General features: G+C 39.5%; 2 protein-coding genes across 2 annotated transcripts in view; both read right to left on the bottom strand.

The window, feature by feature from the left end:
• LOC149289364 (myozenin-2-like) overlaps positions 1-3,666 on the bottom strand; it is a 12,793-nt gene extending 9,127 nt beyond the window's left edge. Inside the window, exon 1 of the mRNA XM_089490784.1 lies at positions 3,591-3,666. Coding sequence (XP_089346910.1) covers positions 3,591-3,666 — 76 coding nt within the window. The remainder of the gene's footprint in view (positions 1-3,590) is intronic.
• Positions 3,667-23,024: 19,358 nt separating this feature from the next.
• LOC149289363 (synaptopodin-2-like) lies at positions 23,025-123,652 on the bottom strand. Its single transcript, XM_089490744.1, has 5 exons — positions 123,548-123,652; positions 51,195-51,346; positions 42,192-42,979; positions 35,881-38,036; positions 23,025-23,588 (listed from the first exon to the last, which is right to left on the bottom strand). Exons 1-5 carry the CDS (start codon positions 123,650-123,652, stop codon positions 23,025-23,027), a joined length of 3,765 nt encoding a protein of 1,254 aa, XP_089346870.1.
• Positions 123,653-144,179: the final 20,527 nt, after the last annotated feature.

Below are 144,179 nucleotides of genomic sequence, written 5' to 3'. Positions count from 1 at the left end.
ACACAGTTCCAAACTGCTTCTGAAAGCAACATCAGCACAAGCACTGTGTGTGGGAACAGGGCCAGCCCTACCATGGAGTAGAGTGGGGCAATTGCTTCAGGTGGCACTTTAAAAGGGGCTTTGCCGCCCCAAGCCCTTTTTTTTTTTTTTTTTTTTAAAGCGGAAGAGAGAGAGGGCGCCGAGTGGTTTTCGCTTACCAAGTTCTCAGTACCCGCTCGGCGCCCCTCTCTCTCCTCTGCGAGCCCTCTAGCTCGGTGCCAGAAGATGACGTAATTTCCGGCGCTTAGCATTACAAGGCGGCACCGAGACCGAGCAGGGAGACTCGCCGCAGGACTGCTGAAAGTTAAGTACAAAGGGGGGGATAGGTTAGATAATAGGGAGGGAGAGGAAGGGTAGATAATGGGGGGGCGGCATTTTAAACTTCGCCCCAGGCGGCATTATGTCTTGGGCCGGCCCTGTGTGGGAAGCTACATAAAAATGGGTTTCTATGGCCAAGCAGCTATACACGAGCTGAAGATTATAATGCACAATGCCAAGCATCGGCTGGAGTGTTGTAAAGCATACTGCAACTGGACTCTGAATGCATAGCGCCTACTGTAAAGTGTGGTGGTAGAGGAGGGATAATGGTCTGGACTGTTTTTAAAGGTTTGGACGAGGCCTCTTAGTTCCAGTGAAGGGTAATGTTAATGCTGCAACAAACAAAGACATTGTGTGCTTTCAACTTTGTTGCACCAGTTTGGAGAAGGCCCTATCTTGTTCCACAATTATGCCTCTTTGTACAAAGCAAGATCCATAAAGTCATGACTTGACTAGTTTTGTCTGAAGAAATCAAGTATCCTGTGTGGTACCCTGAGCATAACCCCATTTAACACCTTTGGGATAGATTGGAAGGCAGATTGTGAGCCAGGCCTTCTCATCCAACATCAATGCCTGACCTCACAAATGCCAATTTGGCTGAAGGGGCATGAACTTCCTCAGGCACGCTGCAAAATCTTGTCAAAAGCAGAGGAGAGAGGCAGTTATGGCTGCAAATAAAGGGCCAACTCCATATTAATGCCCGTGGTTTTGGTAAAGGATATTCAACAAGCTTATATACTGTTGGTGTGATGGTCATCTATCTATCTATATATCTATATCCCATATGATACAGTTTTAAAACAATAGCGATAAGTTTTTTTATATGCAATAGCCCTCATATAATAATTATGTTTAGGTGTTTATGTCTGTATGTTATTACTGTCGTTAGACTTTTTGTGCGTACCATTCACACAGAACACTACAGAACATCTGAGATGGATCTTTACGCATAACAATTGATTGAGATGCTGCCAGCAGGTTTAAAATAACCCCAATAAAAATAACGGCACAAAGTGTCACATGCTCTCCAATATCCTAGGCAGGACAACTGCAAGGTCTTGTGGAAGCATTTATTTCAGTCAAGGTTAACACAATGCAAGGTAAACCACAGGTCCCAATACAATCGTATTTTTCATTTTCATCTTAATGCGCAATAAATGTTTCAAAGATATTTGTGAGATCTAGCCTATATTTGGCTATTATGTGAGGAAAGTGGCTTACATAATGTTTGTTTTATTAATTTTTTTTGTATTTATAAAAGCTACTGAGATTTTTGCTAGAGAATTAGTGTTTAAATTCAGTGGCGTCACTTAGCTTCTCCTTGAAGGAGTTTGGTTGGCCTGGTATAGTTCTTAGTTAAGTCAGTGAGATCTCTGAAACGTCACTTCATGGACTGAGTTATGCATCATGCGAGGCCAGCTCAGCCATTCTTATAGCAGAAACTTTTTAGGGTGCGCCCTACTTAATGTATAGTGATTAGTGAACTCATAGAGCTAAAACCAGATCTCTCCTACAAATACCTGCTTTTGTAGTAAACAAACCCCTCAGTGTTTAAGACAATGTACAGACATGTGTATGAGGCTGTGCATATTTCTCTATGTGAGTATTATTGACCTGTGTGTATATATATATATATATATATATATATAATTAGCTGCACATTTCATTTACCCAAGTAATGTTATTGTGCTAAGTACATTAGTTGACTTGTGCAAGGTACCTACATTGTGCCAAAAGATTTCACGGAGGCATTATGCCAGTAGCTGTGGTTAATCTGTGTCAAAGCCCACCAACTAGGCTTTGTTGGTGGGCTTTGACACAGATTAAAAAAGAAACCATTTATTCCTTCTCTGTCAAAGCTGGCTCCTGCAAATAGGTTATATGCATGTTTATTTTAATAGCACACATGGGTACAAATATTTACTGTTTATTTTTCAAAATTAAAAGTCATACAAAGTTTTTGGCAAGTGTTCTGCAGCGTTTGAAAAAAATATAATGAATTAAATATCATACTGGCTTAAAAGGTCTAAGGACCGTGTTGCGGGAAATAGGACTAATGGCCTTCACTTTCCAGATGATGGAGGTACGGTCAAACCCAGGAACTATAGTTATCACATGGTAACCAGGGATATTCTATGCCCCATGAACTCAACATGTGAGAATGTTATTAACAGATTTAATGGTTCAAACCATAAACGTGTGTATTACAGTGTCATAAATTATTTTCCAGTTTGAGTTTTAAAGGTATTTAAAGAACCACAGCTATTACAGGACAATCCATGCTGTCCTTTTTTTATGGGTCCGTCCTGATTTTTGGGTTGTATCTCCCACTGACCTGTCTTATTGCCTAGCTTTTGTGGGCAATGGTCATCATGGGCGAGTTGGTGAATTAAAAGGGTTTCCCCTGACCAACCCAATGTGCTGTAGATAAAACAAATTAATGTCCTGTATCTGAACGTAGTTATTCATTTACGCTAAAGTTGATACAGTATATTAGAACTCACATGTCAGGACAGACTACTATGTCTTGTATTACCGGCTCTTTTTACTAAGGCTGTCTCCAGGTGGTTAAAGCTTAACAGGAAATAATAAGATGTCAAATCTGCTAAAGTTTATTTGTTTAACATACAGTTTGCACTTTCTCTGAATGGAACAGGACCTTGAATCATGCATTTGGCGCACTCAATACCCATAAAACTAAGATAACTTTTTACACCTTCTAAAATCCACATTTAGTTAGAGAATAACGATTCCCAAGATGGAATTCTTTGAACACACGCTATAAGCATCTCGCTCACAAATAGGTATGTATGCATTTGCATTTAAATGTCAGGGAAGGGAGTTGTGTTGCACGTATATCACATGACGCCTAGGGTTTAAAAGTCCGATCATGGAGGCCGTTTGTGCTGTTAACCCTAAACACAAAGTCTGAAAATCAATCCTAGTAGTCAATCAGCTAATCAGCTGCTAGCTTCATTCCAACAGCAGTTGTTCAGCTCAAAAATAGCTCCAGAATAGACAACTACAAAAGGCTTCAGCTACCAAAGGATGTCAGATATTCTGGCAGATTATTTATGGATGTGCATATGACAATTACACAACGGGTGAAGTAAGGTTAACGCTTTGTGTGCCCAGAAGAGATGCCACAAAATTTGCATAGCCACTTGATACTCAAAGCACTTAATCTACCTAATCTACAGTGAACAGGGACTGTAATGAATAAGTGTTTCTACCAGTTCCTTGGATTTCCTTGAATATGGCCGAGGCCTGTTCTTTCCTCTCTTTTTGAAGTGCACTGTGGGATAGCATTGTCCTTCTTTGGTTGGGCTGTTCTTTTCTGAAAATAAGACAATAACATATAATTATTCATTTTTTTTAGAAATTACTTAAATAAATTACGAGTTTTGTTTTCATTGCGGATGAACACAACAAAGTACCCATTGAGCCACATTCAGCTTAATAACAGGCTAACATTTCAAAAACTATTATCCACTGTAATTATTATTTTATTAAGTAATTATCACTGCCTGGCACGTAATATTCTGCGTATAAAGGTTTGTAATTCTCCCGTATTGGTTGGATTGAGGATTGAACCGAACCACGACTTGTAAGTGCCATTGGCTCCTGTGCCAGGTTTTGTTAAACAATCAGGTTATTCACATAGAGATGCTTGGGGTGTCCTTTTATAAAAATTATACAAAAATTATACAAGTTCCAGTAAATCATTTTTTTGTTTGACATTCAAGTTTTTTTTTAAATAAAAATCTATTCAAAATGCAATGCTTTCAAGATTTAAGAATTATGTAATGGTAGCGTCTTCTTGCAGAGTTTGGTGTTATAAACAATGCTTAATCCACAATCATTGTGAACTCTATTCAGTATAGCAACATTGCATGCATGTGACAGGTGCATGTATTTATACAGCGTGTAATACAGTATCTACCAACAATGTAATATATTTTATTTGAACTTGATAGGCTTCTTTCTAGGAGCAGCACATGATAGCTTCAGATGGCAAAGCCTCAAATAGCAGATGAAGACTAGGTGTGGCAGGACTTGTTTTATCGCACTGGAATATATTTTGGTTTTATGGCTGGATAGTAAATAAGAAACAGTTACCAGCATAGCATTCATAAGACAGTTACACAACTGCCTGGATGCACAAATATGATTGTTATCATGGGTGGAAAAAATTGGCCAGTGGAAATTTCTAGGCTGGTACGTGATCATTAGTAAGGGGTTTTCAAACGAACTTGCGCCATACTCTGTTTTTCTACTTCCCACTACTAACATCTGTTTTACTGTTGAGAGGTGCAGACAATAATCTTAATTGGAAATTACATCTGGACTGAAACTTCTTCCTGTGAAAAACCAAACATGTTTTAACAGTCCTACACAAACAGGATTATGGTTCGGGTGACACATTTTCTTGGGATGAGTGAAACATCTGTCCAGCGTAATCATGTGTACAAGGAAAGCAAAGGCTGGGAGGAGTAACTTTGGAGATGCTCCAAATCTTGCAGAGATGACCACTAGAGGTGCCCCCACCTCCCTACGTATCATTCTTGTTCCCATCATAACCTAAATGATGCAATTTGTTGAACTCCTACCCTCTGTCTTTATGTCTTTAGTCCAGTCCTTAACACATTAAAGGAACATGGATAACCATAAGATTCCATGTCTACTGGAGGGTATGGTTATGTTGAGATAGAAGATAAGGTGTTGTGATGCTACTGGGAGACAGCTAAAACATATTGATAATGGTTAGTAAGCAAGAAGCTCTGTTGGCTTTAGGAGGTTATTTAGAAAGCATTAACATAAATGTGCAGACTAGCTAAGCTCTTATCTGCCGCCAGATTCGCTATATGTCTATGAATAACAAAAACAATATATAGAAAGGGGAGCACACCCTAAAAGGCATACACATTCAGATTGCCAGGTTGCTGCTAAAATAATAATAACCAATATGTACACAAAACACAGCTAGAGTTTACCCAGCATATATAATTTAAAAAACACCTACCGTATTGGCTCGAATATAGGCCGCACTTTTTTCCCCCACTTTAAGTCTTTAAAGTGGGAGTGCGGCCTATATTCGGGGTCTAGCGCCGGGCAGGCAGCGGGGTTAGGATACAGATCCCCCGCAGCGGAGCAGGGGACCTGCATCCTACTCCCCGATACGCTCAGACAGCCTCCCCTGCCAGCACTTCCCACGGGGGGGGGTGCCGGCACGGGAGGTTGTCTAAGCGCATCGTGCGGACCGTCCGCACGATGCGTTTTACCTCTGCCCCCCCCGACTTACCAGAGCAGACTCCCGGGTGTCTTGCGGGGCCGGCGGGGGACATCTACGCAATACGCGTATACAACTTCCGGTAAGTCGGGGGGGGCAGAGGAGGACAGTGGCAGCATATCTCGGGGGGGGGGACAGTGGTAGCATATCTCGGGGGGGAGGAGGAAGGTGGTAGCATATCTCGGGGGGAGGAGGACAGTGGCAGCATATCTCGGGGGGGAGGACAGTGGTAGCATATCTCGGGGGGGACAGTGGTAGCATATCTCGGGGAGGGGGACAGAGTGCCAGCATGTTTTTTTGGTGCTTTTTTAAAGAAAAAAACTTTTTCTTTAAAAAAGCACCAAACTTTTAGGGTGCGGCCTATATACGGGGGCGGCCTATATCCGAGCCAATACGGTATCTATGGCATAAATATTGGGGCTTTAATCACATTATATAGCCATATATTGCCTCGCCCGCCACTGTCAATGTATCCCAATTTTGCTGAGTCTTGTCTAATTTTACATGGCTGTATTGCTTCTCAAGAAGCTGAATCAGTTGGACTTCAGTGCATTTTACCCATCAAGACTCTCAAGCAATTTAAAGTCTTCTATGTGCACCATGAATGAGACACCAGTGTGGCAGGTGAATGGTATTTACTAGGTATGCGCTGATTTGTTGCTCTGATATATGTCTATTTATGATGATATTAGGGTGCAGGTAAGATATATGGCAACTTTTGTAATTAGGTAAAATATTTGTCATGAGAACATAATAAAGTTTGATTTTACAGTAAAGGAGGGAGGGATTTTTTGTTTAAAGAATACACACAGTGCAAATAAGCAGGCACTATAGAGAAGTTGAAGTTATTTTGGTGACAGATTTTGTATTATAGGTTAACATGATGAATTAGCGATGTAAGACACTGTGGACACCTTTATTGACCGGTTTCCAGTTCCAACTAGTCTGCTTAATTACATCATGCTTCAGTAACATACAAGAAGTACATATTACAAACTTGAACTACTGGGGTAAGCAGGTGCAAATCCTCTTTAGCATACAACCAAATTGGGATCAGTGGACCTATCAATTTAGTTACCCCATGTGCTGCAAAGTATGTTGCACTGACCCTATCCACCAATTAATGTCTTATTCCATGCCCAATGTAAATCAAAGTGTATGCAGAGCATGCAGTGAGCAATGGTAAGCAAAGCACCCATACACCTACACCAGTGACCTGGGCCCGGATGGCACTTTTTGTGAAGCCAAATGGCCCTCTTGCCACAGACCACCAAATACTTACACAGTTTCTCTTAAACACTCATATACATATATCAACTTACCTTCCATGGAGCTTGTCTTCAGCCCTGCTCACACAAGATGAGAGCTGCCACTCTACACCAGGGTCACAATACATGACCCTACTAAGTGCCCACCTCCCTAAATGGGCTGAACTAGTTTGAAGAAATTGGACCACCCTAGGGGGAACTTGTCCTCCCTACTCCTGGGCCAACCATGGTGCACATGGGTAATTTGGTCAAAGGTATTTCTCAATACTTTGAGAAGCCTGCCTGAGCGTTGCTCAAACTTCATCATTTTCTAAAACAGGTTTAGAATTTTAAGTTTCTTGAATCAGTGCGCCATAAAAAGTTGAATAATTCAGGGCTGGCAGTTAAATAAGTACTCTATTGTGTAAAAGTGTCAAAGAAGAACTTTTCAGAACAAAACATAGTATTTGATGGCATATAAAAAAACATTTGACCCTACAACTGTCCATTTATTCCTGTTGTAATAACCTCAAACCTTTAATATCTATATTCAGGATAGCCTCATGTCCACCACATGTATGTTTAAATTCACTAACTGCATTCACTTTTACCACCTCTGCTGGAAAACTGTTCCACTTATTGACTACTCTATTGAGTAAAACTTATTTAGATTCCATCTAAGCCTCTGCTCTAGTTTTTGGACCATGACCTCCTGTCCGAACATGTCTCTTCTTTTGGAACACACTGCCCTCTTGTATTTTGTTAAATCCCTTTATATAATTATAAGTTGAAAATGTGTCCGTTTAGAATGTAAACTTAAAGCTTTATTAAAAGAAAAACATAAATAAAACAGATCTGTTCAAATAATACAAACCTGCCGAATTGCAATTGAAATGAGTCTTAGTCGCTTTGGTGCTAATGTACATTGCTATTTACATTCCTTTTGCTTGTTATTATTCCTTAAATTGGTATTACTGTTCTTTTTTGGAACCAATAACAACAATGGTTGCTTAGCAACATAATCTGCAGTGCTGGTAGGGGTCGATGCAACCCTTTCGACAATTACTTTTTAAAAATAAAACCATTAATATGAAAGCGCATCCTACATTTCTGAATTCCATTTACTAACAGGTGTCCATTATACCTTCTACTTATTGTATCGGAGCGACTGTCAAGAATCCTTACACTAAGAACAGTATAAGGAGTTTAGGTTATTAAAATATGTCTTCTGCGCTCCTCATTATAACTCTTACACAAACACACGGCATGCATTGGTATAAATTATTCATTTTCCAAGGTTTTAACAGAACAAAACAATGGATTTACCTTTGTAAAAGACGGAAAGCAATCGGACTCTGTTGATGAGTTGCTTCAAGCTTCTATGAATGCGAATGACCTTCCTTATCCTCACCAGCCTCTCTCTAAACAGTAACTGGTATGGAGAGAAAGTGGGGGGCTCTAGCAGAGAGCCTGGCATCCCAGTGACATCAGTTGGCTAAATATAGGTTTAACATTCCTGACACTTGTATCTCACTGGCTTAGGACGAATGAACATTACTCTAATGAAGATATTTGCATATTCCACTATTTCGTTGCGGCGCCCGTGCAAGTGGTTGGCATTGTGGTAGTTGGATGTGAGTGATAACGAAGATCTCTGCATGACTTTAATATCAGATTAGTTTCCTAGCTCTTTCTAGTTCATAGAACAATGTACTTGCTTGGTCACATGGCCTATTTCTCACTTTGGAGGTCAAAGCATCTGTCAAGTTTTTTTTTTGTTTGTAATGTGAACTGCTCTGGTTAGATGGCATGAGCGCTGTGTACTGTTTGGCAGCACAGAAACAATCACCATGTATAGCTCAAGTTTAAAAAGGAAAACGCAACCATCTGTGCCGAGTTTAAAGCAAGCTAAAAAAAAAAAATCATATTATGTTTTTAGAAGTATAATAGTCATAGTATATTTATGTTTCATACCCTTTGTGACCAATTGTATGTGGATACCCCTTCTAATTATTGAGTTTAGATATTAAAGTCACACGCATTGCTAACAGATGTATAAAATCAAAGCACACAGACGTGTTATCCCCACAGACAAACATTGGCAGTAGAAGGCACAGATGAGCTCAGTGACCTTTGCCTCAAGTCAGTTTGTGAACCTTCTGCCCTGCTAGGTCTGTCTCGGTTCATGTGGAATTGTCTACAATAGGTATAACAACAACTCAGCCATAAATTGTAGACCACACACATTTAGAGTGCGAGCCTACTGAGTGCTTAAAAACATAGATTGTGGAAAGAAGAGAGGAGGCCAACTCCATTTTGATAATCAAGGATTTGGAATGGGATGTCCATCAAGCTCATATAGGTGTGATGGTTAGGTGTCCACACACATTTGGTCATAGTGTGTGTTATGTATTTTAGAAGGGTTTTAAAAGGTGGAAGATCTGAAGGCCAGACAGGAAGTAGTAGGATGCATGCTGGGAAATATCTTTCGTTGCAAATCACTCATTCCATATATTTTTTCTATATACATTAAAGTAAATAATAAATTAATAATAAATAAAGTAAATGTATATAACGGTTCACCACCACAATCCACATTATTCCAGCACTCCTTTAGAGCGTTTTTAATGTACCCCTGTATATTTGATGAGGTTGAGGTTTGAGGACTGCGGTGGGAAAGCTGTGCAACTTCTGATACACCTTACACAGCTTTGAAGTGTGGTTAGGACCATTGTCTTGCTGAAAAAGTAGTTCTCTTCCATACAACTTTAAGCCCGAAGAGATGGTATGCATCTTCAGTTAAAGTGCAGTAGATCTTGTGCAAGTTACCAACTCTAAAATAGGCAAAGCAAACCCACAAGTAAATATTTTCTGCATCATATTTAATTACTGGTATATGTTTTACGCACCATTGTGTTAGGTTGTCATGCGGCCGTTTTTTTTGTCATTAACAGGACACTTTTACAGTCTTCTACTTTCTAATGTCCATATTGTTAGCCCATACCAAAAGTAGTTTAGAGACTGCTACGCTACCTATGAAGGCTGCACTTTGCCAGTCATCTTTTGACCTTGTTCTTCCTTACTGGGGTAGGACATTACTGGTTCTACTGCACTTTGGGTGAAAATAGTTTGGCTTCAGGAAACCTCTTCAGTGTGCTTTGTTCTACCCCCTTAGCAATAATCAACTTAGCTGCAATTTGAGACTGGGAATGTTTTTTTAAGCATCTGGGAGAACAACTTGGCAATGAATTGCTTCACTTCACTAAGTACTTGGACTGTTATATGAAAATATGTCTGGGGTTCTCCTCCTTGTTGTGCTCAAGTATTAATATCCATTCAGCCCTCAAGGGTTTGCCTTGACAGCCTGAATATATATTGTCAGGGGAGTGCTTAGGTGCCGCAGGTGCACAGTACCCAGGTGTTAGCATGAGTGCGTGTCAATATTTGATGTGAGCATTAGGGTTTCAGAGGCGAGCCTAGGGTAAGTGGTGCGAGAGGAAGGAGATAGTATGTGTAAGTGTATGGTGTTAGAGTGAGTTTTGTGTTAGTATCAGTGGCGTCTCCAGCTTTCATATTTAGGGGGGGCACATGGGGGGCCAGGAACCAAAGTATGGGGGCCAATTATAAAACGGTACATATACACTATATATATATATATGTATATATATATATATATATATACACACATATATATATATACACACATATACACACACACGTTAGGCAGTTATTTCTCATTCTTTAATATTAGCCCCTGCTGATGACAATATATAGAAATATTACACCCTGCTTCTGATATATATTAATATTAACCCCTGCTGCGGATATATATTGATATTAGCCCCTGCTGCCGATATACATAAAAATTATACCCTGCTGCCGATATATATTAATATTTGACCCTGCTACCAGTATATATTAATATTAGCCCCTACTGCCAATATATATTATTAGTCCCTGCAGCCAATATATATATAAACTTAGCCCCTGCAGCCAATATATATTAATATTAGCCCCTGCTGCCGATATATATATAAATACTAGACCCTGCTGCCAATATGAATATAAATACTAGACCCTGCTGCCAATTAATATTAATATTAGCCCCTGCTGCCAATATATGTTAATATCTCCCTCTCCCTCCCAAACTATCCTAACTACCCCCTCTCCCTCCCAATCTATCCTAACTACCCCCTCTCCCTCCCAATCTATCCTAACTACCCCCTCTCCCTCCCAATCTATCCTAACTACCCCCTCTCCCTCCCAATCTATCCTAACTACCCCCTCTCCCTCCCAATCTATCCTATCTACCCCCTCTCTCCCTCCCAATGTATCCCTATCTACCTCTTCTCACTTCCTATCTACCTCTTTTCACTCTCTAACCCCCTCCTAACTTTCTACCCTCCTCCCCCCCCTTTGAAGTTCACTTACCTTGGGCTTGTAGAAGTCCAGCGGCGGGATCGCGAGGTCTCTGTCTTCCTGGTTCTGCCGCAGTGTGCGCGGCTTCATTGCTGAGCGCCGGATATGACATCATATACCGGCGCTCGGCTTGAAATGCCGGCACTGCGACCAAGGCAGAGGCCTCGCGGTCGCGGAAAAGAGTGAGAGGCGCCGAACGGTCGCTGAGAACTTATTCCTCAGCGACCGCTCGGCGCCTCTCTCTCTCTCCTCCGGATCTATTAAAAAAAAAAAAAAAAAAGACGGCGTTTCAATTGGGGGGGCACACCGGGGGGCACAGCATGATTTAGGGGGGGCCATGGCCCCCTCTGGCCCCCCCCTGCCGACGCCACTGGTTAGTATGTGCATGTGTTTTAATAGGAGAGGGTGGAGTGCGGAAAAAATACTGCACTCTGGTGCCATTAACCCTAGGCTCACCTCTGTATATTTTTTTATTTAATCTTTAGGATCAGTAGCTATATGTTAATAAGCATGTATCTACAACAATGTAATACCTCACGATTGTGATCCTTTTTTTTTTGCTGGAAGAGTGATGAAGACACATTACACCCTACTGCCTATTATACACAGGGGAGGGCTGGCAGCCTAAGGCCTGGGGGGCAAGTCAAGTGAAGTGGCTCCGCCCCCTCGCACTCACCTTTCACCCCTCACGCTGCTCCCATCACTATGCGGCCGTCAGACTGCTGGAAAACTTATCTAAACGGCCGCTGGGTGCTGATGCCACCGGCCGGAGCTACTTTAATCCTTTTTTTTTATTTATTTAATATGCTGGATTGGCTTGCCATATTAAAAATAAATAAATAAAGTATTAAAGTAGCGCCGGCCGGCAGCATCAGCACCCAGCGGCCGTTTAGATTCGATTTCCAACAATCTGATGGCCGCATAGTGATGGGAGCAGCGTGAGGGATGAAAGGTGAGTGCGAGGGGGTGGAGCTTTCACCCCTCACGCTGCTCCAATCACTTGGCGGCCATCACACACGGCCGCTGGGTGCTGATGCCGCCTGCCGGCGCTGCTTTAATACTATTTCTTTTTTCATTTAATAGCCGATCCGGCTTGCCATATTAAATAAAAAAAAAAAAGTATTAAAGTTGCGCCGGCCGGCGGCATCAGCACCCAGCGGCCATTTAGATTAGATTTCGGGCGGCCTGGGGGGCAATTGCCCCCCTGCCCCCCGGCCCAGCCCGCCCCTGATTATACACCAGTATGTGAGTCTGGAGTAAGATAAATGCAGGCCTAGACCATCCAGACACCAGTTTACACTGATGATTTTGAATGAGTACCAAGTAAATACTTGTGCTCTGCCTCCACTTACACTTAAATTCCAACTTTCAGAATTGTTGAGGAATCTTTTTCCCTGAAGAAGTGTCTCTTTAACTAGAGTTTGTTAACCCCTTAAGGACAATGGGCGGTCCCTAAACCCATTGAAGACAATGTACATGTACGGGCTTTGTCATAAAGGGGTTAAGAACTTTTTTTTTTTTACCATAAACTTGATTGTCATATGTACATATAATATGTCCTTCTTCTTTCACAATATTTTCTGTGCAAGGAAGTCTTACAAATTCTCACCTTATGGTCCATTTCCTACACTTCCTGGAAAGTTAGGACAGCTTCCTGAAACAATGTATGTGTTGGATTTATGTGGGTCTAACAGGTTTATAAGAGCGATCGCTGAACATGATAATTCCATAAATTGTTCCATGGGAACCTCATTAGCTGACATCTGAGAGCATATTTTAACAATCAAAACAAAATAAAATTGGTATTAACAAGTTGATTAGGGACCCAGACTAACAAACTTCATTAGAAACTGCTTCAACTTATTTGTTAATTTATTATCTAAATATCCACTTGATGTTCTGAATGAGAGGTTCAATTACTCCCCATATGTGAAAGAATAGCATACTTTTTATTTACTGTATGGATTTACATTACCAGCAAATTCTAGTTACCATATTTACCCCCTGTTTTACTAGTCAACAACTATGGACATATTAACCATGCATACTACTTTTTTATGATCATTTATTTAGAGTGCCATCATGACACTTCCTAAAACTTAATATGTCATTCCAGTATTTGCGCTGCCGTGTAAAAAGCGTGCAGCTCTTCCGGTCTCTGTTACGACCATTTATGTTTTCTTCTCCTGGTGTGGATGTTTGTCCCAGACCCCCTTAATTCAGGCTTCTTCTGCCTTAACTCATTACATTAGTTATATATGATGTCATACAGGAAGCCTCTGATGAAACCTTCTATTCAGCAACATACACTTCAAACAAAGGTATTTTGATTCACTTAGGATTTATACCAGTATATAATTTTTTTTGTTGTTCAAAATGTGTTAATACTCTTCTCCACGTTTGTCTTATGTCTGGAGCTTACCTTGTGAAGCATCACACAAAAAATCTTCATTTTTTATGGTGCTAAAAAAGGAGCATCTGAAAGTATTACTTGTGTGAATTTTACGTTTTAATCTTGTGTTATTTTGAGATCTTTATCCCTATCCATTTTCTTGTTGGTATATCTGATTTCAAGGATTATACACCCTGGGCAGGGTGCCAGCTTGGCATTGTAACTGCTACCAAACGAAGAATGTGTTTGTATCTATTAAGTGTACTTATTTGTGCACTGAATGAATACTCTTCCCTCGAGATTAGAGCTATAGCTACTATTAGAGATATACTACTTTAGTAGGAATTTATCTCTACATCTCGAAACTATGGTGAGACATTAGAAGTATTTTAACAAGCTTCACTGAGCCACTCAATTAGCTATTGATCTGGCTTTTTTTATGAATTAACTTTTAACCAATTCTATGGTGGATATTGGTTATATATATATATATATATTCCCTATATTTTGTCTATTTAGGAATAATTTATAATGCTCACATTAGCATACAAGGCTATTAAAATTGTGGAAATGTTCTTTTGCTCCCTTATACACAGGTTCTCTGTTATCTCTTTGAGGTTCTCCCATTTCTAAATGTTTTATCTGCTCTAATCAAAAACTGGGATTGTGGTTAAGGTTTAGATATGAAAAAAATTCCAATACCAGTAAACAGAAGTTATACGTTTTCCAATAAACAACCCAAGTGGGCCTTTTTACGAAACTGATAATGTGAAGAACAGATGAGTAGGTGCATGTTGGCTGCTTTCACATCAGTAGCTCCCAGAAACCTCTATAGGCTCACAATGTTCATCCACTGTGCCAGAAAACTGCCATATTTATTATTATTATTATTATTATTATTCGTAATGCCTGAAGAATCTGTATTGGAAATATTTATATGACCAAAGTCACTCATTTTGGTATTACCTATTGTTCCAGTAAAAGCAGTTTGTTGTTTCCAATTTCTAGCTTTCCCTTGATGTCAATCAGATTTGTACATGCTTTTTGGAGTTAACCATAGTCTGTAAATTCTTAAGGATTATGCACTATTATAATAACATTTAAACTCAATTATTAGCCATACTCCAGACAGAATTCAAATTAAAATAATGTGATTAGGCTTAGAGGGGCACCAATGACGATTTGATAAATTTGGTTTACAAAGGTTAGTTAGGTTAATCATGCTAGTGACTAGTCATCATGATGTTATTAAAGTACTTAACTTTACATGTTTTCACAAATTAAATTCCTGTTGGGAATTCTAAATGAAAAGCAAAGAGTCTATCACTCACATTACTATGATGTCTGAATCTTCACACTTAAAAAGGGACAGAATATATTTAATCTATAACATATTAGTAGTCCAACATGAGGCGTTTCATCAGCTGACTTGTGAAGAGCTTACACCTCCTGGCCGAGGATGGCTTCTAGCTGGATATGAAGAATAGCCATCGTTAAAGTTTTATAAAGGCCTATGCAATCAATGACAAGGGAGTCAATACCTATGTGACACTAGATGTGGAGGAGCAGCATTAATGCGTGGGGCCATAATCAGAGGTTTCACAAGCAAGAACAAAATTCACTGTATAATTTACCAATATGTTACATCACTATAATGTATATATATATATATATATATATATAATAACATAGTTCATTCGCTTTTAATTCTGTGCATTTATTGTGTTAAAGATGAGCTCCTTATATTGTTCTGCTTACAACCACATAAAACCTACCACCACCATGTCCCCTGAGCTGAACTGAATGTTTAAACTTCCTAGTTATTATTAAAAAAGGATGTAAAAATACACACTACATCTGAAAATGTTATTAGAAATATATTTAGAAGTGACATTTTTCTAGCATATATTTTGCTCATAATCAGCTAAAAAGTGAAGCCAAGCGCATTTACTGATTTCTGGCAAGCTATGAACAAGTATTGTTTATGTCCTCAGATAACTGGTTTTCGTGATTTTCTTTTTCCAATAAATGCGAAGGTGACGCAGTTGACGCAGCCTACATCGCCGTTGCGCTCACTGTTCTCTGCAAGCAATGTAAATACTCTGAATATAGACATTTCTATTTGTCTTACATTCCATAGGCATGACAAACCTCATTTCAACAAGAACTGCACATTGTGATGTTGTCATTTTAAGGGTGTTAACGGACATCAGATTTTTCCCTGTTGTTTTGCTCGAGAGCATGTTCCTCAACATTTATTTTTTTACATTTTTAATGTTAAAGCACATATGATCACAGGCATTCAACATAGAATATGTGCTTATATATGTGTGCAAGTAGCAAAATGTTCTTCCATATAACAGGAGCTTACATTGTAGCTGCCGACGGATACAAGAATTAGGTAGGCGGCCATGTATATTTAACTATTTAGTCTTTTTAAAATGCCTGTCAAGCTATTAACTGCCCACCGTTAGTGAGTCACATCCTACAATCCAGCACTGATTTTGCTCACTTTGGTAAATATTAGGTAATGCGATGTAATGTCAGCATGAATGTTATAAATTTGGTACCATGGAGATAAGCCGCACAGAGGGAAAAACACTGACTTTAACTCCAAATCTACATCTACATGCTTGACATCTGCAGCATATGGATTTCTTTCTTTTTCAGTAGACTTTTTTTTTTATGACGTATCCTGATATTTGACCTTCTCTTCTGATAATCTCCTGATCTCAGGGGATCTAAAACAAAATTTGTATGGAGGAGAGATTAAGTGATTATCCAAAAGCCCACATATCAAAACATCAATTCATTTACTGTTTCTGTGGCAAAGTAATATTTATTAAATCACGGTACTTTCAAACACAAGTTTTTGCAAGTGTTTTTTAAAGTGGACAATCAATCAATATGTCAATAAACACCTCAAAAGAAAAACATAAAAAGGGAAAGAACAAAGCCAGAAGTACAGAACCTTATAATGTGATTTACATTTACAGTGATTTACAGTGGCCCCCAACTATTTTCCACGGCATAGATCTGCGTTGGTAACTACATCAAGATGTCATAATCTAAAACTAAAGGGTCAAATGCTTAGGAATCATGTAAGGAAGGTTTACTTTACTGACAGGGTGGTAGATAAGTGGAATCGCCACCCACCAGAAATGATAGAGGATAACACAGTGAGGGAATTAAAAAAATCCATAGGATAGGCATAAGGCTATCCTGAATCAATGACGAGACCAAGGACTAAACATCAGGAAAAGCAGGCAGACTAGATGGGATGAATGGCTTCTATCTGCCATTACATTCTATGTTTCTATCAGCCTGTTCACTCATTAGTTACTGGATTACAGAGCATTTAATGAGTAAACCCAGTGATATAATACTAAGGGAAGACTACAAAATCATGATATATTTAAGGAAACACGGTGTATACATAGTATTATAGTCTGTTTAGTAAGTAACCATAGCTACTATGCAAATACAGCAGATAGCAGGAGATATTTACAATGCACATTAGTAAGATAATGCAGGAATTTAGGTGTTAATGTAGGAATTTAGGCGTTTTTGAAATATCATGTGAGCTTTCACTGTGTCTTTAAGGTTTAACTTTAGTTAGAAAAGTTTGCAATTCAATTAAGAAGTTTCTCTGAATTGAGATGCCTTTGTAGAGAAAGTTGAGGGCCACTGACCATTAGTTACTTTGTGCAATTTAATACACTTGTGGTTACAAATAAAAAATATAGAAGCATGCATTTAACAAAATATATTGCAAATATGCCTACAATTAGAAAAACAGAAATGCACAATTTGTAATTAACTATTTATGTGCTGAAGCACAGCAGGCTGTTGACCAGCTGTTCAGTGTCTTGATAACGGAAAATTCTATATCTAAATCTCTTTTTAGTGAATTGCTTTATTTTTGTCTTGTTGTGTACACGTTACCCATAATCCCAATGAATGATTCTAACATAGTTAACAGACTCATCTACAGACAATCAAGTGACATTTTATGATGGGTTAAATTCATTGCAGACACAAATCTAATGATTGAGAATCTTCAAAATAATTCGGCCCTGAAAAGCTATGCTGAATCTATTCCTCTTCATATAATGTGATATATATTAAAAAAACCATACACAAACGTCGCAAGTGAAAATAATGCAAACTGCACAACAAAGAGATTGTCACTATATGTCAATGCGTTAATGCATAATGTAATTTGACAAACAAAATATTACATTGGTCATGTATGTGACAAAGAACTACTGAACTTAAATACACAATCACTTTTAGTGCCTAAAACTCTTAATATAAACCAAATGTGGTGTTAAAAGTGGCCTTATCATGTAGCAACCAGTATAAAATTATAGGAGGTTGGACCATTCATCACCAGTCGATTTGGTGATAATGCCACTTCTAAAACTTATCGTGGTTCCACATAAGGCTGCCGAGGAGCTTGCCTACAGAATAACATTTTCAGATATGCCTGCCAAATCTCATACACATATTTATGACACAAACACACATTTTGTGCTAATTTAATTCCAATAAAGCCCACTCTAAAAAGATGTCAACTGTAGGTGTCGTATTTAAAGAAAATTGCAGGCTATTGAGAAATGTGAATTTTGGAATGAAACCCAGCCCTTAAAAAAAAAAGCCAGTTTGCATTTGCAACATAACTGCTAAATAAAAAAAATATACAATCACCATGAGACTAAGCATTTATTACATTTCTGGTAATAGTGTCTGAGCACACACAATCAGTACTTTCCACACTGCTCACATAAACAACATAATCCACAATCCAATATAGTCCTTTTTGCTTTAAACCAATCTGCCAATTGCTACCAGCAGCATTATCCTTAAACTCTGTTTATTGTAAGTTCTCCAAAGTGTCTTACTGTGTTGTACTCAAGAGCTTCATTGGCGTAATCATGAATTGTGGTGACTGTATGACTTTGACTACTTCTGCCAGGAAAAGTACGCAAACTGCAATTAGCTACAGATGTAAAAACCCATAACCCAGCTGGATTAAAAATATACACACCACTTAAAACAAATCATAGTTCACTTTCTGCTTACGTCATGTACCTTACAAAGCCCCCTCCAGCTGTCTTAAAAATGTTCAGCAGAGAGTGAACATATAAGACATGAGCAGCCCAACGGTGTCTGTTGAGTGAATGTACAGCATGTACAAGAACTACCTATTTTCTCTATAATCCAAAAGAAACTCCAAGAATGATAGAAATTGGTTGAACTACAAAAATATAAAAAATATTTTTTTTCTGTCTTTTATATATTCTCCCATGTGAGAGTGGGAGAAGCACTCCAGAGGGCCTGGTTACTGGAGTGATAGAGAGGGGAGAAGCGGACCAAGAAAAAGACAGAAAAAAGAATACAGAGGACAGAAGAACAAGAAGAGGCGTTGTGGGAAAAAAAGAAAGGGGCATGGAAACCGTTGGCGAAAAAGGTAGGGAGACATTGAGAGCAGAGCCGGCCTTAAGTGTTCTGGCGCCCTGTGCGGACTACTCCTCTGGCGCCCCCCCCATCCCAAGAAAAAGAAAGGAAAAAAATCTCCTCCCTCTGCCCCTTATCACTATCTACCCCCTGCCCTTTATCACTATCTACCCCCCCTGCCCCTTATCACTATCTCTACCTCCTATCCTTACTTACCTTGTAGCCAGAGTCCTGCAGTGGGAGCGGGAGGCGTCCGTCTTCCCGCTCTGCCGCGGTGCGCGCTTCATAGCTGAGTGCCAGAATAATTGCGGCGCTCAGCACAAAACGCCGGCACCGCGACGGAGTCACGGAGAGTGAGGGGTGCCGAGCGGTTGCTGAAAACTTCACGAGCAACCGCTCGGCGCCCCTGCCCGGGACTTAAAAGAAAACACTGTTTGTTTTTTTTTGTTTAACTTTATTTAACATCCGCCATGTTAAATAAAGTTACAAAAAAAACAAACAATGTTTTTATTTAAGTCCCGGACGGCGCCCCTGTTGCCATGGCGCCCTGTGTGGCCGCACAGGTCGCACACCATTAAGGCCAGCCCTGATTGAGAGAGTGAGTGAGAGGGACAAAAACAACAAAATGCCAAAAAAAGTTCGGCGCTAACTGCTTCGTTTTTGTTTGTTTCTGACATTTGTACCAATCCAAATGCACAAGTCTAATGATTATATTAACAGAGATCGAAAATCCAGTTATGCCCATGATGCCTCTTGTTCCCAGCTTGTTATATGGCACACTACTAGATCTTGAGATCTATTTCCTTCTACAGTATCCAAGCCCCTCTGCCCCTATCCACTTTTCTAGATAATTACTGTGTATCATATATGTTAAACTCCAGCCACTGTGCCTATACAATGATTGGTATAACTAAAATACAATGTTCTGGACAAAAGTTAAAGGTTTAAGGTATATATACTCACTTCTATAAATATTGCCAATATCACAATTCTGTTACCCTTGTAATATTCCACTTGCAAATTCCACTTATTGTAACCATACATTTCCTATGTCTAATATTTTGTGTTTAAACCTATTTTTATTAATACACATTTACCATTTATACTTGTCATATACAACCCCTCCATCCATTCTTTTATTTTTCTGTAGATGCTGAATCACCTGATGTTTATTAATTTTCTTTTATGGATGAATATTACACAAAGGAGCTATTGTGTGATTATAATAACTTCTTTCAAGACATAATCATGCTTTTTCTCTAATACCAAAAATAATATTAAAATTAAAAACACAGTGGCATTTTAAAAAGCAGTATTTTAGATGTATTTACACTTTGTCCTGAAATCACATAGATTCTAAATAAAAAAAAAGGTTTGAATAACTTTTTGGTGTTGCTCAGGCAACAGGGTTATTAAAGGCCATGAGCAAATCACTGTAATATTTTTTTAGCGATTGTAATGTTTAACCTGTTCACTTTTTGCTACTCTTTTTTTTACACCCCCATTTTTTTCTTTTCCCTCTCTCACTTAACCCTTTTCTTTTAGTCTTTATCATATTTGAAGCAGATCTGTTACTTTTCTCCAAAACCAACAGTGAGCGACAGATCTGCTTTCAATATGATAACCTTCTATGCACTAAATAAATCCATGTAACTGTGTTTTACGGATTAAAACAAGCAATCTATATGTTTAAAGAACCCACTTTAAATGCATACCACGGGCAAAGGTGGATCTGCAGGATTATTTCTGCTCATTATCTTATCTCTGTCCTATTGTTAATAGTTGGAAAAGTCTATGTCTAGAGTAGCTTTTCTGTGCTCAATTTTTCTATACTGTACATTTCAATGAATATGATTTGGAAGCAACTGTGAATGCATTGCCTTAGCCACTTTATCATTCGGCCACTTGGCTCCCACTGTGAATATAGTCCGTCCAGCCCTGGTCTTCCCAAAACAATTCCCCATCCAAGCCCAATATCACAAGTGCTTTACCTTTCTACCTCTTAAGCCCCGAAAACACTTTTCTTGCCAAATCCAGTTTTCTTTATGAATGTGGCACATGTCTATTCTGTGAAATAGAATGTAAGTCTGAAATGGTGAGGCATTAAAATGAACAGTCATGCCAAATGAGCATTTTTGCCATGGTTGTACCTTTAAGTGCATTAACTGCTTTAATGCTTAACAAAGCTGGCAGTCTTTCATAACAGAACGTAAACTAAACACTTCACACCCTCTGACAAAACAGAGACTAACAATTTCGAAGAAATGTGAAACCTCTTTTATTAGGCAATAACTGGGACCTAGATGTTCTCTGGTAGGAAAGATGTGATGAAGAAGGCAGAGTATGTCTAAATGTATTTTATCACAGTTGACCATTTGCCTGCTGCTGGAGTTGCCAGAGGGACAGTAGTAGGGCTAGACTGGGGATGGCTAGATGTCCTGGCACTTTAAGGCCCGCGGCCACCAAATGACATATATGAGGCCCCCAGCTGGAGATGCACAGGCGTATGTTACGTTTTTAGACTGGAGTGGCACTATTGGTAAGAATGCATGCCATACCGGCCCACCGCACATTTGATCAGTGTGCGAGGTGGCCAGCATTAGAGTTTCGTTTTGCAAAGTGCTACCCGGTAGTATGTACCATTCACATTTTTACTTTGTAGCCTCTTTACCTACTGCGGGGCTGCTTTCATTAACAACTTTTTTTGCAACATATAGTTGTAAATAACAGTATGACATAGTATATCAACTGCCATGATGTGATCAAGTTAATGCCACAGGAACTTACCCTATAAGAAGTTTAGTAATTATTAGATTTGTGCATTTGAATTAGAATTTGGCAAATTTAGCAATTTGTATGAAGCCACACAAATGAGGCCAGACCCCCCCATGAACCAGAAAGAAACAAAGCAAAAAACATTTTTCTACCAAAATTTGTGGCCTCTTTTACTCACACTCACTCTCTTACACTTTCATTCTTGTTCACAATTTCTCTTACGCTCTCTAAAAGTTTTCCTACCTTCTCTACCAACCACGCTTCTGCCAAAAGTTGCTCACATGATGCTACCCTTATTACATTGTAAGCATTAAGACCTGCACATTTCAAAACTTCTACCAGAAAGAACCATGCCATAAAGATGCCTCACCATTTCAGACTTACAATAACCATTTCAGATTTATTAATTCATTTTTAAGACCGGGGCTCTAGAGGCTATGGTGACTATTTTGCATCATAATGGATGTTTATATGTCCCCAATATTATCATATTACCAGGATTATCATAATTTAACAAAGAATTTAACAAAGAATATATATTTATGAATGTCTAGGCCCAAAGAAAATAGCAAGAATAAAAAATGAAGAGGGTTACGGATAAAAGGTTATCACCGTAACCACCAATGGAATGTAACTGCTGATTGGACCATTTCATTGGTCGCTGCGGTGATAATGCCATTTTTAAACCTTTGCATCAGAAACACTTTTTATACATAATTCCCCAAGCTTGGCAAGTAATGGTAAAATCATGGATGTCTATTGTGTTTGCTAAAGGTGTGAAACTTTACTTTGAAGGTGTTGTGGTCTTCTTAATGATAGAAATGCGAGGTTGTTTCATTGTTTCCTTGGTGCCACTCATTTACATGCACACATGGGACTGTCGACAAAGGAATGTGAACAATATGTGTATGATGCTTTATATGTGAAAAGCTTTGGACCAGAGAAAAGCTTTAGTGAATACACAGTGTATGCCTGTCCTCTAGATAACACCCCAAATAATTAACATGCAGGCAATGCTGCAACTTGCAATTAACCTTGAACGCTTGCACAATAAGTGGAAGAATTAAATTGTCTTCCTAGACAACTAACGTCTCCATGCTCTAGGATAAGCATTAAAATTTGTGTTGCGTGTAGTAGATGTGCAATACTCTGACCTGGTATCGAGCGGTACATTGTTAAGATTTGTTATGGAATGCTGACTGGAATATGGATGCCTCAGTTGAAAGCCACACTGGAAAGATGGGGCGGAAACTACATTTTTTGGTACTGGTGTAAAACCACTCTGCATTCTCACATGCATACTCTTATAGCTTTGTGAGATAGGATCTGGTTGCATTTTGGAGGTGGACTTCCAAGCAGCAGAAGGCGCTGGAAGGGTTTTTCTACGTGCCATAGACACGATATTTGCAGATATGGACTCATGCAGAGTTTGAGGCATAAAGGCATCATCCACCAAACCCAAGGGAGACTTTGACGCTGCTTCCCATGGGGTCAGTCTCTTGCTAGGTGTGTCTGGTGTTGCAGGGTTGTCCACGTAGCTAGGTGATGGCTCAAAAACCATGGGAGAAGATGGGGATGCCAAAGGTTGCATACAGGCAGATGAGAAGCTTCTTCCGGGTAGTGACAGTGAACGTCCGTTATCCCTTCCCTAAAAAATATAAATATTACTGATATTAATTTATTTTTTTTAAAAAGAACAACACTTTTAATAGTGGTTGAAAATGCACTGAAGACTTTATGAGGATTATTTGGTCAAGTGATATGTATATCTGAATAAAAATAATGTAGAAAACTGGGGAGGGTTTCATTGCAACAATAACTTATTTGCTCACAACTTACGCTTAACGAGGCAAAATGCCATGTCACGGATCCAAACTATGTTCTGTATGCTTACACATATCAGTCTACAAGCATTCTAAAAGGCCAACTACTATTGTATTCATAAGGGCCTTATGTCTGATCCAGCATCGCAACCCTGGCTACCTTCTAGACCTGCCTCCAAGAGGTACCCTTTTGTTTGCGCCACATGATATGCCATTTTTTTTGTCTCTGAATCGCTGAGAATATGCTGCTGTAACCAACCAAGCTCTTCTTCTAGGATGAGCTCAGTGGGATTGACCTGTCACAATGTATAGCTGAATCTGCAACTCTCCTGCAAACTTCTCCTTTAGTGAATACAAATTTTTATTGCTGATGATTTTGTAATCACATAAGCTAATTGTCTGATTAATAGCAAGTTAACCCTTTAATGCCCCAATTGATATACAGAGACATCTTCCTGCAGCTGCACGAGAAATCAGGCTGTGTAATGTATTTCCATGATCTTAAAAGAAGGCCCTACTTGATCTGAACAAAATGATGTATACTGGTAATTTGTGCGGGTACATCATTTATGGAAACGAGGAGTCATGGTTTTACAAACATACGGTAGGATGTATGTAAAAACCTCCGGTCCTGAAAGGTTAAGGTAGAGAGCAAGCAGATGCCTGTAGAAGAAGAAAGCCAATAGAAAAAAAAAGGGAAATTGTTTTAAGGCAGGGCCACTTAAAGAGTGTGACAAAGAACCATTTGGCCCACCTAGTAGCAGGGATAGGCATCCATACAAGGACATCAGTGTCTGTGGCAAGGTTTGTGGAGGTCCATAAAACATCATTAAATTTGCTACCACAGACCCTATTAAATGTCCACCATGAGCAATATTGGTGCATACTACTCTAGTTTTAAATTATGACTTTTTGTTCTAACATTTCTCCTCCTCTGACACAAACTTCTGTCCTATACTTTGTTAAATCCCTTTATATATTACATTGTTTCTATCCCATATCCTCCCTCTTTTCTTTGCTCCAAGCCATACATTTTCCAGCAAACGTTAATGCGAGCTTTATGTAGATTTGTATCTTTATTTCTGGTAGAAATCAAACATTGTACTAGAACTAATATACCGTATGTTGTCCAGTCTGTTACGAGGAAACATGGTCGCACCTCTACAGAAATGTCATTTCTACTTATTCTTTGCACCCATATGTTGATTTAATAAACAGAGGAAGAGTTGCTCCCAACCTATGACCCACAAATACCTGCAAAGTATGAACATTTCCCCTCAACCACATAATTGACAATAAGCTAGATGTAGAATTATACGAAACAGAATATTTACTCCACCGCCATCAGTCACATCTCAACCTAATTGCATCCCAGGTGCTTATACTGTTCCGGAACAGGATAGCACAGGTCATAGAGCGCTTGTTAATTTTATGGCACATCTGGTCACACTACAACATATTGTCACCATGGGCCCTTCTATCAGGGTTGTTCAGTTAAATTATAGTAATATATATATCATCAAACACTACAGTGATGTTTATGTTTCGGAGACAGAAAAATATGTTTGTTTTCATTACATTATGTGACGGAAGCGTATGGTCTCACCTCTAATTAGTGAAAAGAAGAATATCTGATTACTAAAGGCAGATTCTAAGTATGTCTACATACAATGTTCATCATCTGCTCAGTATGACAATAGCACAGAGAGGCTGCTACAGCAACACCTGCCACCAGCGACAGCATCTACTGAATAACATACAGCATTGTAACTTCTTCCAGAACAGCTGCTCCAAATTATATGATGGGGAAATCTGTACATCTCAGCTAAATTTCACTCACACCCAAATTCTTAACACATCACTCCTGTCAAACGTGTAAACTGAGCTCCCAACCACTTGATGCTCATCAATAGTTCATTATTGTCTCGGAACAGCAGATAATGTCTAATTAAGTAGCCAAATTAATTTAAGGGCATATCTGGGGACTTTCTGAATGAGATCACCTTGTGACACCTGCAAATATTAACCCTTTAATAGCCCACTAGGGGCCAAATAGTTCTTGGGAGGTAAGGTTCTTCAGATGCTTAGATATAATTAATAGGTGTTAATAATGAATGAATCAGTTCCAGTTCAGTCTCATACTGGTGGTTGGAAGAACACCCGAAGATTCCCTTTCTTACATATTTAATAAAACAACTATAGAAAACGAAAAAAATACTGGCTAAATGTTCATAAAATGCTGTTTTGGTACATAAGCGTTTCAGCCACCTTTTTGAGCTTAACTTTGAATCCATATATTCTCTATTAAATAGCATAGCGAAAACTACCAATATAACAGTGTTTCTGTACAATTGTATTTTATAAATATCTGTGAATATTAGAAGCTAAAAGAAACATTTGCAGATATTTTCTATGGGACATGTCATTGTTTGATCTAATGTAACACACTGGTTGACTTACTCCTGTAATTGGAGAATACATTCTGGGATCAAAATATTATTCACAAAAAAAGAAACTTTTCAGGAATTGTCTCAGTATTTGGTTTATGATTTTGTTTTATTGGCTTCAAAACCGATGTGTATTACTGTATTAGAATGCTAGGAAATTTTATATTTAACAAGGCTTTCCAGGCATAGACAATGGTTCCAAAATCAGCCTGGCACTTTAAGGGCAACGGCTAACGAATTGACTGACTCGTGGCCTCCTGCTGGATGCACAATGTTGCGCGCCAATATGCTTCACGGCAATAAAAGTAACTGGGAGTTATTATTAATTAATAAGATCAATTATCAAAATTTCAGCCAAATATATTAACTGTAAGCAAAACCCTGTGATGTGGTAGAATTTTCTGTTTCATCCTGATGAATATTTGCATAAAATTCAAATGTTTGTGACTTATTCTTGGAATGAGGCTCACTGTATAGGTTAGTTTGCTATAGGCACATTTTTTACTAAAAATAACCTCTAAGTCTTTGAAGCAGGAAGGTTTCATATGTTTGACTTCTTCAGCAAAATCAACATGTGAAAAGGAGCTGCTCGTAACTGAGTAGATATACCAGGCCAGATATACCATACAGACGTTTATTTATTTTATACCAAAAAAACCTCTGCATTTACCAAACAATTTTTTTCTTCATTTTTAAGAGTGATGCACAAAGATACTGTTGCTTGCATGACATGAGCAATACTGAATATAGCGCTTGAGATATAATGTGTATAAATGGAATTAGTGACCTTAGGACAATCTGCTTTTTGTCTAAAAACCCTGCTAAATGCCATGACTTTTGCATTTTTCTGTGTTTTATCTCCCTTTTCATACCTTGATAAACTATGTATCTCACACCATTGCCTTTTCCCCACAATACCTCATTTTTTTTCAACCACAGTTAATATTCTCCCTGTAACTAGAGTATAGACTTTTTTTAAGAGCTTTGTTGAAAATCTATGATTTAATCTCACATTTAAACCATTAATTTAAAGAGGCTTCTGATGACTTGAAGGGGACCTGCGTTCACAGAACAAAATGCAGGCTTACATAAGCCTTCAAGATCTCAAAGGTCCCTTCTTCAGCTATAACCCAGGGGAGCTCTGAGATGTTGAAAGCAGGCCCAGAATGGCCACCAGACAAATGCCAGTTAGACTGGTGGCCAATAGGGCCACATACTTCCTGATACTATTGGCTCCAGTGGCATATTGGGTTTTGAAGCGTGCAGCACCAGCTGGCTGCACGTGGCTGCCATATATTTCCAGCCAGTAGCCGCATTAAATTGTCGGGGCCGCTTAGTCATCCCCAGTCCAGCCCTGCTTATGCAGGGGTATGTTGGTGGTCTAAAGGTCACCCTGAACTCATGTACACATCCTTACTGTAAAATCAATTTAAGTAACTAGTAATAACAATTATGCCGATTTTAAGAGCTAGGGTAATAACAATTATGCAAATATCCTGTAAGCATGCAGAATGTTTTAAAAACAAATGATACATTGCTGAATGGGTTGATCTTTGATCTAATTTGCTGTAAGAGGAAGTCATTCCTTAACAGCTTGAACATAATAAATAAAGGTGGAAAATTAAGTAGTTTGGCTTCATGCCAACTGAAACTGCTATCGCTATGCTGCTTGCTGCTCTCTCTCTCTCTTTTCCCTCCCTCCCTATCTATCTCAGGAAGGAAGTAGTTTACTTTTTTTGCGATTTTTGCTTTCTGTAAAAAAAAAAAAGAAGACTGTATCTTTATGATTGCACACGAGCTTGGAAACAATTTAACAATTATTTATAACAGAGTAACGCATTCTGCTAGCAATGAAAATACTTATTTCAATATCTCTCGCTCACCACTAAACATGTTGACTGTGCTTGTTTTGACTCTAGTTTAGATTCTATTTCAGAAAATAGAATTAGCTATGCCAGTTTTTTATCCTCTTCCTAAATGCCTTTAACAGAAATTAAACAGATATTGTTTACCAAAGTTTCAAAACTGAAGGTCTTTGCAGAAACACCAGCGAAATAAACTATTAATTGTTTGATTACATTGTTGATGTTCATTAAAGAAAAACAGTCTGACTCTGACACGTTTTATATGCAAACCCTGTGAATTTTTTTCTAAATAGATTTATCAGAAGTTGTATTCTGCTGCCTCCTGGTGGTATTATTACGTTACTACAGTATACACACATTTGGGATGCTTGTACATTCACAGATTTTAAACAGCTTCAGTTAAACTACCTTCCCACAGGCGAGGATCTTTATTATATAGGAATTTTATCTTTAGCCACAAAAGACCATCTGCTAAGTACTAAAATAGTTGCTTAATAAGTGTGGGTTACCACCAAAGCCGATTTGTGCATGGGCTAAATGTGAAAAAGGCCATGTTACTTCATAATATTAAATTCTGTAAAATTGACAACCATCAGCAAGTACTTAAGGCTGAATCAGATTGCCAGAATGATGAATTCTATATAAGTTTAGGGTTTGTTTATAACACAAAATAGTGTCATGCACCTCATTGAATAAATACCCTGAAAAGAGCCCCAGCTTCCTTTCATTGGCATTGATTTAATCAATTTCCATGATATTTCCTAAGTATTCCTTTTCACATATGCCTGTGCAGTGATCTTCAGTCTTTGCCGTACAATGTTGGATCACCTGAGTTAACCACTGGGATCACTGCCAAATAGCAGGGTTTTTGTAATGTTCTCAAGTGATGTAACTCAAAATGTTGAGGTTTCACCCAACATGATATTGGATCAAAATGGCTATATCATCATGCAAGTGTGAAATCAGTAACGTGTGGTTATATCACGGGTCTAATAAATTAAAGATGATAGCGTGGCACCAAGGAAAAACACACAAATGTTAAGAAACAGCTTGCTCGCGTCTGGTCATTAGAAGCAGATGTTTATTCCAGCATCAAAGGGCTTGTATCAAGAATCCTTATACCTGCAGACCCCTCAGCATCACAGGGTCTACAGGAAAATACATTACTTCAGGATATAATGTCATATCCCAGAATACTTGGGACATGCAGAGCCAAGCCTTGGACAGCTGGGTTGGTTGTGACCAGCCCATTGAGCAGTGGCACACAATGCTATCAGTTTTGTGGCATAAAGGCTGTCCCCAAATTCTGGATCTCACGCCCTAGGCCTAAGCAAAGATAAAAGCAGATAGGTTCCATGATGGGTACCTTACCTAACTTGGGAAGGGTTAGGTTGTGTGCAAGCTTCATTCATGACAAGGACAAAAATGCTGACCACATTGTGACTTCAGACTAGAGCCCTGCAGGACTGTTTTTTTAATGCCGCCGAATTTCTGACCATTACCACCCACTCCCGCAATGTGTGTGTTCCACTCCCGCCCGATCCCGCAACATGTGTCCAATCCTGCCCGCAACATATGTGGTCAATCCCGCCCACCCCTTACCTGATCTGCAGATTTCCCACGGACTCCAGTAAGGCTGCCTACGCGTTGCTCCCACACAGCGTTTCTTCTCTTGTTCCGCCCAGGAACCGAGCGGAGTCACATTAATTTATGTCACTTCACGTGACTCCGCTGGGTTCCTGGGCGAAACAAGAGAAGAGACGCTGTGTGGGAGCAACGTGAAGGCATCCTTGCAGGATTACTGGGACCCACAGGTACAGTGTCTGACCACCCGCCTACAATACCCAAAAAACCGCCGCGCTTGTTTTTTGACAGGACCCGTGGGACCCGCATCCCAATGCAGTCCTCTACTTCAGACCTTATGACATTCTGATATATCAGAACTTATGACTACAATAGTTATCCTTTTTATATATTGCCAATCCAAGGCATTTTACAAATATTGTTGGGTCTTGCATTTTCAAACCTTTACAGTGTTAATAAGTTTAGCTCAAGTGTTGTTTTAAAACATTTAACAGCCACATAGCTATAATTTTACTGGTTGTCAGATACCACCATGACACATCATGTGTAATCCAATGAGCAGCTAAATGGAATGCATCATCTAAAACATATAATTTGATATGTTGGTGGAGAATAATATATATAGAGAGAGTTTGATGCATGATTAACAGTAAAGAGATGACTTAGAGAGCAGATTATGTGTAAGGACTGACAATCAAGATGAGACACAGTGATATTCAGGGATCTACAGGCTCCAAACTAATGACATCAGTAACAGAGAGATATCAATGATTTTGTTTAAAATCATGTCCCGCAAAGAGTTAAACTATTTCTCAATTTTTTTACTTTATAAGCATACAGATTACTTATACCTATACCTCTTTTTAACAAATATGGTTGTACACCCGAATGACTAAATTTCAGCTCAGCATAGGGTGACCACATGGACAATGCTTTCCAGGACACATATCATTTTCATATATTGCTGACCAACAAGCAAAGTGCTGCCCGCATCTTACCTGTCCAGGCCAGTACTGTGTGAAAATGATATGAGTACTGGAAAATATGGCCACTGTTTATCTTCACCATGTATCTGCTATACATTTTGCACATAGCTTGCAGAGCACCCAATCCATTTGTAACTGATTCCATTGCAGTAACTGTGGATATTACTGCATATACGACATCAAATACCCTAGTACGGCAATACCATATCAATACCCATGGGCAACACTGATTTAGAGGACCATTCGTTCTACAAATTGGAAAGCTTTTCATCATTAACATGTTGGCACTGAAATGGTTAAGCCACTGTACGCGTACATCATAATAACCATCTTAGCCCTTAACCGTGTCAGCCATATCAACCCTGGTATGATACTTTGCTGAAATCTTATGCAATTCCTTAACACGGTCCCCCGTAATACATGCCAAAAGTTCTGCGGTTTACAGAACTATCATACATTGCCTACATCCTCTAGTAACACTTGCAAGTGACAGTATTGTATGGTGTGTTCTATGAAGTTTAATGCATTCTGGATCAACTACGTACAAGTACTAAGACTTAAGAACACAGGTGAAAAAAAGCGCAAATGGGAAGTCATATGTTATATATACTACTTCATGCACATATTTACTCCATCACTCACAACTATTATGCCACACTTAGCAGCTACTAGCCAATTTCACTCCAAAACACTCATGCAGCCTCTCAGTCCTTCAAGAACACTCTACCAGCTTAACATAACATAGAAGCATAGAATTTGACAGCAGATAAGAACCATTCGGCCCATCCAGTCTGCCTATTTTTCCTCATTTAAGGCTCAGCTCTTAATCAGTCCTTGATGTTGTCTTAGATTCAGGATAGCTTTATGCTTATTCCATGGATGTTTAAATGCCCTTGCTTTATTAGCCTCTACCACTTCTGATGGGAGGCTGTTCCATAAAGCTAGCATCCTTACGTTGGATTTAATCCTCGGACCCTCTAGTTTTAGACTATGATCCCTTGTTCTAACATTTCTCCTCCCTTCTGTACTTTATTAAATCTCTAAGTATTTAAATGTTCATATCCACTTTCTCCCTTTCCTCCAAGTTATACATATCGAGTTCTCTTAGAATTTCCTGCTAATTTTTATCCTGCAAACCAGTCACCATTTTGGCAGCCCTCCTCTAAACTCTCTCCAAAGTGTTAATATCATTCTTGAGGTGGGTTCTCCAGAACTGTACACAACACTCTAGGTGAGACGTGTGACCAGAGATCTGTAAAGTGGCAGATCCACCTCCCTCTTCCTGCTGCTAATAAGTTTCTATGATCTCAATTTAATTGGTAATATAATCCGACTTAACTTCCCTAACATGTATTATTACTCAATGCTTAATCAAAAGGGATATGCATATATTAATATGCAGTGATGTTTCAGATTGTACAACTGGTAACTTATAGAGCAAAAATCTTGCTGGCCTGGGATATCACCATGAGGATGATGTTAAAGAAATTTCTTCCATATCATTCAAGGGTCTAAATTCACTGGAGGACCTTGCAAGTTTGGATCTTGGCTGGTCAACAGCAAAAATAATTGACTACTTCATCCTAAGCAGGTAGAGATGGACCATGTTGCCCTGTTGTTGTGTGGCCTGTATTTCTTTATTAAGTTATTGTTAGGTCTATATGTAAGTTCCAAAGGCAGTGTCACTTGATAGGGTTCCAAGGCTGTCTCATTCATAGGGGAACCATGGACCGTGTAGGGATGCTCTTCCAGCTGTTGTCACACCGGGCCCTGCTCAGGAGAGATCTATACCGATGTGTGCAGTGGGGGAATTCTAAATGTATCGTTTTTACTTGTTTCAGTTTAAATGGTCTGAGGATCACAGTTGTTGGAAGTCTTTCGCAGCACCCCATGAGGACACCACTGGTCCCAAATATGTAACACTAAAAAGACTTAAAGAAGAAGCTGTCAGTTTCCCAGGCCTTAACAAAAATACTTTAACCTATCCAAGGCTATATCTTGCACATATTTTTTTAATGAGTATATTTCTTTTTTTGTTTTGTTTATTTCATTTAAAAATAAGGTTAATGGGGAATAAAATTATGCAGAATAGAAAGATGGGTTTCTAGTGAATAGACTGCAGCATCTGAATATACTGTTGAGATACTACAGCTAAACTGGTTGTTTTTAGTTAAAATGGCGCAACTGAAAACGGAAGTAGTGATCATGCGTGGAATAACAGAAAGAGACGGAAAAAAAAGATGACAGGAGAAGTGTGTGTGGTTTTTTTAATGAAGGAGTGAGAAGTACAGCAAATTAACAGTGGAAAATGAATGTGCAGACAGAGATGTCAAATACATGATAAGGCAAAACTAGCTGGAGAAGACAAGCAGTACCATGGAGAAAGTAAAATATTCGGTAGAAACGAAACATTAGCCTAGTTTTGTTACCTTGAGTTACTTTGTTACTATGGCCCTAGTATTTAAGGAGAGAGTTTTACTTTTTTAATTCCAATAAATATAAGTATATATTAAGTGAACAAGTAGTGATAAACAAGTAAATAAAAAATACTGAAATATACTAGTTGTATGCATCTAGTATGACAACAGAATTTTCTTTAAGTATATTGTATGCAAAATACCCAAATGAAAGTACAGTTTTACATCTGGGTTTATTGATATTAATTGAATTTCTTTTTTAGAAATTATTTGGCCTCTTTTTCATTACTATTAACTAATGTGACTAATTAGCTAGGCTCTATGGTATAGGAATTACTAAAGTAAATTTGAGTTCATTTTCCTCCCCATAGGTACATCCAGATTTTTATTTTCTGGAATATTTGCTCCTACTTAGTTGCAGTTGTACTTTAGCATATTTCATTTAAGGCCCTAAAAGTAAGTGTTGTAGTATAATGGTTTAGCTTTTGTGTCTTTTGGTTCAAAGCAATATACATTTAAATATTGTCACTGAAATGTTTTTGGAAACACTTACTGTAAATTGTATGATTAGTCCATATACTACATTTTTCATATTTGTTGTCAATAAATATAACAAATAAATAAATTCCAGTAAGGTTTTGCTAATTAGGCTGTTGGCTGGTAATAAAGAATGTCACATGAAACGCACCAAATCCTTAGCTTTGGTTCTGCAATAGGCTAACCAGGTTTTCAGATTAAAATAAGAACCATACCTATTCAGTGACATTAGAATTTGGTGATTATCTTGTATATGAGTGAATGGTGATGCTGTGGTATATGAACTCTAGGTTTCTAACTAACTCTGTGTGATAAATAAGAGTAAGCCCATTCATTAACTACTGCCAAGGCCATGACTATCCTTCCGTTTCTAAAAGGGCATACTTGCTGACTCTGGCCTTCCCGTAAACCCGAGACTTCAATCTAAGATACTTTATCTCTCTGTGCTGGTAAATAGCGGTGCTTAGCATGCCAATGCTATGATGGCGCCGTGTAATGTTGATTAATTTGCCTCTTTCCTAAGTGGCTGAAAAGTGGACCCTAGAGGTTACAGCTGTTCTAACAGCCATGCAGCTTCACAGCTATTCATTTCCATAGTACCACTGATATATATACCCCTTAATATACATACCTCATGTTTTTCATGAATCCCGGGATCACACATGTCAAAGCTGACTCCTTCATATTTTTCTTACTGGCGTAGCTTCCAACAATCTCACACAGTCTTACCACCCAGATAATGGCTGTGCTGGCAAATGCCCAGATTAGTTGGACGGCCAGCAGCTTTTGCATGCACAGTTCACTAATTACACACTGTGCTTACAGAAAAGGGGTATCCGTGAGTGGAGTGCCCAGTGATACCATGATCCGTGGATTATATATGAGGGTAATTTAAATTATTTCATCTTTTTTTCTAAGAGTAAAATCCTTGTGATCAGAGAGGGGACAGTATCTGAATTAACTTGTAAATTATAAATACAAAAGCAGGAAAAATGATTAAGATATAGCTTGAATAGAGGATAGTTTGAAAGGAAAGTAGCAAAAAAAAAAAGCCAAAAAACATAACATGTCCATTAAATGAACAAATATGAGTTTTATAGGATCTCAAGGCCTAGAGACCTAGATATATCCCATGGCAGCCTGTTGTTTCTCTGACTAGCACGACTAGGCCAGTGAGCAAGAAACTGTCAGTCTCCATATGGTGTTTTAGTGCAAACGTCTAAATTCGCTAAATATGGACATCTGAAGCTCTACAAGCTACTTAGCTAAAAAAATATATATATTTGTTATTAGAAGACGGCTTCAGTCCAACAATTTTAAGTTCTAGTTAAAAAATAATAAATACAAAATATTTCCTTGACCTTCTGGCAGTATAGTTGAAATTCATCCAACTGGTAGTTACTTTTGCCCCACTGTTTTTTGTCTAAAATCAGATTAGTTATGTTTTGTATTGGAAACAATACAGAAGCACTGCCTCATTCAATGGCACCCAACCAGGACCTTAAGGAGGTACTGATGTAATTCTTACTTCTTAATGCTAAAATCAAGACATTTTACCAATATGTTGATTCTAGTTTTAATGCTAAAAAAAGAGAATAGGCAACTATATTTTGTTATGGCTGCCCACTAGTGGTTACCATGCATGTGCATGAAGACAATGAAGCCGTGAGTGTAGGGTCCTATGAATTACATATCCATTCTACGGTCTCCTGATATCCCAGGATCAGTCACAGTTGGCTCTCAGTGATAAAAAAAAAACTAAAAAGACAGACACATCAACCAAAACAATCAGCAACACTTTGCAAGCTAACTGATCAATTGTATATACTACTGCTTCTAACTTCTGTGTAACATAACCACAGAGTAATTCATACTGATCAATGAGAAGCGTCAGGAATTGATCCTAAGTGATGTAAATAAAAATATATCAATGTAAAACAATAAAAATGTGACTGCATAATAGCTTTTGGTGAAGTTCTCTATCTTGTTAGAGCATAAAGCGAACAGTCCTGAATACTTAATAGTATACAACTGTATGCATCCATTTGGGATACCAATTACAGAAAGAAGAGATACTATCCTAGATATATTTTTTGTTTTATATCAGTGGTATCATATTTGGACCCAGATTAAAGGATGATACAATGTTATGGTATTAAGTATACCCAGGACTTGACGCATTTGGTATGTCAGATCAACACCACAAACAATTTATTCCTTTAGAAGAGGAAACAAGGTTCCACATTCAAAACTACTCTTCACCAACTTCTGGTTTCCACACCTGGGCTGCAACACCAGCTTTCTTTGCAGAAAACTTCGGCCTTGGTGGAGGGACCAATGCTGCTAACGGCGATTCCTGTCTTGGATACATGGGATATCCCACAGGGGACGAAGCCTCATTGGTTGGGGTGAAGACACTTGGCTGGAACGAAGGTTCTGCATTGTAGAATGGCTGAGGAGATACAGGCTTTGGCTGGAAATTGGTACTTGAAACGGTTTTGGTTGGTTTTATCGACTGTGCTTGTCTTGCAGGTGGCAGCGTTTCTGACTTCGACGCTGCTGTCTCAGATGGAGGTTGAAAAGTGAACAAGGAAGAGTTGAGCTGGTATGGTTGATGCTTCATAACTTCAAGACTACTGAGAGCTTTTGTAGGCTTTTTCTTGTTGCTCTTTGATCCATATGCTCCAGTGTTGGTTGCAGATTTGTTAGCTGCAGGAGGGTAAAGTGGTGACTGAATTGGATTGTATGCTACAGGAGGAGGGGCACGGACATTTGATGAATATTTCCAAGAAGAAGGTAGAGATGGGGTTGGAGACATTGGTCGAGGTGTGTGAGCTTGTACAGTGGCTGAATCTACCACATACTTTTCCATACGAGACTGCCTCTTAGCAAACAACTCTGCACCTTTACCTCTTAAAGCTGGCATTTCATAGGCAGGACCTCCCCCTCCTGCAACTGAAGTATTGCCGTGTGGAGTAATAGGAGGTGTTTTGGATGGATGTTTTTGGTTTACACCAGCAACTTCTGTGGAAGGACCTCTGTAAGGACCATACAAATTAAGAGATGTTGGAGGATTATAAGAATGGAAAGTTGTCTGTGGTTGTGTTTGATCTGTACTCTGAGACAAGTTCTGGCTTGGCAGGACTTGTGGTGGTGCTGAAGCTACAGATGGTGGTGCCCACACAGGTGAAACAGGTGTTACAGTAGTAGGAGATTTGACAGAAGGTTTAGGGGCAACAGGTGGAGGAGTTTTTTGTTTACACAGTTGAACTTGCATAAAGTTGCAGGCCTCTGCTCCCAAACTAAGGTAGTCTTCTTCTGGTCCTGATTCATTACCAGTTCCAGTACCACGCTTGCTTTCTGTATTCTGAACTAAAGAGAGAAGTTCTGGATTGGGGCTAACCTTCGGCTCTTCTTTGAAGGTAAACATAGGCTTCCCTGTCCTTCTTTTGCAATCCTGTAGTATTCCTGTTTTGCTGGCAGGAACTGCAATTCTTTCATCTCTAGAAGCTATGTGTTCCGTTGGATATGAGGGCGACCACACAGCTGCCTGAGTTTTGCCTGATACAGGTGAAGACACATGATACATTGGCTCAGGAGGTGGAGTGACTGAAGAATAGGGAGGTGGTGCTGCAACATCTGAGATTGGACTTGTAACACTTCTACTAGATGAAAATGGTAGTGCTACTCGATTCTGACTCTCTCCAAAAGGTTTAGCTGTTCTGTTTAGTCCTGTGTTTTTTTGCACATCAGAAGACTGAAAGGGTGAACTTAGCTCATGCCCACCAATTATGCCATTTTGCACCCTTCCTTGGCTTACTTCTATATAACTTTTACTCACACAGGTTTGTGTTTTAACCGTTTCACTATGCTGTTCCTGGTGGGAAACCCCATTACTAAAATTCTCTGTCACAGACACCTTCTGTTCCATATTTTGCTTTCTGATTTCTTCTTGTTCTGATGTTATCTGCTCCATCCTCTGCTTCCTTCTTGCAAACATGAGGACACCTTTACCTTTGGTATCTGGAAGCTCCTCCATGGCCTCACCACTTTTAAGTTTCTTTTCAAACTCTACAAGACCAGTGTCCCAGTCAAAAGTCACAACCTTTGCTTCGTTGTCAGGATCTGAAAAGAAATCTTCATCTAGATCTGACTCGCTTGCTCCATACAAAGTGACTTCAAATGTGTTTTCTTTATTAGCTTTGTCTTCGTTCTCGTCCTCACCTTCGTCGTCCTCGTCGTACTCTTGCTGCTCAAGCTCCCCAGTCCCGTAGCTAATTAAGGTATACTTCCGGGCCCTTTGGCGACGTTTCTTAAACATCAACACCCCCTTAGACGATGGGTTTGGAGCAGCTGTTAGCAGCAGGGCAATGCTTTTACACTTAGACTTTGCTTCTTTCACTTGCTTCTCAGAGAGACTCTCACTTCGCCTTAGCCCTAAGAGAAGGATCAAACAGAAAACTGCAATTAATATGTCATAGCAGCCCATGCATTAGCAAAAACTATGATATGCATTACCAAGTCACCCCACAATGGCATTTATAGTTTCTAACAGTGGAGCATAATAATTCATGACTAGTGCTTTTTTTTAAATGGTCCAGTTTCACATTTTTGGATATGATATATTTGTCAAAGATAGGGACAGATTTCTAGATGTCACATAAGGTATATGTAAATCCATTTTTAAATACCCAGTGTATGCGATGAGATCTTGTAAATAATGTACTTCTGGTGAAGACTGTGACTATCTTTAGTCACAGAATCTATAAATTAAATATAATGCTTTAGAGTACAAATCTTGCTGAATAAAAAAGGAAAAGTAAATTGGCTCCCATAGCATTAGAAGTTAAATGAAAAAAGTGCCTGCCAAATTGTGCTGTGACAGTAGCGGAGCTGGTAGAATGCAATTCACGTAACTTTTTCATATAAGCAATAAGGGTGCTAGTAATTTTCTATGCGCTGTGATGAAATAGCCTCCAGAAGCAGAGATAACGGTAAAAGACATTTTGGAGAGGTGATGCCAGCATAAGCGCATTTTACTGGCATTGTAAACGTGTCAGCTTAACTAAAGGCTAACCTACAGTATATTTGAGGTTTGTATTTTAAATTCCCTGGACATACACTGTGATTACTACCGTCCTACCAAGATTGCTGAGATTGGTGGGGACCCAACTCCCACCAGTACCAGCATTCTCTAAAGGCTTAAGGTTTGCAGAATGGATGATATTGCAAAAGTAATGTTAAGGACTATGCAAAACAATACAAAAGTATTGGGACACGTGACCATTACACCAGCAGGGACTTTTATGACATTATATTCTAAATACATAGACCTTCCACAAGATTTTGAAGTGTTTCTGTGGGACTTTTTGCCCATTCATCCTGGCTCACAATCTCTGTACCAGTTAATCTCTCATGTGTTTAATGGGGTTGAGGGCTCTGTGCGGGCCAGTCAAGTTCTTCTATACCAAACTCATCCAACATGGCTTTATGGAAAAAATTGTAGTATTAGACACCATCAATGGTCTCCATGAATACACTACTGGATATGGGTCCCAAGCAGTGTTCCCTCTAAGCTGTGCGCTTGTGCGCACGCACATAGCTTTTTTAGAGAGCGCACATGTCCAAAAATTGTGCGCACAACAGTTTTTCCCAAAAAAAGAAAAAAATAATAATTTTTTTGAAACTTTATGCGGTGCGGATATTGTGCGCACAAAATTTTTGCTCTGTGAAACTTTTTGCACAAGACAAATTTTCTGCGCACGCCAACTAAGAAAAATTAGATAGAACATTGGTCCCAAGTCCACTAAAATTAATCCACGTTGGGTGGACACAACGTGTGAGGTGCAGGTTCAGGTATGCCTTACCACAGAACAAAGTGTATGTGCTACCGTGTCACTGCATTTTAAATGATAAATAAAAGTTCTTTTACTGACCTCTACATGAGGATTAGGATTGGCTGCATTCAATGCTGGCTATCCGGAACAATCAAATTGCTTTTTTTTCATGTCTTTATGGACCTTGCTTTGTGTACTGGGGCACAATCATGTTGGAATAGAAAAGGGTATTGCCTAAACTGTTCCCACAAAGTTGGAAGCATAGCATTGTCCAAAATGTCCTTGTATGCTGAATCCTTAAGATTTCCTTTCACTGGAAGTAAGGGGCCCAACCCCTGATTACAATAATTAAGAAGTGTATCCCAATACTTTTGTCCATATAGTAGTGGACAAAGCAAAGTCCATAAAGACATGGTTGGATGAGTTTAGTGTGGAATAACTTGACTGCCCGCACCAAGCCCTGACCTCAATCCCACTGAACACATTTGGGATGAACTGGAAAGGAGATTGCGAACCAGGCCTTCTTGTCCAACATCAGTGTCTGACCTCACAAATGCTCTACTGGATGAATAGGTAAAAAAAAAACCCAGAGAAACACTCCAAATCTTATGGAAAGCATTCCCAGAAGAGTGGAAGCTGTTATAGCTACAAAGGGGGGAGCAGCTTCATATTAATGTCTATGTATTTAGAAGGCAAATGTCATGAAAGTCCCAATGGTCGGGTGTCCCAATAATTTTGTCCATATAGTGTACGTTCAAATTACAAGTTGTTGGTTTTTTTAATTTGCAGATACTTTATTTAGCTGTTTGAAACAGGTACCTCACTATGCAGCACAATGGACCTAAAAGTAGGTCTGACCTTATATTAAAAAAATATTAAAGGTTTTATAGGTTTTATAGTATTATACACAATAAGATTGATACCACTGATCTCCTGAGCCTTAATTTTAGTCATTGAAATCTGGATCAAGAAAAGGTGGATAGTCAAAAATGTTCTAGATCACTAAAAGTGCAATCTCTGAGAGGTCTAAAGCAAGGTACTTGCATAACATGGTCCAAGAAGGGTTAAACATATCTATTTTATTTTTAAATTTAAGTGTCCAGCCACATTTAAGAAGAACATTATTTTGAAGGGATACAACACGAACACTGGAAGGAAGTTTTTTGATCCCAGCTGTTTTGGTTACACTGTAAGAATATATTTTAGGTGATTCATCCTCTTCTAATTATCAGGAACCAATGGAACTAATTTAACATATCAGTGATCCAAATATAGAAATAGGCAATAAGAGCCATTGAGCCCACCTAGTATAATAATAATTATTATTATTATTATATTACAACCTCCACAGTCATTTAATACAAAAAAGGGAGATTTTTGTTAATCATACATGAGTTTAATTTGCAATGCATGCATTCCCGGCAGTCATTCCTTTTTTTTACTCTGAGTTTATGTGACAGCTCTTAACAGCTGATTAGATAAACAGCCAGTTACACACAGATGCAGCGTTTGGAAGTGTCAGGAGTCCTGTTTCAATCTGTGCTCAATCTACACACACATTATATATATATATATACAGATAAATATATATATATATATATATATATATATATATATATATATATATATATATATATACAATGTAGGCTTTTAAGGGGAATACTTAGATAAACCAACATTTATAATCATTATTTAACACTGTGATTTGCAAAGATGTATCTTCTGCAATGGCTTCAATATAACTTTTATTGTCATCAGGCCAATAAGAGAAACATCTAGTGTATTTGGTAACATAAGCCCATGTAAGTATCTGCATTCCATGTAAATATCGCCTGCTAAAACCGAACAGATCAGAGTAGCGTGTTTGCCGCCCGTCAAACGATGATAGATGATAAGCTTCTGTCTTTCTCACTAACAAATATGTCTCCTGTCGTACAGATGTAATAGAGACGTCACATATATAATACTCTACTCCTCCTTCACGCTCTCAGCTTTTATGAATAACCATACTTTATGTGCGTGAGCGGCTATGTTTAAATACAAGGAGTGACGCAATTGAATCTCCCTCAATGCCATAGGATAAAGGATGAAAGTACATCATAGTACAAATCATTATTGCATCAGGACAACGCTAGCAGTGACAGTATGGGGATGAATCATATAGTTTAAATGAAATACTTTCAAGTTATACAAACTTCCTTTGTGTTTTCAATTATTTTCCATGTAACCGTACCAGTGCTACTAGCAAGCATAAGTGAATTGTGTGCGCTCAGCATATACTTTAAGGCTACGTCAACCTACTACTCAGAATAGATTTTGCGGCTGACCTCTAGATGTAGCAATGCAGAAGATATAGTAAGTTCACAGTCTAGAGGACTCACAAAATGGAACGGATCATGTAACTACCTAGAATTACACATGCTGGTGTCTGTCAAACTGCCTTCTGCAAAGATCATCAAGCTTTCTAAACTGTCTACCTTGTACTATAAATGTGAAGTTCCACAGCCCAGTGTCTTAAAATGTAAGTGTATAGAGCAACACATGCAATAGTATTGAAAACTGGCTTCAATTGAATAGTGGGTGTCAAATGGAATCAGTACGTATGATCAATATAACACATTCACAAACTTAAAGGAAAGTTATTTTAAAAAAAAAAATAAAGAAAAAAAATGAAGACAAAAATTAGTGAATATTCTCTACAAACGAAATTTTAAAAAATGATGTGAATAATTTTGGTGTACAGTAGTGTACTTACTTGCGTGCCTCGCCCTGTGTTTGTTGGGTCTGATATGATCTCTTTCAGCCTGCTGGTCCTCCTCTCCTTGCTCTGAGTCTTCTGCTTTGATTCCAAAGGAGACAGCAGAAGGAGGTGTCCCTGACTGCCCTCCTTCCTCTCCAGATTCAACACACCCCCTGACAGACAGAGACCTGGACTCATTCTCTCTGCCAGAGCAGTCTAGGATCAATTCAACTCTGGGGAAAGATGGATCTTCCACCTCTCTTGCTGCGATAATTTTTGTCTGTGGTCTGCCCACTATCTGGAATGTCGTAGATGACTGCTGGACAGGTTGCTCTCTCTGACTAAGACACACTTCGGTCATAGATATAGTGTTCCCTTGCTGTAGACTGTCTTCTGTTTCTGAAGATTGGCAGGTTTCTGCACCTACAACAGTCACAGTAGGGGTACCCGATCCTAAATGTATGTCCTGCGGAAGGGACAACTGCAGTTCAACCATTGGGCCTTGTCTTCCTTCTTCTGTTCTTCCTTTCACAGGGATCTCACCTGTCACACAAGCCTTTGGAGTTTCAATAACTTTAGGGGTAATCTTGTGGGGTTGCAATACCTCTTTCTCAAAACAAACAGTTTCCCCCTTTGTCTTTGCGAAGAAAGCCTGGTTTTTATTTTCAGGGTTTTCATCTGCCCTAGGAGCAGATTGCGATGAACGTCTGATCTCCAGTGTAGTGCTCTCTGTGTATTCCTGTCTGTTACAAAATTCACCTTCTCCATTTGGATTTTCCAGCACCAATGTCTTGTTTAATGTCCTAAAAAAAGAAGAGAACACTGTAACTAAGCTGACATCTCACATTGTGAAGTCTCCAGTGAGAAAAACCTCTTAATCTATCTAGCCTCAGTTTGAAACCATTACCTAGTGTAAACGGGCTTCACAAAATAGGTTAGGGTTTAATCACTTCTTGATGTCTTCTATATTGTTAAATTAAATCTAGCACTCAAGGGATAATCATTTAGTATTTGGAATTGTATTAAAGAAAACTGAGGTATTTGGTTATCACTGCAACTGTACGGGCTTTAATCATGCTGCCTAGATCAGGGGTCTCCAAACTGGGGCCCTCCAGCTGTTGCAGGACTACATCTCCCATAATGCTCTTTCCGCTCAGAGGCTTTCAGAGAAGTATGGGAAATGTAGTCCTGCCACAGCTGGAGGGGCGCATCTTGGAGCCCTTGGTCTAGATGGTGACGCTTTGCAGGGAGTTGGCTCTGTAGTTGTGAAGAGAGGAACACTGACCCAGGTGAAGGGTTGTTTGGGTAATAAAATGTTTATTAGTTGCTATGTACTAGTTAAATTCTTTAAATGGAAATTTGGCTATTATTTCATCTGGATATGAAACAACAGTTTATATCAACAAATACATTTATTATTATATTGTCTACAGTGACATTATACATAATCCCTGAGCATTAACAAATACAAGTTATACCGTATTTGCTCGATTATAAGACGACCCTGATTATAAGACGACCCCCCAAAATCTGAATATTAACTTAGGAAAAAAGAAAAAGCCTGAATATAAGACGACCCTAAAGGAAAAAAGTTTTACCAGTAAATGTTAATTCATGTAAACTATTTTTTTTAATAAAAGCTATGATTGAGAAAAATATTTTTTTTGTTTTTATTTCTTGTATTTTCCAGCCTGTCCCCCAGTTACGCACATCTGCCCCCAGGCTTGCCACACCAATATGGCACTGTGGCCCATGATATGCCTTTTAACCCTCTATATGCCACTGTGCCCCATGGTATGCCTTTTGACCCCCTATATGCCACTCTGCCTCCAGAAATGCCTTATACCCCTATATCCCATTCTGGCATTTAGGGGGTTAAAATGCATATTATGGGGCAGAGTGGCATATAGGGAGGTATAAGGCATTTCAGGAGGCAGAGTGGCATTAAGGGAGTTAAAAGGCATTGTATAGAGCACTCTGCCTCCAGAAATGCCTTATACCCCTATATGCCACTCTGGCATTTAGGGGGTTAAAAGGCATATTATGGGGCAGAGTGGCATATAGGGAGGTATAAGGCATTTCAGGAGGCAGAGTGCTCTATTAAATGCCCCCTTAACGCCACTCCAGAAATGCCCTATGCCCCCATTTAACTAACACACACACACACACTCTCTCCCCCCCCCTCCCCTCCCCTCTCCTCTCTCCTCTCTCCTCTCTCCCCTCTCTCCCCTCTCAGCCCTCTCTTACCGGTGCTTCCAGCCGGGGCAGCGGGTTGACGTCGCCTTCTGCTGCAGCCGGAAGGAGGTGGAGTTGGCAGCGGGGGTTTGTATGCGTCCGTCGCGTATACTTTCCCCGGCTGTCAGAGATCAGAGATCTCTGACGGTCGGGGAAGGTCTACGCGACGGACGCAGACAACCCCCGCTGCTAGCCACACCTCCTTCCGGCTGCAGCGGACGTTGTCTACGCGGATCGCGTAGACGTCAACCCGCTGCCCCGGCAATACAGCAGGAAGCACCGGTAAGTGTGTATGATGGGGGGGGGGGGGGGTGAGACAGGAGGATCCAGGTCCCCTGCAGCGGTGCGGGGGATCTGGATCTTAGTCTCCTAATCAGACTCTATTTGAGGTCTGATTAGAAGACGACCCCGATTAGAAGACGAGGGGTATTTTTCAGAGCATTTGCTCTGAAAAAAACCTCGTCTTATAATCGAGCAAATACGGTAATAAATGGATCTGTGCCTTCAGTTCAAACTAAGCAAAACACTGGGATTCTCTTTTTTTTAAATAAAAGGTGTGTTACATCACTAAGCATTGTGTTGGGACTAATGACCCTGCGCTATTTATAGATAATATGGGTAGGTATCTTCAAAGTTATCTCACGGAATTCTCAGCTCAATTGAAAACTCAACAGTAACCATCTTTTCGAATATAAAAATTGAAATGTTTGCATAAACTCGCATCTATTCTGATAAGAAATGGGGGGTCACCATAGACCTAGACAGTCGCAATGATTTCACTATGTTGGGTCCCAGAATGAAATGTAAGTATCTGATCACAGGCTGTGTTATGTCAACGAGAGGCAGCCATCAGAGCAGCTGTATTGGCAGCCATAGAAAAATATCCTCTAAGAACCCTTATAAACAGTACATAATACCGTATTTGCTCGATTATAAGACAAGGTTTTTTCAGAGCAAATGCTCTGAAAAATACCCCTCGTCTTATAATCGGGGTCGTCTTATAATCAGACCTCAAATAGGTCTGACTATGAGACTAAGATCCAGATTCCCCGCAACGCTGCAGGGGACCTGGATCCTCCTGTCTCCCCTGCCCAAACCCCCCCACCCCCAACTTACCGGAGATTCTGAGTCCCCGGTGTGTAGCCGGGGCAGCGTGTAGACGTCTACACGATTCACGTCCGCTGCAGCCGGAAGGAGGTGCACCAGGGAATTCTCTCTGACAGTCGGGGAAGGTCTTCGCGATGGACGCAGACAACCCCAGCTGTTAACCGCACCTCCTTCAGGCTGCAGCGGAAGTTGACTACGCAAATCGCATAGACGTCACACGCTGCCCGGACAGCACACCGGGAGTCAGAAGCACCGCTAAGTTTTTTTGGGGGGGTGTTAAATGGGGGGCATAAGGCATTTCTGTAGGCAGAGTGCTCTATGAAATGCCTTTTAACCCCCTTAATGCCACTCTGCCTCCAGAAATGCCTTTTAACCCTCTATACATGCCACACTGCCCCATAATATGCCTTTTAACCCCCTAAATGCCAGAGTGACGTATAGGGGTATAAGGCATTTCTAGAGACAGAGTCGCACATAGGGGGTCAAAAGGCATATCATGGGGCACAGTGGCATATAGAGGGTTAAAAGGCATATCATGGGGCACAGTGGCATATAGTGGGTTTAAGGCATTTATGGGGCAGAGTGACAAGTCTGGGGGCAGATGTGCATAACAAGCCTGGGGGCAGGTTGGAAAATAAAAGGAATTAAAAATATTTTTCTCAATCATAGCTTTTATTAAAAAAAAATAGTTTACATGAATTAACATTTACTGGTAAAACTTTTTTCCTATAGGCTCTTCTTATATTCAGGCTTTTTCTTTTTTCCTAAATTAATATTCAGATTTTGGGAGGATCGTCTTATAATCAGTGAGGTTTCGCCCAGAGCATACTAGATATTTATTACGCTTATATGATGATCATTAAATAAACTGCCACACTGTTTAAAGTCTTGTTTCTATAGACACATGTTATTTTCAAAATCTACGTATGGATAAATGGAATGTGCGCACCAATGTAATCTCGCTGCATTAACTATGCATTATGAAGGGCTAAATCCGATCTCCATGCACAAGAAACATGCCTGGCTTCCATAATTAATGCTGCAAGATAACAACATTAATTTAGTGGAAAACCCGAAGGTCTTGCAAATGAGTACAATCAAAAGCTATAATCTCCATGCAGAAGAAATGTACCACATACATGTTTATAATGAAGGCATGTTTTTTTACATAGACTAATTTTTTTAAGTAATTTCTCTGCTCACTGATGGTCACAAGGAGAATGTTTAACCCATCGAGTTCCAGATGGATGGTATTCACAGGGTTAACATTTGATCATGTAATTATTAGACTATTATTTCTAATGAGTTTACAGCATGTCCGCTGACATCCCTAATTATAGAGGAAATGAGATTGGAATTGAATTGTTGTTCTAGAGTAATTCTAATGTAAAAGGCTTTGCTGTTTTGTTTGTGGATATGTATAAATCTAAGCAAGAGGTATCCATTGTACAGCTCTACAGAATATGATGGCACTTTATAAAACAATAAATAATAATATTAAGGGTAAACTGTGACAGTCTAGAAATGTCTGAACAATAACTATCATGAGAGACTGTAATAATCAAGAATGTGCAGCGGGTCTGTACATTTTCCAAATCCTATGTTCTGTCCACTAAATAAACCTGTTTACAGATTTAATAAACATCATATGTGTATCAAAAATTCATCACGTGTATTACAAAAGAGAGACATTACCTGTTTTAGGTTATCTGAGAGTCATGAGAGTTGTAGCTCTACAACTGCTGTAGAACACCTTGTTGACCTGCTCTAGGACATAGTTTAATGCTATATATTGAGCGGAGAGGAGAACAGTCCTATTGTCTCACTTCCCCCTCAACCATCGACTAGATTGTAAGCTCCCAAGAGCAGGGCTCTCCTCTCCTTTGCACCAGTTTCTTATTGGATGTCTTTTAGTATGTGAAATTTATTCTAAAGACTGTAGCAGCGCTGCGGAATCTGCCAGCGCTTTATAAATAAATGTAATGTATATTGCTGAAGCGTTTTGCATAACTCACAGCATTTTAGATGAAATAAGTACATCATACTTCAGCAAATAGGAAATGAAAAGCAAGGTTTGCATTTTTCTGTATAATACAAAAATATCGTGTTTGCTCGATTATAAGGCAAGGTTTTTTCAGAGCAAATGCTAGTTAGTCTGTTTTGTTGGGTACCAATAAACATTGCCTTGTAAGACAGTAGTCTGAAGAGCAGAAGGGTGTGGAACTTACACTACACAGGCACCCTTTTGAGCTGTGCAAATTATCTGGATAAGAAGCTAGACACATAGTGGAAGGGGTTTTTTCCTCCTTAAATGGTCCTAAAGGTTTTCAGATACATGTTTGGTGGACGTGCAATACACCATAACCACAAGCAATAATGATTTCAGAGGAAACCATCAAATCCAGTGACAGGACTGACAGATACTTCAAAACATTTTTATGTTCAACCTGTATGGGGAAGAATAACATCTCTTACTCTCCATAGTCCGACTGAAGCAGCCAATTACTGGAAAGAAATATGTGTTTTGGGGAGTCTCGTAGAGCCCCTGGAAGTCTTGCACAAGACAACGCTGGAGCTGGATGTCAGTGCGTATTCTGTGCGTGCGCAATGGTATGCAAGAGATAGGTTCTGCCTGTTCTCCTGCAAGACTAGGAGTAGGAGGACAGGCGAAGATGGCATATGCCTAGGGGTATCTTGCTGAATCCCTCCATGCATTTGCAATAGAGAGAAGGTGGTACCCCAGCTACCCCAAATTCAATGTTTTACAATAAATTTAATGATCTATCTAAGATTCAGATTAATTAAAAAAAAAAACTCAAGCACTACAACCATGCTCACTCATAAGTGATTTGTTACCTAGCAATAACTGCTAAACCTTGCATGCACGTATAGAACATATAAGGTAAACTAGCCATAACAAATTATCAGGATTCACTTGGATGGAAAATAAATACAACATATCATATCTTTGGGGAAATAATCCTATGTTTTACATAGATACAATATTAATTGTCTGAGACTGCTCATTTCTGGTAATGGAGGGGGTTAATTGTCTGAGACTGCTCACGGCTGGTAATGGAGGGGTTAATTGTATGAGACTGCTCATGTCTGGTAATGACTGTGTGTATATTATAATATAAATATATTATTAAATCTGAAATCAGCATGGTTCCCAAAGCTTCCTAATTATTTCTATAATATACAATGTATTTTTATGTCTATGTGACAGTGTGTGCATATGTGAATCAGTGTGTATGTGAGTGATATATATATATATATGTATAATATATACCTGTGTGTGTAATCTCATCTAAACCATAAAGTGTCCTTGAACGGCAGAAATAAAATGTGGTCACCCTAGCCCTTACCGGTAGAGGAATCACTAGTCTCCGGCGATGCTTCGATTATGTCTTTATTCCCAAATGGCTTGTCTGCACCATCTTTGTGATCTATTCTTAATTTGATCAATGCCTTAATCAAAGCTAATTTACTTAGCATATTAATGTTTGATGAAATGTATGGCCAGATTTTTCAACCTTGGCTCATGGTGGATCGAACCAATTATTTTTTAATCTATTTTAATTTTGAAAAACGTCATTCACACAAAACAATGGATATACAGAGAGACACAAATAATCATAAACACACTGACTAGTTTGGCTTTGGAAACTGATTAAAGCACTCAAACATAGCCCTTTTCATTTCCTCTGGCAATGTGAGACCAGCATACTTTGCCTTCTCTCCTGGCATTGTTTTCTGGAGCTTTACTCTCCTTCTCCTCTCCATAGAAATGTTCATTTTCTTGTACATGGTATTAACCTAACCAATGGCCCTCTCCACAATTTCATTGCGCTGAAGGCAAGGAACACTCTCTTCAAGAAACACTTTCAGAGCTTGTAGCTTCACAATGCACCTTTCACGAGAGCTTCCATCACTATATACTGAGCAAGGCACTGATTGTAGTACACCATAACTACCATCACTACATACTGAGCCAGACATTGATGATGGTACAGCATAACTCCCATCACACTCACTCTCTCAGACACTTACTCAAACGTCCTCATACACACTCTACCTTTTTCATGTTCCTCTCTCTTCCTGCAGCTCCTCTTCTTCCGCTTCTTATGTCTTCATCCGCGTTGACAAGGCATGGATGTGGCTTTAGTGCTGAACATTGAGATATCGTGGGATCTTGTGGGAGCAGGATACGGAGGCCTGTACGAACAGACCCCTCACTCCATTGTTTTTGGGGTGGTTAAACCGGCCCTGTTCCTCCAACTCCCGTTACTATATAGTGAGCTAGACACTCTCTCTGAATGTCTAGCTCCCGTTACTATATAGTGAGCTAGACACTCTCTCTGAATGTCTCCCTACCTTTCCTGTGTCCCTGTCTCTCTTAGTGCAACTCCTCTTCTTCCTCCTCCTTCTCTTCTTCCGTCTTCGTCCGCATCATCAAGGCCTACCGGTCTGCTCTATACGCACATGAATACACTAAGATACATACTCAGACACTAACAAACTTAACCCAAAACACACTAACATACAGACACACACTAACATGCATTCCAGGGCAGACACACACAAATATGCATACCCAGGCAGGCACACACTAACATGCATACCCAGCCAGACAAACACTAACATACATACCCAGGCAGACACAGACTAACATTTATACTCGGACAAACACATACTAACATGCATACTCAGACAGACACACACTAACATGCAAACACGCAGCTCACTTACCCTGCAAAGCCTCAGAATGTGCTTGATGCCGCTCGCCCTGGGTGGCATGATCCTGCCTCCTTCTGAAAGTTAGGGAAATAAAACGAGATAACTCCAGATGTCTGGATTACCTCTTTATCCCTACGCCGGAACATGTCACCATCTAGCTATATGTCAATTATAGTAAAAGCTGCTCAATACCCAGTGAGGAGTAGCTAAAGATATAACCAGAGACCACACACCAATTAGCAGATGATGTCAGCTCAGGAGCGCAATATCAATATTGATACAAATGTATCTAGTGACACACACAGTAAAACTTAAGTAACAGGGTACTCACTGATAATCCTCAATATGTTGCAGTATCCAAGTTCCAAAACAGATGATGCATAAACCACCAAATGTTTTGTCAAAAGACAAAAGAAAAAAAACACTATTTCCAAGCCACATTAAAGATAACCTTATGAGATCCTTCAACATACCATCTAGCATAGACCTACCGTAGCTAAGACCAAGCCCACATCATGCAAATTGGACCATCGCCCAGCAACCCTCCTTAGCTTTGCGCCTCAGCTGGGAACTTTCAGTTGAGGGCAGACAAACCAAATTGCCCAATAAGTAAAATATATTTGGCACACATTTACCAAAAAGAGTCCTCAAAAAGCTCAGAAAGGATCTAGTCATACATTCTATCTGAACTCCATGTTACTTTGATGTACACACTCCAATATGTGTATATTGTGAAAAAACTTCTACTAGTATCTTGTTTTCTGTAGATCTCCAATTTGGAGCAGCACAAAAGAAAATCTGCACAACCATCCTTCTGCACAGGTGAATTGGCATGTCTGTGTAATAAATATGGTTGCACACAGTACAATTGTATTTACATTGGCTCTATTTTATTTAATAAAAAGTTTGTTTTTGATCAAGTAAAAGCCAAATTACCTCTTTATAAGCATTTGTAGGTTATCAGCCGACTTTTCAATAAGAGCAACAACTTCTGAGTAGGGTATATCAGTGCAAGGAGTCCCATTGATTGAAACAACTTCATCACCTTCAAATAATCCAGCAGCAGAAGCCTTGCTCATGCTTCGAACCTGGAACAAAGTTAACAGAATAGGGAAACATTCAAAATGTGTGTAGATCAACATTATATACATTGTATAATCATATAATAATAAATATTTTACCAAAAGTTAATTGTTGTAGGCCTCTTAACCTGAGTGTATATGTATTTATTAGTCATAATAATTTAAAATCTTTAGAATTGGTTATCTTCTGCATCTTTAATGTACCGAGAAGTTATGAGACAAGCATTAATTCACTCTTCCCCTAGTGTTCCTTTTTTCTCCCAGTACTGCAATCCTAATGAAAAATTAGCGCTTTTTTTTTACCTCAACACTTTTTAAAAAAGATATAGTATTGCGATGTAAATTAATTAAAAATTGCAGACATTCACAAATTTAGAGGCATCCACTAAGAAATACATTTTGTTTTTGCATTACAACTTATCAGCAACATTTTAAATATTAGAACTCATTTTGTTCCATAGGAGAAAGAAAAACAGCAGTGGTGGTTTCCTAAATGTGACTTGCTTTCATGTACACTTTTATAATGCGGGTATCCTTTCCGGTAATATTATTTTGATCACATTTTTACTACAGTGCAGTACCGTATTTTGAATGATTAATACACAATTGGAAAACTTTTCGTAAATGCATATCAACAAAATAAACAATAGGAAGATATTTTGCACAGTTCAGCTTTAATCGGGTGAATATTTTAACAGCTATAATGTATCCAATTCTCAGTGAAGTTGTTCTGTATATAATATGATGCCAAAATCCTGTGATCAAACATTTACAAATATGGAATGGTATGCCCAGTTAGTAGGGCATACTGTAGGAATGTAAATAGCTATCTGTGAAAGCAATAATGGAATACATGCTTCCTTTACAACACTTAAAAAGTTTGATCAAACAAAGGTTGCCATTAGTGACTTCTTCCCTTGGCAATGTACCGTATTTTTCGCTCTATAAGACGCACCTGCTGATAAGACGCACCTAGATTTTAGAGGAGAAAAAAAAGGAAAAAATATTTTGAGCTAAAAAATGGGCTAAAATATTTATTACAATAACTGAATAAGCTATGAACACAGTAAGACACACACAGTAAGACACACACAGACACAGTAAGACACACACAGACACAGTGAGACACACACACACACACACAGTAAGACACACACACACACACAGTAAGACACACACAGTAAGACCTCCCTCCCTAACCCCCCTTCTCAGTATCTCCCCTCTAACTCCCTAACCCCCCCTTCTCAGGATCTCCCCTCTAACTCCCTAACCCCCCCTTCTCAGGATCTCCCCCCCCCGCCCCGGTCACTTACCTTAAACTCCTGTGTTGGAAGCGTGAGGCGTTTGTCTCGGGTGCCGGCGCTTCACTGCTGAGCGCCGGCGTCTGACGTCATATGCCGGCGCCCAGCGTAAAGCGCCGGCACCCGAGACAAACGCTTCCAACACAGGAGTTGAAGCGCTGAGGCAGGCGGCAGTGGCGGCGGCCGCCGCCAGCAGAGGATTCCTGTATATCTGTCAGGCAGGGGGGCCCGAGAGTTGCCGAGCGGTTGTCTTCAGCAACCGCTCGGCACCCCTTGGGCCCCCCTGACTGGCAGAAATCCAGGACTCCTCTGCTGGCGGCCGCCGCCGCCGCCGCCTGCCTCAGTTGCGACCCCGGATTTATCGGCGTATAACACGCAGGTAGGGTTTAAGCTCCGGATTTTAGTTAAAAAAGTGCGTGTTATACGCCGATAAATACGGTATATCGTTGCCCCCCCCCCCCTCCCTGCCTGCATCTTCGCTCCATAAGACGCGGCTGATTTTTCATCCTACTTTGGGAGGAAAAAAACTGCGTCTTATGGAGCGAAAAATACGGTAATTGCATATTCCATAGAATTAGTAAGCACGTTATAATGCAGTCGACATATTAAACGGGCATAGTAATAATAACCAGGATCCCAAAGCTGAATGGTTACTGTCAAGATTTGTTACTATTTACAGGTATCTGTAGAAGCATTATTAAACACTCATCTATAGACACCAGACAAGCCAAAAGGCTTGTTGTTCCCTCAGAAATCTCATGGTGCTGCCACAACCACACGGGATTCTGGGTAGGCGCATGCAAATAAGGTTAACAATTATCCACTTTATACATGAGAGGCAAAAGGTGATAATTGTTAACCTTATTTGCATGCACCTACCCAGAATCCCTTGTGGTTGTGGCAGCACCATGAGATTTCTGAGGGAAAAACAAGCCGCCTGGTGTCTGTAGATGAGTGTTTAATAATGCTTCTACATACCCCTAAATTTTAGTGGAAGGGTTTTCCATCACCTTTACCCACCATAATTTATGTAATGGGATTTCTGGGTATCTGATGTGTGCATTAATTCATGTGTATAGAAGAGGCTCTGTCATATAAGATCTCACAGCAAGTGACCCTTTATGCACATGCAGATTTCTTATGTTTCTATTTCCTCCTTAAATCAAACACACAAATGTATATTGCCTTATTTTTGAAGTATAATGAGAAAAGTTCATGGAGCAAGACTTCAAAGGTAAGCGAAATTACCGTATTGGCCCGAATATAGGCCGTACTTTTCCCCCCCACTTTAAGTCTTTAAAGTGGGGGTGCGGCCTATATTCGGGGTCTAGCGCCCGACGCCCGGGACATGCAGTTCCGGGCGCCGGGCAGGCAGCAGGGTTAGGATACAGATCCCCCGCAGCAGTGCAGGGGACCTGCATCCTACTCTCTGATACGCTCAGACAGCCTCCTCTGCCCACGGGGGGAGTGCCGGCACGGGAGATTGTCTAAGCGCATCGCGCAGACGTTCACCGGGGGGGCAGAGTGGCAGCATATCTCGAGGGGGGGGGGAGGACAGAGCGGCAGCATATCTTGAGGGGGGGAGGACAGAGTGGCAGCATATCAGGGGGGCAGAGTGGCAGCATATCGGGGGGGACAGAGTGGCAGCATATCTATTAAAAAACTTTTTTTTTTAAAAAGCACCAAACTTTTAGGGTGCAGCCTATATTCGGGTGCGGCCTATATCCGAGCCAATACGGTATTTGTCATTATCACAAACTTACCACTGAATCCAATGGTCTAAACAGTTATGGGTTGGAGACTCCATTGCAAATGTGTATATATAAACACGACTTACTCTCCATAGGGCCCAACTCTTAGAGGGTCAGATGTAATGTAAGAAAGTTTTACTTTACTGTGTGGATGGTAGATAAATGGAATGGAGTCCTATCAGAAGTGGATGACTCATTGAGAGAATTTAAACATTTAAACATGTATTGTCTAAGACAAGGCCAAGGACTGATTAAGATCCGAGTCTTTACTTCCGAGAAAAAAGGATAGATTAGCCTAGTGGTTCTTATTTGCAGTCAAATTCTATTAGACTGGTCCTTATGCTAGACAGACTACACTGATCAGCCATAACATTATGACCACCTGCCTAATATTGTGTAGGTCTCCCTTTTCCCACCAAAACAGTGTCGAGGCATGGACTCCACTAGACCTCTGAAGTTGTGCTGTGCTATCTGGCACCAGGACATTAACAGTAGATCATTTAAGTCCTGTAAGTTGCCAGGTGAGGCCTCCATGGATGCATCCTGGTGCCATGTGTTCTCCAGGTAAGCGAAGCACACACACTCGGCCATCTACGTGATTTAGAAGGAAACGTGATTCATCCGACCAGGCCACCTTCTTCCATTGCTCCCTGATCCAGTTTGTATGCTTACATGCCCATTGTAGGCGCTTTCAGCAGTGGACAGGGGTCAGCATGGGCACCCTGACTGGTCTGCAGCTACACAGCCCTATACGCAACAAACTGCCTATTTTACCTGCTTCTAAAACATCAACTTTGAGGACAAAATGTTTACTTGCTGCCTAATATATCCCACCCACAGACGGGTGCCATGATAACAAGGTTATCAGTGTAATTCACTTTACCTATCAGTGGTCATAATGTTATGGCTGAAACTTCTTTAGGCCTTTCACAAACAGTCCAAGTAGACTAGACATAAATCTACTTCCTAAGAGACAGTAAAGTCAGACCAGCATCTTAAAGCACATTAATAAATACCCAGTCTTAAAGAGAGGGACCTTTCAAATCTGTAAACTGATACCCTTTATTGGGCTAACACAGAAGAAGATTGTAGAAGAAGTTTTGAATTGATAGAGAAACTTTGAAGTTTCAGAACTACTTCGAGCAGCCCCGCGCAATGTATCTCAGTGTCTTCTACTCTCTCCCGCTCTATATGTGTGTGAATATATATATATATATATATCCTAATGGGATATGTTTCCCCCTTGGATGCAGTATTACTAACTTCAAATGCAAATTCTGGCCAAGCATTAATCCATGGAAGTGTTATATTACAAAATGCAAAATCTAGCTTGGCTTGTAAAGATGCCACCAACATACTTTCATTTCTATGAGCAAATCAGGACAAGAAACTCAAGTAGACATGAGGTAATGTCCCTGTAATAAGAAAGCTCTGTGCAGACAACACTAAGCTATCACATCGCCACAGCAGAAGTAGCAATCAATTCAACTTTTCATCAGCCCCTTTACACATGACCAGTAAAATAAATATATAACAAGCTAAGTGTGTTTTTAGCCTGTATTTTAGAAATATTTGCAATATTATTCACTGTTTTCCAGGGTTTCACAGGGTTTTAGGACTGAGTATTTTACAAGCATCTCCAAGTTTGCTGGAATTAAGATCCCAATGATACAAATCAATATGAAAGGGTGGGAGACAACTTTTACCACCTTTCTAAACTCTGTAAAGTCTAAGATTGTGAGGGGCCATATTTTGTTTCTCCCTGCAAGAATTTATAGAATAATACTAAGCAATTGTGATTTCAGTGGTGATCTTAAGCCAAATTTTTCCTCAGTAAATAAAGCCCCTGGAGTTCTAGGACACTTGGTTTTCCGTTACTGGATTAAGACTATTAATGTGCTTCCGTCTTTAAGGATAATAGCCAATCTCACTTAAAATTTTGTAGGGAATTCCATCTCTAAAGATGTACTTTGGTCAGATCCTAACCACCTTCTGTCTATACTCTGGACGAGTGCAGAGATGCAAGAGTATTACATAGACAGGCATCAGAACAGATGCCAAGCAGGATATAGGTGATGTGAGATGGAGTATGTACCAGCCAGCTGGGGCGCTTGCCAACTATTACCCAAGAATACCTTGTTTCAAATCCCTCTTAATTGTACACTAAAAACATATGGCACAGTGATTTGATATACGCACACACATATACTGTGTTCATCTCTCGTGTTTGATATTTTAGGACAGAAGCTATACAGTGACTGTTTATTTAGTATCATGGCAGCCAAGTTCCAAATCTTGAATTACTCAAGTTCACTTCAGCAGAGCACAAAACTTTAAATACCTACAGGCATGTCACATCATAACACATTCTATGTATAACAAAGCCAAACTAATGTGGAAAGTTCTGTTCAGCACTACTTTTTGAAAGGATGAAACTTTAGAACTAGATGTATTAACTTTATTACCAATTGTATGGCACATGACAGTAGAGATCTAATAATATTTATTATACTTTAAACCAGGGGAGTCCAAAATGCGGCCCACGGGACCTCGAGGTCCGGCCCGCGTAAGATCAGCAGCCAGGGCAACTGGGATCACAAGAGCCCTGCTGCTTACCTGTGGGAGGGTCTTTTGTACTGCACACAGGAAGCGGAACCCAGCAGAGTCACGTGAATGTACGTGACATCACATGACTCTGCTCCAGTCCTGCTTCCTCTATGCAGTACAAGAGAACGCAGAGGGAGGCTGCGCCCCCTGCTTAATCTGTGAGTGGCATCGAGAGAGCTGCAGTGCAGGTAAGGGGGTGTAGGAGGTTGTTTGAATAATGGGGTGCTTCATTTATTGGGTCATATTGTTTGCTGTTTGGTTATTTGTTTTGAAGGAGCAGGTATACCAAATACAGTGGGACTTATGTTAATAGTCTGCATTTCTCTCCCACATATACCTAACAAGTGTTTAACTTGCTATTTTATCTGTAGTGAATATGTTATTGTTCGTGTGTAGTCAACTTGCAGTATTCACCATCTTGTAATCTACTTGGAAGGAAATTTGAAGTTTGCTTATTTTACTGCAGACCATAGATTGGGACGACATTCATAGAAATTACCTACTTCTTTAGCCAACAGCTTCATGTTGACCTCAATCCCACTAGAGGAAAAAGCTTCTTACAACTCCTATGGGTACTTACTGTAGCCCAAGTGTTGCATTTTTCAGATCAGGTTGTGTAGGCTGTGATATGATCACTGTAGGTCATCCATGATATAGGATATGCTGCTTGTATGTTGGTTGCGTCACATTGTGCAATTATTTACAGCACATGATCTGGCTTTCTAATTAATTACAAAGTCAGTAAAAAGCTAATTATTAGATACACATACAGAGTCATTTAATCTATGCATGTTGAGTTGGATTACACAAAAATTCATTACTCGACATTCCATACATTGTTCCTCTATAGAATTTCACCTTCAGAATGCTAATGCCAAAGTGTTAATATGCTCATTCGGACACAGAAACATACCAATATATTCAGCTAGGGAGACTACACAAAAATATATTTATATAAGAGATTAAAATTCAAATAAATAAGTGCAGTATTTAACAATGCTGTTGGCTCTGAATCAGATTTACTGAAATTCAAACCAGATCCTGCATTAGGTTATCTGTCCACAACACGTTCAAGATGGGCTATTCTTGGATAAACCAGATGCCACATATAGAAATGAACATACAAGTTTCATATATATTAATATGTGGCATAAAATAATGTAAAGCGCCAGAACCATTGGCAGTGCCTTCCACTGCTCACAACACTTAACCAAACGGTGTGTTCCTGATGCCCTCGTCCCCAACTAACTGCCTAGTAAGAGGTTAAATGGTGTAGGTATAGCAACTCCTCACTCATGTGTTGAGCTGAGACATTGTGACTATTTCTTCTGGTCCAGATTTAATAGGATGTTAAACTGTTAGAAGACTATCAGGAAAATTAATTATGATTATAAGTCTATATTATTTTTAACAATGTCATCAAAAGAGTAAGCAGTTACTATGAAACCCTTAGCTACTATGAACCTTACCATCTCTGGGTCTATAAGTAATAAAATTGACAAAAACCATAAGCTCAATTTATAGACAGATCTGTACAATGTACAATGTACATATCTTGTGATTAAGTACCTAGACTTCTACTAATTTTACTGTATTTTTGCTTTACTTCTAATCAACAGAATGCAAAAAAATATATATTAAGAAATCAAAAACATCAATATAGGTAAAATATCCTGTAATTTTGTTATAAACAAGAAAGTCATGGGAGATACTGGATCATCTTTTTACCTTTAAGGGTATGGTAATAAATACAAATGAAATCAAAATTCTTGGTGGCAGACAGAAGCTCTTGAATAGCTGACAAGAGTCTACAAGGCTATTTTGGACTCATATTTCTAAGACTGACCTCACAGCCAAAACATGTGGAAGTTTTCTTAGAGATGTCACTCCTAAGCAGTACGCTTTAGACCATCATTGTTCTGACCACAGGTCCCGATTTAGCTAGATTATTGGGATTTACAAGTATGCAAGATAATATACATGAGAATGACATTCCATACACATACACATTCACATACGAAATGTTAGGGCTGATTTTAACATCTAGAGTATAAGGATAAGAATTAATAAAGCCACCATTACATTAAGGTCATTTTTTAGTTAGTTTCTTGTGCATTGATATTTCAACAACCTTCCTTTTACACAGGGAGTTTAAACTCTTTTCCCCAAAGGGTTTCAGAAACACCGGGACTTAACTAGAGTTAAACAGTAAGGCTGAGAGTGATGGTAGAAGCAGTCTTATAGCAGATTCAAGCACAGAGTACACTTAGGCTCATGGTTAATTTGACTGGTCTCCATATTGCCAGCACCTGCATCTAACAGATAATCCTATTTATAGGATCCTGCTCCTCTCTGCTATAAAAGGCCATGTGAGCTGATGACAGCCCTGTACAATAGACAGGGACACATCATCTAACCTGCAGTCTCTTCCAAGCTGGCATTCCAAGTCATCATTTTAAACCATTTAGTGTTCCACCCTATAGAAACCATAAACAAGGAAGCAAGGGATTACATTCTGGAAGTGACCAGGAGAAAGCACGCATTCTGATTTTACCAATTTCTCTATATAACCCAAATCTTTGCAGGTTAACTGTGGTTTCACTGAACCGCCCTGTACGTACTTACTCTACGTAAAATGTTTTAAGAGAAAGAACACATAAGATATCTCTCATTTCCATGAATGTCCAGGAGAACATGTACAATGAATTCCTATTGATAATTTTCAGTTAGTTTATTTAAATATTTTTTGTTTGTTTCTTTTAATGTCATCCTTACAGCTAAACAACCCATTACAAGAAGTATGAAAAGTCCAGATGATAATTATTTAATTTCAAGGACAGCACATGTTTGTAGGCGTACAAATAGCAAAGCTAAACGACAGCCATGTTTAATACAAGCAATTGCTTTACCTAAGCAATACCTATCATTGAAGAGGTATAGTACTAAAATAAAGGTCGAAAAAAGGAAAATGTGAATCCAAGCAGAAAACTGTGACTCTTACTGCCGAGCAGTGCAGGCCCGCCCTCTAGAGGTAAATCGAGATATAAAAACTTAAATCATCAGATTCTTCAAACTATTTGTTCTGTCATCCTAAAATAAAGAATCGGAAACTCCTAGAATCACTAATAATAATAGAAATATTATAGGAAGATAAAATAAACAAAACAAAATAAACAAATTCCATAGTTTTTCCAGCACTCCATTCTGGTTCAATTTAAATGTTATTTCTTTTTTCAATTGGTTCTATTTTCCACTTCCCAGGCTAGTTCACTCTTATTGATAGCTCTTTTTTGTTACATGAATTTGTGATGCTTGAAAAAGTCAGGTTCCCATCAACTTTCCCTTCATTCATGAGTTTGGTTTGCATTTTTGTTAGCTTCCAAAAGTTTGGGCCTGTTTTTTGTACAGAAACAGGTAAAATTGTACTCTGAATCATTACAAAATAACCAATTTCCCCTCCTTTTGAGGTTTACACGTGCTGTCACTCACTGATTGTTTATTTCTGTATTTGTTGTTTACCCATGCCGAATGTCTCGAGAAGGTTGGCTCCACATCCCTTTCAAAACACCCCTCATCCACTACTTCATATATGTTTATTGCTGTGTTGCACATGCTGAGGTTCCATACCCTTGGCTCCTGCCATTCATCTCTTATTTTTTTCAGGTGCGGGTAAGGTTGCCATATTCAAAGTAAAAATCTGTCCTTAACACAACATATTAGTTAAGAGTGCCCCATACCTCCCAACATTTCAAAATGTGAAAGAGGGACACTTTTTTTTTTGTAAATCACGCAGAACTCACAGATACAACCAATTGCACTTTACAATGTTGCGCTTGCATCTCAACTTAAAACACGCTTCTTTTTTGTCAGCACAGTCATGCATATTAAAAATACCCAACACATTGAATTGAATTCCTACGAGGCTCCGCCCAGGGCCGGCCCGACAATGGAGCCGAGTGGGGCAACCGCTCCAGGTGGCACTTTTGAAGGGGCGGCAAGCCCTTTTTTTTTTAAGCGAAAGAGAGAGAAAGGGGCGCTTACCAAGCTGTCAGTACCCGCTCGGCGCCCCTCTCTCTCTCCCCTCTGCGGCGAGTCTTCCTGTTCGGTCTCGGTGCCGGCTTGTAATGCTGAGTGCCGGAAGATTTCCGGCGCTCAGCATTACAAGCCGGCACCGAGACCGAACAGGGAGACTCGCCGCAGGACTGCTGAAAGGTAAGTACAAGGGGGGGCGGCAGGGACGGAGGAAGGGTAGATAAAGCTGCAGATGCTAGCTGTAAACTAAAATTCCCATGATTCTCAGCCAGCCAGGTGTCCACCATAATGTTGGCTGAGCATCATTGTAAGCGTAGTCCACAGCAGCAGATATTTTTAAATTAAAAAAAGGTTAGCCTCCCTCCCAGAACCCTTTACACACACCTGCCCATAAACACACATATACACATACACTGCCTTTACACACACACACACATACACTGCCCTTATAAACACACACATGTACACATACACTGCCCTTACACACACACATACACTGCCCTTACACACGCATATACATGTACACTGTCCTTACACATACACATATACATGTACACTGCCCTTACACACACACACATACACTGCCCTTACACACACACATATACATGTACACTGCACTTATACACACACACATATACACATACACTGCCCTTACACACACACTGCCCTTATACACTCCCCTTACACACACATATACATGTACACTGCCCTTACACACACATATACACGTACACTGCCCTCACACACATATACATGTACACTTTCCTTACACACACACACATATACACGTACACTGCCTTTACACACACACATATACATATACACTGCACTTACACAAACACATCTACACGTACACTGCCCTTACACACACATACACGTACACTGCCCTTACACACACACATACATGTACACTGTCCTAACATACACATGTACACTGCCCTTACACACACATATACATGTACACTGCCCTTACACACAAACATCTACACGTACACTGCCCTTACACACACATACACGTACACTGCCCTTACACACACACATACATGTACACTGTCCTAACATACACATGTACACTGCCCTTACACACACATACACGTACACTGCCCTTACACACACACATACATGTACACTGTCCTAACATACACATGTACACTGCCCTTACACACACATATACATGCACACTGGCCTTACACACACGTATACATGTACACTGTCCTAACACACACATATACACATGTACACTGCCTTTACAAACAAACATATACACGTACACTGCCCTTACACACACATATACATGTACACTGCCCTTACACACACGTATACATGTACACTGTCCTTACGCGCACACACACATATACACGTACACTTCCCTTACACACATACATGTACACTGCCCTTACACACACGTATACATGTACACTGTCCTTACACACACACACACATGTACACATACACTGCCCTTACACACACACATACACTGCCCTTATACACGCATATACATGTACACTGTCCTTACACATACACACGTACACTGCCCTTACACACACACACATATACACACGTACACTGCCCTTACACACACACATATACATGTACACTGCACTTATACACACACACATATACACATACACTGCCCTTATACACTCCCCTTACACACACATATACATGTACACTGCCCTTACACACACATATACACGTACACTGCCCTAACACACACATATACATGTACACTGTCCTTACACACACACATATACACGTACACTGCACTTACACACACACATATACACGTACACTGCCCTTACACACACACACATATACATGTACACTGCCCTTACACACAAACGTCTACACGTACACTGCCCTCACACACACATACACGTACACTGCCCTTACACACACACACATACATGTACACTGTCCTAACACACACATATACACACGTACACTGCCCTTACACACACATATACATGTACACTGCCCTTACACGCACACACATATACATGCACACTGGCCTTACACACACGTATACATGTACACTGTCCTAACACACACATATACACATGTACACTGCCTTTACAAACAAACATATACACGTACACTGCCCTTACACACACATATACATGTACACTGTCCTTACACACACACACACACACACATATACACGTACACTGCCCTTACACACACACACACATACACTGCACTTACACACACACACATATACATGTACACTGCCCTTACACACAAACGTCTACACGTACACTGCCCTTACACACACACACATACATGTACACTGTCCTAACACACATATACACACGTACACTGCCCTTACACACACATATACATGCGCACTGGCCTTACACACACATATACACGTACACTGCCTTTACACACAAACATATACACGTACACTGCCTTTACACACACACACACATATACAGTGCCCTTACACACACGTATACATGTACACTGTCCTTACGCACACACACATATATACACGTACACTTCCCTTACACACATATACATGTATACTGCCCTTACACACACATATACATGTACATTGTCCTTACACACACAAATATATATATATATATATATATATATACATACACCCCCCTTACACACCAGCTAACAAATACCTATACTGTTCTTACACATACTGGCCCATACACAAACAAGCTTACAAACACATACATAAACATACACTGCCCTTACACCCATTTCTCCCCATCTCTTACCTCTTCCACCATCCTTCATCCTTCTGCCTCCATCCTGTATCCTGCATCCTGTGGTGGGAGCACAAGGTCTGTCACGCTTTACTACTCCCTCATCACTTTGCGCCGGCTATTGCTGCAGAGCGCAGGGATGATGCTCGGCATTATTTGCTGGTGGGTAGTGATTAGAGAGCAGTGAAACAAGGTCTGAAGTGGCAGACCTCATGCTCCCTAATGTTGAGCCGATTAGAGGGAGTTTGTGATCTCCCAGCTAGTCTGCAGGCTGCAGCTGCTGATCGGGTGGTTGTGCACCCCCAGTCAGCTGCACCTTAAGTGAGTATAGATCTCAGGACAGTTGGGGGGCATGGTGCCCTAGCCATGGTGCCATGCACCAATCCATGACAGGGCTCTCTCCACCTACTGTATCGGTCTGTCTTAGTCTGTCAATTCTAGACTTGTCATACCCCTTGAACATATGTATTGTAAGAAACGCTGTGTAAATTGTTGGTGTTCTAAAAAAATATATATAATAATAATAATAATGTGTGACGTCAGGCACCAATGTTAGACAAGAAGGTCTGGCTAGCAATAGGTCTTCCAATTAATACCAAAATAATTTAATACCCTAAAAGTTGACATGTTTAAAAAATTATTTTTGGGAAGGTGTATGGGCATTTATCAGTATTAGAAATTATGTTTCTATTTGGGCCCTTAGTTATAACAGTATTTAACTCACCAAAGTAAGTAAACCAATATCTTTAAATACATTAGCACTGCCAACGCTCCCATCGTATCACCATATCATTACACAGTCACAACAGATATCAATGTAATGGCATCTGCATACCCCCAACATTTTCAGGTGTCCAAACAGGGACCCCTTTTTGTGGAGGTGGAGGCCAGAGGCAGTGATGGGAAGGTTAGAGGTAGGGTCAAGAAGGAGCTACTTCAGCTTCAGAGTGTCGCTTGGTGTCCGATGTGAATGAGGTGTGTGCCACAACAGCAGACCTCCATCAATTTTACAGCTCCCTTCGCCACTCTAGGGATATAAGAGGGTCTACCCAACAGGCTTATGATCCTCACAAAAAATAGTATGGTTCGGAGGTATGCATTAAGCCTCATACTGTATGTGCTTTTAAAGCACTAATATTTAGACAGAAAGACAAGGAACCCTTGTAAACACACTATATATAGCTTTGGTTTATATTAAGTATTATAAATGTCCGTTGGAGAGCATTTACAAAAATCATTATCCAACACATGACTACACTATGACATCAACAAAGCTTCCATTTGTCACTTAAAGTTTAAAAATATCAAACAGTTCAGTAACCATAGTTGTGTTTTTTGTCTATTATGTAGTTAGGAGCAATTGCCAACAAGTTGCAGCAAAAGGGAAAATATTTTACTGATGAGATGTTTGCTGAGGATTCCATTTTTAGCATCCAATACATCATGAGGCCTTTTTGAATATATAATTGTTCAGTTGGGGGTAGGATTGTTTTTAAAATTAGTGGTATCCAAAGAGGGCTTTAAATTATATCAAAAATAGATTGATTCAACTTCAATGTAAGCAATACAGCCATGTTGAGATTAAATGGGTTTGCCACGATTGGGGATACTTTAATGTAGTGAAGAACTAAGCAATATATGGGCATTTAGTGTGAATGAATCAGATTTTCTGCATAGGTTCCTCCCGTTCCCAGCTAATTGGGGCAAGTTCAGACTCTACATGTGGATTGCCCTGAGTCTTGTAGAAGACGGGTATGGCCATGAATGGTGTCTGTCAGCTCAGTGTGGTTTTTGAGAAAGGATCAACAAAATACAACAGTGACAGCCTCCAGGTTTGCAAGTAAAGGAAGGATATATATATTATTGTGGTCTTTTCTAATTTTATTGATGTGTATAACAAAACAAATCCTTTTAATTTCCTGTTTTCTGTATTTGATCATCACATTGTTTTTTGATGCACACAAGAGAGGAACCCATTAAATATACAGTGTAAGGACAAATAAGGCTAATAGATCAAATTTAATTCCCCCACTGCACAATGGATTCAATGGGTTTGACAACCCCTAAATACTCATGGATAGAAGAGCACTGCGTATAAAAAGAGACTCCTGTATGTTACCAGACAGTAACATGAGCACTGTTGTTTCCATTAGCAAAGAGCCGGGGAAATAATTTACCTAACGATTTACAGCTTCTGTGCATCGGGAGACCTGTCTTAAAAGTCATAATTTCTTAACAACGTGACTTAAAAGGTAATGCCATCATATCTGTCATTTTAATGGATCTCGAAAAACGCAACTTTATAAGTATGGTTCCCAGAGGCCCTATATAAGATGATAGTTGAACTTTGTGTAAATTAATATCTCCTAACTGTGGTTTCCTGTACAGCATTTAGAGCATCGAATACTTTATTGCACCTCAGGGCCAGTCTGGGGATGAAGTTAATATGTTACACGGAACAATATTAGTTTAAAGTCCAAAAATAATTACCAGTAATAAATGTATATGTCATTTGTGACAAGATTGTTTTATTTATTTACTCATTGTAAAATGTCCAGAGTTAATGCAAGTGAAAAAAGCAAACCCTCAATTTAAATTCATTTACTTATTGAGCTTGGAAACACCTCATACGCCTAGTATTTCCATCTTATATTTGGCAACAACCCTTGAGCGCACTGGGTTTTTTTTTAATAATTCAATAATAATTGTTTCCTATTTTTTTCTACTAAGAGTGGGACTTTTAATTATGCTTTTTAATTTTTTACATTTTATTTTTCTGATTTTTTAAATCTTTTTATTAAACATTATTTCACAGTGCAGATATCACAGCAACATGTCTAATGATCCCTTTGGAGTCTTTGTAGAACCAAGAGCTCTCTCTTGTAACCAGTGGTTCCCCTTAATCATATTATGGGACATTACTTGGGACCCTGTAAGTTGTGTTTGTTTTCATATTTAGCCCTTCTCACTTTGATATGCCTGCTTGCCGATAACACGGTGATGACAAGGTTCAATGAGACAATCTGTAGTGAAAAGTGCTGTTATACAACACATTATCTGCTTATCTCCAAGGATTGGCTCCCAGGTACCTACTGATTGGCGAGCCATTTAATAAATATACCCTTCAGTCAACATCTCCATTATGGGACAAGTATCCTAATCACTCAATGTGAATATTTTAAAAGGTTAAGGCTTTAATGTCCTTCTTGCTTTTTACCAATTAATGTCATGTTTCTTTCCTTCACATATTCCATTTCAGATCACATGATTTATTGAAATTCTCCCATCACAATGCTCCCTGATTCTTTCCCTATACAGGTGAACAAAATCCAGGTGGAGTGTTGAAGTGCCCCCTCTTGATTCTTATTTCTGAGATGTCCCCTCCATAAGGAGAGCCTCAACCTTCATTCCAGGGAATAAAACAAGGTAAAGGAATGAGTATTTGGTATCAACAACCCTTTACCAATTCAAAGTGAGTTTATCACACAATATGTACTATGTCAAGTGCAGCATAAATTATTGGCCCATCCCAGGCTTTCTTAAATTCATTTGCTGTGGTTGCCTGTACTTCTTGCACTGGAAGTCTATTCTACGTATCAACAACCCTTTTATGTAAAGTAGACTCATCTCCCATTAACCATTCTCTAACTTTAAATCATTTCACATTCTTCTTTTTATTAAAAATCCTTATGTTTTGAATTCTTCACCTACATATTTTGCTAGCACAATATATTCATAATAAATACAGGTCCGCTTTAATCCCTTGACATATTTAAACAGGGCCGGCCCGACAATGGAGCCGACAACTACAAGCCGGCACCGAGACCGAACAGGGAGACTCGCTGCAGGACTGCTGAAAGGTAAGTACAAGGGGGGCGGCAGGGACGGAGGGAGAGGAAGGGTAGATAATGGGGGGGGGGGCGGCATTTTCAAAATTCGTCCCAGGCGGCATTTTGCCTTGGGCCGGCCCTGTATTTAAACATTACTATCATGTTTCCCTCTGGTTTCTGTGCAGGTTGTATATAGTAAGAATTAATTTTGTGTCCCTTCTCTAAAATCTCTTTAAAAAGTTTGATCTGGTGTACATTGGGAAGTATTCACCAGCATTCCACATTAGAAAAAAATTATAAGGATTTTAGATCTGTATTTAATACAATCAATTCAAGTCTCTGCTCCTGGTTAAGCTCAAAATCTGTTTGGGTCAGGCACTTCTGGAATATTTTCTAAACCAAAAGATCTTTAACAAGTAAGTGATTTAGGAAATTTAAGATTTTAACATTTAACATTCTCATACTGCATGCCAAAGAACTACAATCAAAGTCTTCCAAAGACTGCTTGTAAACGTGTATGTATAATTGAATAGTGAAACAACACAAGTTAAAGTCCCTGTGGTAATCCTTAACTGAAATAATGTCATGAAAAAAAGGTAATACTGCAAGTACAGGACCAGGTCATGCTTGGAAATTAGGACATTTTACTGTGGGTAGGATGATTGATACTGGATAGTATTTAAGAGCTCATAAGGGTCTAAATCTACGTGTTGCATAAAAATTAGCAAATTTAAGACAATAGAAACATAAGACAGCAGATAAGTACCGTTCAGACCATGTAGTCTGCCTATTTTTTTGGATGTAGAGACTCATACCCTAAAATCAGTCTTCGGTCTTTCCTTAGATTCAGGGAAGCTTTATGGCTATCCCATGCATGTTAGGATTTCCTCAGCCTATCAGTCTCTACCACGTCTACTGGGAGACTGTTCAATTCATCTACAGTACCATCATGTTCCCTGAATACTTTCAGAGTAAATGATCAAGAGCATCTCAACAGATGGTTGCTCAGTATTGTTATTTTTGCTTATATTTGAAAGAAAATAAGTTGTGATTTTTAGGCACTGTAACACTGTCCTGCATAGCTGCCTCACTGTCCCGCTTTCACACCCACTGGGGACCATGGGCTACGGGCCAGTGTTGTTGCAGCATGGACCTCCATTGCAGTTCCTCTGCATACTTCAGTCAGGTAGGGTATTGGTTATATTAGCTTAGTGTAGCTGCCAACTGGGGATGGCTTGCACCTTCTGGCCCAGGGCAGGTAAAACCAAGTCCCCTTGCCCCGCCCCCAGTACACACTGGCATACACATTTACACAAACGTACACACTTATGTTAACACACACATCTACACCAACACATGCTAAAATGCAAACCCTTACAACTCATGCTAATACAAACTCCTTCTAACACACACTTTCAACATACACATTCATGCTTTCATACAAACTCATGCTAACACTCACACATTCATGCTAACTTACACACATTCTAACATACCTTCCCTCTGACTCACTCTTAAACATACACATTCATGCTAATATACACCTCTCACACACACACTTACACATATATTCATGCTAACGCACATAACCTACCCCCTAACTAGAAGCCACAGGGCCCCCAACTTCTCTGTGCCTTCTTTGCCCCTTGCCCCCCCTTCCAACATACACTCTGGCATACATATGTAAACACACACAAATTACACACACTTACTCATTTTGAACCGGTATGAGGAGACAGGAAGAAGGGGCCGCAGGATCACACCGGGCCCCCTAGAGGCAAGGGCCACATTGCAGCTGGGACCGCTGCGACCGCTTTAGTTACGCCAGGCCCCTAACACTTATACATACATATTCATGCAATCATACATGTATACACTCATGCTAATATACACTCCCTCTCTCACACACACACATTCATGCTAACACAATTATACATACACATTCATGTTAGTACACACACATACACATTCATGCTAACACACACATATTCATGGTAATACATATATATCCTCACAATAAGACACATACTCCCTCTCTGTCTCTCCTCATCCCCTTACCTCACCCAAAGCATTCTTTCTAGCTGCTTGCACACACTGTCAAATAACATTGTATTAAGTTACCCCACTGTGTTCCCACTTCCGTGAGTGGCCAGGCCCTTTGTGAACAATTTTGGAGCAGCCTGTCTCCCCATCATGTCAGCCCCCCTCTGCCTGCCGCAGGTATACAAATGACTCAGATCATAGTTTCAACTTTAGCCGTTTCTTGATATCTATTACTTTACCCTCAGTACTATCTCCCTGTTTTCTTCCAAAGAAGGCAGGCCTCTGCTCAAATTAATATTATGCAACGACACTAAACAATCTTTATCTGTAACACCCAGGAATATCCTGGAAATTTTCACTACTTAAATAAATATACATCTCCATACAATAACGGTAAATAACACACTTTCTGACCAAACCTTTGCATGCGCAATGTCAATGAATGTTAGCCTTTAGCAGCCCAACTTGTGAATTTCGTAGCTGTTACTAACTACATTAATCTGTGTATTTATCAGTAAACCATCTCTTTAAATCCTCTTTTCCAGTAACAAATGCATTCAGGCAACATGTGCAATATGGTTGTGCATTTTAAAAATTATTTATATGTCAAATATAAATATAAAGAGTAATCTTATGTTTAAATCAATTTGATTTCACGTCTGGGAAAGTCTCAAAACTTGATTAATATATTGCATCCAGAACCAACCTTGTTATCCTTAAATCTATGGAGCTTATTAAATAAAAAAGGGTATTACATCTGTCAACATAGTGAGTTACATTAAAACCATCTGTTAAATTTCTTAAAGATAGTCTGTTAAAACCATAAATAAATGAACACGGCAAAAGAGGCATTTTCCGAATAAGCAATGCTTGCTGACTTTTTTGTTATTCATATTAGTATACCCCCAATTTACAATTAAAGAATCATGGCACTAGATGTCGCTATAGAGACATGATCCCATATAATGCAATCCCACTTGATGCTATGTCACTGAGACCTCTTGTGCAAAACAAACAACAACACAAGTTTATTAGAGACCCGGACCGGCCATCTGACCCACCTTGCCCAGTGAGCCACTGGCCAAAAGTGCTCCATAATCTGGATATGCTGGGCCGCATGCTGTGTGAGCACAAAATGTATGTTGCTTCTCTCTGCTAATACTCCTGGATATCTCTGCTGCTTTTGATATTGTCAGTCACCACCTTCTTCTTGACTTACTTTCTTCTATAGGTATACAAGATACAGACCTCTCCTGGATCTTCTCATATCTGCCAAATGTTCCTTCTCTGGCAAGACATCTTCACCTCTTCTACTTTCTGTTGGTATCCTCCAAGCATCAGTCCGTTTTAGAAAACTAATCACTTAATTTGGCTTTCACTATCAACTATACGCAGATAATACTCAAATCTACCAGTCTTCTCCTGATCTCTCTACTTCTCTCATGTTCTATATTACCAACTGCTTGTCTGCTATTTCTTCATGGATGTCACAACACTACCTGAACTAAAACTAAACTCATTATCTTTCATCTCCATCCCAGTATCTGAATTCTCAATCTCCATTAACAACACCACCATCTCTCCTACTAACCATGCCCAACTCCTTCGGAAACCAGAACCAGGAACCTTTCCTTCATCCCTCACATTCAGTCCCTCGCCAGATCCTGCAGCTGCACATCTCTCACATCTGCCCATTCCTCACCCAAGAAGCCACAAAAACCCCGTTTCATTCCCATATAATTTCCCGCCTTGACTATTGCAGCACTCTTCTGGTTAGCATACCTCTGTCTTGACCAAAATGCTGCCACTATGCTTATCTTCCATACAAAATCCTCTTCTGCTTTCCCACTTTGTGAAATACTCCACTGGCTCCTCAAGAATTAAATTTAAAATCCTTTAAATTTAAAGCATTTAGCTCTCATAAAGCTCTCCATAATACTGCTTCTCCACACATTTCTGCCCTCATAAAAAAATGCTCCCCTACTCGATCTTTACATTCTTATCGTGGGCTAAGGCTCCCCTGTTCACTTATCACCTTTTCCTTTTCCTGCTTACAAGACTTTACTCATACTGCCCCATATCTCTGGAACTCACTTCTACCAAACCTCCAGCTTTTACCCTCCCTCTCAATATTCAAGAAATACCTCAAACCCATTTCTTCAACAATGTTATTAGCTAAAACTTTCATATCTTATCTGCCACTAATACACACTAATATAATTCCTACATTCATCTACGACACTATCTGTCCCTCTTTCTCTGTACCTCAGTACAGTTACCCTCCCTGAGGGCTTTCTGCCGTGTGCTCTGCCAGTGGGCTTTCTGCCGTGTGTCCTGCCAGTGGGTCTCCAGTTCCAGGCTTGTCCAGCAAGACTTTCCAGTCCATGTGTTACGATTAACTGTATCCTGTTTATGCTGTATTCCACTGTATATACCAGTCTCTTGTTTGTACTTACCTGTCTGTCAATATGCATCTCGGAGTACAGACAGAGCCTCAGATATCCCCTGCAATAGGGCTCCTACTCGACCTGCTGGCCCAGGTCCTGACAAATGTGCAGTACGTGTAACTTGTTAGCGCTTTATAAATAAAACATAATAATAATAATAAAGTACCAGGGCCGCCAAGTCATCCCCAGTACGACCCTGGTTTACTTTCGTAAATCCTTCCTGTCACATACTCGCTAACATTTTATTGAATCCCGTGAAAAGGGTTGGGGCCTAAATGGGTAGCCTTGAGCTCTAGGCTACCCAGTACTGATACTGGGTAGTTTGGAGCTCATTTGCAAGCGTTTAGGTTTATCAGCCACCTGGAGAGTTTGATTGCATGAACACACGTAGAACCATTATCACCTGAAACTTTATTACCAAAATCTCATTGCATTTTAGTTTAAAGGGGAAGCACCATAAAAAAATACTTTTCAACATAAAATTCTCACTCGATTTATCATATAGTAAGTTTTTGTTCTGTCACGCTTGGAAAGGCATGGAGGGATCGTGCAGAAGTCCCCCATGTGCTTCTTTCCCCACAGCAGGCAAGAGCACAAAACCTCAGACCATGGAGGGGGCATTTTGCTGCAGCTTCTCCATAAGGTAGGGTATTTTTTTATATTTTTATATTTAACAGCAGACCTGATTTTAATCAGGAGCAGTATATATCTTGGAACTGCTCTTCCATAAGCGTTCAAAACGCACAGATGATTGAGAGAAGCTGAGAACTACCAGGAAGTCAGAAATTAAAGGTTCCAAAAACATGACAGGCATTACAGAAAAATAATAAAAGATGTTTAATTAAAGCACAATCGTGACACACACATGGTGTTTTTGAGGCTTATTATAGATTTACATGTTTTTTTTGTTTTTTTTACAGAACCATTCTGTACAAATCTTGATTAAGTAATCGGAACAATGTCTGGAGTACTGCGAAAAACACATCTTTTAGGATCTACTGCTGAGACATGAGGAAAAGAACATAAAAAAATAACCATGTCCAAATAAAATTAAAATATACAATATTTAATGTGAAAAATAGGTCTTAGCAAGACTAAAGAAATCAAATAACCCAGACAGATGAGGGGGCAAACAATTATCTTGCTGCCTCCACAAGCCTTGTGTATAAGTAGGTTATAAATGTTAACTGCCAACCATATGTGTTGAAGAGAAGCACCCGTTTGGTTTATTAATGCTCTGGATTTTAAGAGCTGAAACAGACCACAGTATATATGCTTTTATTATTAATTGTCGCAAATGCAGTAACGTGGCTTATGAGCATTAACAGTGTTAGCATCTGATCTTTTAATGTTTGCCTCCCTCCATGCACTTCCCTTTGATCATAGGGAAAACCACACTATTCATGCTATTGACGTACAATGGTGCTTGTTAAGAGCCATCAAACATTAGACCTGTTAATTAGACCTTTCTGTGTGCAGGTAAATGAATAATGATAATATTCTTAAACAAATACCAGGCAGGGTATGTTTTTACAGAGGTAATTGGCCCATAAATCTGTGATTGGTGAATTGTTGACAAAAGAAAAGTACCTATTAAAAATAAATCAGCTCTGAGGCTACCAAAGAATCAACGAATATTGTATTTTCAGGTGTGAACAAATACATACAACACACACATACCAACCATCAAACACATATGTACACAAACCTATTTTAGGGGATGCCGAATGGTCCCACTGGCAATGCATCACCCCTTCTCTTAAAACCATTTTTGGGTTGTAAACATTTTTCACACCAGATAATTTATTTACTGGATGGTCTAGAGATAAAAGCATAACACAGTCTTCTTTTTATTAGTGTTATCACGGATACTTTGCTTACAATACACTATATTTAAAAAATTTCAAATAATCAATTAGATTTTAAATATTAAAGAAAAACAGTGGTGGGATTTATTGATTGTTATCAAGGAGCTAGGCCTTTTAGTGGTGGCAGGAATTACCCAGAGCGGTCACTGAAATTAAAGCTATGCTAAATATATTTGTGGAAAATAACCTTTCTGCTATCATACCATATAAATATGCTATTAGTGGTGCTCTAATTCATGTGAGATAAAGCAAATTTGGCACTTAAAATATCAGATGCTGGTTCTATTTAAGTAATCCTTAATTCCCAACGGAAATCACATGTACAGCTGGGAAATACATCCAGAAAAAAAGTCACACCGCTAGCTTTATATACATAGATGCCTCCAACTGGAAGTTGAACTGGAGACATTAGTTCGTAAATATCTAAACTGTTCCCAGACATGATCAATACAGTATATATATATATATATATATATATAAAACCAATGTAATTTGGGGTTAGCGCATTTTGCAGGAACAGTCGGATAACTCACATGCCAAATCTAGCCTAATGTTTATATCATGCAGGAGACAGCAATCAGTGTAGAACCCCACTGGTCATGTTATAATAAGCATACCTGGGAACTCTCGGGATTTGACCCGCAGATTGCCTGGTAAGCGCTCCTCCTCCGGGTCAAGACCCGAATCCTCCGTTAAATTCCTTTAACCCCTTGATGACAATTGCCGGTCCGGGCACGTCACGGAAATTCATGTTGATAACGACAAATGACGTGCCAGGACCGGCACGTTATTAAAAGGGTGCAGAAAGCGATCTATTTTCGCTTTCTGCACCGAAACCTCGACCTCGAGGCATTCAGCAACGCCATTATCGGCACAAAGGGGCCATCTCTGGCCCCTCCCCGGGGCGTCAACATCCCGTTTTAAATGATCGCCTCCTAAACTTAAATGGTGTCGCCGGAATGCCTCGATCAGGAGCAAAGGCAGCTACCGGTGATCTTCGCGATCTGCAAGATGGCGGCGGTCCGGGAAAATTCAATAAAGAAAAACAATAAAGTCTAAAAAGTTCGCTAGACGGTCTCCAGACCCTCTAGAGAACTCTGGCTCCACTTGCAGGTTGAATATAGGTACTGCATTCAACCATGCAAGTCAATGGAGCTCAGCTTTCTAATCACAGTGTGATTAGAAAAAATAAATTAAAAATAAAATAAAATTAATAATAATTAGAAAAAAAATAGTAAAAAACCAGTAAAATGTAAAAATAATTTCCCACTGATGTCACTATCAGGGGAACCTTCAAGTTGAAAAAAAATGTTAAAAAAATTAAAAAAGGCAAAAAAAATATATATATATGTTACGTACCTGGCTGCCGGTTCCTCCGGGTCCGCGGATCTTCAGCCGCTGCGGAGAGGAGGGAGACCGCCGGCTTCACCGCAACGGCATCAGCCGCCACGGAGAAGGGGGAGACCTCCCGCCTTACCACAACGGCCTCCACCGCCGCGGAGAAGGGGGAGACCCCCCGCCCTGCCACAGCAGCTTCAGCCGCCGCGGAGGAGAGGAAGACCTCCCTCCTCCGCAAGACAGCTTCTGCCGCCGCGAGGACGGGGAAGACCCCGCAGCTCCACACGGCGGCCGCCGTCTATTGGAAACCGGTCCGGACCTGCCGCGTGTACTCGTTCCTCATGCCACCTAGTGGCACCAGCCGGTACTACAGGTCTTTTTAAGAATTTAAGACCTCGCCAATCCCAAGATGGCCGCGGACCGGAAGTGACATAACGGGATTTTGAAATTATGGCGGGAGAACACTAATTGAGGTCTGGACTTCCTCTTCCTATTTAAGAGCCTCAGAAACCTTCCAGCTTTGCCTTCTGATGGTTGTACCTATCTTGCATAGTGTCTTCTCAGTACGCGTTCCTGTTGATTTCCCGTTACCGACCCGGCTTGTTCCTGTTACCGATTCCCTGGCGTTTGACTCTGGCTTTCCTCACGACGATTCTTACCTCTGGCTTCCTGACCTCGGCTTACCCTGCAACGATCCTGACTTCTGGCTTCCTGACCTTGGCTTGCTCATTGGCTATTCTGTACTGGACTCCGGTATCTGTCTATTTGGACTTGCACACGCTGTTCTACCTGATTACAGGTTCTATCATACGCTGTGCGTGACAGAATCAGAAGGCCAACATGAGACCTGCATCGGTGGGACAGCAGAGCCCCACGGAGGATTGTTTGGATGGGATGGACCACCGTCTGGATCAGTTTGCCCAAGCTCTCCAGACGTTATTGCAACGCACTGACCCAGCGCTACAAGGTCCTCAGGCAATTGCGGTTCATCCACCCCCGCCGGCACCGGTCCACGCTTTACCTGCTCATCTACCTCCTCCTCAACGTTATGGTGGCGAGCCTGCAGCATGCAGAGGGTTCCTGAATCAGTGTGAGATCCATTTTGAACTTTCACCTTACGCCTTCCCCACTGAACGGGCTAAGGTGGGCTATGTAATTTCTTTGCTCACTGACAAGGCACTGGCTTGGGCCTCTCCACTTTGGGAAAGAAATGCTCCTCCGGTTCGGTCCTACTCTGAGTTTGTCTCGACCCTGCGCTCGGTGTTTGACGTTCCTGGAAGGAGGAGTACGGCATCCGCATCACTGTTCTCCATCCGCCAAGGTTCCCGTTCTCTCCAGGAGTATTCTATTGAATGCCGTACCCTGATGGCTGAGGTCAACTGGACCAACGAGGCACTAGTTGCCGCATTTCTTAATGGACTATCCGAATCCCTCAAGGATGAGATTGCGGCTAGAGATCTTCCTTCGGATCTGGATGCGGTAATTCAGTACGTCTCCCAGGTGGATTTGCGTCTTCGTGAAAGACAAACTCAACGGGAGAGACTGAGACGACAGGAGAGAGGAGCGAGGGACACCGTACGTCAGTTTTTTCAAGCTCCGTCCCCGTCCACTATGCCTGACTCCGCGGAGGAACCCATGCAGCTAGGGGCAGCTAGACTCACTGAACAGGAGAAGAGCAGGAGAAGAAGGGAAGGGCTATGCCTGTATTGTGGCCTTTCGGGGCATTTCCTGAGGAGCTGTTCTAAGAGGCCGGGAAACGCTCGCACCTAGGTAGGCTGAGGGGACCTACTATAGGTGTGATTCGACCATCCCCTGAAACCAAAATCACCCGTATGACAGTTCCGGTTCGAATAGTCTGGGCTAGGGGCTCCGTGGCCTTCCTGGATTCCGGCGCTGCCGGCAACTTTATTGACTCTGACTTTTGTAACCGGTTCCTGGTTCCCACCCTTCCCTTACCCAACCCGTTGTCTGTGGAGGCTATCGACGGGAGACCGCTCCTTCAGGAGCACATCACTCTTCACACATCGCCTCTTACCCTCTTGGTAGGAGTGGTTCACAGCGAGTCAGTACAGTTATTGGTCATCAGCTCTCCTTCTGTTCCGATTATTTTGGGGTTTCCATGGTTGCGCAATCACAACCCTACGATTGATTGGTTTACGAACCAGATTACGGCTTGGAGCAGCACTTGTATGGACCATTGCCTCTCACCTGTAAAGACTGTTCCTGTGACACTAAGCTCCATTGGAACCTCAGTGCTGCCAGATCAGTATCGTTGTTTCGCAGATGTGTTCAACAAGAAGGAGGCGGAGAAATTACCTCCACACCGACCGTATGACTGTCCCATTGACCTATTCCCTGGTACCATGCCACCCAGGGGTCGGACCTATCCACTTTCGGTCCCAGAGACTAAAGCTATGGAGGAGTATATTGAGGAGAATCTTCGTCGGGGATTTATTCGCCGCTCCACGTCACCCGCTGGAGCGGGGTTTTTTTTTTGTCAAAAAGAAGGATGGGGGACTCCGCCCTTGCATTGATTACAGAGGATTGAACAGAATCACCAGACGCAACACGTACCCCATTCCGTTAATTTCCGAGCTCTTCGACAGACTGCGTGGAGCTACAATCTATACTAAGCTGGATCTGCGGGGTGCTTACAACCTTGTTCGAATTCGCGAGGACGATGAATGGAAGACGGCATTTAACACACGATCAGGACATTACGAATATACGGTTATGCCGTTCGGGCTATGCAATGCCCCAGCTGTCTTCCAGGAGTTCATTAACGATTGCCTCAGGGATTTTCTGCAACAGTTCGTCATAGTATATCTGGATGACATCTTGATTTACTCCTCAGACCTTTCCACCCGTCGCACACAAGTCGCTCAAGTATTAGACCGTTTACGGCAACACGGGCTCTACGCCAAGTTGGAGAAGTGCGAGTTCGAGGTTTGCAAGGTGCTATTCTTAGGGTACGTCATTACCCCGGAGGGGTTTGAAATGGACCCTGCTAAAGTACGTGCTATCAGAGACTGGCCGCAACCTGTGGGTCTGAAACCACTACAACGCTTTTTGGGGTTTGCCAACTACTACAGGCGTTTTATTAGAGACTATTCTAAGATCGCGGCGCCCCTAACGGCTCTCACTAAGAGGGGGGCTGACACGATGGTATGGCCGTCGGCCGCGGTTTCTGCATTCAATCAGTTAAGGGAGAGGTTTACCACAGCTCCTGTGCTCCGACATCCGGATCCCCTACTACCTTTTGTCCTGGAAGTACATGCATCTGAGACTGGGGTGGGGGCTATCCTCTCTCAACGAGCCTCCTACAGTGGGCCACTACACCCATGCGGTTACTTTTCTAGGAGATTTTCTCCGGCAGAGAGAAATTACGATATCGGCAACAAGGAACTCTTGGCTGTCATTTTGGCCTTAGAGGAGTGGCGACATCTTCTGGAGGGTGTACAAGTTCCAACTTTGATCCTGACAGACCATAAGAACTTACAATATATAGAGTCCGCGAAATGTCTGAACCCTCGACAAGCCAGGTGGTCCCTGTTCCTGTCCCGGTTTCCCTTCGTATTGACCTACCGCCCGGGGTCCAAGAATGCCAAGGCCGACGCTCTCTCGCGGATGCATACCTTTCCTGATGAGGAGAATCACGAACCCGAGAGTATTGTACCAACGACAAAGGTCTTGGCTGCTACACACCTCACCTGTCTCACTCCTCTCGTGGATCGTATTACCAGGTTGCAGTCTCAAGCTCCGGGATCTCTACCTACGGGCAAGCTGTTCGTTCCGGTTCATTTTAGGTCTCGTGTTCTCCGTTTGTCCCATGGCTCCAGAACGGCAGGACACCCGGGGGTTACACGCACGAGGGATCTCGTTTCCAGAACTTTTTGGTGGCCAGGTTGGGCCAAGGACGTGGTGTTGTTTGTCCGATCCTGTACTAAGTGTGCAGCTAACAAGTCCTCCAGGAGAGCGCCTGCCGGGTTGCTCCGCCCTCTGCCACTTCCCTCAGCACCATGGACACATGGTGCTATGGATTTCATTGTCGACTTGCCTAACTCCAGAGGGCATACAGTCATACTAATGGTGGTGGATCGTTTTTCCAAGATGGCTCACATGATTCCATTGAAGAAATTACCTTCTGCTGCTACATTGGCTGATGTCTTCATACGCGAGATCGTCCGGCTCCATGGACTACCTACCGAGATTGTTTCCGACCGAGGCTCACAGTTTATAGCACGCTTCTGGCGTGAATTCACCAAAGCCTTGGGCATTACTCTGGCCTTCTCGTCCGCGTACCATCCCCAATCTAATGGGGCAGCTGAAAGGGCTAACCAGCATCTGGAGCAATATCTACCCCTGTTCATTAACAACCACCAAGACAACTGGGTTGATCTACTACCCTTTGCTGAATTTGCCCGTAACAACTCTGTGCAGGAGTCTACAGGGGTATCCTCCTTCTACTGCCTATACGGTTTACACCCTCAGCCTTTCCCTGGGGCATTTCCCGTCTCTACGGTTCCGGCCCTACAAGAAAGGCTGGTTGCCATCCGGGCTACTTGGTCGTCTGTACAGGAGACACTACGACTCGCGGGCAGGCGACAGGAATTTCAAGCTAATAAGAAACGTTCTCGCGCCCCTGCTTATTTGCCTGGAGAAAGGGTTTGGTTATCCACCAGATACCTCAAGCTAAGGGTGCCATCTATGAAGTTGGCTCCATGTTTCATTGGTCCCTTCCCTATAATTCGCCGGATCAATCCGGTAGCCTATGAACTCCTGTTACCCCGAACACTCCGGATTCCTCGAGTTTTCCACATCTCCCTCCTGAAACCTCTGGTGTGCAATCGTTTTACCACCGTTAGACCACCACCGGCGGGCACCTCTGTCGCAGATTCCCCTCGACGTTGTCCTCAAATGATTTTGGCTACTCGTAGACAACAAGGGAGTGTACAGTACTTGATTCACTGGAGAGGACTTGGTCCAGAGAGTCGTTCCTGGGTTCCCGCTACTCGTCTCAACGCCCCCCGTCTGGTACATGCCGTCCTCGCTAGGAGACGTATGGGTCTTGCCAGGGGTCGCCCGGTGGTCGCCCCTTTGAGGGGGGGTACTGTTACGTACCTGGCTGCCGGTTCCTCCGGGTCCGTGGATCTTCAGCCGCTGCGGAGAGGAGGGAGACCGCCGGCTTCACCGCAACGGCATCAGCCGCCACAGAGAAGGGGGAGACCTCCCGCCTTATCACAACGGCCTCCACCGCCGCGGAGAAGGGGGAGACCCCCCGCCCTGCCACAGCAGCTTCAGCCGCCGCGGAGGAGAGGAAGACCTCCCTCCTCCGCAAGACAGCTTCTGCCGCCGCGAGGACGGGGAAGACCCCGCAGCTCCACACGGCGGCCGCCGTCTATTGGAAACCGGTCCGGACCTGCCGCATGTACTCGTTCCTCATGCCACCTAGTGGCGCCAGCCGGTACTACAGGTCTTTTTAAGAATTTAAGACCTCGCCAATCCCAAAATGGCCGCGGACCGGAAGTGACATAACGGGATTTTGAAATTATGGCGGGAGAACACTAATTGAGGTCTGGACTTCCTCTTCCTATTTAAGAGCCTCAGAAACCTTCCAGCTTTGCCTTCTGATGGTTGTACCTATCTTGCATAATGTCTTCTCAGTACGCGTTCCTGTTGATTTCCCGTTACCGACCCGGCTTGTTCCTGTTACCGATTCCCTGGCGTTTGACTCTGGCTTTCCTCACGACGATTCTTACCTCTGGCTTCCTGACCTCGGCTTACCCTGCAACGATCCTGACTTCTGGCTTCCTGACCTTGGCTTGCTCATTGGCTATTCTGTACTGGACTCTGGTATCTGTCTATTTGGACTTGCACACGCTGTTCTACCTGATTACAGGTTCTATCATACGCTGTGCGTGACAATATATATAAAAAATATATTTTTGTGAGCAAGTCCTAAAATTAGCATATTAGCTTAAAACAATTCTCGCATGGAAAGAGTTAAAATACTGGCATATTAAATGCCCATGGGGTGTCTACTTTTAAAAAATTTATGATTTGATGGGGTAAATTGAATTGGCCAGGTTCAACAAGGTCCCAATTAACACGGGGGAAAGGATGGCCACACATCTAATTTCCAATTAGAAAAATGCACACGTACCAAATGTGGCCTTTTAGTTCCCCCCAAAAATGACAAACCCATGCATGTGGGGTATCACTGTACTCAGGAGATGTTGCTGAACACATATTGGGGTGTCGTGTGACAGCGGCATATACCAGGAGCTGTAAATTCATACATAAAGTAGGTGTGTGTGGGAAAAATACACACACAAAAATACTACTGCAAACTTTGAAAAAATGCTGGTGGTAAAATGTGTGCATGCAAAGAGTTAAAATACCAGCATTTGAAATACCCTGGGGTGTCTAGTTTTCAAAAATATATGGTTTTGTTGGGAACACTGAAATGGCCCGGGCTCAAAGATGTACCAAATAGGGCACGGGCAGTGGATCCCCAAATGCCAAAGTTCAACATTGAAAAATGTGCATGTCCCAAATGTGGCTCTTTTGCCCCCGAACAGCCAGGCAAAATCATTCATGTGGGGTATCACTGCGCTCAGGAGATGTTGCTGAACACATATTGGGGTGTTTTGTGATAGTGACATATACGAGAACTTTTTAATTCATACCTGAAGTAAAATGTGTGTGACAAAACAAATGGAAAAAAATGACTATCACAAAGTTTGACAAAGACTGGTGGTAGATATGGTGCATGGAAAGAGTTAAAATACTAGCATTTGAAATACCCTGGGGTGTCTAGTTTTCAAACATATATAGCTTTATTGGGCACACTGAAATGGCCCGGCTCAAAGATGTACCAAATAGGGCATGGGCAGTGGATCCCCAAATGCCAAAGTTCAACATTGAAAAATGTTGCATGCCCCAAATGTGGCCCTTTTGCCCCCAAACAGCCAGGCAAAATCATTCATGTGAGGTATTGCTGTACTCAGGAGATGTTGCTAAACACATATTGGGGTGTTTTTTGATAGTGACATATACCAGAACCTGTTTATTTATACCTAAAGTAAAATGTGTGTGAAAAAACAAATGCAAAAAAATTACTACCATAAAGTTTGACAAAGGCTGATGGTAGAATAAGTGCTTGGAAAGGGTTAAAATACCAGCATTTGGAATACCCTGGGCTGTCTAGTTTTCAAAAATATATGACTTGATGGGGTAAATTGCATTGGCCGGCTTCAAAGATACCCGAAATGGCACATGGGGGGAAGAATTACCAGATTTGGAAAAAATGGCTTTGAAATAGCAAAACGCTACCTGTACTTATTGCTCCATAACGTGCAGAAAAAAGCAAAAAAACATAAAAACATTGGGTATTTCTAAACTCAGGACAAATAGTAGAATCTATTTAGCAGGTTTTATTATTACCTTTTATAGATGAGTAAAAGATTTTTCAACTAAAAGTTAATATAATATGATACAATCAAAACAATAAGAAAGCCCTTCTTGTCCTGAAAAAAACAATATCTAATGTGTGTGGGTTCAGTAAACGGGAAAGAAGAAAATTACAGCTAAACACGAGCAGCGCAGAAATGTTAAAACGGCCATTGTCACGAAGGGTACAAAAAGTAAAATCAGCCTTTGTCACGAAGGGGTTAAATGGAGGTGCTTCCCGCTGACGTCAGTGTGCAGTCCTGGCCGCGTCCCACAAAGGAAGGCTGGAGCCCAGAAGTTCCCAGGTATGGTAATAAGGCCTTGGAACCCAATTAACTGCACAGAAGTAACCCTGAGGATTTTCACAAAACCTTTGTGGGTTTTTTTTTTGTTTCAGTGACATTTACTGCACATGTTTCAGTTAAATAAGAAAAACATTATTTAATTAAATACATAAATCACATGGAATTGACATGTAATATTTATTTTAACTCAAGGTAGAACCCAACAACATATATCAATGCAACAAGTGGGCATCCTGTTATCTGAACCAGTTTGATTTATAGATGAAGCATTAAGCTTAGGTATATCCACTTAAGCCATTGCTAAGTAAAATTGTTGGTCTGAGTTTCTATCACAAATTGAACATTAATCATGGTATCCAGTTGAAAACATATGGGGAATTCATGGTTACACTGTGTAGATGAAAGAATTGATGTTACGCTTGAAGAGGACGGTAGGTTGGAAAGTTCATATGACAAAGATGCATGGGTGCTAATAGTCATTTTTTGTCAGGTTCCCCATTACCTTCTTTTCATTTGGACAATGTTGGCCATATACTAGACTACCACTTCCAGAGGATAATTACCTGTAAACCCCTATGCTACTCCACATGGGGTCCCGGTCTCATTGTAATTTCTTCACTTCAACAAATATAGTTGAGCTTGTTAAAGCCTTTTGTAGCCTCTGAAATGTAACATAATACATAGGGTTGCTGCATAATCAGTATTTTACCAACAGATTGCAATTAAACTCTGTACAATTTTTTTCCCTTTTGCTGAAAAGTTTGCATTCCTAGGGTTGAACACAGGATTGTCATCAGGAACATTTTGGCACTAATGGTTCATCAGATCAAGGAAACAAAAACACCATTGGCAATCAAACAAAGACGCGAGAAAGATTTCTATTTGGACAGCAATATTCGCTACACTCTGTAGGAAAACATAGACATTCTTTCACTATCTTATTTTTATATTGTGCAATATCATGTAGGAGACATGTCTGGAACAGAAAATGCTGCACAGGAAGTACACAAGAGGAATGAAAGATCTTTCTTTATAAATCCTGGTCTGTTAGACATTTTAACCAGCCGTTCAAAGACAAAAAATAAACTTTTCTTTTTCTCACACATCGGTTAAAAATATGAAGTTACCAATTCTGTACACAATAACCAAATGGGGATATAACACTCACCCCCCTCAGCTAAAAATGTTGGTTATGTTTCCAAAAGCCCTCTTCTGTACCAGTACGAATTTTGTTAATATTATTTTTAATTTTAATATTATTTTTAATTTTCACCCCCTCCTCCATTGTAATAGCACTACGGAATCTGCTGGCGCTCTATAAATAAAATGTAATAGAATGAGTTTTCCCAAACTGTGCCCTAATCACTCATTTATTCTGGTTTTGTTATTTTGCGCGTTAAAAGATCAGTTACTCAGAAGGGCATATGTTTTAAATAAATATTTTTACTTCTACAGAGAGGGTTTGTTTTGTTATTACTTTATCTTCGGTTTCCTGTATATACCGTTTTAACTATAAATGATATAAAAGGAAAACATACAAAAACATTACTTTTCAGTTATATAATGCATTTAATTTATTTTTTTTAGATTTTCTTGCTCCGGGATATTATAAAAATGTTTCCACAGCAAAAAAAAACACAATGAACTATTACTTCCTCAAAGCGCAGCTTTCCAAAAACATTTTGACTTACAAATATAAATGGTTTGTCAGCAAAAGAATAAAATGCCCATGTTCGTATCCTAATTTATCAAAAAGAGCCAAGTTTAAGTAAAACATTTCTTGCTTTCATTAACTTTGTTGATTTTAAAAACACATCTTGGTTTGTACGGCCTAAATGTCAGAGGTTAGTCTTTAATCCCACAATATGTTGTACACAAGCCAAAGAAGGAAATGTTTGACACGGCTGCTGAGACCTGCAGCCAAAAAATTATGAATTTGTCATTTGTATCTTATATGTCTCTTATACTGTGATATAAACCCACAACCGTAATATTACAATGGATCCACTGATCTAAAAAAGAATATCATTAATTTACAACAATGCTTTTGAGATTTAAGAAATATGCTTTAGCTAAGTTTTACTTCTGCCTGGGGCCAAGGAACTTTAGGGAAGCCTACTTTTGGCCCACATATGAGCTGCATACAGACAATTCAATCTACTTAAAGTTTCATCTACCTACAGCCACCAAAAGTTTTATTCCCAATGAGGACTGGTGAGTGGTGACATAACAATATACCCTATACGCTATTGACTACAATTCCTATCTTCTCAAAACAAATTGTAACTCACAGTAGATAGTTACCCAGGTGTTGTATATTGGCTTGGGTCATGTCTGGGTACTTGTCAGGCTTCCCCAAGATGATCTTCAATTATTGAGCGGGGAGCAGCATTTGGTCACACCCACTTCCCACCCAGACCACACCCACCTGCTAACTCTCCACCCCTTTGAAATATAACTTGGCTGCCCTCGTTCCTACATAGAGAAGCCATATTTCCTAATTGTAGCCACAAACCCACGAGAGGGAAATCTCTAGGGAAGCCATGTCTGGGAAGTTCCCAAGCATGGCTATGGTATTTCCCTTTAATAAGTGGGATAAGAAAGAATGATATTGCAGGAGTCGCTTAAAAACCTACATTATGCATTTTAAATGTTCACAACAAAGGAAACATGCAATCACCATATTATAAACCAAAGCATCGAAACATGACGGTACCTAGGAATGGCACAACAACTAGAAAAAAAAATAATCCAGGATCACCTACGAAAATAAATGTTCATTTCTCAACGTCACTGTCACAAAATATTTATACACGGACTAAATGTACTTTCAGCACAAATGTTAGCAATAGGAATAAACCTGTTTAATATCAACTCTGTCTGCCAACTGTTATTGTTTAAAAGAAAGCCTAGATGGTGTACTCACTTAGAAAATGCATTGTTTTAACAGTAGCCTCACTGATGCTGGTATATAAAAATAGACATATGTCTGTTTTCAGTTACTGGATACAATGGATAATGTGGTTGACATGGCAGTAACTCTTAAACAGCATTCCAGATTACATACCGCTTGGCTAATGCTAAAAGTGCCTTGAACACTTTCATACACGTGAAGATCATTTTTCATGTGGTGGATAATTTTCTCCACGGTTTTTGATACAGAACCAACGTTTCGAAAATTCAATTGATACACAGACTCCAAGGAGATCGCTTCCATTTGTCATGGTGCGTAACACACACAAGCGGTGTAAAACCAGGTCTCTTAGGAAACGCCTGATGTTATTCTTCAAGTTCATATACATATATATGTCATAAGACATGTTAATAGGCACACTATAGGACTAAGTTATACATTTTATTTGTGTTATACTACAGAATGCCAAAAAACAGAACAGTATCGTTTCTACTCCTACTTGTTATTGTAGGTTACATATATATCTGAATTTACTTGATTTGCCATAAAATTGGCTAAAAAGGCTACCCAACAAATCAGCTTAACATAAAAGTTTGGATCGGATCCCTTTTCACAAATGCAAAATCTTAAGTTTTGTCTGCTCAATATACCCCAGAAAATGTTGTTCACATAAAAAATTCAACAATACAGCCCTCCTCCAGCCCTTCCTCAAGGGAAGTGTACTATAAAGGCAAATTGGGGGTTACAAGGGAGATCTTAAATCTCCCTAACTGGCCCACTTAATGAGCAGCGCCCCACATAGCCTGATTGTCCAATGGTCCCTACCCAGATCTGCCACCCAAGGTGTAGGTTATGCCACTGACTGTATATGTATTGTGTACCATCTTAATTAATGATAGATAGATAGATAATTCACAGAACCAGCCCATTTCCACTGTACAAATTCAAACCGTAACTAGTCCTTGTTCTCGTTTTATATTCTATGTTCTATGTATGTTTAAAACATATATTACCTTTCTCTTTTGCCAAAAGATGATTTATCACACAATGCATCTAACTTTCCCCTTCCTAAGGGGCTGCTCATTTATCAAGTGGCGCAGAAAACAGGAAACAGGAGGCAGTTTAGATGAATTCCCAAAATGCCCAAAGGAAACAAAGTTTCAATAAAGGTAGCCTGGAATCATTTATTACAAATATCTAGGAGGTGTACTGAATTATGAGTGAACATTTAAACTCACAGACTACAATATACAGAGTGGACCAAAAGTAGGTACTGATAGGGTCATGTTTTTTGTCTGTTAGGTGCAACATCCCTAGAACCTACCATCATTCTCAATACCTGTAAAGTAAAATAAATAAATAAAATAATAAATACTGTAGTGGCCCGTTTATAGGGCGCACGTTTTGCTCTATGGCTTCATACTCAATTAAACCAATTCATGCCAGGTCTAGAAATGTAATTCTTGTGATATTGTTCTGGGCCTTATACTCGATTTAGTATATCAGTTAACAGACGGATGGCCACTCACTTCCCTTCTCATAGCAATAACTCCTTTCATGCGTGTAGAAAATCAGGATACAGACATCTTGGACACAGATCATATACATGCATTCAGAGAGTATTTACAGTAGGAATAAACTGTTGATCATACAGCTTACTCCATTTTTTTCAAAGTGAGTTAAACATGCTTATCAAAGTGATTATCAGGAAAAATCCTCAGATATTGTGTAAAAAATCTACTTAATTTTTAGTGACATAATCCTTATGACCCTTACAACATGACCCAAAAAGCTAAACCTATGTGCACATGAATATTCTTTTCCATTACATAAAATATTTGAAGAAAACTGGGGATTGCATCTTTTTCACACATGGCTAGGGATTTCTAATGTATTGAAGACCTGATGTTCTAATGTAAACCTCTAATTTAAATCATAAGCAGCTGTACTATAATGTATATATGTGTATAGATGAATACAAAAACACAATACAGAAGTTTTGAAGTATAGCGAATGAATAATATAATCAAGATTATTAACAGCAGATGACATTAAGTAGACAGTATTATATAGGATATTTTGTGTATGTTCAGCAGATGAAAAGACTTAAATTAGCAAATCTTCTAGGCAGAAATGGAAGCGCTGGGGTTTTCACAATGTTTTTCATGCAGTCTTTGTTATTGTGGTCTGTTTTCAATTAGCACCGATTTCTCCACTAATATTATGTACAATCCAATTTCACAATCAGCGCTAGCTGTCTTAAAAGATCATTATTAAATAACATGCTTCATGGAATTTCTAAGAGACTACAGTCTGGAAAATTAGGACAGATTAGGTCAAAGTATAATTTTAACTGCAAAACGTAAAAAAAACAAAACGTTTTTACCTCTTTTTATATAGGTCTGCTCATAAAATCAAGTTTGAGGAAAACTGGAGGGTATTTGAGTCTATACGTTTTAGGTTTATGGTTCTGTAAAGGAATAACTATCCAGTACAGACTTTGGCCAGCCATGATGATAATTAGCAAATCTTTGGAGATGTTTATCAACAAGGGGTACACATGGGTAATAATGGTGAACAGGCCTGTGACCCTGTGCCAGGTGCCGCAAAGACACCAGACCGACACAGCCTCCTGAGAACGACGACTCACCTAATGCACACACAACTAAAAGATGTCTGAATGTCAATACGGATGAATGGAAGTGATACAACTTCACTTCTTCCATAAAGGTGAGCTTACACCCATGTTGCCCCATGACTCATGGGGACATCCAAAGTTTTCTACAAGTCAGAAGAATAGATTTTTCTGAGGAATGAAAGCCCTTTTTTTCCTATCTGTAATATTTTTTTTTTAAGAATACTGTATACCTTCCAAACACCTCTCTTTTAAAGCAGAATGCCCAGTGTGATGTTCCATTTTGTTCCTCTTGTCTCCTTTTCCAGAAGGCAATCAGTATATCACCATGTTCTACAACCTTTAAAATGTGCATGTAAATATCACAAATGCGTGTTTAAATTATAATATATAGATAGTATACACAATACTTCTTCTACATAAATAGCTTTCAATAAGTCATAGTCATATAACCACATGCCCTAAACAAAAGTGACTTTCTGGCCAAATGCTGGTATGCATGATATTGTAGGAAACTCAGGCGTGTAACGTTCTATGTCAGCCGGCACGTGTTTTAGATAAGATGCAGATACAAAAGAAAAAATTCCATAGCCTGCTTCCTCAGCTAGTCTCCAATATATGAGTTACATTAAACATGGACTACATTTGCAGGGTAACTCCTAAATCAATGTGACATTTACTTCTAATAACGCTAGATTAGGTCCATAAATGGTTCTGCAGGGATGTTTACATAATAAAACATATATTCTTCTGACGTATGCAGCTTTCTTAAGTTTGGAAGCAGCGAGCTGGGAGTATGATAGGGGTACAAGGGGTGGCCTGGGTTTAATTACACATACTGTTATACCTCTTTAGGGTAATTGAAAATCTTTCTTTTGTCCTTTAAGTATACCTTCCCTGACGTCTTCCATGGAAGCAATTAAATATAAACAGGAGATGAGGCAATCAAGTTTGACTTGATATACAAGCAAAAATACAACTCGGAATCCTAGAGTCTGTGGGAGATTCACAGGAAAAAACACGCATGCTAGAACAATAATGATAAAATAGTATTTTACACTGAACATAACTTATCTTCTGTTGATTTCTTCGACTTTGCTTTCTCCTCTATTTAAATCAACTTCTTTAGAAGTGGTATTTCTGATGTGATCACGGGGCACAACTTTCTTGATTTCAGATATAAATAGGATTTGGTGATAAATGGGTCCAGTTAGGGGGTATTTAAACATAAAATTCTATTCTAAATATAGAACGCATTGGCCGATATAATGCTAATTTTTTCCTGCTGTAAAACCGTAAACCGTAAACCTTATTTGGCCCTTGATCTTATCCTTTCCCAAGCAATTTTAAATCCCATCACTGTATTAACATCTACCAGTTCTGCTGAAAGCCTATTACACTTATCTACCACCCTCTTCAGAAGAAGTCAAACTTCCTTATGTCACATCTGACTGAAAAAACAACCATATATTTAAATTAAGTAAAAAAAACAAATTGAGAAACATTGAGATCACCAAAATCAATCAACAAAAAAAATGTATTCCCATTTTCAACATTTTATGTTTTTTTAATTGTTATTATTGATTTCTTCGTCTTTGAATGCCTTGGTGCTAGTTCTGAAATTAATAAAGCTGTGTTATATTACAAGTTGTCAGTTGTTTTTGTACATTTGCAAGGAATAATAAGACCCTCCTTCCTCAGTTGAGCTATTCTTGCACTTTGTTGTACATAGCGATGTATTTTGGAGCCAAACAAGAATATGGAAGGACAAACTTTGGACCAATATTAGTAACTACTCTGTCTTACAGCTGTACTTGATTTGTAACACAACTTGCCAAGTTTTACTTTACTTTGCTAGATGGATTGACAAGTGACTTTTCTCTTGATGTGATACTTTGGTTGCGATAAATTATTTTATTTTCTTCCAGCGTTTGTAGTACTGTTTTATTAAGTCACATCACGTTTGAGAGCCTCTGTGTCTTCCACTGATACTATTGGAGGCATTTACATAAATGAAAGCAGATGTTGCCAAAGACAAATGAAAACTTCTTGAGAAAATAATTTGCTTCTTTTTCCCTGACCAATATTGGTAAAGATCTTAAAGACACAGGCTGATGCAAGAAAGGAAGGGAACTCTCTGAAGGACACTGAGCCATCTCAATAAGATTAGGACTTGTGTCTGCTTGCTAATACCGTGTCATTGCTATCTTGCGTTGTTACTAGTGTCATGTCCACACTTACTGGTGGATGGCAATATCCATAAAAAAAAGAAATGGTTTAATCTCACATTGCTGGATTAGGGATATACAGGGCAACCAAACAAATAGTGGTGACCGCAAGGCCATTGTTGCTTGAAAAAATGGCCATGATTTGAGAAGGTGCTCTTCCTATTTCCTACACTGGTAAATATGAGAGTTAGGCGAAAGATAAAGAAAAAACTAAAATATCAAGGGTTGAGGATCGTAGAGCACCAATTAGCAAACCATAGCTCCGCAACTCAACTAAGCTATCAGGAATGAAAACGGATCTGTCACTTTTCAAAATATTACATTTTATAGCTCATTACCTTAAAAATATATAAGGGGAAATGTGAAAAAAAAGTCATAAAAAATCCTTAGACCGGGAAGTTAGGATGGCTGCTCCCAGTAGTATATACTAACTATGTTTCTAAAAAATGTTTACCATTACATAAGTTTGAAAACTTCATAAATACTACTGGGGGCAGCCATCTTAACTTATAGATGTTTTATGAATATTCTTTCACATTTCTTCCTCTACTCCCCCCTTTAAGTAAGTCTCTCTCTTTGGTGACGGGTTCTGGCAACCATTGTATTGGTAGAATAAAAAAAATAGATATATGTCTGCTTACTTTAAACACTTTGGTGTCTTGCCCTGTTTAATATTCCTTATTATTAAATAATTTGTGCAGCAAAATTATACTTTAAGTTAAATCAATCAGCAAAAATATTGGAGTGAAACTGTACTCTACCCCGTTTCTTTGTCCTATATATTATTATATTGTTATTATTATTATTATATAAGTAAGGGATTACCCAGTTTCTCTACTTAACTGTTCTGTGGTATGGTGTTGAAGGGGGTGAAATGGTCCCGCTGTATAAACAATTTGCCTTAGAACAATATCTATTATCAACACAATATAGCTTGGGTTAGCAAGGACAAAATGATTTACACAAAAGCAGCATTCTGGGTTGTTTCCAGATAGAATAGTTTCATTAAACACGAATCAATTAGTCTGCACACTGTTTTATCAATGTATGTGTCATTTTATTATAAACACATTATAGTTTAGATTAGGGTTAAAACTGCTGGATTTAATAGTACTGTACACGCTGTACAGACACATTAAGAAAAGTATCCTCACCATGCTCACAAAGAAAAAAAACATAAATGTCCTCAGTGGTAAAGTTCATTTGTAAGGACACTGACATAACCTGTAAAATTACCATACTTGCTCGAATATAAGACAAGGTTTTTTTCAGAGCAAATGCTCTGAAAAATACCCCTCGTCTTATATTCAAGGTTGTCTTATAATCGGACCTCAAATAGAGGACTGACTATAAGACTAAAATCCAGATCCCCCACAGCGCTGCAGGGGACCTGGATCCTCCTCTCTGGCCGCTGCTGTTCGGTACTTCTGCCGGGGCTTCTATGACTGAGCGCTCGATGACCTTCCGGTGTGCCATCATAGAAACCCCAGACGTTCACCGGCTGCCAGAGAAGAGGATACCCCACAGCGCTGCAGGGGACCTGGATCATCCTCTCTGGCAGCTGGTGAACGTCTGTGTGATGCGCACAGACGACCTCCTCTTCCGCCGGGCTTCTATGACAGAGCGCCAGCATGACATGACCTTCGGGTGCTTAGTCATAGAAGCCCCAGCGGAAGTACTGGGCAGAAGCGGAGGTTGTCTAGGCTCAGTGCCTAGACATTATAATATCAGCTGAAATAATATGTTTTTTTGCCATTTCTCTGTGTCTACCTGTTTTTGAGGTATTAAAAATTATGGGTCCCTAAGGTACCCCACCAGTAACAAGACCTTGTTTTGAATATACACCATTTGTCAATAAAATATTGTCTTATCCATGCAACTATTCTAATATTCAAACAACTCAATTTATTTAGCAGTTTTCTGTCAAATGTCTTTATAGTTTTGCTATATCTGCTACCCTTATATATTATTTCTGTTGCCTTTTTTTTTTTTAATTGTGATGTTTTAATTCAACCCCTGGATAATGATCCTATGAGGTTATTAATAATTTTATCTGCAGCGTTTGCTTTTCTATGCTTATAAATACTAGACTCAATCAATTGAATATTTTGGTCTTTGACTTGAGTCTAAGTCGTGTGACTTCAATGGATAGATCCTAAAAACGTAGTATGTTAGAAAGCAACTGTGTCCCTCTTGCTTCCCTACCAACAGAAGGATGTTTGGCTCAATGGGCTCTGTCTCTACCAGAATTCAAAGGTGAGATGCCACATGGGACTTCTGGTTTGTACAAGGTACTTCAAGTTACTTATAGTTAAAAAAAAAACCTAGGATGAACATGTACAAAAAATCATACTACTAAAATTAACTCTATCTGTTGTACATTAGACTTCTACAAAGGCAAGGAATGCAAAACTGTCTTTTAGATCCTCTGAAATAAAATATTTCAATTCATTTTTTTGTATTCAACTAGACAGTTTGGCCGTTGCATCATGACAAAACATTATATTCTAATTAAGCTGTGAAACATCTGTTTGTTGAAGAAACTATTTCCTGCCTACTTCTAGAGGTGAAGGTCACAGTGTTTCTCCCAAGTAAACAATACAGTTTACATGATGGCTGACAGACTTTTGATCCACTGAATTTTAAAAGAAATAAGAAGAAACTGTATTTCATATATGTAATTTGAAAAAATAAATGATACGCAATTGCTATTTTAATTGCATGTACATTTAACAAATAAACAGGAGGATACAAATAATGATTTACTCATCATGCAAAACTGTAAGTGTCTCTTGGACATCATGGAATAGTATATGACACAATGAGACACTGCCTGGGGTATCTAGAATGGGAAAGGTCATAGAGTGCCCATGTAACAATAGTCTAGCTGCAGTAATAAGTGTGTATATTGGGAATGGAACACACCAATAACTTTATTTTGTTGTGTGGGTTTTGTCATGTTTGATGTGAGTTCTAATCTGGCAAAATTATATATATTGATTCTTAAAACATACGTGCCACTTAAAGAGAACCACTGAAATTATAGTGGACATTTAGGTGTCCTGTACCAAGGGCTAAGCCAAGACTAAGACATAAACAGTTAACTCTTCTGTTAATGTGGCTATGGAGAATATATTTGCTAAAAACATTTGAAAAATGAATATAGTCATATTAGATATTAGAAGGAGAGGGGGGGCAAATGCACATGTATGGTGGGAAAACTGGTCACCCCCAGAGTCATTCTTGCTCAATGCTGAACATGAGACATGCTCAATCATATGCATGTCCTCCGGGCCAAAGGATTTGGGGTCCATGGACAAAGACCAGATGTATTGAGAAGGATCTGATGAATCCCTTTAGGCATTTGATTATAAGCAAATTTACATGGGACTGGGAAAGAAAATATGTTTAATATGTTGCACTTCATAAAAACTGTTTATATTCAATCTATGTTTGTGTAGTAGTGAAAATATGAATGTAACATATTTGAAGATTGACACAACCATAAAAAGACTTTTAGCGTAACAGCCGTGATCACTCTTGTGGACTGAAAGAGCTTTTTACCCCATTGTAGTGAGGTGTCTACAGCCCAAAGAATGAAGTAAACAAAAATGCTATCTACATCTGGATGTGGGTATATAACTACCATAGATAGCTCATTAAGCCAACTATCCCTTTGAAGCAGTATGCCTTCGGTCTGTGTTTTTTCATATTTAGACATCTCTTAGTACTTTGTATACAAAATTGTTACATAATAAATAAACTTATAGCAAGAGACAGTTGCAAAAGATGCCTCAGTTCAAGTTCTTTAAACCCTATGTCATAAAATGAAAACATTTATGTAGAACCGAGAAAGGAAGTCACCATTCAAAGAAATAGGTTTCATATACAGTACATAGTAATCCATGCACTTCTTGATCTTACATAAACTGTATAACATCACATGGTGATTGTCTACCATGTAAATTCTAAACCAAGATGTCTTTAATAATGACATACACTTATAAAACATGTACCCTCACAACAACACCAAAAAATACTTTGGACATAAGTGCCACTAAATATTGTTTGACAGGTTACACACCACTATCGTCAGGTTTGCTGTTCACTAAAGTGAATTCTGCAATAATGGTATATCAAGGGGTACAAAATAAAATAATCGCAAGTAAAGATATACAATATTTACAGCAATTGTGTAAAATATGAATGTTTTCAGCACATTGACTACTTTATTAAACCATTCATTCAGGGACTGCAACGCTGTTGCTTTCCCATTTTTCATTCTTAAACACCCCAGTCAGTGGTTTGCCATCATTGTTTTTAGTATATGAGGATATATGCAGTTGTACAAAGCTGGTTACTGAGCACATCTCTAGGACCAAGTAACTTGGTCAAAAAGCTTTGGGATATGTATAAAATGTAGATTAACAATACAGCAGACACACTATTTACCCCAGGGCCTCTGTTGGTAACCTCTTCCCCAACTTGATGTTGTTTCATTTATATGTTTGCCTGCCCTCATCAGCAGGAGCACAGTGCTTGCTGTGCTGGGTGATACAAGGGCACATAGAGAGGTCCACGTGGTGCCAAGGGTCATTGTCCTGAAGCAGGGGTATTTTCAGAGGCACAAACGGTCTCCTTGTGTGGTCATTTGTTGCATATTGATCCTATGAGGTTATTAATAATTTTATCTGATTTTTTAAAAGTGCTGTTATCACCATAGCAACTAATGTCATGATGTCGAATTGGAGCTGTATCTCAAGTTGACTGTTATTTGACTCAGTTTAACGTTCTGACACTAGTAGGGCTGCAACAACTAATCGATAAAATCGATAATAATCGATAATGAAAATCGTTGCCAACGAATTTAATTATCGATTAGTTGAATCGATTTTTATCGATTATTAAATGAGGGTTTTTTCAGAGCAAACGCTCTGAAAAATACCCCTCATTATATAATCCGTTTAGTCTGACTCACAGCAGCAGCTCCTACTTACCAGTCCCTCCCTGTAATCACTGTGACAACTGGCCCCGCCCCTTCCTTCTCCCAGAAGGCCAGAACCACATGGCTGTGACACTCATCTAACTGTAAGTATAAAATTAATATTTGGGCTACTGAAAGTTAGGGGAGGTGGGAGTTAATTTAGGGGCAGTTATGGTTAATGGGGTGTTTAGGGTTAATTTAGGGACAGTTATGGTTAATAGGGTGTTTAGGGTTAATTTAGGGGCAGCTATGGTTAATGGTGTGTTTAGGGTTAATTTAGGAGCAGCTGTGGTTAATGGGGTGTTTGGGGTTAATTTGAGGCAGTTTTGGTTAATGGTATGTTTAGGGTTAATTTAGGGGCTGTTGTGGTTCATGGGGTCTTTAGAGTTAATTTAGGGGATGCTGTGGTTGATGGGGTCTTTAGGGTTAATTTAGGGGCAGTTATGGTTAATGGGGTGTTTAGGGTTAATTTAATGATGAGGACTGAGGGTTCATTTTATTAATTTATTAAAGTTAACTTAAGGTGCAGTTAGAGATAAAGGGGGGCAAACTAAGGGGAATCTAAATCCTGGGGGCAGTGAAGATTAACCCAGTACTTATTTATAAAAGTATGGTCTGTGACTCTATGAGGGGACTATGAGGTATCTGGGGGGTATAAGGCATATCTGGGGAGGACGGAGTGACATATCTGGGGGTATAAGGCATATAGGGTATATAAAGCATATGTGGGGAGGGCAGTGTGGCATGTCTGGGGAGGACAGAGTGGTGTATCAGGGTGTATAAGGCAGATCTGGGGCCACAGTGGCATATCTGGGGGTAGAGTGGGGTGGCTTATCTGAGGGTAGAGTGGAGTGGCATATGAGGGGAGGGCAGTGTGGCATGTCTGGGAGGCAGTGTGGCATGTCTAGAGAGGATGGAGTGGTGTATCGGGGTATAAGGTGTATCAGGCACAGTGGCATATGTGGGGGTAGAGTGGAGTGGCATATGTGGGAGGCAGCGTGGAGTGACATATGTGGGAGGCAGAGTGGCATATGTGGGAGGCAGAGTGGAGTGGCATATGTGGGAGGCAGCGTGGCATATGTGGGAGGCAGCGTGGAGTGGAATATGTGGGAGGCAGCGTGGAGTGGCATATGTGGGAGGCAGCGTGGAGCGGCATATGTGGGGGGCAGCGTGGAGTGGCATATGTGGGAGGCAGCGTGGCATGTCTGGGAGGCAGCGTGGCAAGCCTGGGCTCAAACGTGCATAAATTGGGGGGGGCTGGTTGCGAAATAAAGGCAAGAAATGCATTTTATCAACGTTTTTTTATTATGCTGTTTGTATTTAATATAATTTGTTTATTACATTATTTTAAATAAATGAAAAATTTACATTCATTTTTTTTATCCGATTAATTGATTAATCGAAAAAATAATCGGCCAACTAATCGATTATGAAAATAATCGTTAGTTGCAGCCCTAGACACTAGATGAGTTGACATGCTTTTCGTGGCAGATCGCTACGAAATGGCAGTTGATTAAAATCAGCTTTAACCGTGGTCAACTTGCTTGTCAAAAAATCTTGACAGCAAACTCAATACTTAAATGTCATGTGTGAGATGCTTGACTATAGTCACTGACTAGGGCTTGTTAGCCACTAGAAACAAGACTCCCTCTTCAACAGTTTTCTTAGTGCCTGCTAGTACTCCATTAAGGCCTCCCTCTCGTGACAACTTCTCAGTTTATACGTGTTTTATATTAGACCCCCCCCTAATTTCTCTGAAACTCTTTACGTAGTCTGGGTAACTTCTTGGGAAAAAACTCGATAAATACTGAAGAAGGATTCCATAACCAGAAGTGGCACCTGGGATTTTGGAAAAGGCGTTGAAGGTGGTGGAAGGTATCCTATTTGCTTTATATTTTGCATCCACAGCTACATCTGATCTTTGAGTGCCTGTTTTTCCCTAAATCTAAAATCCACAACTAAAGAACAATTTCCTAATTAGGACACAATGCTTTAACTGGCAAGCAAAAGCAACAACAGATTACTTAATATGCCAGTCTAAAACTGATGCCTTTCACGTCCATGCGTCTGCATAATCAAAACCAACTGTTACTAATAAAAACATCTTAAAAACATAGTAGCGAGCGATATATTATTTGCACAGTCTGATTAGATTCTCATTTGAGAAAACATGATGTTTTCATTGCCTACAAAAACAATGCATAATCTTCTAGTCTTCTAGAAGAAACCTGGGCCATTTTTTATAGGGCCTCTCCACAATACGGTATTCCATCTCTTTCAGTATCCTTCTATACTGAATAGTGAATGAACCCAAATGTTCCTAATTGGTATTATAAACCAGTAGCAATCATTTAGTAGCAGAGGCGCTGCATTGGGGTCCTGCTCCACATGTTGCCATTCTATACTTATGCAGAATTGAGGGAGAGACACTGAGTCCCAAGCTAAAGGAGCACAAGTCACCGGTCGGTAGTCGGTCGGACGATCTAGCTCCGTGACAACCAGTAGAAGAGGTGCACGATATACAAATAAGGAACACAACTGCAGCTACACCTCACGTGTCTTCTATTGCTCCTCCATCACATTAGGATTTTCAACAAATTTTAATAAAGTATCTGTCTGGCTAGTACCGTATTTGCTCGATTATAAGACGAAGTTTTTTTCAGAGCAAATGCTCTGAAAAATACCCCTCGTCTTCTAATCGAGGTCGTCTTTTAATCAGACCTCAAATAGAGGTCTGATTATGAGACTAAGATCCAGATCCCCCGCACCGCTGCAGGGGACCTGGATCCTCCTGTCTCCCCCCCCACACACACACACACTTACCGGTGCTTCCTGCTGTATTGCCGGGGCAGCGGGTTGACGTCTACGCGATCCGTGTAGACAACGTCCGCTGCAGCCGGAAGGAGGTGTGGCTAGCAGCGGGGGTTGTCTGCGTCCGTCGCGGATACCTTCCCCGACTGTCAGAGATCAGAGTTCCCCACGCCGGGGAAGGTATCCACGACGGACGCAGACAAACCCCCCACCTCCTTCTGGCTGCAGCGGAAGGAGACGTCAACCCGCTGCCCCGGCAATACAGCAGGAAATTGGAAGCACCGGTAAGTGTGTGTGTGCGTGTGTGCGTGTGTGTGTGTTAAATGGGGGCATAGGGCATTTCTGGAATGCCTTATACCCCTATATGCCACTCTGGCACTTAGGGGGTTAAAAGGCATATTATGGGGCAGAGTGGCATATAGGGAGGTATAAGGCATTTCAGGAGGCAGAGTGGCGTTAAGGGGGCATTTAATAGAGCACTCTGCCTCCTGAAATGCCTTATACCTCCCTATATGCCACTCTGCCCCATAATATGCATTTTAACCCCCTAAATGCCAGAATGGGATATAGGGGTATAAGGCATTTCTGGAGGCAGAGTGGCACATAGGGGGTCAAAAGGCATACCATGGGGCACAGTGGCATATAGAGGGTTAAAAGGCATATCATGGGCCACAGTGCCATATTGGTGTGGCAAGCCTGGGGGCAGATGTGCGTAACTGGGGGACAGGTTGGAAAATACAAGGAAATAAAAACAAAACAAATATTTTTCTCAATCATAGCTTTTATTTAAAAAAATAGTTTACATGAATTAACATTTACTGGTAAAACTTTTTTCCTTTAGGGTCGTCTTATATTCAGGCTTTTTCTTTTTTTCCTAAGTTAATATTCAGATTTTGGGGGGTCGTCTTATAATCAGGGTCGTCTTATAATCGAGCAAATACGGTAATTCTATATAACCAAGGTCTTAATATAAGTAATATCTTGCAAAACAGAGAGGATTTATCTCAATAACACATTTTCGCTATGCTTCCTCAAACCAGTATGAGATAACTCAAAAACCAGGAGCAAACAGCATTGCAGCAATGCATAAACTCCAAGTAACACATCAGATACATTTATTATTTTTATATTTTTTCATTGTGTGCTGTGGATGAATTATGTTTAATTATGTTTATCATTTACACATGTGTTCTAGAAAAGGTTTATGAATGAAAAATATTGCTAGTTTGACTGCTTTTGTAAACATTAGTGTATGGTCTACCAGTGTATTGAAAAAGCCTACAAAAAGCAGTAATAAGCACCAAGAAGTCTGTAAAGTATGTAGAATTTTTCAATTTGTAACCCCATTAATTTGTAACCCCATTAAGCACTAGGTCGTAAAAGATAAGTGAATACCCATATTTGTAGAAGCACTCCAGCTCAGTAATACTTTGGGAATTTGAAAAGACTTGTTACGGAACTGTGATTTATTTAGTGAGCAAAACTTTGACACAACAGCTGGACCTGACCAGACGTGGATACAGTAAAATGTGATTGGTAAAGACTGTAATAATGTAAATGCACATTCCATATAAGTTTTACACTAGAAAAAAATATAAGTATATTAATCAGAGATGATTTCTCCTCCCGTAATGGCATACATTCCCATCCATATAGTTAGAAACCAAGCTGGCAATCCATGTTATCACTCCTTCATCATGCCTAGGCTTATAGTAGAGGTTATACACTGGAGTAAGGGCTAGAAAAATTATCTAGGCTTGTGTGACTATCGGGAGCTAAAGGATACATAAAATTCATTAATTTTCATTATGAGGCTTTTGTAAAAGTAAAAAAGCAGAGGGGGCTGTGGTTTACAACTAGCCTTTTACATTGGTTGCTATGGTGATTAGGACACTTTTTAACCCGCCGTGACCAAGGTTTTTTTTCCTATCATACATTTTTCAGGACAAGCAAGGCCTTCTTTCAAAACATTAATTATTAGCGCTAATATGTAAAAAAAAATCATGTAATAAAATAGATAAAAGTCTTCGATTTCTTTTACATTGTAGGTGCCACTGCTGTTTGCTTTGCTTTTTTAATGTTTTTTTCTTCCTTATTTTTGGATTTGGATATTCTATTCAAATGCCATGTGGATAGAGATCACCTTGGGGAAGTTTTTATACCTTTTTGTTTTAAACCAAATATTTTTTCTTTTTTTTTAGATTTCAATGAATATTTTAAATATTTTTCCCTATATATACCAATCACACTGTGATAAGCAAGAAGGGTTCCATAGCAATCAGTCAGTCAGTTATCAGAGATCCCAGCAGAGCCTGGCCCCTTCCAATGGGTGTCAGAATTTAAATGGTAACAGTGAACCAGTGCATGCACAGAGTGCTGTTACACTGGCTTTAACAGCAATGTTGGCTTCTACTGAAAGGTGAAGAATAGCTGGGCGTACTGGTATGTTATAAGGGCCATGTTGACCCTGTTTTTGTGGATGTAACCATACGTTCAAGGTTAAACGCCGTTCACTAAAATGTATCTTTCCAAATAAAACCCCAAAATATATACATTAGACCACATCAGGAATCTCCGCACGAGGAAAAGCTTTTAACTATGCAGTGATGAAAAATTATTCTTAAAAGAAGGTCTGAGCATTTTGCATGTTTTGTTCCTATGTGTATTTGTTTCTCCCATATTCCAAAGATATCTTCATTTACCAAGGTTCTGGTTTCGCACTGACTCATAGGATAAAAATTCCCAGTTTGTAGCCAGTGTTTCAGAGGTTGAGAACAGAAACAAAAAAAAAGGCAGAAACAAAAAAAAAAGAACCAACCTCCTTTTATGGAAATCGTAGCCGTTTTAGAGATAAACCTCCTACTCATGTCTGTTTAAATCAGCCACCACCAGCAAAGGGACCACATCTGTATTCATTAAAATCCGCTGTTTACTTCTCTGTACTTTTAAAGACATTTAGAGTGAGTTACTCCCTGTGTGTAATCCCTTACGGCTTCCAAGTTTTACAACAACGATCAGGCAAAAGTTAAACAGACATCCATATGATTCACTGTAAGGAAAAGGAAAGAAAAGGCAACTCGGGGGGGGGGATATTGAAAGATGTTGCTGGTTTAAAAACTGCAGCAAATGCACAAAACTGCAATTGTTTTTTGAGTATAAATTATTTGCCAGAAAGATTTTTAGGATTTAACCGTCATACCACACATCAGTTGCAACAACTATTTCCATGTATGTTTGTAATCTAAATTTAGCATTAGAAGTACTCGAGGAACATGATCTTTATTCTGTAGCGTAGTACAAAAAACATTACTCTAGTGCAGGAGTTTTCTAACATGACAGCCTAATATCTAGAGGTTACCTATAATCAGGAAACAGTAGGTAAAAAGATAAGCCATAATATGACCACTGACAGGTGAAGTGAATAACACTGATAATCTTAGTATCATGGCGCCTGGCAGTGGGTCCTGTTAGAAGCAGGAAAAATGGGCAAATATAAGGATCTGAGTGACTGACAGGGGCCAAATTGTGAGACAACTGGGTCAGAGCATCTCCAAAACGGCAGCTCTTGTATGGTGTTTCCGGTCTGAAGTGGTCAACGCCTATCAAAAGTGGTCCAAACGGTGAACCGACAAAAGGGTCATGGGCAGCCAAGGCTCATTGATGCATGTGTAGGATGAAGGCTGGCCCATGTGGTCAAACAGATAAGCTACTGTAACTCAAATTGCTAAAAAACTTAATGCTGGTTCTGATAGAAAGGTGTCAGAACACACAGTGCATCACAGTTTATTGCAAATAGGGCTATGTAGCCACAGACCAGTCAGGATGTCCATGCTGACCCCTGTCTACTGCTGAAAGCTCCTACAATGGGCACATAAGCATAAGAACTGGATCACAGAGCAATGGAAGAAGGTGACCTGGCCTGAATCCCATTTTCTTTTACATGACATGGATGGTCAGGTGTGTGTGCATCACTTAACCTGGAGAACACATGTCACCAGGATGTATCCATGGTGGGCCCACCTTGCAACTTACAGGACTTAAAGGACCTGCTGCTAACATCTTGGTGCTAGATACCACAGCACACCTTCAGAGGTCTAGTGGATCCATGCCTCGATTGGTCAGCCGTTTTTGGGGGGAAAAGGGGGACCTACACAATATTAGGCAGGTGGTCATAATGTTATGGCTGATCGGTGTATATATTTTTCAGTGATCTGATTCTTTTCCTTATTTTTCTGTGGGGTCATGCAGCATAAACCTTCAACTCAGTTTAAGCAAGCATGGGATAGGCATAAGGTATGTTCTTCAAATACTGGTTAACTCTGAAAGGAAGAATTAGAATGTCCATATGAAGTATTGGCTTTTTATTTTGTCATTACCCTTACGAAAAAATTACTGCAGTTTTTCTGAAGTAATACTGCAGTTTTTTGGACATGAAAAAACTGCAATACTGCACTTTTACTGCAGTATTACTGCACATTTACTGCAGTTTTACTGCATTTGTACTTCACTGTACTGCAGTTTTACTGCAGTTATTTTTGTACGGAAGTACAAATGCAATAAAGCTGCAGTACATTGAAGTACAACTGTAGGTTTGCAGTATAAAAAAAAATGCAGTAAATGTGCAGTAATACTGCAGTAAAAGTGCAGTATTGCAGTTTTTTCATGTCCAAAAAACTGCAGTATTACTTCAGAAAAAACTGCAGTAATTTTTTGTAAGGGATATATTGGGAATTAGGCTCTCTTGCAATGCAAATATGAACACATATCTTACAAAAGAGTATATTACAAAAGCGTACAGAAGACATTAAAAGGTTGGAAGGGGGAGTCAATTTTGGTCTTCCGGCTTTGTCCTCTTGTCAGGCTTTTTCATTTATCTAGTTAACATTGTGCATCACTGAGCAATATGCTGAGTTACTGTGAAATTATGGTCTCTTGACCATTGGTGTATGAGATTATCTCTACTATAAAATGTAATTACTGTACAAACGTGCACTAAGGGTGGTTGGCAGGTAAATCATCACAATGGAAAGAGCAGAAAATGGACTTTTATTTTTAGTATGACTGCATTCTTTCTTTAACTACAGTGATTTTTTTTATAGTACAGATTAACAGCTTATGTGGTTCAAAGATTGTTTAATAATGCGCTTCAATGACTGTAGAGCTGAAGAGAACTACAAAGCATCATTTAAGACAGCTTTGTGCAATTATGACATCAGTGCACAAAGCAGGCCAATTTATCAAAATAGCATTACCACGAACTTGGCCTTTTCTACAAAGAGCTTGATCCAGGGATATGTACAGTCCGCGGCCTATTTGTGTCGAAGTTAAAAGTATATCTACAATGATTTATGAGGTTCTTAAAATTCACGGTTCTACAAAGCCCACCCCAATGCCTTTTTATTCATATAAAAAGAAAATCAGAACCCAAAACATTGTTGGAGAAAAAAAATGTTTGCCAACAGAAAAATGAATCTATTACATGTGTAAATAAAGAGCCAACTTTAAGTCAAGCAACAAAGTTTTTGTCAGTAAAGCATTATAAATGTTAACCGTTACCAGGTCACCAGGCGATTATTGAAGTGAATAAGCATTTTCTTATTAATCAAGATTAATTTGATTGTCCTATTTTTTATTGGGGCAAGAGCAGGGCTTCTTCCTTATCAGTATGTTTTTAATGTAATTGTTAACTTGGATATTGTCAGTTTTAATGTGATTGTTAATTTTGTGTTCTTCCTCATTGTAATAGCACTTCTGAATCTGCTGGTATTCTATAAACAACATGTAATTATAAAATTAATTGCCCATTTGCATTTTAGAATATCAGACATGTGTTGATGATAAACTTAAGCAGACCCAAATCAAAAAAACCCATCATAAATCAAATGCTTATCACAAATCCTAATTCTAGCTCAGTCCAAAAATCATTGGTATTAACCAATGTGTGATAAAAATTCTCAACTCAAAGCTAAACTCAATATGATAAAGATACGAACATGTCCTAGCCAAAAACATATGAGTTAAAGTGCATAAAAAGACAATTAGGCTTTCTCAAAATTTCCCTTACATGAAACCTTTAGTAGAAGTTTTCTCTACTAAAACAGCTTTTTTTTTACCAACTTCTGATAAAAGGTTTATTTTGAAAACCAGCTTGGCTAATCAAAAAGATATTTTATTGACCTGGATATAGATCATTGGATTTTAATGGCACACATCAAAATGGCTGTTAACCAACCAAAAACACTATGCATTTTATGAAAGTAATTATATCTTTTTTTTCAAAGTATAACCTTTCTTTAAATGATTGATGACCTTTACAGAGACATTCCTTCAGACACATGTAAATGCGTACAGTTTTAGGCTTCAAAGATCAAAACGGGTACAAGAAATAATGCACACATGTCGTTTCATGCTTTCTTATATTCTTCATAGTGTTAAGTAAAAATTAGCTACAGACATTTTGAACGGTGAATCAGAACACAATATATATCAAGCTGAGAGCAGATACAGTATAATAAATGATATAGCTATGAGGAATACCTACACATAGATCGCTACTATACCCGATCGAAGATTCTTTCAGAGGAATTTCATGTTCTTTATAATATTTGAATTGTTAAAATTGATGAATTTATAATTTGAAAATTATTGTTTGGAACACATTTTTCAGTGCTGATATTTTTAAGCTTTATATTTTTTAGGATAGAATTTTTAAAAATGAATAAGGAGACATAACCATGCAGATCCTGCGAAGATGATGTTAAGATGGCTTCTCCCATAGTATACACATATACACTTTTATTACTTGGGTGTTTTTAGTGTAAAGAACTGTTAAAAAAGTAAACTTGGCAAAAGTGATCCTTAGAATTTGTGTAACCCAAACAAATAAACCCCCTATAGTGTAATATGAATAAAATGCATAGCTTATGCCTATAGTCTGCCTATTGCTGAATGTCTCATTACTTATATCTTGCATTGTGATTAGCCAGCTTTGTACTTATTGATGCAAGCATTCTGCTTACCCAGGGTCAGTGTTACTGTAACTTTAACAACTTAGTATGCTGCTTTTTTATACAGTAAGTCAGCCGATGGACACGTAAAAAAATAAGGTATTAATATTTACATATTGTGCTTAAAAGTTATACATTCCGCTGACTATTGTTTAGTTTAATTATGCAGCCAAGCAGCACAAAGTTGTTCCCAAATAAACATTTCATTGGATTGGGTACAATCATTCTAATTATGCAACCTCAAAACGATTTGGCTGTGTTAAAAATATTTGTATATTCTATGCAGTTATCCTAAATCAATCACCACCTCTTTTTATGATTAGAATTAAATGTGCTAAACTAGAACAAAGAATGTTGGGGGGGGGGTAGAGGTTATGTTGAGGCTAATTATTTCTGTTTTTATTAGCATTAAGGAAAAGGTAGAATTCAGTCATCCAACGATGGCAGTTTCCAAGATCTCCCCACCAAAAAGCTATTAACAAAACTGCCCTGTAACATGCGGTGCATAAATATACATCAAACATTTTACGATGACTCTATATAACTCTGTTTCTTAAAACTTTTTATTTATAAACCAAGAGACATTTTCAAGACTAGCAACATAACTTCTACAACCAGTTAACTTAATCAATAACAATCAAAGTCACAATAAACTTTTCAGTTTGTGACTTTTCCTTCCAAGAGATTAAATGTTATTCTGAATTGCCGAATATATATAGGACCGTTTTGGTCGCTGTCTATTTTGAAGGAGCCTGTCAACCAAGGGACACACCGCTGTACACATGCTTACATACACTGACGCTGATACATACATGTACATATCATCCCTGAACATACTTATATACTGATCTTTATGTACACACATCACCCCTGCATGTACACTTATATATGCCGTGCAAACTACCTAACCTCACATGTTTTACCCCGCCACATTTTCAGGCACTTATTTCAATGGGGACACTTTTCTGCTTCAACCAGCCAATCAGTGCTGTGAAGAGTTAAATCATGGAGGGTAGCCTATTCTGTGTCAGCTTTATTTTTATTATATTTTCCTTTTTGTAATTCATATTATAGTATTCCCAGTGTTTTAATAAGCATTCTTCTTTAGAGGGGTGTCAGGTACATTACACTGTCCCTTTAACTTGGAAGAATCTGTATAGATAATGCGTGCTGCATATTATAGAAAGGTGCAACAGAATGTGTGAAAAATACTGTGAAACATGACATCTCGCCCCGTGTTCACGTAAAGCTAGGGTCCAAATCAAATAAGGGTACTGTCAACCAGAATTCAGTAAGGGCAATGAGCCTTATTTCCAAGGGTTACAACTTGTATGTTTCCCTTAACATCTTAACTAAAGCCATCATCTATTCCAGCACCCACAAACATCTATCACTTTTGCTACTACATTTAAAAAAAAAATAAAAAATGTTCAGTTTAGTTTTTCAGATTCTAGCTCAGTATCAATGTAAGGCACTACATGTCATGTAAAAGGCCCCATAGTGGAGACTGTGTCGGAATCTGTCCATACAAAATAAAATATCAATTAGGGCTGCAACTAACGATTATTTTAATAATCGATTAGTTGGCCGATAATTTTTTCGATTAATCGGATAAAAAAATGCAATTTTTTGAAATTTAAAATAATGTAATAAAAAACATACAATTTACACTTTCATCTCTTTATTGCAATGGACTCTCTCTATTCACCTTCTTATTTTACTGACATAATAATAAAAGCTACAAGAACCCAAACACGGTGTTTCTCAAACTAGGTTTTAATACAAAGTTATTAGTAAATATTAATTCATATGTTAACTATTTTTCATATTTAATAAAAACTATGAGGAAAAAAAGCCTTATTTAAATTTTTTTTATTTACCAAACTGGTTATGCACATCAGACCCCCAGCTTGCCACTCTGCCCCCATATATGCCTTATACCTCTTATATGCCAGATTCCACTGTTCCCCTGATATGCCTTATACTCCTTATATGCCAGTGATATGCAACTGAGTCCCCTGATATACCTTTTACCCCCAGATGTTTTATGACCCCCTGATATGCCTAATATCGATATGCCTTATACCCCCTATATTCCCTGAAATTCATAATACCCCCCCAAACACAACTCTGGCTACCCCTCCCATACACCACTCTGGCTCCTCCCCCCATACTCCACTCTGCCTCCTCCCCCTCCCATGCACCACTCTGGCTCCTCCCCCCCATACTCCACTCTGCCGCCTCCCCCTCCCATACACCACTCTGGCTCCTCCCCCTCCCATACTCCACTCTGCCTCCTCCCCCTCCCATACTCCACTCTGCCTCCTCCCCCTCCCATACACCACTCTGGCTCCTCCCCCTCCCATACTCCACTCTGGCTCCTCCCCCTCCCATACTCCACTCTGGCTCCTCCCCCTCCCATACTCCACTCTGCCTCCTCCCCCTCCCATACATCACTTTGGCTCCTCCCCCTCCCATACATCACTTTGCCTCCTCCCCCTCCTATACTCCACTCTGCCTCCTCCCCCTCCCATACTCCACTCTGCCTCCTGTCAGCAATGGATCTTCACTAGACAAGGACTTTCACTGCAGCTTCATAGAAGCCACAGTGTAAGTGAAGTGCAGTAACGGACACTCACAGGCTGACAGAAAATCATCCTCTCTGGGGGGGAGGAGCCACAGTGGTGTATGGGAGGGTGGCTCCCATACACCCTTCTGAATCCTCCCCCCTCCCATACACCGCTCTGCCTCTCTACCCGGCTCCGTTACTGACAGTAACGGAGGCTGTCTGTGCGATGCAGACCCCCACCAGCTGACAGAGATGATGATTCTCTGTCAGCCTGTGAGTGTCTGCATCGCACAGACAGCCTCCGTTACTGCACTTCACTTACACTGTGGCTTCTATGAAGCTGCAGTGAAAGTCCTTGTCAGTAACGGAGCCGGGAGAGAGGCAGAGTGATGTATGGGAGGGGGAGGAGTCAGAGGGGTGTATGGGAGGGGGGAGAGAGACGGAAGTGAGAGACCGGCCGGCGTTGCGGGGGATCTGGATTCCGGTGTTATAATCCGATCTCTGTTTGAGATCGGATTATTATAAGGAGAGGAGTTTTTCAGAGCATTTGCTCTGAAAAAAACCCCTCTTTTTATAATCGATAAAAATCGATTCGATTAATCGATGATGAAATTCGTTGCCAACGATTTTCATAATCGATTATTATCGATTTTATCGATTAGTTGTTTCAGCCCTAATATCAATGATAATTTTCATATTATTTACCTACATTAAAAGAAAATAGAATGAGTACTAAATGGTGTAACTGACATAATAAATACATACATTTGTGGATAATATATGGAATGTAACAGAAGGTATTCGTTGAAACATATCATGATTTTCCATTGGGCACAAAGCTAACCACCCTTCCTCACTATTTCCTGATTTCAGCAACAATGTAAACACAAGACTATATAATTGAGGAGATAAAAAGCTAAGCGTGAGTCAGTAAGAGAAGTGCAGGTTCCTGCCGCTTACATTATGTGTCATATATGGGTAATATAAGGAACAAAAAACTGAAAGGTATCTTATGAATTTTAAGGCTTATTCTCACCACCCATAAAATACTGTATATGAGGCAGACACATAAAAACATACTGATAAACCTGATTGTCCATCTTAGAGAAAACTCCCATCAATGAAGTAGAAATCAATGATGACTTGGGACTGGGAAACATTAAAAAAGCAAGAAGATGCATTGAGAAGTGTTAGTGTTTCTGTGAGTTACCTTTAAGATTGGCAATATATGTATATACCCGTAAAGCTTTGAATACCAATAACTTAACTCTTACGCAGATGAGAAATGCATTGCACACCACTATGGAATAATTATTAAACTGATCAAACCACAAACTGTTATAAATTTAATTACAGTTAAAAGAAAAATGAAATTCGTCATAACCAGCAGTATTTTGGACTCAATTTCCCGTATTCTGTAAGTGCTTTAACAGCAAACCATTTTTATTGCATGATAAACTACCATTTTTCCAGTCATTTCATTATCTACAGATATACAGTCTCTAGTTTCTCATTACCTACTTCGTTTGGAATGTACCAACAGATTAATAAAGGGAGCAGCGCATGGACCTCTTGGCGCTTCACAATGTTATTTTAGTTAAGAAAATGAATGCTCGAAAAAAGGAAAAATGTATATACCTAGGGTAGCCTCCTGCTCCCGGGTGTCTATGGTAGGAAGCTGTAGAGATAGCATGTTTGAAGATTCAGAGTAGCATTATTCAGTATTCAAGAAAAGACATGGAGTAAGCCAAGGGCCTAACACTCTGTAGGAGCTCATCAGTACCGAGCTTTGGCAGCTTCTGTGATGTCCTACCATATAGGACTGGTGTATAGCAAATGCTGAGTCCAGTCCAAGGCCTGATTATCTCCTCTGATGTCAAGAATGTTATCTGCCCATTGTGTATGGTCAGGTTTCCCAATATGGCCAGGATCTTTATCGGTAAGCATGTCCAAATAAGACAAATCTTGTACCTCTACAGGTATGAAACTTATCTTTTGGGCACAGCTGCATCCCTGTAGTCTGTACTCTCAACACTGGAATAGTACCAAGTGGTTACTTGAGTAGAGTGTGGTTACTTGAGGAAGCCTGCAAGCTAAATGTTACATTTAGTGCTGCCACTTCATGTAACAGAGGAGACAAGAAGTAAAGGTATTTCTGTATGTGCATGCACATTTTCTAGGGCACTTTGTATGGCTATTCTTGGGTGATATTGTTCAGAACTATTTGGAGTTAAAGGAGCAAAACAATTATTTGCATGTGAAGTATATATAATTACACACACGCACTATATGGACAACCGTATTGGGATACCTGACCATTACACAAACAGGGGCTTTTTTGACATTGCATTCTAAATACATAGACTTTAATATGTAGTTGGTCCCCGCTTTGCAGCTATAACAGCAATAAAGGTTGGAAGCATAGCATTCTCCAAAATGTCTTGGTATGTCTCTTTCAACATTTTGGACAATGCTAAGCTTCCAACTTTGTGGCAGCAGTTTAGAGAAGACCCTTTTCTGTTCTTGAATAACTGTGCCCCAGTGCCCAATACTTTTGGTTAAACAAGGTGAAGTATTGCCAAAAACTGCTGTTCCTCATATCATGTCCAGCGATTCAGGAATCATGTTATATCAGCAAGCTAGCCATGGCATTGGCTTGGTCTTCCCAATAATCAGGCAAAGCCTGCCAAGGACAAATGCATACCTTACAACTGAGCAATATAATCACTCAACAGCATATGGGCCGAGTTATCATTATGAGGTAATTATAAGATATTTTAATACTATAAATATTTAACTTATTTAACCTTTTTTATCCTTAATACTGGACTTTATTGCTAGCTTTGCTGATTGTTCAACCACGGTTTTTCAACTTCAACTTTTTTTGAGTTTAGTGTACCCACGTAAATGACATTTTGCTTTTTATTTCAGGTCAAGTACTGTATAGCACAATATTTAGCACCACAAAAAATACTATTTTGTGTAGGTTATCTCCCAAGAACAGTAAAAACCCATATCCATAGGTTTTTCTAAAAATATTTTAAATATAGTATGAATACTCACTGAAAGACTTCTCTCTCTAGTTGAATTTTTAACTCTAGGTTAATTTATTAATATTGTATGTTTATTGTACTGAACATTAAACAATTGCAGGACTATATAACAACAATGGAACTTTTGGAGACATAGTAATAAACATATCTACTAAAGCACTTAAAACACATGACATGATTTATTAACTGACTGGTGAGCAGTAGGTAAGATAAGGTTAGACACGTTAATATATTTCTTTAAAAAAAAAACCCTGAAAAAGGCAGTTAAATGAGGTAGAAGCTGTAGCCCTGCAGCTGCCCTCATCCTCTTCCATAGTTCTATGATTCTTGCTACTGATTGGCTGCCTGAATTAGCTAATCGGGGACAGTAAAGTGCTCCTATTGAAATCAATGGGTGCATTTTCTGCCCATGCAGAAAAACACTTACTTGATCTTCAAGTTGCATCCCCGATGCTGTAGCTGCTCTACTCCTCTGTGGGCTGACAATTTGTGCCGCTGATTGGCTGCTCAAGTGGCAGGGAAGCACTCAATGAAATTAATGGGAGCGCTTGTCGCGCATTCACATGGGGTATAAACCGTCCCCTGCTGTCAGAGTTTGACAAACTCTCGAGCTGACTGGAGGTGAGTATTTCACGTGCAAGAACACATCTCCTGCATGGAAAAGAGCTGGAGGGTGGGGAAAGGGGTACATGTAAATGGAGGTACCCTGCAGAATGACTCTATCCATTTGAAAAAGGAACACGATGGGAATTTAAAGGGGTCGCACATCTATGATATGCATTAAAGTTCATATGATGGCTGGAGCGTCTCTTTAACCCGTTCACAACAATGCATTTTCATTAATGGGTTTAAGGACAACCTTAAGGGGTTAAATGATTAAAAAGTCACCTTCTGATGGTATGTTGCTATGGAGTTGGCAGCTCACACGCACCCATAATCACAGAATGTGCACACAGCAACCAGGAAGCCTTATTGGACAAGACCCAGCTCTAGTGCCTGCACCAGTCAGGTAATATAACTTTACGTATGCGTTCGCTAGTGATTTTTCCTGCTGTGAACACTTAAACCTCAATCAGTCCTTGGTCTCATTTTGAATTCCGAGTGGCCATATGTCTGTCCAATACATTTTTTAAATGCCCTTTTCTTCAGTGCTGGAGTTCCCAAACTGCTATGTGTGGAACACAAAACTTGAATATGTTTCTAGTTAACATCTATAATGTTGAAGTGTAACTTTTATGTGTGTGTGTGTGGCTAACCTCTTCAATGTTAGTGTGTGCAACTGCTGTGTGTGTGTGTATTTAACCACTGGTATGCAAATCTTGGCAAGTGTGATGGCATAATATAAACAATGTGTAAACATGGCTTTGTTGTGGGGTATTGGGGGTGATGATTTTTCCTCTTTGACAGCACAATGGTAACTGTAGGAACTATGTATATAAGAAGTGTCATATTACTTATCTACAGTGCCTGAAGGTGACAAAAATAGATTAAACAAAAATAGTAGAATATGTTTGTTTTATCATATTAATGTGCTTTTAAACCAGTAGATCATGTACACATGTGAACAGGTCAAGGGCCTACATGCAAATAATGGGAAACATTGCTTAAAGTCTCATAGGAAATATTATACTTGGGAAAAAAAGATGTATGAATAATGAGTTATGGCATTCTGCGTGATGAACAGCATGGAGACTGATGAAATCCAGGTCTTGCACAGAGGCCAGAGTAGGTATGTCATCATAACAAACTGCACTGCCTGTACGAACTGGCTTAAGACCGGCTGGGTAAAAGAAACACAGCTGCTGTGATGTGTTGATACCTTTATTAATTTCTCACTTCAGACACAGCTTTAGGTCTAATGTCCTGGAATTGAAATGCAAACTTTGAAAAAATAATGTAAATAATTATTTTATTAAAAAAAAAGAGCAAAAATGTTGAAGCATCTGATGACTGAATTAAACTAAATGGCAGGATACTTTATCTACAACAATAATGCATGATAAACCAATATACTTATTTTAAACTGTGTTTTCGCTCCTTCCCCTGTCTTCTATACAACAGAATATAGTACTGCCAGCATTGTATGCTTTATTGGGGTGTCTATGTAATAGCTGACAAAAATACCATACTTTTTTTTCATGTTTATCCCTAATTTTTATTGGCAGAGGATAACCAAGGTTTATCGCATTCATGGTTTGTTTTGACTCTGACTTTTTTGTGTCATTAAGATTTTACCAACTTCTTGCGTGTCACATGATAAATGGGGGGATATCTTCCATCATTTATAGAGGCAATGGCTCCCCTTATCATATTTATGGTTTTCAGAACCCAGGTTATAAGTCAAATCTTCTCCAAGAATAAAAACACAACTAGATTCATAGTCAATACACCATCCAGTGAATGGAGGCACGGACTATGGCAAAAGATTTAGCAGGGCACAATTAAGCACAAATAGTAAAAAACAAAAGTATCCACAAACTAATATACAAATTTCATATAAAGAAAAATACCTAAAAGTCAAAAACATGAATCTATTTCCAAATTGAATAAAGTCTCCTCTCTTCATCCTCTATGAAGTCCCTTAGAAAACAGCTTGATAGACCTATATGGTAGCGCTATATTTGCTTTTGGGCACCAGAAGACTACTAAAGCCCTTGCAATCTAATGAAGAATGGATGGACACATAGATATTTTTAAACGTGGAAGCACTGTCAGCAGGCATTGAACATGCTCTAAAATACAGAGCCAATTTCCTTTTAGCAGAATAAACTTTGGATATGAAAATGTAAAAGTAATGGTGTGTTTTAAGAAGCTTGTGGGAAGGTTGTAATATGGTGATGATCAGCTACAATGATACATTTTGGCCCACAGCTATAGAGGTCAATGTAAGGTATCTATTTAGATCGTAATTTAAAATGTTGCCATTACCGTGCTAGAAAAGTGAGGTAATTCCTGAATATACCTCATAGGCATCTACAGAGAGTGTTGTGAGTACAGATGCCTGGATGAAATATTTTTGGAAAAGCAGTTCAGAAGCATGCTAAATTAGCTGTTAGATAGAGAAGCAGACAGGGAGAAGCTGGAGACACATTTTAATGCATTCCAGGCTCATTCCTGAACTAGGATTTCAATTCCCACAACACTTTTTTACTTGTTACATGAAATAATCTGGTAGATGTACTTGATTATCTCGGTTTCATTTTCTTTTAAAGGTACCGTGGCAGTGAACTTTTATAATATGTTTGTGTAGTAAACTAAACTAAACTAATTAATTTTAAGGACTCTCGCCACATTAATACAGCCCTAAAGAAGCTTTGTAACATATCACTGATCCTACTTATTCCACATATATACAGCATTATAAATCAGTGAAATCACCTTTCTTCCATTCATTCTTTCTTTCTTTTGTGAACATATATATTATTAGATCATTATTTTTTACAGATTTGGGAAAAAAATATCCGCCAAGTTTAAATCAGAATTTAAAATAGACACCATAAGTCATGGATAGTGTTCAGTGCTAAACTAGGATTTTACCTCAAATATCACAGTTTCTCTACCAAAGGGGAAAAATAAGCATTTTCTTTATGCATTAACTATAGTAGATGCACGCACACATTTGAAGAGTATTATATATCCTTAGAGAGTACATTCATCGTTTTCAAGAAAGAAGGGCTTGCATCAGTTGCCAACGCAGAATTTTGATTATTTAGTCGTATTTTACAATTATCACAAACATTTTTACTGAGCAACCTTTGCTTGAACAAGAACCTTCTACACATAATATTTCGGAAACTCTATTGAGCCCTGGAAGATAAATTACTTAACCAACATAATAAACGTTAAGAGATAAGAACCACATAATGATACTTAAAAAATATTACTTATTTTTTTTATTTTATTTTTTTTAACTCTGATAAAACTAACATTCCTGCTCTAAATCACATTTCTAAGGGTTTATGTCTGGTTTCAGTTGTGGTATATGATGCATCTACAAGCTTGGAGTGAGACAGTACAGACACAAGAAGACCAAATTCCAAGCTTATGCATGTCTGTTGAACTTAATCATATATGTAGACATTATTATGTGGATATACACAATAAAATAAAAATAGCAACTGTAGCCTAGGAAAATTACTCATGTTGGCTGTTGAATTTAAAATCAGACCATTGCCAAAGGGCTTCTTAAATTATTAAGACATTTATTGATTAAATAAATTGGTGCTTATTTACATAAAGGAACATATAACCCTGTAACACCTTCTGTAAATTGTCTAAAGGCTTGATGGTCCACATGCAGTACAGCGGGTGACTTTAAGAGTACGAAACACAGGAATGCTCACGTTAGAACTTGATTTTTGACACTATTTTTGTCACTTCCTTTTGCATGTTTCAGCTCATTTGAAGCTCTAATATGCCCCCTGTTTGGCTCTAGCCCCACATCCTCCTATTTCCTGGACTGGCACAAACCCTTTGCCATACATACCAAAACAGATGACAAGCTGATTAGGGACAGCACAGGCAAACCTGTTTGGGGTCAATGATGGCACAAGCAAGTTGTTTGGGGGAAAAGACAAGCTATTTGGGATCTAAGATGAAACTGATAAGCTGTTTGGGGACACGGTTTCTAGTTACGCCCCATCTCTCACACTGTCACACACTCTTACTCACACTCTCTCACACTATTACTTACACTCTTATTCACACTCTCACACCTTCTCTCAATGTCTCCATATCTTTTCTGTTCACTGCTTCCGTCTCCCTGTCTCCTTTCCCGTAGCTCCGCTTCTTCTCTTGCCTCTTCTTGTTCTTCTGTCTTCTTTCTTCGCCCCCTTCTCTCTGTATCAGCTCTCTGTGAACAAGGCCTTCTGGAGCAATTTCTCAACACGGGAGAGGTTGTCCCTATGGCTTTGCCCTTTTTGTTGAAGAATTAACAGATTAACGCATGCAGATTCACAAAGAGAGGTGCAGAAAGGCAAAAGGGAGAGGCCACAGTGACAGCCTCTCCCCTGTTCCTTTTGTAATACTAGTAAAACTAAATGGTGGGGTTCCCCATTAATGAACTAAGTAAAGTTCCAGAGTAGGCACACAAAAAACAATCATAGATTATAAAATTGTCTTGCACTTTGAATTGGCTTTTTCAAACTAAGCTCCATTTCCTGTTCCTACATGTTAATACGATGCCAGCCAAAATTTCTCTTTCTTTTAAAAGATTTAAAAAGATTTATATTTCTATATTTTGAGAAAGTGGCATTTATTCATTGTTTTTGTACTTAGTTGAATAGTATTTACAGTATCTCCTCTAATATGTATTTTATTGTATTTTTCTGAATGCTAAGTGGCGAACATAGCACAGAATAAATCATACTGACAGCATAAGTACACAATGATGTATGTATAACATTTAAAAAAGTAAATTCAAGACCCAATGCAAAGAAAGAATATAAAAACATGAAATCTTCAAAAATGTGTCTTGAAAATATTACAAAGCGCTGTAATTGTGTTTTTAAACTATGAGGACAAAAAATAACAAATATTTTAGTAAATCTGAATATTGTAATTAATACATTTGTACAACTTGAAATAATATAAGATAACAAGATTACATTTTAAAATAATATAGGACTGAAAATATCATTTTTATAGTTACCACACAACGTAGACAAGCAAAGTTCAAGCGCAGTTATAAACCCTAAATGAGTAATTGAATAACTATCCCAGTCAATAAATATTAATCCACATCCCCCGAATAGGAGTCTGAAATCTACAGAATTTCCCATCACATCCCTTACCATTTCAGGCTAAAGCCCCACTGATAGTATTCATATAGCATATATTTATTATTTATATAAAGTAAAAAAAAGTATTGCAATATAAAATAATATTTATTGGGCTAACATTCCATTTTAAGGACAAGCTTTCGAGAATATAAACCTGCCTTTGTCAAGTCAGAAGCAATACTAGGGAGGTAAGGTTATCCTCAAAATGGAATGTTACCCCAATAAAAATGTATTATTTTATATTGCACTACTCATTTCTCTTTTTAAATTTACACTACTGAACTGACATGGCTACCTTAATCTACATACATATATATATATATATATGTGTATATACATCTATATTATATATACACACACTAAAAAATTTGGGGTCTCAGAAATATCCATGTTTTGGAAAGAAAAGCTAAATTTGCCCATTGGATCAGAAATACAGTGTAGTCGTTGTTATAACCGACTATTGTAGCCGGAAACAGCTGATTTTTAATGGAATATCTTCATGGGGTACAGAGGCCCTTTATCAGCAACCATTACTCCTATGTTGAATGGTACATATACAATAAACCGTATTGGCCCGAATATAGGCATATAATTGGGGTTTAGCGCAGGGATGCGTAATTCATATTGCCTGACGCCCGGGACATGCAGTTCCAGGCGCCGGGCAGGTATTTTTTTGCTTTTTCATCAAGCCCTGCTGCTACGAGGACTCGTGTACTCCTCTCTGGCAGCCAGCGGATGTCTGCGCGATGCGCATAAACAACCTCCGCTGCTAGCACTTATGCCAGAGCGTCTATAACGGAGCACCGGCATGACATAACCTTCCGGTGCTCTACCATAGAAGCCCCGGCAGAAGTGCTGGCAGCGGAGGTTGCGCGCAGACGTCCATGAGCTGAGCCCACGCTAGACACTAGGGAGTCTTGGGGTGCATTGGTAAGTTTGGGGAGAGTGGTATTATCAGGGGGGCATAAAGCGTATCATGGGGGGGCAGAGTGGAATATCTGTGTATTTGTCTTTAAAATAGCACCAAACTTTAAGGGTGCGGCCTATACGGTATACACAGTACTGTATATTTGGTTTTTGGATGACGATATAAAAATATACCTGAATGGTCACAGCTACATTACAGACAAGCTTTGCAAACCTCTTTTCATAAAATATTAAGGGGATAGCTAGACTAAAAATTGTAGTATTTTTTAATTATATATCAAAATAAGCATATATGAAATCGAAGGTGACATGGACGCGCAAAAGTAACAGAATTTGCTGCACATGTGATATTATAGCACCATCATATTCCTCCTCGCTGTGCAATTGTTAAACAGGACATAACAAGCAGTCCATCACATAACAATTTGGAGTTACAGAAACAAAAGGTGATGAGGGCCCTGCTCAAACAAGCCTTTACTCCATAATTGCGTACAGGTTTACATCCTAATAAGGTAGGATAAAACCTGACTAAAATAATAACATGTTCTTGGCAACAAATGAAATCTGTAATTTATTTTTGTTAAAGGCTTCATCCTTTTTCTCACTACTTTGATCCCAGAGGGGTAAATACATGAGTAGTTGGACGTGCTGATGTGACATTTAGCATTTGCTGGTGGGAAGCCAAAGACACTGGAACGTGAAACTAACAATGAAACCAACTATTAAATAATGTTTGAGTATAAAAAGAGTCACATTTTCAGTTACGTTGACGTATATCTCATACGGCTCTCTGACACTGTTAAAGGGCAAATTCCAGCTTCGAGTAGTTAAACTAGAGGTACTGGATGAAGAGAGCAATGTCCTGTTACAAGCTGCAACAAATACTAGATGAAGAGAGAGCATTACCCGTTACAAACGGCAACAAATACAGTAAATGACTTTTTATGATTACTGTTTGGTAAAAAAAAGCCAGAGGAAAAATGGTAATATATGGTCATAGATGTATGAAAATGTCAAGATTACTACACAACCATGTTGGTAAGAAGCACCCACGCCTACAGAATAGGATATTGAAGGATAAGTCACGCAAGTCTATGATACCTATCCAGCAAATACTAACAGGCCTAATTTAATCACTGAGGGGTAGCTTTAATAATAGCCTAGTATGACTAACTATACGGTTATGAAACATATGAATAGATACAAAAATGGAAGTGAGATACACGTAAGGAAGACAGATAACAGAGAGTAAAGCCTGGTTGTCTTCACCAGTAGGGCTCAACCTTTTCTTAACTAAGACTGATTTAAAACATGTCACAACCACAATGCAACTGCTGTCCCTTAGTGTAAATGAGGGAAATCTGATCCACCTCCTACACAGCTCTCTCTTCTCCTCTGCTTCCCAGAGACACAGACCCATGATGTCATAACCCTGTGTCTCAACAAGTATTTCTGCTCATAGTGTTCGAGGAGAAGAGAAAAGTGATCTGTGCTGGTGACCTTCTCCACACTTGACCATGAGGGGTTTGTTGGTAGATGTCTGGTGACCTTTTTTTCAAGCCAAGACTAGGTGTCTACATAAAGTACTCACTGAGTAGTGTTCTTAATGGGTCCCCTTCCCAAATCTGCTTGAAATACCCACAAAATGAAAATAACTCAAAGAATATGTTCAAACAAAAGCCATTATATGTTGTTTTAAATGTTTTGTAGAACACATGTTTTAGCGCTGAAAACTATAAATTCACAGAAGAGGTCATTCCATAATTATGTTTATATTCTTCTTATTGAAGTTGCCTTTTTGGTAAGAAAAAATAAAGAGATGCGCTAATCATACCTCTAAGTATTTCATGGTTACGTTCTCTTTACTGCACAATATACTGTGTGGGCCTAAAATATAACCGTGTTTATGTAAAACCAGACTTCTTACATGTGTGCACAAAGCATAACTTTTCTTTGACTAAAAAAATGCTATGTACAGCAAAAGTAAATTTGGATAAATACTATAATTAATTATGTAAAAGTTCTCTCATTGCACACATTACATACTCTTGGCAAAACAAACCACTATAACTGTAATTTCCTTTACACTGTATCCCCCAGAAAGGATGTTGTAAATTAACACAACATGCTACATGGTGAATAATGTGATCATTGTCTCTTATAAAAAGAATTAAAAACATATAGTTTCAATTATTTCATATTGCACTGGGTAAAGTAATTTAATAGGTACGGCTTGACATAAAAAAACATAAAGTAATACTTAAGGTAGACACAATCCCATCTGGTGAAGCAGAAACATGCCTAGGGGTTTACATTAGGAACCCAAGCCAACTTCAGAGACTAAAGGGAGAATATAAACACAATTAAGGAATTACTCTTCTATGAATTTATAGTTTTCAGTGCTGAAATCTGCATTCTACAAAACACTACATACATTAAGTAATGGCTTTTCTTTAAGTCTACCATTTCCTTGATGAGCATTCCAAGCAGATATACTGTAGGGAGGGACCAATTTAGTGCATGTTTCCAGAAGAGTATGATATGTAAATCCTAGTCAATGTGGAATACATACTTTATGTACACACTAAGTCTAAAAAATGTTCTTCAGACATTTACAAACAGAGCAAAATAGTACTTTGGTTGAAAAAAAAGACACAACTGCATTAAGTCCAACCTTACTGTTGACCCAGAAGAATGCAAAAACTACACATTTAACCAATTACCAATTGTGCCCCAAAAAGGGAAAACGTCTTCTTGACTCCAAAATGGCAAGCTGATTTCTAACTAGACCAACAAGCTATAACTTATCAAGTCTGTATCTTTCTTTGCAAAAAAATAAAAAACAATCAAATGTGTACTTAAAACCTTCATGACCATGACCAACAAAAAAATGTGAGACTCAAAAAAAATACTTGAAATGTTAATTAAAATAAATAAATATGGCAAATTGTAAAAATACATTAAAAAATGTTCTTGCTCCAATCCAAACTACAAAAATAAGAAAAAATGTCTAATGAAATGTAAGGGGGTCATGAATGTGGGCTATTCTACTCAGGGGATGCTGTTGAGTATAAATTGGGGAGGTATCTGTGGGGCCTAATTTGTGGAAAAAGTATATCTTTGAACAAACAATATATCGTTTGTGTAAGTATGCTAAACATGGAAAAGGGAAATGCTGGTTGAAAAAAGATATCCAAAAAAAAATACTTAGTTGGGTAAAACCCTTGTGTCAAGAAAGTGTTAAAGGAATCAGTTAAATATGATAGCACTCTGTAGGTAGTGAAATCCATATATTTATTGTTCTAACTGTACGTTTTGCTGCTTTAAGTTAAAATTCCTTTCTCTAAGTCTGAATGATCTCTTGTTCTTTGTAAAGTCCTAATAATGAACAGGTCATCAGAGGGTGCTGGTATTCCTTCTGTATGTATTTGTATAATACTATCATATCTCCTCTAAAAACATATACCTATTCTAGTCTAAACAAAGTCAGCTTCTCTAGGCTTCTTAATTCATTTCTCAGCCAGTCTCTGCAATTTTTTTGTGAAGCGTCACTAGCTCTGCATACTTACCAGCACTTCAAATTACCCAAACTGGGTTACTCTGTGGAACCAGTAAAGCCCTTTAGGACACAGTTTTCTATTTTTATAAACTGATGAATACATATTCATATTGTGCATGTGTGGCTTGTCATAGAACTTCACTTATACGAAGAACTGATTTATGTGAATCTGTAATTTCCCTGACCATGGGTAGTTATTGCGGAAAATATGTGAAAAGGGTCCCTCGAAGAATTAGTAGGACTAGTACAAAATAAGTTAATTTGTACTACTCCACAAAGATAACAAGGTGAACTAGTATATATATATATATATATATATATATATATAAAAGCAAAATGGTACAGACATTGTGAAAGGGAGCAAGTTTTACATCACTTTTATTATGTTTTCCTACAATATACTAACATTATTTATCTACTAAATATATCGGCTTTCACTAGGTGGCAGAATTTCACTGTCTATGTTTGCTGATTACTCCATAGAACTGATTACATTCATTACAAATATAAGAGTAATACTGAAATACATTTACTATTTTTAATTGTCCTTATATGAGTAATAAGATATATTGAAAATGCATATATATGTTTAAATGTATTTGATACCGTGTGTATGATTCACTGTGGGAACTTGGAACTGTTAACCTCTTGCTCCCATAAATGGGCCATTTGCAGAATGAAGGATGGGTCCTTTTTTGCCCCATCTATAAACCTACAGTTTTGACTTAGTGGAAAGAGTTCAGAAAAGGGCTACGGAAATGGTGGACAGTTTGGGGGGTAAAAAAAATACTAGGAAAGTATAAGGGATCTCAATATGTATAGCTTGGAGTAAAGAAGAAAATGGGAAGTAGAGGAAAGAAGTATATTTTAGAGGAGGGATGTTAGAACAAGAGGCCATAGTCTAAAACTGGAGGACCAGAAGTTTAGATGTCATGTAAGGATGTTTTACTCTACTAATAGGGCTGTAGATAAGTGGAACAGACTCCCATTAGAAGCGGTAAAGGCTAATACAGTGAGGGAATTTAAACACGCTTTGGGATAGGCGTAACGCTATCCTGAATCTGAGACTAACGTCAATTTAGGAAAAATGGGCTAAATGGTTCTCTTATCCACCGTCAAATTCTATGTGTCTGTACTATGGTTATATCCTTCTTACAGGGTCAGTCCTGGACCAAATCTACGCACTGGGGCAGTTTCTGGGATGACTGTTGCTGCCCTTGCCTTGGTCCAGTCCCCCCAGGCAGCTGCCTGACCTTCCTGGCAGTGAGACTGGACAGTTACCAGGCTGCTTCATTCACCATATACCCCAAACACACAGCTATGAGGGTGACTGTGTGTGATGCAGCATCACTTGTCACTGTACAGCTGCCAGGGAGTTCCTAATCTTCTGTGGTTTTTAAATTAAACAACCACTACACAGAACTTTCCTTATTGGAATTATATATATATATATACCAGAGGTTGAATGCTCTCATAACAAAGTGTGCTGATCTTAATGACGTCATGCTGCACACACCATTAAAGAAAACATTAGCATATTCCCAAATGTAAAACCTACTACACCTACACTTATTTCTTGCAGCCAGCTTGGACCATGCATTTAGCTAAAATCAGGGAAAATCGTCTTTAGCCTAACCCTTCATTTGTCCCCTTTCTCTGTACTGAGAACCCTGAACAGGCATTTGGCACCAGGGACCTTTCTTGATCCAGTTCACAACCACAAATCCCTGTTATGATAGTCTCTGCACCCCCAATACCAGTTGTTCAACAACTCACATCACCCTCAGCCATGCTTGTTTATTTTTATAGGATCTATAGTTTAACAGCAGCAAAACCTGTTCATATACAATGTGTACATGTCATGGTAAAGTACACATCCAACTTTTAATTCACTAACATATTAACCCTTTCAGCGGCAGTGAATCCCCTCCTGATACTAAAAGAGCATTCAGAATCAACCACCTCCTGAAGAAGGTAACTCATCACCTGCCTTTCTGCTAGCAAAATGTGTATTTAGTTTTGATTAGACTTGATTTATCTTACCTTGGAGACATGAAGGGGCTCCTGAAGTTCTTTGCCACCTTGTAATCTAAAGCCCCAAGGCGCTCCTCCATTCATAGTAACGCAGATATAATCCCCTGTCCCCATTGTGAGTGTTTGTATTCTCTCTCCCAACTCCACGATCTGTGATGGTGTATTGAGTGGAGACTGCGCTTGTCAGCAGCTCCCTGATACCAACTGCCCATGGAACTGTGGACTCCCAGCAGAATGCATCTGTATACACAGAGCTCCAGGGATCAGCCCACTCATCGTGACGTCACGGTCCAGCCCACCCGTGGGAAAGTGTCCTGTGCCCTTCCCGAAATATTAACACCTAACTCCTGGCATTAGGCTTCATTCCTTCCTTTGTTGGTTTTTAAGTTTTGTTAAATTTCAAAACATATGATGATGTTTCCATATCGATTCTACATAAATAAATAAACTGAATATGAAATAACAAAAAGCAAAAATCATATTTCGTTTAGCTGTCTTAATTTATTTAATCAGTAAGCAAGAAGCCATTGTACAGCACTGCAGAATATGATGGTGCTATATAATAATAATAGAGGAGATAATCTACCATTCAGTGTAGTTTTGTAATATTCAGAAACAATAAAAAAATATATATTTATTAGAATTTACAAAACAATATTTTCTTCTTTGAGGAAGGAAAACAAACTTTGTTCAACTCATAAATATTTTTTTGTTTTGATTGGATAGTTCAGGAATTTTACTACGATGATAAGTATATCTTCTTTTTTACCATTTCAGTAAGAAATAAAACAAACAAACATTGCACATGATGGAATATAGTATACTAATCTGGAATATTTTCCTTTTTATAAATGTTTTTAGCATATGCAGGATGTGTAGAGACACTAGCTTGGCGTCATGAACTATGAACATTGTGTGTGGCTTGTTTCACATTACAAAACAACTCTAAATTCAGCAATATTCATTAAATGTGAAGAAATATTTGTTGTGCCCTTTTTATAGAGAGGAACATAAATTAATTCAAAACACCCAATGGGGATTAACAGTAACCATCAGTGGCACATCATTTTCTAATCTCACTAGGAGATTTTTTGTGTATTTATTTATGTTTGCTTGTTGTCTGCTATCTGAGTGGCGCTGTCATAATAGTTCCGCACGCTGTTTAGTACATAGGGATAGAGGCACTGTGGCTATATGGTGCACTAGCCAACAGTAAATGACCTGCATGTCATGACCCCTGTCCATGGTACTGACCATGCATTGGCATGGACATGGTTCATGGTAATGTACTCAACAAAGGACATTATCAATGTTTTAAATCTAAAACAATATGAAATAGTTCCCCTTCATTTAAAATGTATTAGACTGAATCATTATATTCCCTTTCGAAAAGGCCCAAAACAGAAGTACAAATGGATACTGTCCAGATACACACATATACACTTGCCCTTACATATGACTGCCCACCCATACACACAAACATCCTAGCATATATACTTAGACACAAGCTTACTTACCCTTATACAGACACACTTGCTAGACAAACTTTCCTTCACACAAACACTTTCAAAACACACACACTCTCTCTTCCCCTTCTCTTCAGGGTTTGTAGAATCAGACCTCACACTCCCTTGATTTTGGGCCAGCCCCAACCGGCCCTGCTTCTCCACCTCAGTCCACCTCTGCAGGGCACCAGCAGGGTTACGGACACCACTAATGGTGGTAAGAGACACTTTTTTGACTGGAGCAATATTGGAAAGGTTACATTAATGTACACATTGTTGACGAAATAAAGATATTAAAATAATATGAAATGTGTTGTTTGGATATTACTGTTTGACATTAGTGAGAATCATATTTGGCTTAGACAGTTCCTCTTTTTTTAATTGTATTAATATATATATTTTCTAAGTTTACTACATATCTGCCCACCACTAAAATTAGGTACACATTTTCTCTCTCTCTTTATTTCACTATTTTTATCACATTCCCTCTTTTTTCCTTCCTTCTTTCTCACTTTTCTCTCTTCATTGGCTTTCCCTTTCTTTTGATTGTCTCTCCCCCTGTTTTTTTTCATTGCTTTTTTCTCCCTCTTTTCTATTTCTATTTTCATGCTTTCTTTCTTGATTCATTCTTCTCAATCTTTTTTGAAAGAAAACACTTAAGCAGCCCTTTAACTCCGGTATTCACACACACAACACTATGCAACATTATCTGTCAGTCTTATATGCCATACGTGGAGCAAAAGTATGTACAGCACAATATTAGTTAATTATTTAAGATGTAGCCACATGATTTCCCTAAGAAATAAGCAGTGTTGATGGACAAGGGTCTACATTTCAAGTGAGGTAAGTCTATATGCAGTTCAAGTTATGTCTGGTAGTTGTGAGTGTGTTCATGCTGTAATGACAATCTTGCAGAGAGGCAGCCCTCTCCTTTTTGCACACAACACTATGTGGCAGCCCCTCCCCATCTGCACACACCATTCAGCAGCCCCTCTTTGCACACAATGTTTTGCAGTAGCGCCTCCCCTATCCCAGAAACACCATCTGGTAGCCTTTAACCTCCCTGTATGTAACATTTGCCCTTCCCACACACAACATGATAAGCAGGCCCGGACTGGGACAAAAAATAGGCCCGGGCATTTAAGCCCGAGCAGCCCATTTTTATTTATTTATTGTTAAAGCCCACCCTTCGTGTACCATCTTTGCATTTACTCATTCACACAAATCATTAACACATTCATTAATGCAGTCTCACAAATCATTCAAGCAATTCATTCACACATGAATTCATTAATTGTCATACGCATTCACACAATTCATCCACACATTTATTTATTCATTCTCATACGCATTCACACTACCCCCTCTTCCCATCTTATCTGCCCCTTCTCATTATGTACCCCCTCTCACTATCTATCCCCTTTCCCCATTTCTCACTATCTAACCCCCCTCTGCCCCTTCTCACTGCACCCCCCTCCCTCACCCTACTTACCTTGTTGCCGGAGCAAGCAGCAACTGCAGCCGGGCCCGCGGCAGGACCAGACTGACTGGGCCTATGCGGCCTCTACGGCTGCATTAACGCAGGGCATAAGGGGCACCTGCCCCTTAAGCCCGCCGCGACTGCGACCGGGTCCGCCAATCTAAGGGGCCGGGAAGCCCCTCTTAGGGGTCTGTGGCCGCACAGGGCTTACAGTAAAACATCGGTGTTTTTTTTTTAACTTTATTTAACATCCTCCATGTTAAATAAAGTTAACAAAAACTTTATTTAACATGGAGGATGTTAAATAAAGTAAAAAAAAAATAAAACCCCGATGTTTTAATTTAAACCCTACTTTAAACCCCTGATGGGGGCTTCCCGGTCCCTTAGAGTGGCGGACCCAGTCGCAGTTGCGGCGGGCTTAAGGGGCAGGTGCCCCTTATGCCCTGCGTTATTGCGGCCGTAGAGGCCGCATAGGCCCAGTCAGTTCGGTCCTGACTGGGCCTATTTTAAGGTAGGGGCCTGGAGCTGCAGCTCCATCAGCCCCTAAATCAATCCGGCCCTGCCGATGGCCAGTCCAGGCCTGATGATAAGACATCCCTTATCTTCCCTGCATATAACACCACTGGCAGCCCCTCTACTTCCTGGTCCATGCAAGCACTGTTGCAATGTATGTGTCTGTTGTTAGAGCCTTCTCCCTGCTCACTATATAGTTGGTGAGGTTATCCAGCTGGCTTCACCTTAAAAAAAATGGTCAAGCCAGACAACTTGGCAACCCTAGGTAACTAGAGTTATCTACCACGTAGTAACCACGTGGTTGGCACTATTTCTGCCTCATATGTAGTTGGCACTTAAACGGATAAAACTCTTAAGGCTCATGGAAAACATAAAACAGCCTTGTCCTTAAGGGATTAAAAAAAATAGCACCAGTAAAGTAACTTTAAAATTGTAACAGCTATGCCATCATGCAGTGGATTATTTTTTTTATGAAATATTCCTGTTACAAATTTAAAAATTGCAAAAACCTTAGTTATGCTTTGCCCACTGGTGAAGGAGGTTGTGGGCTTTTTAACATCATGGGGTGGGCGGGTGGTCATCCCATCCACTTTCTTGTCATAGATATTGACTTGCTCTGAAAGACCACCATTTTATGGTAGATCATTAAAATTGCAATTTCCCGCCTTCCATGGGGTTTGCCTTGGCATAGCAAGTGAGCTTGTGTGCTTTGGCAAAAAACACAGTTATTTAATATATATATATATATAATTTGTAAGTTTGTATTTGATTTACTGCTGCTGCCCTCCACATGCTGGCAAACCCAAACAGAACAAGAGGTCTGATAAATCATAGGCTACCATTCCTAAAATAATGACAGAAATCTGACTCCGGCTACATCAAAGAGAACCTTGGGATAAGAGCTATCAACTGCCTAAGAACGTGAAATATATTATCCACGTACTCATTATAACTCAGCTGAACACTGACAGCTTTCTATCATAAGCATTGTTATGCTTGAGCCTATGTCAAGCTTCAACAGATTAAAGCTACTGTTCCACTTAGATAAACATTATTGAACTCTTTCTAGTATGTTAAGTACTGTAGTTTGGGGTAGCCGTATTAGTCCAGTGTATAAGAATGCAAAAAAACAGAATGTTGCAGAATCTTGTAATACCTTTTTTATTGGACTAACAGTATTTAAAATAATAGACGAGCTTTCGGGAGTCCTCCCTTTATCAAGTCAAATGCTCATCTATTATTTTAAATACTGTTAGTCCAATAAAAAAGGTATTACAAGATTCTGCAACATTCTGTTTTTTTGCATTAGTATGTTAAGGAAATATATATTAGAAGATTAGTCATTTTACGCTAAAGGTTTAATCAGGTAAAAAACAACAGGGTTAATAAAACAATTTAAGGTAACCACGGTGGAAATCATTAAGAGGAAAAAAGAAGAAAGTATAAAATCTGTTTATTGATTTTAGCAACAACTGAAAAAAGATAGATACACAAAAACAGGATTGCCTCAAGCCCTCATAAAATGTACAAATTATCGAGTGGTCACCTCTTTACGTGTACTGAACACCAGCTCAAAATCCGGAAGTAAGAAGATAAAACATAGTCCCTATTAAATCAAATACTCTTTATTCACGTCCTTGGACCAAAGTAAATAGAGCACAAAACCAAGCAGGACCAGGCGAAACCCTTGACGCGTTTTGCACCATACATCCATGTTCCAAAGCAGACTGAATGGAGAATAAGCTGTGTCTCTTAAATAGGAGAAGGGTGTAGTCAGCTACACATTAAAACCTAATAATTTAAACAAAGCTAAAACACAATGTGTATAAGGGCAGGAAGAAATACTTCTTAAAGTGGTAACGTACACCTATAAATGAAAATTTTATACCTACCCCAAATGGCGATAAGTCTTTAGCTGCCTTTACTGGGAGAAGTGCAGCATGATGGCTAATTTCAGCAGAAAAATCAACTAACATGTGGTGTTCCAGTTGCTCCAAGTGTGCTTTTCAACTTTTACTGTAGTATTACTGCACATTTACTGCAGTTTTACTGCATTTGTACTTCACTGTACTGCAGTTGTACTACAGTTATTTTTGTTATTTCAATGTGCAATAAAGCTACAGCACATTGAAGTAAAACTGTAGGTTTGCAATATATAAAAAAAAGTGCACTAAATGTGCAGTAATACTGCAGTAAAAGTGCAGTAAATGTGCAGTAATACTGCAGTAAAAGTGCAGTATTGCAGTTTTTTCATGTCCAAAAAACTGCAGTATTACTTCAGAAAAAACTGCAGTATTACTTCAGAAAAAACTGCAGTATTTTTTCGTAAGGGATGAGATGGGAGTTATGCAGTACTACCATCAATGTCTAGCTCAGTATATAGTAATGGGAGTTATGGTGTACTATCATCAGTACCTAGCTCAGTATTTAGTGATAGGATTTATGCTGTATCGCCGTCTGTGTCTAGCTTGCTATATAATGATGAGAGTTATGGTGTACCACTGTCAAGGTCTGGCCCAGCATATAGTAATGGGAGTTATGGTGTACCGCCATGAGTGCCTGGCTCAGTATATAGTAATGAGAGTTATGTTGTACCACTGTCTGTGTCTGCCTTGCTGTGGATATATAATGCTAGGAGTTATTCTGTATAACGTGTCTGGCTCATTATGTGCTTATGCTCACTATGAGCTGCATTGTATCATATCTATGTCTGGCTAACTGTATGCTGATGAGGGCTATGCTGTAACACCTGCACATGAATAATGGGGATTATAGTACACAACCTTTATAGTGCCAAAGGTTACTTTACTGTCCTGTTGTCCTAAATATTCTATTAAGCTCATGAAAAACAATTGCTCAGGCCCTGACCAGCACAAAATGTAAAGTCAATGGGTTTGGGAAAATGTATTTTCCTATTATTTCTTAATTATCTGCCCCTCTAATACAATTAATTCCTTGTTATTTATTTAACTAATTTCCAAAAAAAATATGACAAAACTATTTCCTATTAGATGATGCACTGCAAAAGTATCTACCGGATAGCAAGGATGTATGATAGTGTTGGTGGGAACTTTGTGATGTAATCTTTGCCATAACTAGGCAGAGCTAAAGTATGCTAATTACCGGTATGTGGGTTGGGAAGAGTGTTGGGGGGGGATGTTGGGGGCAGTGGGTGTAGTAAATTTTCAAGGTGTGCTGCAAGGTGTCCCTGGAGATTTTTTAAATGTTGGCAACTATGTGTTATATAGTAAAGATGTAATGAGTACCATATGTACCACATATATGTAATGTGATATGAGTGTGATGTAATGTAATAATATCTTAGCATTTGATTATTACATGGATGGATCATTCTTTCTGGTGCTTTACATGAAAGTACTGTAAAATCTCACATATAATACACTTTCTTCCCTACTTTAGGACACTAAGAAAGTGTATGCATATAAAATACATAAGTAGAAACATGACCTGCATGTAAAATTCTTTTGCAACTTGAGTTCTAAATTAAACATGAGGGTCAATTGAAAAAAAAAATATATATAATTTTCTTAGACACATGGTTATGGGTTGAACTGACAGTATGACAGATACCTAAGTAAATGTGCCACTTGCACAGCATCCTCAAAATAATTTTCACTCACATACATCAACTGAACAACTTTAACTCACATTGTGAACACACATGCCCTCAATTAAGATTAATATATGTTATAGAAAAATACAAAAAGTCTTATTCCAGAATTGTTTTTTGTCATATGCAAACTAGAAGAGTATGTAGTTTGGGGACATGATCTATTTTTTTCCTACACTGGTACACTTGATCTGCTCCCCAATGGGGTTTCATTCAGCATTATACCGTATTGGCTCGAATATAGGCCGCACTTTTTTCCCCCACTTAAAGTCTTTAAAGTGGGGGTGCGGCCTATATTCGGGGTCTAGCGCCCGACGCCTGGGACATGCAGTCCCGGGTGCCGGGCAGGCAGCAGGGTTAGGATACAGATCCCCCGCAGCGGTGCAGGGGACCTGCATCCTACTCCCCGATACGCTCAGACAGCCTCCCCTGCCAGCACTTCCCACGGGGGGGTTCCGGCACGGGAGGTTGTCTAAGCGTATCGTGCGGACCGTCCGCACGATGCGTTTTAACTCTGCCCCCCCCCGACTTACCGGAGCAGACTCCCGGGTGTCTTGCGGGGCCGGTGGGGGACATCTACGCAATACGCGTATACAACTTCCGGTGCCAGCACCGGCACCAGAAGTTGTATACGCGTATTGCGTAGATGTCCCCCGCCGGCCCCGCAAGACACCCGGGAGTCTGCTCCGGCAAGTCGGGGGGGGCAGAGGAGGACAGTGGCAGCATATCTCGGGGGGGGGGACAGTGGTAGCATATCTCGGGGAGGGAGGAGGACAGTGGCAGCATATCTCGGGGGGAGGGAGGAGGACAGTGGCAGCATATCTCGGGGGGGGGACAGTGGTAGCATATCTCGGGGGGGGAGGACAGTGGTAGCATATCTCGGGGGGGGAGGAGGACAGTGGTAGCATATCTCGGGGGGGGACAGTGGTAGCATATCTCGGGGAGGGGGACAGAGTGGCAGCATGTTTTTTTGGTGCTTTTTTAAAGAAAAAAACTTTTTCTTTAAAAAAGCACGAAACTTTTAGGGTGCGGCCTATATACGGGGGCGGCCTATATCCGAGCCAATATGGTAATTAGCACTAAAAGGTGATCTGTGTTCCAAACTGTATTTCAGTGCATTTCACTTGCTACCTCTCTCTCACAGCTTGCCATTTGCAGCTTAAAAGTACTTCATGGTTGCACCAAGACTCACTCACAGGCCAATGAGACATAATTCTTACTGCCATAGCCCACTGCTGATTTGAACTCTAGCTTTGATGGGTAGGCAAATCAGTTGCTCACTCTGGGTCTCACGTGTGTTCCGTGCGTGCAATTACGCAGGACTAATTTAACCTGCAGCCTTCTCAGATAGGTTGCTCAAATACTAAATTAACGCAGTGCCAAACTTTTACAATGCTCCTGGTACCAGCCTCATGACAGGTGCCTGTGCTTTCTGTTATTGTTTATATAGCTATAGAGTCCAGCTTGTACTCCAACTGTGCTAGTGCTCACTCAAGCTTCACTCAAAAAATACGGTTCAGCTCAGAATAAATGAGCCATAAATTGACCATGCAAGTCCATCTAAGGTCCTGTTGACCTTCATGCAGCAGAAAGATGCCTTAACTTGTATAGTTACGACCCTCCAGACCAGGTACATTCAGCAAAAATGGTTAATCACTACAAAAATATTTTTTTTTTATACTCTAACACCTTTCTAGCAATAAATGAAAAGAAAAATTGTTGGTGGCAGCACCAGTATTACTGGGTCCTCATTATAAATATAATTATTATTATTAATAATAATAAATGTGGACCACTGGAGGTATTTGTTATACCACAAGCCCTATCCAATATACCAGGGCTTTAGCCCTGCACAGTCTGCTATATATTTTCTTGAATATTATGTTTTAGTCATACTTTCATCTAGAATAGTTGTAAAAAATATCATATTTAACCTCTGCACATGATAACAGAAAAATACCAGTTGGGCTGCTCAGGAAGTTACAGAAAACAGTTTCAGAACCAACTACCTTAAGTGGTATAAAATAATCTCACTAGATAATTATCTACGACATAAATGAATGCCAAAAACTTTGTGCAAACCCCCCACCCCTATTTTAAAGCAAAAGTAGTTGTATTTTACAATGAATGACAACAATGTTAAAGTATTCATTTAAACTCACAATATTCTCTGGATTCACAGAAAGGATAATCACGTAAATCTGTCCCTCTACAGCCAGGGGAGGAATTAATTACAAAAATTAAAAAACAACAAATATATCTTCTAGATATATGGGACTAGACTGGTCCTTTGATGTAGTAAAATAGTAAATATTTCATTATTTAAGAGGACCTGTCAGTCCTCCTCAGATATACATTTTTACATTGTGACAGCAGGACATGGAGAAGCTATGGTTTCTTTTTAAGGTGAGTAATGTTTTTTCTGTTACAAAGTACCTTTGAATGGATTCATTGTTGAGACGGTTCCCTAGGACACTGGATATTAATTATATTTCACCCTCTACAATCTCTGTTATGATAATAATGATAATGATTGTAAGCTCGCAAGAGCAAGGCCCTGTTCTCCTTTTGGACCTGTTCGCTATTGTTTATGATTTTTATTTATTTTACGGACTCTGTTGTAACAGCTCTACAGGATCTGCTATATAAATAAATATAATATAATGATAGAGTATCAGCAGATTCCATGGTGCAATTACAGTGGATGGACAGTACACATTCAACAAAAACATGAATGTTATACAATCCTATACAATATTAACAATAATATTAACATACATGAGGATAATAGCATCTTGTTATTTTGTGAGCTTACAATCTATCATCTACGATCATATCCAATATAAACCACCTGCCGAGATTGGTTTTGGACAGTATTTTCTAAAATGGATATTGCCATATTGTACATAGAGAAGAGAGTCCAAAGTTATCTTTAAATTGGACCAAAGTTAATATAAGATATACACATACATGGGAACTCTTCAGGTTTCAACTGGACTAGGTGAAATGCTGCTTCTTCAGGTCATCCAATCCTATCTCCAGGTCATGAGTACGACCCACTAGCCACACAATTTCTCTTCTACCCCATACAGATTTATACCATCTAAAGCTAGCACTGCTCCTTGTTAGTCCACCTACCACATATCACTAAGTCTCTCTCTCTCCCCCTCTCCCTCTCCCATGGGTACAGTGCAAGAGGAAGGTAGCTATTATATGTAAAACTGCTCTAGTCTAAATCATAATAAGTGTTTATTCTTCAAGCATATTGTTCAAGATGTGATAACTGAATTGTGTATTTTCATGATACCTATGGAGTATTCAACTTTCTTTTGTATACTTTGTAGAATTTCTGCTTGCAACCACGGTCCACTTGTCTTTACACGCGGAAGACACACAAACTTGTCTAGGAGACAAAGAGTCTGGGAGAGTGCTGTCGATTACTGGGTGCATAAATACTCCCTACTTAACATTTAAGTTGGTGTTGTCACAGGAAAAGAATGAGCAACATAAATTCTCACCCATTTTGATTTATTGTCTGGGGTGAAGGTAAACGAGTCAGACTCTTATAACATTGCGATACCAACCTGCCTGTTTCTAAAGCATCTTTTCTGGAGAACTGAGCCCTTTATTGATTGAATTTGTATTGGCATAAAAAAAATAATTAGTTGGAGGAAAAAAAAAACAGAAATGAGAAAATGTGGAGGGGATTAACTTGCAATATCCAAACCAGGATAGAACATCCCTTAGAACAGGTTAATAAAACAAGGGTCCCAGAATGAGACCCATACTATTGGCAATAAAATAAAGGTGTACACACTGCCCCCCCCCCCGTATATGAGCAGCACAAACGTCCCTAGTGCCCTACAATTAGAAGAAAAGTATACAAAATAGAATAGGGAAGATGTGAGCTGTCACTTGGCATAACAAAAATGTCAGCATCCCCCTTCGAGTAACATACTAACATACTTACACACACTAACATAATTACGCACACATACAGTAACATACCTACACACGTATAAAGTCACATATTTTCACACATAATTAAAACCATACTTACACATGCACACATGCTAAGACCCACACAGTAACATACTAACAACAATAATCATCCAGCCTTAAGCCAATATGCCGCCTTTGGGACTAGTATGCTCCCTGCGCAATTTTAATAGTCATATCTGAATATGAAGCCATTGAGAGTATCTGGATCTTATTTGAACTGTAGATCAGCAGGAGAGGGAATGGAAAGCCTCTGTACCCAAAGAGTGACTCCCTAAATGGCCGTTTTTGGTGAGCACGTACGTTTGACTTGCAGGTAAATGGTACTAGTGGAGTGTATTTTACCACAACATCCTCTAATATACCAGGACATTTGACCAGTCTGATATCCAAAGGAGATGCAAGACAATCCTAAGATAAATAGAAAGTTGCAAGTATGCAAGCCACAACTGCATTTCTGGATACCTTTTCTAATATTGTTGCATAGCTAGTATTTGCCCAGCCTTTCCTGTATGGAAAGTAAGATATTGAGGTGAGTCCTGCCTTATGTCAGACCCCCCAAAAGTGCTGATGAGGTCGCCTCTAAAACCCAGGTTTATGATACAGGGGCAAAAGACAGAGTGTTTCCACTATAAACCATGACGAATACACACTACTTTCCAGGCCCTGTAAGATCCTATAAAATGTGTATCTTGGTCACCCTGCACTCTATAGACCCAGCATCTTACCTGATCGACTTTTCCAGGACATAGTAAATGCGACACATGACATCCTTAGGTGGGTTGGGAGGTAAGCTTGTGGGTCGTAGGCTCTAGGAGTGAGTTTTGGTGTCCAGCCCACGCCTGCATAACCCCTAGACATTGCTTTCTAGGGTGCTGGTCAATCGCTGCGCACAATCATTTCTGAAGACAATGCAAAAGTTTCTTACACATACTGTAGATGTGTGAAAAAGTATTTGCCCCTTGATTTTCACCATTTATTGGCTTTTTGTCACAACTGACTTTGGTTAAATACTTTTGTGTGGTTATAGTTATATATGAAGCGACTCTGGGAGAAAAAATGATACCAAGGCTTATGAACTACAAACATGCAAGCTTAAGGTCATGAAAAGTTAGAGCACCCTCCTCTCATAAACTCAACCCAATGAAAAGGATTATTATTGTCAGACTTTGGTAAACATCCAGGCCTGATTTGGGCTCAACCTGCTCAATATAGATCTGATTCACAACAGCCCTTGCCATCAGACTGAAGTTCATGTGTCAAAAAACATGCAGTAGTACACAAAAATGTGTAAATATCATTTGTTGCAAAACCCATAAAAAATCTTCTCTAATAGCTACCCAAAAACTAAATTTCCCTTTATCGCCTAAACAAAATCCAGATGGCTATAGCATATACAAAAATAGTTATAATGACCAAATAAATGCTCATGATAGCAGCTAAGTAGGGCTGCTATTACTAAATTGAAAACATCATTCTTTTCCTGTTTGCCATAAGTTTGGATTGTGTTTTTATACTGTGCAGCTTTCATCTGTTATCCAAAGGAGAAAGATAATAGAATAGAAATAGAAGTTGTATAACGTTTTCTTAATATTAAATAAAGGAAACATATTTCTTAAAATATAACCTAGTGTTGCTGATGACTGGTTATAAAACAAAACCCCCATCCTGGTCACACAAAAAAAAGATGTCTTGCGATATCAGTTTAGGATGACAAATAAAATGCATTTTTAAGACCTCCGATTTCACTATTTCGAAGTTACTACAATCTAAAAGTAGTGTCGTACCTAAAATACACAATTTACATTATGTGTCCAAAAGTTGCTATTTGTAATTATCCATTCATGCTAATAATTGGGATATTTCATACAAAATAAAATAAAAAAAATACATGGTGTCCCTGTAATCTCGTAATATAGGTTATAAATCGTTTATCCTGCCCAGGCTTTAAGTTTAAGGTCAAGGACTAAATAAAAAAATCAGTGGTAAATCAGTTCAAAGATTTGCTTTAAACCGGGTTGCCAAGAATCACAGCAGATTCCATCTGAAATTATTTTGAGTAAATCCTAATAGCCACCTGTTAAAACTTCCCATCATCATTATTAATATCTACCAAGTTACCAGATTTTGGTGGGTCTTTCGGCTTGTTTCCTTTTAATGTAAACATACCTGATTTTGTAAGAGCTGTCCGATGTGTAAAACCCCCAACACTACCTTCAATAATGTGGATGATATCTCTGACTACTTTCTCTTTCATCTGGGTTGGTGGAAATGTATGTGTTTGATCTTTGTTCTATGTAAACATATCAAATACATAAAATATGTATGATATCTATTATCCGTATATCCATTATATTGTTACAGAACAGGAAAACACTCCCATTTTTTTGTATAGTTTTCCAGTAAGTAGTGTGCCTACGTGCTTAGTAGGTAATTGTTGAAACATGTGAAATATTGTGCTGGTGTAGTTTTCCAGAGGGGTTTTTCAAGCTGTTGTGTCTTCTTTCTTCGTAGTGCTCATTATCGCCTCTCCCAGATGGACTGTTGACCAAAAAGGTTTAGGTCTGATGCTCCTTGCCAAAAATAAGGCTGCATTTTGTGGCTTTTTTGTCAGTATGCATATTCATGCAAGGGCATATCAATGACTTAATTGAAAATTTACCGCACTTACTATGCCAAAGTTCTGTCAACTCTGCTCATCCCACGTTATTAGCATAATTTAGCTCTGCCTGGTTATTATGGTGCATGTGACGGACCGACCAGGGACCTCAGGATGTCTCTCTCCCCCAAGAGCGACTTCTCCCTTCAGGACAATAATTCCCCGCAATCCGTAAGCAATATCCCCAAGCAAAGTAAAGGGATATCGCTATCCTGTACCCAAATAACCAGGCAAGACTAGTCTTTAGGTACAACAAGGGGAGAACTGATTTATTTTAGACACAGACGGCTGGGTATATCCACCAAAACACACATTAACATAAAAGAAGATATTGGGATACAAACCGCCCCCTTAATCTGCATCCCAAAACAACAGGGGCAGTAAAGGGATTAACAATACAAAAGGACACAGACAGCACTAAAATAAGGAATACACATTGCCTTGATTAGATTATCCTTAGAAAAATCCTTAGGAAATAATAAAATACATTTTTATTAATAACACACAAAAGGATAACATTAACTGAGGGGTAGGGTGATTCTAGGAACCATCACAGTCCCAAAATGTAGGAACCCCAAATCTGTTTCCGAGCTCCACAGTCTTTAGAGTCTCTTATGATTTGGATAACATGGCACTCCTTACCAGGACCCATAGTCTGTAGTAAGGAGGCTGGCACTCAGTCCCCTCCAGGAGCCCATGGCACGGAGGCTTCCCAACAACGCTACCATTCGTCCTTGGTATGTGACAGAGCAAATGGGAGAAAAAATGAAGAAGAGAAAAGATGGAGATGAGAGAAGAGCAGATGAAAATAAGGAGAGCCATGAGACAAAAGGGGGGGAGGAGAGAAAGAGAATAAAGAAAATTAGATTAGCAACAGATGAGAAACAAGGCCGAGAAAAGAGAGAGAATAGAGAAGACAGAAAGGAGAGGAGAGAAAGTGAGTTAAAGTGAGAAAACACTAACTGGTTTAGATTAATGCATCTGTATCAGAAGAAAGAAAAAGCCTCATAGTTTTAGTGATCTCTACACTTGCCGTGCCGCTAGTTGTGGGTATTACTGGCACCTAGCAGCTTTAAAGGGGTGAAACCGGTTGCAGGTGTGACCCCTGCAATCATGACGGTTACACCCACAACTGCCAATTTCTAGGGAAATGTCTGGCGACACTGCAAGTACCAGGACAAGCTCCCAAATCCTTGGACTTTCCTGATAAACACGGGAACCTTTTTCAGAAATCTATACACATGTGCTGACCAGTGGCGTACGTACCCTGGGCACTGTGGTAGGCCTGACCCAGGGCAGCACCCCCAGCTTCCCCAACCACGGCTGCCGTCTTCTCTGCAGGGCGCAGGAATATGATGTCATATCTCCATGATGACTTTTAAGGTGACTTTTAAAGCAGTTTGTGGAGGCTGTGCCAACTCACCTCCTGGACCTGCTGTCCTAGGCCTTGGCTTTATCGGCTTAGGGCTGAATACGTCAGTGGTGATGATGTTACATGCTACGTTGAATGCAACGGCATCATTATAGTCTTCTGAGCCCCAGGAGACTTTTAGGTCTCAAGCAGAAGTGTTCCAGAGAATCATGGGTAAGTGAGTACCGTATTCATTTTAAAGAGATAGGCAAGTCAACTATTTAAAATAATTTAAGATAAAACATTATGTATAGAAAAAAAACATTGGACAGGGTGGTAGGAGCTCCCCCTTAAGTATTTCTCTATCATAAAATACTGCTACAGAATTTGATGGCGCTATATAAAACAATAAATAATAACAATAATATCAGTTACCTAACACAGGCACAGGTTAGCCGGGACGGTGTGGCTACTGCTGGTATGTGGCTAGTGGCAATGCAACTGTTGGATTATTCACTAGAGCACTGGGAGTGGGGCAAGAGTTTTTGGGTCCCAAGGCACATGCCTAGTGGGCCAAATAGATAATGAAGCGCTGGGTTTAACACTCCAAATGGGAAAACAGCTTATAAAGGACATAGTAAGATTATTACATACACTTTAGCATCAGCAGATCCTGTAGTGATGTTTCAAGAAAACTGACAAAAGAACATTAAAATTGACAATATATGGACAATAACATTAATCTATGCTGACGGAGAAGAGGGCCCTGACCTTGCAAGCTTACACTCTATTTGTCGCCCGCTTTTGCCGTAGTGTAAAACACTGCTGGGTTTCTTGCGCTCCCATTTTTTTCGAAAGGGCATGATGACTTACAACCACGTCATCAGCAACTTGCGCGTCAAAATCAATAACTATATATTACTTTATCAATACCTTAATTTTATTCTGCGGAACGGATTGTCTTTTTTTCTCAGATTAAAATATTTTATTTTTTTTCGAACACGCGATAGGTGTCACTAACAGAAATGCCCCCTATTTAGGAATAACACAATTCAATCTACTACATGCAATTTGTTCTCAGTGTTATTTTTCCCACTTTCCCCATAAAAAAGTGGATGAAAACGCCTAAATAGTGGTAGTAAAAGTATGACCAGGGCCTGCATGTTGCTTATTATTCTAATAATTTATAAAATACAAATATAATATTATCATAATGCGCTGTATGACTGCACTATCCGGCGCCCGCGCATCCCAGCGGGTTTTACTGTGCATCAACTGGTGACGTGGAGCGCGCTCCCGCGCGGGCGCAGGTAGAGGCTAGCTTTCAGTGGAAGCGCGCCCCCGAGAGGTACACGGGCGCTGCGCGCGCGCCGCCTCTCCAGCTGTGGCTGTCTGACGTGGCAGAGCTCGTTCCCATCGGTGCTGCTCCCTGCGCTGCCGGGTCCGCTGGAAGTTGGCGAACTATTACCGTGGAAGGCTGGCACGACACGTCACGGGACGGAGCGGACAGGTGAGCTCCAGACAGGTACACCGACCGACCGTATCACACGCGTGGTCGCAAACTAACAGGACGTGTCACATAGGAAGAGGACCATACTTATAGAACTAGAGAGATACAGGGCAGCGATACTATAGGTGAATAATGCTCATGCACACGTGTCATATTGATGGTATACATATATGTATGTATATGAACAGCATATAATAACATATGTACATGCTAACTGTGTTAATTGAATAATAGTTTATTTGGACATGGCCACATGATGTAAACATACATAACTAGTGGAATTTCATGTGTGGCCCGAACCGGCGTCATACCTGTTACATATATGATAATGGTACACTGGTAGGTGTTCACTAAACCCATATCATATATACACGTTTGTGTTATGACGAGAACATGACTGGATTTCGTGAACATGCCATGTGTATGTTGATTACATGGGTTATTAAAAGATGCCACCTTGGGCATATGTTTTCAGATTGCAAGTAGTCGGGTGAGTATATCGCATTACCGCGTGTCATACGTGAACATTAACATATGGGGGGGAAGTAGTAGGCGGCACCTTCAATAAATATTGGCTCAGTAGGATAGTATTTCTTAATTTATACTTTAACAGAATTAGTTGTTGCTGATAGCTGTGCGTGTTCATCCCGTGTATACAAGCACTGTAGGCCACATTCTGATTCAGTGGCTATCACATGCACATCATGCAATGTTAACATGGTAAGAGTTAAGGGGGGGGGGTTAAATAGTACACGTACGTAATGTTTTGAAGGAGACGTATGGTGTGTCATAATCTGTACATGACTCGGTGGCATTGGTTGTGTGCCGTTACCTTGACCTGCATCTCCAGGTGAGAGCCTCACATGTCAGAAGTATTCATGAGGCACACGTATGGACATTATAAATGCTATGACGTAAGGTAGTTCTATCCTTATGCGTTTGTTGCCAGAATGTACAGGCGTAAAAAACGGGCACCTTTTAAACAATGATGTCATGTTCTAGAACTGATGAATCTTTCATGAATAGCAGACGTTCTTCAAGAGTTCTTCTAGACCGTTTTCATTTGATGTGTCTGCGCTTGGGCAGCTTATATCAGATGTTTTCAAGAGTGTCAAGTATACGAACATTGTACGCAGTGACAAAAATAAATGTGCAATATATTATTATTATTATTATTATAAAATGAACATTAGTACGGCCATAAAATAAGACACGGACTGCATTTAACCTCTATTTGCTTGCATTATTTTTTTTTATATGGTTTTGGATCCAGTACATTTTAATTACAGGTACATGTACCTAATTAATCTCTTTGAGATAGCATGATTGTACTGTAACTAAATTTCTGTTAATAACAGTGATTAGTATTTATAAAATAAGCATCTAGAAGAAGAAGTCTTCACATTTATCATAAAGCATAAAAATAGTCATAGTGAAGGGAGGTTACAATTCATAAGAGAAACCACTCCGATTATTTGTTCTTCAACACATTCTATTTTCTAATGGATTGTTGTAATTTTTTTTTACTTTACTTTACTTTACAGAGGGGGTGGTAGATAAATGGAACAGCCCTCCATCAGAGCTTGTAGAGCCTAATACAGTAATAGAATTTAAACATGCATGGGATAGGCATAAACCTATCCTGAGCTAGGACCAAGGACAGATTAAGGTCCGAATCTGGAAAAATGGGGGCACTAGATGGGCCGGACGGATCTTATCTGCTGTCAAGTTCTATGTTTCTATGTCAGCTCACAACTCAGTGGCCCAAATAGTAAAAAGACGCATAGGTTCTACAATGTTACATCCCAGTTTGATAAATCCTAGAAGCAAGGTAGCTATTGGCCATATCCTTTTACACGTGGCACGTGCTTTTACTTTCTTATTTTGGTCTCTTCTTGGCTCCCCCAAAAGATTTTGATCCAAAAGATTTGCTTTCGTACCTGTTGGGGCACCTAGGAAGCTACATAGGACCAGGAACCATCATTGCACTTTCTGTTAGCTACTTAACCGGCACTATTAACAGCAAGAGAGGTCCGTGTTTGAGTGATCACAGGCATGACCCCTACCTGATGCTTCTGAATCAATAGGGGTCGGTCAATGTTTGGCCTACTCAGTTCTAAGGCGGTGGAAAATGTGGTAGCAACAGTTATCTCATACTAGGGGAACATTATCTACGGTTTGTAATCTAGTTTGAGAAGACTTTCCAGTACTCCACGTTGTTGAATAATAACAGAAATTTCTGATTTCACAAAGTAGAACCTCTGCAGGAACCTTAAATCTTTGTTCTCCCTTGTCCTGTGCCCTACACCACTTCAGGAGTGGTCCTGGTTTGGAACAGAATTTGAGACTATCTGCTATTGAGTTCTCAGTGATGGCAATGGGTTCGCAACATAGGTCAACTCAGCAGGGCAAAAAACTTTCCAGTGCCAATGGCCTCACATTCGTGGGGTTTATTTCAGCAAATCCTTGGTACATGTACATAACATTCGTGGGGTCTCTTGTTTTGTCCCTGTGACACTTTGACGTCTATTGGTTGAAAAGATATTTAGCAGGAGAATTTGCTAGATGGTTGCGGTTTCAAATCCCTGGCTTTACTATACATTATGAAGGCCCAATCCCGGTGAACTTCTGCTGCAAAAGAGCTTAGCTGGCCCTATCCTCCTATCCTATAGATCTATGCATTGTACTGGGCCAGGGCAACCCATTTGAAGGGAGAAATTTGCCAGTGTTGTTTCACTGATCAGTACTCAAAAATGAACTATTTAAATGTCCATATGGAGAATACAGAAGGGATTTAGTATTTAGAAAACGCCGCATGAACCTGGCCCTATGCGAAACTCCATTAAAATAGATTGTCTTTTTAAGGGCAGCGTTTGAAAATTTATTATATCTTCTGTGATTAAATTCCCATGTGCATCTAGGTTCATGTTTCAAAACCAGGGTTGTCTTGTGAGCTAAAGAATAAAGAAAAGTAATGGAAGCTCAGGTCAATTTGCCCACCTTACCGGAAATCACAGATAGCAGAGCAACATCTCGGTTAGCTGCCATTAAACTGGAACCATTTGGGATTTACACAGACATTATCTTTGCTCTTACATTGCTTACATGATGAGCAATGTTCCCTCTAATTTTTCTTGGGTGGTGTGCACAGAAAATTTCTGTTGTGCAAAATTTTAATTTTAAAGGTGAAATTCTCACCGCAAAAGTTAATTATGAGCGAATCACGAGCGGGGGCTCCGCGCTGCATAAAGGATAAATATATATACATATATGTGTGTGTGTGTGTATATATATATATATATATATATATATATATATGTATATAATTATTTTCTTATTGGGAAAATCTGCATAGCTTCTGTCCATTGACAGGGGTACAGCATAACACCTATCACTATATACTGAGGCAGACATTGACGGTGTTGCAGCATAACTGCTATCATTATATACTGAGGCAAATATTGACAGTGGTGCAGCATAACTCTTATTATATACTGAGGCAAACATTGACGGTGGGGCAGCATAACACCTATCACTATATACTGAGGCACAGCACAACACCTATCACTATACATTGAGCCAGACATTGCCAATAATGTAGCATAATCCCTATCACTATATACTAAGCCAAACATTGATGTGGTGTAGGCCTACTGCTTCAGTGTCTGGCTTAGTATATAGGGATGCACCGAAATGAAAATTCTGGACCGAAAATTCAGCATTCACTGGACCGAAACTTTAACCCCTTTAAAAAAAAAAACACTTTATTAAAAGTAACACACCAAAACTGGACAAAAAACCCCAACAGCAATATTATATATATATATATATATAAACATATATATATAATTGCTAACAGCAATCACACTCCTATCATGCCCAGGCAGCCAGTACATGCTGGAACCTGGGCATCATATTAATGTGATTACAGCCTCCCTATGCCATGCTACCCCCCCCACTTACACATCCATGCTATCACACACACACACTCAT

The sequence above is a fragment of the Sceloporus occidentalis genome, unplaced genomic scaffold (assembly GCF_023333645.1).
Source record: "Sceloporus occidentalis isolate IW3139 unplaced genomic scaffold, rSceOcc1.0.p SCAF_46, whole genome shotgun sequence".
NCBI lineage: Eukaryota > Metazoa > Chordata > Lepidosauria > Squamata > Phrynosomatidae > Sceloporus > Sceloporus occidentalis.
This window is presented reverse-complemented; position numbering and strand designations above follow the sequence as displayed.

What these genes read in the sequence shown, in the direction of transcription:
- LOC149289363 (XM_089490744.1), bottom strand. Translation starts at nt 123,652, where the DNA reads ATGGGGACAGGGGATTATATCTGCGTTACTATGAATGGAGGAGCGCCT. An exon ending in AGCCCCTTCATGTCTCCAAG is followed by an intron (nt 51,347 to 123,547) that starts GTAAGATAAATC and finishes ACTTTGTTCCAG; the next exon opens with GTTCGAAGCATGAGCAAGGC. An exon ending in AAGCTGGTGTTGCAGCCCAG is followed by an intron (nt 23,589 to 35,880) that starts GTGTGGAAACCA and finishes TATATTTTTTAG; the next exon opens with GGAAGGGATAACGGACGTTC.